The 140,889-nt window shown below is 49.1% G+C and overlaps 5 protein-coding genes and 2 long non-coding RNA genes across 10 annotated transcripts in view; 2 read left to right on the forward strand and 5 right to left on the reverse strand.

Annotated features, from left to right (window-relative positions):
* Positions 1 to 10,947: 10,947 nt before the first annotated feature.
* Positions 10,948 to 48,463, forward strand: EPHX1 (epoxide hydrolase 1). Of its 4 annotated transcripts, none has more exons than XM_027564605.1 (10): positions 11,070 to 11,173; positions 28,303 to 28,446; positions 30,286 to 30,473; positions 32,806 to 32,986; positions 39,143 to 39,370; positions 39,874 to 40,003; positions 40,527 to 40,732; positions 43,146 to 43,254; positions 47,231 to 47,347; positions 47,962 to 48,463. In XM_027564605.1, the coding sequence occupies exons 3-10, from the start codon at positions 30,291 to 30,293 to the stop codon at positions 48,161 to 48,163; spliced, it is 1,356 nt and encodes a 451-aa protein (XP_027420406.1). In that variant the 5' UTR covers positions 11,070 to 11,173; positions 28,303 to 28,446; positions 30,286 to 30,290; the 3' UTR covers positions 48,164 to 48,463. The 4 variants fall into 4 exon arrangements, with proteins under 4 accessions (XP_027420404.1, XP_027420406.1, XP_027420407.1 ...); XM_027564604.1 differs by lacking the exon at positions 11,070 to 11,173 and adding an exon at positions 27,364 to 27,511; XM_027564603.1 differs by lacking the exon at positions 28,303 to 28,446 and having other exon boundaries at positions 10,948 to 11,173.
* LOC113906453 lies at positions 44,388 to 47,235 on the reverse strand. The gene is made up of 2 exons (XR_003514890.1): positions 45,788 to 47,235; positions 44,388 to 45,719 (listed from the first exon to the last, which is right to left on the reverse strand). It is a non-coding gene; the product is annotated as an uncharacterized LOC113906453 (long non-coding RNA).
* A 524-nt stretch (positions 48,464 to 48,987) lies between the features above and the next one.
* On the reverse strand, positions 48,988 to 85,111 carry TMEM63A (transmembrane protein 63A). The gene is made up of 24 exons (XM_027564602.1): positions 84,992 to 85,111; positions 81,530 to 81,698; positions 79,504 to 79,703; positions 77,043 to 77,122; positions 74,891 to 74,954; positions 73,887 to 73,924; positions 68,849 to 68,991; positions 67,836 to 67,887; positions 67,322 to 67,430; positions 66,295 to 66,365; positions 63,656 to 63,736; positions 63,289 to 63,412; positions 63,062 to 63,195; positions 61,398 to 61,535; positions 59,853 to 60,006; positions 57,047 to 57,153; positions 56,819 to 56,905; positions 56,267 to 56,329; positions 55,150 to 55,312; positions 54,107 to 54,212; positions 52,612 to 52,779; positions 51,791 to 51,906; positions 51,373 to 51,435; positions 48,988 to 49,939 (listed from the first exon to the last, which is right to left on the reverse strand). Exons 3-24 carry the CDS (start codon positions 79,687 to 79,689, stop codon positions 49,775 to 49,777), a joined length of 2,412 nt encoding a protein of 803 aa, XP_027420403.1. The 5' UTR covers positions 79,690 to 79,703; positions 81,530 to 81,698; positions 84,992 to 85,111; the 3' UTR covers positions 48,988 to 49,774.
* A 2,653-nt stretch (positions 85,112 to 87,764) lies between these two features.
* On the reverse strand, positions 87,765 to 90,957 carry LOC113906454 (left-right determination factor 2-like). Its single transcript, XM_027564607.1, has 4 exons — positions 90,642 to 90,957; positions 89,145 to 89,391; positions 88,705 to 88,947; positions 87,765 to 88,405 (listed from the first exon to the last, which is right to left on the reverse strand). The coding sequence occupies exons 1-4, from the start codon at positions 90,889 to 90,891 to the stop codon at positions 88,042 to 88,044; spliced, it is 1,104 nt and encodes a 367-aa protein (XP_027420408.1). The 5' UTR covers positions 90,892 to 90,957; the 3' UTR covers positions 87,765 to 88,041.
* A 131-nt stretch (positions 90,958 to 91,088) lies between these two features.
* Positions 91,089 to 94,194, forward strand: LOC113907074. Its single transcript, XR_003515078.1, has 3 exons — positions 91,089 to 91,814; positions 92,734 to 92,873; positions 94,009 to 94,194. It is a non-coding gene; the product is annotated as an uncharacterized LOC113907074 (long non-coding RNA).
* A 28,853-nt stretch (positions 94,195 to 123,047) lies between these two features.
* On the reverse strand, positions 123,048 to 127,076 carry PYCR2 (pyrroline-5-carboxylate reductase 2). The gene is made up of 7 exons (XM_027564608.1): positions 126,837 to 127,076; positions 126,486 to 126,556; positions 125,244 to 125,423; positions 124,928 to 125,149; positions 124,649 to 124,741; positions 124,299 to 124,462; positions 123,048 to 123,734 (listed from the first exon to the last, which is right to left on the reverse strand). The coding sequence occupies exons 1-7, from the start codon at positions 126,901 to 126,903 to the stop codon at positions 123,569 to 123,571; spliced, it is 963 nt and encodes a 320-aa protein (XP_027420409.1). The 5' UTR covers positions 126,904 to 127,076; the 3' UTR covers positions 123,048 to 123,568.
* A 13,726-nt stretch (positions 127,077 to 140,802) lies between these two features.
* The window catches only part of LOC113906456 (left-right determination factor 2-like), a 4,568-nt gene continuing 4,481 nt past the window's right edge, over positions 140,803 to 140,889 (reverse strand). The window contains exon 4 of the mRNA XM_027564609.1: positions 140,803 to 140,889. This exon is cut by the window's right edge and continues 1,155 nt beyond it. The gene's annotated coding sequence lies outside the window, so the exon portion shown is untranslated.

Genomic DNA, 140,889 nt, shown 5'->3' on the forward strand with positions numbered 1-140,889 from the left:
AGTCTGACACAACTGAGCGATTTCACTTTCAAAATTGTTATGAGGATGAAATGAATTGGCAATGGTTAAGCACTTAGTGCCTGGCACATAGTAATTTCTATGTGTTCACTGAATTAAAAAAAAAAAACCCTCTATGTTTTCAGAATGTCCTTTGTTAAATAAGCCTCAAGCATTTTTCCCATCCTGTCACTCATATTTTATCTCTGTGTATGGATACTGTTTTGATCCCATGGAAACTAATTTGTTTCTTATTGCTGCCATAACAAATTTTCACAAATTTAGTGGCTTAAAAAAACCCACAAATTTATTCTCTAATAGGATTAGAAGTCCGAAATGACCCTTAAAGGGCTAAAATCAAGCAGGGTTGTTCTACCTAAGGGCTCCAGCAGAGACTCTGTTTCTTTGTCTTTCCCAGCCTCCAGAGGCTGTTCTCATTACTTGGCTCATGGCTCCACACTGCATCACCTTTCCTGCCTCTTCTCTGTCACCACATCACCTCCTTTGACCTTCTTGACTCCTTCTTTTAAAAAAAAAAAAGTCATTTATTTGACTGCCCGGGGTCTTAGTTGTGCCACATGAGATCTGTAGCTGTGGCATGTGGGATCTAATTCCCTGACCAGGGATTGAACCTGGGCCCCCTGCACTGGGAGCACAAGGTCTTAGTCACTGGACCACCAGGGAAGTCCCTTGACTTCCTCTTATAAGGACCCTGGCGATTACATTTCGTTCCCACCCAGATAACTCAGGATAATCTTCACATTCTAATCACATCTGCAAAGCCTCTTTTGCCATATAAGGTAACAGTCACAAGTTGTCTTTGGGATGTCTCAGGGATGTCTTTGGGGGAATTATTGTTCAGCCCACCACCGATACCTTTGGCCAAACAGAAGTTTCAGATTTTGATATTGTCACTTACTCTCTTAGTCCATTCCTTTGTGGTTTCTATTGGATACCAGTCTTCTTGGCAATCATGTATAAGCAACTTGGAAACACAGGAATTTCTAAGTCTGTGAGGGCGCTCTCGACCAAAGAGGGATGGAGCTAATGCTCCTAGTTTTTGTTCCCTGGGTGAACAGTTCTGAGACTCATTTTATAAACCTTCTCAAAAGGCCCCACAGGATCAAACACCAGTTACCCTGAGCAGTGGCCAAGTTGGAAACACATCCTTGTTTTGTCTTTTCCTCCTTTACAGTTTCACCTCCCAGCCCTTACCTCTTATCCCAGGGATGACTTTCCAAATAAGCTACCATAAGCAAGCCTTTGTCTCAGGCTCAGCTTTCAGGGGAAACGAGATTAAAAGAACAACAACAACAAAAAGACTTCTGGAAATTAAGAACAACTGAAGTGAAAAAAAAGCTTGAAAAGAAAAAGAAAAATTGCAGAAATATCCAGAAAATAGAGTCAAAAAGAAAAAAGAGGCAGAAAAACAGTTAAAGATTTGGACATAGGAATTTCAGAAAAAAGAACATGGAGTGGAAGAAATCATCCATAAGATTATTTAAGAAATTTTTGCAAAATTAAAGAACATGTATTTCCAGACTGAAAGGGCCTGCTTAGTGCCTTGCACAAGGGTGAAAGTAGATGAAATATCAAGGCCTATGATCTCAGAATTTCAGTATAATGGTGATACAGAGAAGCTCCTTTATGCTTCCAGAGGCAAAGGAGGGGTTCTTTAAAACAATCAGGCATCAGAGTGGCTTTGGACTTCTCAAGGGCAATACTAGAAGATCGTGGAGCAATGCCCTCAAATTTCTGAAAGAAGACTATTTCCATCCTGGAATATGTATTCATCCAAACAATTAAAGGGAAGCATTGAATGAAGACATTTCCCAGACACATTTAGATTAAATTTTACTGAGGGAACCCTCCAATCTCAGTACCTTGAAAAAAGTTTATTTTTTCCTCAGATTACAGATAGCTGTGCCTCCACAGTCCCTCCACGCTCCAAGGCCCTCATTCTAGGATCCAGGATGAAAGAGCGGAACCTAGAGAGAGACAGCTTATCAAGCTTCTGCTCAGATGTCACCTCATACTCTATTGGTCAGAGCAAATGACATGCCCAAGCCCGGTATCAGTGACATGGGGAATTATATCCATCTATAGGGAAGCACTGGAGGTCACCTAGTAAAGAGCAGGAATATAGGAATATATATTCAGCAAATTCCTGGAAACAATCATTTGTTTCCTTAGAAAGGCACTTCTTTAAGAAAATGAAAAAATCTAATATGAATACATTTACTAGGAAAGGATGTAGACAGCGTAAGGAGGTCTGTGGTATAGTAGTGGTTGGCACATAGAAAACCAAGCAAATCTTAAAACTAGTAAGTCTAGGGAAAACATGTTATACAGGAAAAGAAAATCATAGTGACCATAACTTGGCCCTGAATCGCCTTCATAATAATGAAAACACTTGAATATTTGTAACTCACACTTGCGGGGTGGGAAGTACAGAGCAGGAAGGACGTTCACCTAGTGAAGTCAGTTGAGCTAATTTCCTTATCTGTTGAAGTCTTCAACAGGTAGTGCCCAAGATGAGGTTAAAAAGAAAAACACAAATAAATAATATTTTAAAAATCAGTTAAAAGGGTGAAACCTGGTGTTTGCTCTTCAAGGAGAATGGGGATGGGGTGGGGAAAAGTGCTGAAATTGCTGTTGTCTTAAAACCGTGGAGAGACAACTGAGGGTTCAAAAGACTGATTAAAATACCAAGTTTAAACAACAGTCCCCCCATCCTGGACAAAACAAGAATGATGGAGGAGGAAATGGCAATCCACTCCAGTATTTTTGCCTGGAAAATCCCATGGACAGAGGAGTCTGGCATGCTACAGTCCACAGGGTCACAAAGGCCCCGTCTGGTCGCTAAGTCAGACATGACTTGGTGACAAAACAGCAACAATCATCTCAGCTCATCGGGCATTAGATCCCTGCTATAAAGGACTATTTTTGTGAAAAACTGTTTTTGCAAAAACTTGTTTTCACTGACTTCTTGCCTCTATCAAAATACTTAAGAGACCCTACTATATATAAAATAGACAGCTAATAAGGACCTACTGTATAGCACAGGGAATTCCAACTCAATACTCTGTAGCAACCTATATGGGACTAGAATCTGAAAAGAATGGATGTATGTATGTGCACAACTGATTCACTTTGCTGCACACCTGAAACTAACACATTGTAAATCAATTATACTCCAATAAAATTAATAATAATTTTAAAAAAGTGAAATGACTCATCCTCAAATAAGGCATGGTCACAATGCAGTGTCCAATGTAGGTCCATAGAGGGCTCAAGAGGGCCTTGACTGCATTTGAACTTTGTGCATAAGCTGTGTTTACAACTGGCTTCTTTACTAAATTTTTCTGTTGACTTTTGATCTTCCTGCAATAATACTCTTGATCATTGACCTTGAAGTCCTGGGAACGTAGTATAGTTGGTGATCTCAAAAAACCTGGGAGAAAGCAGTCAGTGTGAAATCATACAAAAGAAATTTCAGGATTGTTGCTGCTGCTGCTGCTAAATCGCTTCAGTCGTGTCCAACTCTGTGAGACCCCATAGAAGGCAGCCCACCAGGCTCTGCCATTGCTGGGATTCTCCAGGCAAGAACACTGGAGTGGGTTGCCATTTCCTTCTCCAATGCATGAAAGTGAAAAGTGGAAGTGAAGTTGCTCAGTCCTGTCAGACTCTTCTCGATCCCATCCATGGGATTTTCCAGGCAAGAGTAGTGGAGTGGGTTGCCGTTGCCTTCTCCGCAGGATTGTTGAGTAATAATGTATTCTTCTGCCTTTCTGTGGACATAGGAAAAGTGCTTAAAAAACTCAACATTTTGCGTCATTTCTCTTCATTTGCATCTTTTTATAAAACTATGAAATCTATTTAAAATCTAAAATTATTTTCTATTTGTGGTTGCTCCATGATAGGACACATTATTTTGTCATTCTTAATAATCTCCCAAAAGATAATCTTTGTAAATTATCTTATCCATTGTACAAGGCCAAGTTTCTAAAAACTGGGGGTTCTGTTTGTGTTTTTTTTTTTTATTGATTGCTTTGTTGTACTGGTGGAAATAACCAATAAACCAATCTGTAATAAGAATAGAAAAAAGTTTTATGCCAGAAACTGAAGATTACAGCTCAGGAGACACAGATTCAAGAAGCACTTGAATTGTGTTCCACCAGACTATAAAATGGAGGAGGTTCAAGGCTTCCAAATGGAGCTGAGTGGTCATTTTGGACATGGTTTCAGATATTTTCCTGGATTACTAAGAACTTATATCTTTTGTATCAGACTCAAGGACACAATCGTTTATTCCCAAGATGATGTAACTGACACTTGCAATGTTGTGGCCTTGTAGCTATGCAACTATCCCACATTGTCTGGCTCTGGGTGACTGACCACACCATTGTAGTAATCCAGTTCATTAAGATTTTTTTTGTACAGTTCTTTCATGTATTCTTTCCATCTCTTGATCTCTTCAGCATCTAAATCATGTATACTAAATCTTATATAATACTTATACTAAACCATGTATAAGCCAGAATAACTTCTCATACCTTACTATGTGAAAATCTCTTCCATCAATTGGTAGCACCATATGCTAATAGATGACTGTTAAATATAGTTGATTATAAAAATGATGAGAAAATATAGCTATGAAACAATTCTGTATAACTGATGTTCTTATAAAATGCTGTCTTTTTAGGGTATTTTGTTAAACAGCCACTGGCTATCACCATCCCCACTTCTTTAATGTTCCAGGGGATCTGTAATCCATTGATTTTGAAGTAGGTAACACTTCTGTGATGAGCAGCAGGTGATATGAGACTCTAACTTCTAGTAAACTACATACAGCGTCTAGTGCAATCAATAATCTTTCAATTAGCATCTGAAAAGGAATTTATTGATAAGCATCCAGAGAGTAGCAAGTGTAGGGCAAGAGCCCAGTGGTGAGTAAACATGAAGAAAAAGCTTGGGTGGAAGCAGCAGGAAATAGCAGTTTACCTGATAAAAGCCTAGAAATAAGAGCAGTGCAATACATGCTTTAGAAATCTAGGGAGAAAAGCAACGAATCTGGAGTGTCCAATGACCTAGAAATCTAGAAAATAAGATTTTGAAATGAATTTACATTTTTATTTGTATATGTTTTTTGATAAATCAAATAATCAAGGCTTACAGTAAAATGTAACAACCCCCTTCCCTCATTTTTCTCAATCTACTTTCAAGTCTTTTGGCATTTACCTCTAGATATCTAAATAATATGTTATAGTGCATACTTCTTGGTGTGTCAATTTTGGACATTATCTATTGATTTTTTCTTATAATAGATAAAGACAACGTATTATACACCTACCACTGCTGCTCCCACTTATCCTCTCAAGATAGGAACAATAGTTGGAGAAGGCAATGGCAACCCACTCCAGTACTCTTGCCTGGAAAATCCCATGGACGGAGGAGCCTGGCAGGCTGCAGTCCATGGGGTCACTAAGAGTCGGACATGACTGAGCAACTTCACTTTCACTTTTCACTTTCATGCATTGGAGAAGAAAATGGCAACCCACTCCAGTGTTCTCGCCTGGAGAATCCCGGGGATGGGGGAGCCTGGTGGGCTGCCGTCTATGGGGTCGCACAGAGTTGGACACAACTGAAGCAACCTAGCAGCAGCAGCAGGAGAGTTTAAGAGTACAAGCTGGTCATTAATTTCTGCCACGAACACTTTCAGGCAACATTCACTCAACTCACTTTTACCTAGCATTCATTCAGTGTGATAGGCTCTATGCTAAGGCACTAAGGATACAAGGACAGGTAAAGAATGAGATGTTGTTCTTGGCTTTGAGAAGCTCCTAGTCAAAAGAAAGTGACAAATGTGGAGACCAATAATCAAGACAGAAAGCGATAAGGGAACATAAGGGAGTGTGTGCAAATTGCTGAGGCAACACAGTGAAGGGAGGTGTCAATGTGGTCTGAGCACAAAAAACTCCACAGAAGATGCGAACTTTGAATGGGGCCTAAGAACAAAGGAGAATTTCCCAGAGGCAAAAAGGGAAGGTATTCCAGGCAGGGTAAAGGATAAGAGAAAGGTCTAGAAGTGTGGAAACACCATGGCATATCGGTGTTTCCAGCAGCAAAAGTGGCAGGGAGTAGTTACAAAAGTGGCAATGATTATCATACAGGACTCAAATGTTATAAAAAAGGATGTGAACTTCAAAAACAGTGGTATAAATCATGTGTTTAATACTGCATATTACAAACTGTGGACTTATGTCTGTGAGTTTCATAAAAATTTGAAATTTCTTTAATTTTAATGATAATAAAAATAAAATTTTCTAAAATTAAAAAAAGATAGGAACAATAATAATTTTGTGCTAAATCAATAGTACTTACATAATGATGAAGTAAATCTTGCTCATGACACAGCCAAGCAATATACCATGATTACCTTTCCTTTCTTGAACAACTTTCTGTTTTTTCTGTTGTTATTCATTTTCTTCCTTCACTTTATTTTTCCATCTTCCTTCTCTTAGTTTTTTTCCTCCTAAATATGCCATCAGATTTGACAAATATCTGTTCATGTTATTTTCCAAAAAGTTAATTCAGTTAATGCGTAATTTCACTTTCTGGAGACCTGCCTCCCAGCCATTTGTCTTCCTTTTTCCATCTGGACACTCTGCTTTCTAAGCCTGCTGCACAGCTGTCAGCCTAGGCTTCCTATTGCTGCTCCTCTGTTAGATTCCCTGTTTCCCAAATACCATGTCTTCTCCTTTCATATTTTACCCCCTTGTTTTGCTGGAGTACATCCTGTAGTAATATGTCTAGAAATGGGTACATGAGAAGTGAAAAGGTTTTTAGTCCTTACATGTGTGAGGATGTCCTTTACTAATTTGCCCTTACACTTTATTGTATAATTCTTTGTTGGAAATAGTTTCCTAACAACTTTTGAAGGCCTTGCTTCACTGTTTTATGGTCTCCAGTGTTACTGCTAAGCAGTCTGAAGATATTCTGATTATTAAGTCTTTGTGTTGACTATTTTTGGTTTTGGGCCTTTCCCCTGCTTGCTCCAGAAGCTTTTAGGTCTTTTTCTTTAGTATTTTAAAATATCACAATGACATGACCTGCATTGGTGTTCTTCTGTTTGTTTGTTTGTTTGTTTTTCCCATGGTATCTTTTTAATCTGAAGATTCCAATGCTGTGTTTGGGAGAAATACTTAGATTACTTCTTTAATAATGTCCTTCTCTCTATATTATCTTTTCTGTTCTATGAAGCTTATATGTCTGGTGCCTTCCTGGATTGACTTGATTTTCTTTCTTTCTTTTTCCTTCCACTGTCCATCTCTTTAATTTGTGTTCCATTTTTCTGGGAGAACTCCTCAATTCTATCTTTGGACATTTCTCTTAAATTTTTATTTTTAAAAAGTGCTTTCTAATTCTCTGAATTGCTTCTTTTTTAATCGTATCTTGTCCCTTCTTCATAGATACAAGCCCTTTCTTATGTCTTTGAGAATACTGTAGTTCCCTCTGTTGCCTGTGAGTACGTTCTCTCTCAACTGTGGCTCTGCCTTTTAAGTGGGAGGCTTTCCCCAGTATCTGGTGGTCTTTTACTATTTATAAGTGAGGCGTTAAAACACCAATTGGAAGTGCTGTGCACATGGTGGCCATACCCTAATTGACCTCTGTGGAGGGTGGTTAGATGGTGAGCCGGCTGTTTTGTTACGAGGCCCCCAGGTGTCACTATCTGCAGCTCCTCTGCAGGATGGCTCATTTAGTTAAGAGGCAGATCCTCTTCCTGCCTGGGGATTAGTACCTGGGAATGGTGCTCTTGTGAACTCAAGTGGGAAGGCGCTGAGAAGGGACTCCAGGCTAAAGTGAAGACTTTCACTTGGTTCCACTGTTTTCAGTCAGGTGCCTCATCCCTGCTGTACCTGGGCCCAGTAGTGCCCCTGAGGTGGAAGGAGTCTCAGTTCAGTTTCCAGAAAATAAATCCCTGGTCAGCCAGTGAGGGAGGGCTGGTCACTGGCTTGGAGTGAAAACGAGCAACAAAAGGTACTGCTGCTGCTAAGTCGCTTCAGTCATGTCCGACTCTGTGCAACCCCATAGACGGCAGCCCACGAGGCACCCCCATCCCTGGGATTCTCCAGGCAAGAACACTGGAATGGGTTGCCATTTCCTTCTCCAACAAAAGATACAAATTGGAAGGAAAACAAAACAAAACCTTAGGAGAACTAATTTAAACTTTGTATAAGGAGAACAAAAGGTACAAATCTTTTCAGGCCAAAATAATTGGAGCGCGGGGGTCCTCTGGGACTTCTTATTTGCCTGGGCTTCTAAGACCCGCTCGAGAAGGCGCCCAAGGTGGGGCACCTTCCGCTATTCGAGAGGGCGCCTGCGGCCTCCGTAGTCAGAGCAAGTTCGGTGTTAGGAACTTTATTGATTTCCCGCATAAACCAGTTATTAATGAGCCTCTAAAATCTCTGCTTTGCTATTCTAATCGCCAACGCCGTCCTCCTGAGGGAATCCCTGGATGCAACTGGGGCTGGACCCCGGTAACTCCCCATTATTGAGTCTTTTCCTTACATTCTTGGCAGACTTGGCTTGAACATGCAGGGATACTCAAGGTCTACCATTTCCCACATCCACCCAAACTCCTACCTTCAGAGACTCCCCATACCTCTAGCTCCTAAAGATTTTGCAGGGCTCTAAGGCAGGGACTAGCAAACCTTTTCTGTATAACGGCCAGATAATAAATATTTTAGGCTTTACAGGTAACTACTCACCTCTGCCGCTATAGTATGAAAGCAGCCACAGATGGTATGTAGACAAATGAGTGTGACTGTGCTCCAGGAAAACTTCATTTACAAAAATAAGTTGTGGGTCCAGTTTGGCCCGAGGGCTATAGTTTAATGATCTCTACAAGTCTAGGGCAAGAATCTGCCTGCTTCTGGTTGTAGAAAGGTTTTTAGCTTTATCTGTTCTGCTAAATTAGTCGACTGATTTTCATCTTAAAAAATTTATGACATCCCTCCTCTGCTGTTATCTTTTCTCCCAATCACCTTGTCCTTTTGGAGTTTATAGCTTTTCTGCACCTCGGTAGTGATTTTCATGGCGTTTTCAGTAGGGAGCTGAGATGAAGATGTATGTTTATTTGATCCACAATTTTTAAAACTTTTAATTTCAAAATAATTTAAAATTTATAGTAAAGTTGTTGCAAGAATAGTACAAGGAACTCCCATAAACTCTCTACCCAGAGTTACTAATTGCTAATATTTCACTGCATTTGCTTTGTAATTCTCTCTCTCCATTTATATATATTATATATACATGTATACATATACATATACAAATATGAGATGTATATATAGTGTACAAAATGGAATGAACATTTCAGACATGACTCCTCAAATCCTTCAGTGTATATTTTCTAAGATCAAAGATAGTCACTCAGAAAAAAATTCACTCTCAAAATATTTAGCATTAATATAGTGGTATCATTTATAGACTTTCTTCAAATATCCCCAATCATTTCAATAATATTCTTCATAGAAACGGTTTCTAGTCCAGGATCTAGTCTAAAAGCATCATATGTGTTTTCATGACTCTTCAGTCTCCTTTCACCATGAACGTTTTTACCTGCCTTTCCTTGCCTTTCATGACCCTGACATTTTTGAAAAGTATAGGCCAGTTATTTTGCAGAATATTACTTAATTGGGTTTTTTTCCTGAGGTTTCCTCATGATTAGATTCATATTATGCATTTTTGGCATAAAAGATGTTGTTTCCTTCCAGTGACTCAGGAATTGATCTACAGTTTTCATCCAAAACTGTCCCCCCACACACATTATTTTTAATTCTCCCCGATGTACCTGGAAACTCTCCAGACGTTTGTACAGAAGAACAGCCTTTGTTTTGACTTTTTAAAAGCACATAATTTATTCTAGAGATCACATTATACCCATTCTTTCAGTCCATAAACCTTTCCATAGCTTTGGACTGAAAGCTGAGATCTGAAATCTGACTGTCTAAATTTTGCCCTGCTGAGTTGGACTCAGTGCCTTATTTATTTACTGTATCTAGGTAGATTGTACTTTGAAATATCTAGCACTAGCTTAGATTTCATAGTCTCACGCTGGGTGAATGATCTAACCAAGGACGAGGGTATTAGGACACAGGAATGAGGAGTGGGGTTACAACCTCAGTGCAGTTTTTTTATACAAAAATGACAGTTTTACTGAGATATAATTCACATACTATAAAATCCATCCTTTTAAAGTGTACAATTCAGTAGTTTTAGTGTATTGACAGAGTTATGGTGATACAGTCATCACCAATATCTAATTTTAGGATGTTTTCATCATCACTGAGTTTGAAGGGTAACAAATTTGAGTCCCTTGGTAAAATGGCCAGAGGCAGAGCTTCTGTTTGAAAGATTTGGTGAGAGATGGAGGAATCTCACAGACTGCAAGTTTTGAAGGAATACAGAGATGTCAGAGACTGCAGGGATGAGATCAGGCTTCACTAGGAAGGTGTGGGATTAAAGAACAGTAGGATTTCATATTTGGATGCAGGAGAGCATCCTTTCCAGGAATACTACATAAGCAAAGGTTTGGAGAGGAAACTGAGTTGAGTGTTTTTATTAGCCAGGAACGAGCTACTCTCCAAGCGTCGAGCTCCACTTTGTAGATCGCAGTCCTCACCATGAAGACCTCTTTGTGCGGGTTCAAATTTCACTCAGACCAGTGTTTCTCAGACTGTGTGTTGAAAGACAGGTTTGTTTGCTTTAAAATTTCCCAATCTGTCCTGGACACAACACACGTGTAAAATACAATAACAATGAACTGGTAAAAATATGAAACAAGTTATATAAGGCTGAAGCTTGAGTTTGTTGATTGATTGATTCAGTTGAGTTCCTAAGAACTTCGGCACCATTTCTGACCGCGGGCCGCACTTTGAGAGCCCTCTTCCAAAGCAGAGGCGGGCTTAGGAAGGTGCAGAGTCAACCGGGTGGCCCAGGTAACAGGGGCGGAGCGGGACTGAACCCCGGTGGCCCGGCCCGCCCGCTGAGGGGCCGAGCCCGGGCGGGGTCAGCGCAGGGTAGTCAGGGGACACGCGAATCGGGAGCAGAGGAACCCGGAGAGCCGGAGCCAGAGGGACGGCCAAGCCCAGGAGCCAGGGAACCGACGACCGTAAGCGCTCCGGGGCGTCGTGCGCAGTTTCCCCGGGCCCGGGCGCTCCCAGGGTGCAGGGGCACAACGCGATCCCGAGGGCTGGGGGACGCTGGCGGCGGGCGCCGTACAGCCAGGGCTGCGGGGAGACTTTCACACAGGCCTCCGCCGCCCGCAGCTGGATCCCGACCGAGGCCTCGCCGCGTGCGGTCCGCAGGCGCTCGGGATTCCGGGAGGAGGCCCGCACGCGCTCTGCCAACCGACTCGGGAGTTGGGGACGGGGGAGCGCAGAGGCGGCCCCCTTGCCTGGCTGTCCCGGGGAGTACAGCTTCCAGGGGGCGTCTGGCTCATGCAGTGAAACTGCACTTTTTTGTCACCAGAGTCCTAAACAGACCTCAAGTCTTTTGGCTGAGATGTCCTCTCTCACCATCTCTAACCGCGGTCCCACTTTTTCTCTCCCACTCCTGGCTCTAATCTCTGGAGAGAGGCCAACCCCGCCCAGCTCAGCGCCCAGGAGAGGAAACTTGGGTCCGGGAAAAAGTTCACCATGCAGTAGGAGCCTAGGGATGTGACCAGTCTAGGGGCAGCAGAGACCCGATCCTCCTGCAAGCCTCCCTCTCCGGAGGGATGCTGGGGAACTTAGCCTATGGCCCCTCACCTGCCCGGCCCTTCTGAAGCTTTCGGGGTGCCGGCGCGGGCTCTGACGATGTTGTGACTCTGATTTTGATTTCTATTAAAGCGGCGCTCACACCCTGTTCACTCTCCTCTACTATATAAACTTCCGGCTCCACAAAGCCGGGGGATTTGGGCCCCTGACGCAGGGACGGGCAGACTGCCCTCTCTTAGCCCTGTCCCCGCCCCGCGAGCTCTGTACAGAGAATAGGGGTGAAAGGTAAGGGGGGACCTCTGCATTCGGCACCTCAGCACCCAGTACATCGGATGTATGAGCTGTTGCGGGAAATTGTTGAGAACATTGAGATTTATGCCTGTTTTGGTGCCACTCTGCAGACTCCTCTGAATTTAGTGTTAAAAGTGTTAAAAGTTAACACTTGAAAGAAGTGGCCGAAGTCTGGAAAGTAACACTGTCTTCTGGTGTGGTGGTTTCGTCCTTCTGGGAGTAGGGGTTTGAGGACCTTGTGGTGGTCTTTCACTAGCCCTAGTAGGTCTGATTTAGCAAGAAACTCTGGGCTTCCCCAGTGGGTCAGGGGTAAAGAATCTGCCTGCAGTGCAGGGGACACAGGAGATGTATGTTGTATCCCTGGGTCGGAATATCCCCTGGAGAAGGGCATGGCAACTCCCTCTACTATTCTTGCCTGGAGAATTCCATGGATAGAGGAGCCTGGTGGGCTATAGTCCATAGGATCTCAAAGAGTTGAAACGATGGAAGTGACTTAGCACAGCACGGAGAGGGTTCAGCAGTTTCTCTTTCCCAAATGTCCGCACCTAGAAGGGCTTTGTGTTGGCTTCTTCATGTTTCCCGAGCAAATCCAGAGGACTGACCATGTGTGCAGGCTCTGCCCTGGGCACAGGGGCTCAGTAGGGAACATGTCTTCATAGAGTCTATAGTTTTGTTGGGGGAAAGATGGACAATATAGAAAATAAATTTGTAAAATATAAAGTATGTTAGAAAGCCATGTGTGCCAGGGAGAAAAACAAAGCAGTGAAGAAAGAAGTGGGGGGTGGGGTGGGGGAAGGTGGAATGAGGGAGTGGCAGGCCGCTCTCTGGAGTGATGGCACACCAGGTCAAGCAAGTGCAAAGGCCCCATACCAGGCATGTGCCTGGCATGGGTGAACTTTATGTCTGTTTGCTGAGTGTGGGCCAAGCTGCCACCCGTGTCCTTTGGTGTGAGTAATCTACTGGATAAACTGAACTGGCCCAGCCTGAGAACAAGAGGCTCTCCCCCCTCCAGTTCCAAGAAAAAGAAAGTCTTCCATGGAAAATAACTGTTCAGCAAGGCAGCCAGGATGAACTTCAACACCATCTGCTCCAACCCACATGCTCTCTGTATGATCCCACCTGCCTCCCAGCTATGCCTTAAGCACCCTGGCTGGTACAGACTTACGGGAGTGGGAGGTCTGTGGGAAATGACGTATTAGGGGATCTTTGGGCTGAGGGACCCTTAGCAAAAGGGCATCGGATCATTGGAGGAAATGGAATGCCTCCCTTAGCCCCCTCCTGTGGTGTCATTGTTCGTGTCTGAGGTCTAAATCAGCACTAGCTGGAGGTCACAAGGAGCCCCCGTGTTATCACTGCATGGTGACCCACCCATGGACATAACCCAGTATGTCCAGACTTGGTCTTTGCTGACTTGAACCTTGACTTTGTTCCCAGCATCCTATCCTGGCCCAGACATGAGAAGGGAGGGGATGCCCAGGTTCTAGTTCTCTATCCTTGAGCTGAGATATTCAAAGATATGAGACACAACTGGGCTTAAAAAAACAAGGCAGGGCTCAGTATGTGCTGCTCACTGCTGCCGAAGAAAGAGCTCAGTGCAGACCCACTTGGGCTGGAGTGGGCAAAGAGCAAGCCTGTGGTGACTTGAGGGGCCTCTAGGATCCCATGCTCAAACCCCACCTCTGATCAAACCCTACATCCCATCATGAGTGATTTATTCCTTTGAGAGGTAATACAGTGATGTGGAAGAGAACTGGCTAGAAAGAAGATCCGGCTGGTGTCCCAACTCTGCCAGTTGGGTCCCCTCTGTGGACCTCATCCATGAAATGAGGTTGGACTTTATAATGTGCAAAGCTTCTTACAGCTCTATTATGTGATGATTTTGTGCATAAGAATCCAAAGGGATCTTCAGAAAAGGAAATAGGTTAGTGGGGAATGGTCAGCTTTGAGGGGCTGGGGTGCACCTGCAGCCCATGCCAGGCCCACTGAGGGCAATGTGAAATGGAGTGAAGGGCCATGCCTGGGGTGTGGGCCCAGGACAAAACCCCAGGCAGAGGTTGAGGGCCAAGGGTTAAGGCAGAAGGATCACTTCCCAGCCCAGCTGGCCCTGTGGATTACCTGTGGGCTGCCTATGGGGGGTCTTGGCCCGGACTCTAGGAGCAGAGGATCCAGGGGCTGTGTGGTCAGGTAGGGAGGTTGCAGCAGGGAGAAGGCACCCCGGAAGTTCACCCTAAAGGGAACTGAAACTTTGCCAAGGAGCCAGCCGCCTCCACCTCCCTCCCTGACGGGGGAGTGCTGGACACTGCCTTGTCAAGGGGACAGCTGTGCACTCCTGCCCTTCCTTGCACACTGTATTACTGAACAGGCGATTATACAAACCAAGTTCAAACTGAAACAGTCTCTTCTGCCATCAAGGGTAGATAGCTGGCCCTCCGTAACCCTGGGTTTTGAGGCCATGGATGTGGAATCTGCCAAGACAGTGGGCTGACTGTACACCACCATTTTATATAAGGGACCTGAGCATCCATGGATTTTGGTATTTGGAGGTCCTGGAACCCGTCCCCCATGGACACTGAAGAAAAACTCTGTTTACATTCCTGAGGGAGGCTTATCCTTTGTCACCAGAGAGCAGCTATTTTCACTCTCTAAAGTCTAGCCTGAGAGCGTATCTCCAGGCAGGCTTCAGGACCTGCAGGGGAGTCTTCCTGTCCACTGGACCCCATTGTCTGTGTCTTGACTTTGCCGTCAGATAGCGGACACTGTTGTCACAAGGAGCCAGTTGAGGGCACAGTCCAGCTACTACAAAGCCACGTCTGCTAAACTCTCCATCGCCCGACTGAAAGTGATTGCATTATGGGGGGAAAAAATACTCCTCTGTTTGGGGAGTTTAAGGACTTTCCGGAGGATTCCATAGCTAACCCACAAATGGAGACCATGGGGCTTGTCCCAAGTCAGGAGCAGGAGTTTTGGCTGCCTTTAACATTTGGGAAGATTCATAAACAGACTGCATTAAAATGCTGTTTTGGCACTTACAAGCTGGGTTAACTTGTGCAAACTATTTAACTTGTTGAAGCTTCATTTTTAAATCTCTTTAAAACAGAAAAACAAAACTATTAACATGCCTTACTTCTCGGGGTTATTGTAGAACATGAGATGTTGTGCTTAGAGTCTTCCCACCCCCATGGCCCAGTCCAGGGCTTCGTCCAGGGAGGTGGTGGCACCCAGACACATAGCGATATTCTGGAAGGGTTCTGAGCGCCCCTATCCCCTGTGGGCCCATCGGGCTGGCTCTAGCTGGGCTGTGGTCTGCAGTGTGAGCCTTGAGGGCAGTGGGAAGCTGATCAGGAGCAAACGGGAGGCCAGCTGCCTCGGGCTCAGAGACCCCTACTGTGCTCCTCACTGGCTGGGCCTGGGACTCCACCCTTCCCCGAGGACCACCACCTCGGGATGTCCACCAGCAGCTCAACCTGGGGCTTGGCTTTTCCTGCGGAATGAGTGACCTTTGCGATCCTGGGTGCAGCTTTCCGGTTGTATCACTCTTGTCGGGACTGGAGAGACTTGGACCTTTTGGAAAGTAAGAGAAGCACAGGTCCCAGTGCCACGCTCCATGATTAACACCATGCGTGCCAAGGGCTCAGGGAAGTCTGACTCTCTTACCAGCTTTTTGGGGGAAAATGGACCGCCTTTTCCGCTTTCCAGTTTTCTCCCTGTGAACCAAGTTGTCCCTGTGAGAAGGCAGGAGCAGGCAGCCTGGTTGCCAGCTGCAGGGAACAGCTGCCCTCACCCTGCCCCCTTCCCACAGGCAGGTCTCAGGGTCACGGTGATACTGTCAAGATGGAACATCTTAATTTCTTTGGTTGAACGCCATTTTTAGCTTTTGTATTTCTTTTTGCAACCTAGACACTTCCACAAGCAGACTGACCCCACCAAGACAGCAGCAACACAGAATATTCCTCTAAACTCCAACCTGAGTCCTTAGGGCTGCAGTACGTGAGCACAGGGACGCCTTTCCGTGCATTTTAGACAAGGGAGCCAGCTCAGGTGACCGTGCTGTGGCCCAGCCTGCGGTGCTATCCTGTTACACACTACTGAGGAAGCTCCCAGAGCCGGAGCACACTGCTGAGAAAAGCCACTCTGAGGATGGGAGGGAGGGGAGAGAGTGTGGTTAATGGTGGGAAGGAAATCCAACAGGTGTATTATATGGCCCACGCCTATTATCTCCTGAATAGGAGTCTTTCTCTCCTCAAACAGAAAATGCCACGTATTGAAATGCCAGGAAGGTAATGCTTTTGCCTCATAGGCAATGAACTGTGTTCCACTTGGGTTTTTCCTTTGGTGATTTAGAACCAATGGACAACTTTACAGGTCTTATTTTAATTGGCAAACTTGAGATGGAAAGGGTTCAAATAAAACTCCCCGAGCGTGAGCATGTGCACCCTGTAGGGTAGAGAGAGGGTCTACTCCCCACTTGTGTTGCTTAACTAAAAGTCTGGGCTGAAGGTTGAGCGAGTGAGTTTGTGGCCACGCCTGCTCCAGGGGTGTTTAAAATCTGTGGAGGTCGCTGTCTCCTCCCTGGAGGTGCTCTGAGCCAGCCAGCTCACGGCATGGCCCCCCTTCACCGTTCCAGACTCTTCCTGTCAGATGCTGAGGCTGCCCCTTCCTTATCCCAGGCTGAATCCTCCTGCCGATGCAGGAGACGCAGCTTCATCCCTGGTCCAGGAATATCCCCTGGAGAAGGAAATGGCAGCCCACTCTGGTATTCTTGCTGGGACAGTTCCAAGGACCGAAGAGCCGGGTGGTCTACAGTCCACGGGGTCGCAAAGAGTCGAACACAATTGAGCCATTAAACAACAACAACAACATATCCACCTTGGAGCCCACTGCTCTTCCCTCTTACAAAGAAACCTCCTTAACTTCCCACCTTTGTTCAGGTAGCACTTCCTCAGAGAAGGTTCCCTCAGCTTCAGGCTAGGTCTGTCTCCCCCACCTTCGTGTTCCCAGGATCTAAAAACAAAAAGTGAATGCCCTTTTTGTCTTCAGTCAAAAATTCCTTCTGTGGCCACTTTACCTTTGTTCGCTCAGTAGGAGATGTACTTTATTCTGCCCACCTTGCAGACAGGGAGACTGAGGCATGGAGGAATGAAGTCACTGGCCTAAGGTTACCTGGCCTATGGCTGGCAAGTGGTAGAGCCAGGATTCAAAGCAGGCCGTTAGTACCTGACCACCAGCCGAGCTGGCACCCTACTCCACGATTTTCATCAGATCAGTGGTCACTAATTGTATTCTTCCTGTTATCTATTCAGGTGTGTGTATGCGTATATAGCTGGGGGCAGAGGGCAGGGTGACTCTCAAGGGCAGACAGGGATGTCTTCCTTCCCTCAGGACCCAGAACAGGGGCTGCCCCATCAGAAGGCTGCCCCCCACACTGTTTACACTTTTTTATGTCCCTTTGTTTTTGCCTATAAACTACTTTTTCCTTTCTCCCGGATTCCGGCTCCAGGCTGCTCTCCCAGTTTTGGCTCCAGGTCTTTCAGGGAGATAAACACAGCCCTCACCCTACTGCAGAAGATTCTAATCAGCCCAACCCAGATGACCTTACCCTTGGACACCATCCACCTGGGGCCTTGCCGGCCACTGGGGTTTAGGGAGAGGGCTGTGAGTGGAGAGGCTGGTCACGTGCTGGGCTGTGCAGAGTCGGGGAGGCGCCTGCACCCAGGGTTTTCCTCCACCTACCCTGGGCCTGAGTGCTCTCTGCCACATCGAGTGTCATGGTTGGGGAGCCCCAGGAGCCCCAGATGTGGCCGTCTGTTGGCCTGCGTTTGAGGAAGAACGTTCAAGGTTTGTGTTGGCAGGCCAGCCTGAAGTGGAGGGGAGGCTATCTGTTTTCCCCGTTCTGCAGGCTGTGCCTACCCCCAGAGGAGCAGCAAGTCTGGTAGGGCGGGGAGGGGCCAAGCCTGCCGAAGCACACCGATCCCCAGCCCCACCTTTCTCTGGCCCGGAGTCTGGGGGCCCACAGCGTACCTCTCTGCCACGCCATTGTTGGCCAGTGGCTGGCTTCTCCCAGAAGGAGCGTGAGGTTCTCATGTCTGAATCCCTATCAGGAAGACTTCGGATGACAGGGTGGATGGAGGAATTCCCAGATGGAGGCCAGAGCTGGGCCTTCTCCACGGGCTCAGGGCTGTGGCCACCTTCTCGGCCTCTTCTGGCCGAAGGGCAGGTACATGGTGAGCGCTGATTTGGAGTTAGCTGGTAGCTTTCTATAGTTTAGGGAGCATTTTCCAACTGTGAGGTTCTCACCACCTGCCTGGGTTTGAGGAAGGAGAGTCTCCAGTTCAGGCTGTGCCCCTCCCCACTGTGTTCCCCACTGTGATCCTCAGGCTGATCCTCACCCTCTAGATCTCAATCTGGAGTCCAGCTTGTGCTGCATCCAGCCTGGCATTTCTCACCATGTATGCTGCATAGAAGTTAATAAGCAGGGTGACAACATACAGCCTTGACATACTCCTTTCCCAATTTGGAACCAGTCCGTTGTTCCATGTCCAGTTCTAACTGTTGCTTCTTGACCTGCATACAGGTTTCTCAGGAGGCAGATAAGGTGGTCTGGTAGGCCCATCTCTTTCAGAATTTTCCACAATTTGATATGATCCATACTGTCCAAAGCTTTAGCGTAGTCAATGAAGCAGAAGTAGATGTTTTTCTGGAATTCTCTTGCTTTTTCCATGATCCGCTGGATGTTGGCAATTTGATCTCTGGTTCCTCTGCCTTTTCTAAACCCAGCTTGTATGTCTGGAAGCTCTTGGTTAATGTACTGTTGAAGCCTGAAAGCGAAAAGTCGCTCATTCTTGTCAACTCTTTTGAGACCCCATGGACTATATAGTCCATGGGATTCTCCAGGCCAGAATACTGGATTAGGTAGCCTTTCCCTTCTCCAGGTGATCTTCCCAACCTAGGGATCAAACCCAGGTCTCCTGCATTGCAGACAAATTCTTTACCAGCTGAGCCACCAGGGAAGCCCAGTTGAAGCCTAGCTTGAAAGATTTTGAGCATGACCTTGCTAGCGTGTGAAACGAGTGCAATTGTGCAGTAGTTTGAACATTCTTCGGCATTGCCCTTCTTTGGGTTTGGAATGATAAGTGACCTTTTCCAGTTTTGTCCCCAAAGTAGCAGAAAGCTATTTAGGAGTTTTAACAGGGGCATGGTAGAGTCAGATTTGAGTTTCCGGAAGATCGCTCTGGCTGCAGAGCACTCTGGAGGAGGCAGAGCAGGGGTGAGTGGACCCAGCTGTAGTCCAGGGAGAGAGGGGCACCACCTGGGCACGCGGGCGGGCTGGCGGTGGTGAAGGTGGGTTTGTGATATAATTGGGAGGTGGAGCTTCCGGAACTCGCCTATAGATGGGATATGGATGAAATGGAGGATGGGGGGTTTCAAGGCCATCGCCTGGGTTTTTGGCAGTTAGAAGTGGATACTTCCAGCTACAGGGAGAGGGAACCACAGAAGAAGACAAAGTTTCAGGAGACAAGTGCAACCTCAGATGCATTGGAGGAGGTTTTGAGACATTGGAGAACTGTCAAGTTGGCAGATGGGTGCCTGAGTCTGTTGCCCAGGGTAGGTCTGGGTTAGAGATTCACGTGTGTGTCTTCTCTCCAGAGGAGGCAGTGGGAACTACATGCCCAGAAAGGACAGCCCCATTTGGACACCAGTTCTCCCACAGCCCAGTCAGATTTCTTTACCCCATTTCATGTTTGCCAGGCCCCCAGCTCTCAGATGCCTGTGGGTTTCCAGGTTTCCAGACTCACCTTTGTCTCAAGGGCTTCCTGGCCACTGGGAAGTCACACCAGCCAGTTTGTGCAGCTCTGGTGCTGTGAGGTGTCTGACTCACTCTTGGAGCAGAATCACAGGGAAGAGTCACTCTTGCGGTCTTCTATACTTTAGAAAATGTATGATTATTTTATTTGGGGGCAGATAGTTCATGTGTATGGTAAAAAAAGTTTTTCTAGACACACAGAAGTTTATTCAGTGCAAGTGTTTCCTCCTTGCCCGAGGCCACTGTCACCAGCGTCTGCGTGAATCTGGCAGTCTCCACATTTTACTGTGTGTGTCCTTTGGTCCACACCAATGTCACCCGGGTAATCGTACACACTTTTTTGTACCCTACTTTTTTCACATAGCCATCATGGAGATCTTTTCGTATTAGCATATAGATTTACCTTCTGCACATATTCGCTGTATGAATGTCACAGAGTATTTCACGGTCCCGGAAGATGAATATTTATATTGTTTCGGTCTTCTGCTTTTACAAAAAAAAAAAAAAAAAAAGCTGTAGTGAATATTTTTGTACATATGGCATTTTACTTAAACATAAACTCAGTATTTTGGAGGCAGAAATTCCTAGAACTAGAATTGCTGAGTCAAAGGTCATTTGTATCTTACATCCTGACAGGTATTACAAAATTGCTTCTCACCGAGGTTTTTATTTAAAGAAGGGTCTGAATAGTTGGAGTCAAGTGGGATAATATCCTTTCCTGTTCTCAAGAATGATGGCCCCATTCTTGACAACACCTCTTCGAGGAGCCACCTACTGTGTTATGTCTATCTTTTGAGAACATACCTTTCTGTGACTGGGGCAGCAGGGACATGTTTTTTATCATGTTCTATAGCATGGAAATTGTATATAGCACTGAAAATTTTGAAAACTGAGCATTTGTTCCTAAGAGTGTGTGCCCTGGAGGACTTGATATATTTTCTTTTCCCCCTGACTTTCTCAATAAGTTAGGATTACTTTAGGCTTTATATAATAGAAAACTCAAAATCACAACAGCTCGAACAATATAGAAGTTTATTTTTCTGTTATACAAAGGAAGTTTGGGAGCAAGGAGTCCAGTATTGGGCTGGTGGTTCCATGATGACTTCCGTCTTGCCCCATCATCTCTGATTTCCATCCTCAAGATCACTTCATGGTCCAAAATGGCTACCGGAGTCCAGCCATCGTGTCTGTGTCCCAGGGAGCGTGAAAAAGCAGGGGAAGGGCAGAATGTGCAGCTTTCCAGCTGAGTCAGAGCTCTCTACATAGTCTTCACACACATACAAGACCAGTGTACCCTCGCACAGGTTGTTCACTGGACAAGGAAACCATTCATATCATCGTCATCATGGATCTGTATTTTTATTTCCAAGTGCTTTCTAGCAGATGGCAGTGAGGTGTCCTGTAACAAAAGCAGTATATGGGGTTCATTTTCTGACAGTATTTTGAGGAATGGATGTCTTTCCCTAATTCACACGAAGGTTCTGTCTGGATCACAGATGGCTCTGCCTCAAACACACTTCCAGCTCTTTGTTAGCACCTAATCACCCTGTCATACTGAAAGCCAAGAAATGTAGTGTTTAGCCGGGCTTCTCTGACTAAAATAAAAATTTCAGTGCTGAGAAGGAAGAGGAAAACATAGCTGGCAGTCTGCCACAATATCTCAATCTGGGAGCATGTCTGCTGGAGCAGCCAAATCACTAAGGGCAACTGGGGTGGAATGCTGGGTTTGAATAATCTCCTGCCCTGGCCACCTTTTTCTCACACAACCATGAAAGACTCACCTCCCAAGTATATTTCCTTCCCTTGATCCCCTTGAGATCTAATTCACAGAAGGGTCCTCTGAATTGCAAACACGATTTCTAAGTTAAAACTCCTGAGTCAGCTTCATCATGATGAAGTAACAATTTATAAAAGAGATAAAATAGGGACTCCTTTCAGTTAATACAGGAAGAAGTTAAATGACTGCCCTCCAAAGCTTGTAATCAACTCTTACACTGAACATGGATGTAGATTATTGTGGATCTTTGCTTATACCATGCACTTTCTTACTTTCATGTCTTTGCACGTGCTCTCTCTCTGTTTTTACTTGTGGATTTTTAAATGCCCAATGAATTTATTTATTTATTTATCCTCACTGGATCTTAGTTGCAGTACGCAGGATCTTGAGTTGTGGTATGTGGGATTTAGTTCCCTGACCAGGGAATGAACCTGGGCCCCCTACATTAAAAATGCAGAGTCTTAGTCACTGGACCACCAGGGAAGTCCTTGTACCGCTCTCTTTTCTCCCTGGATGCATCTCTATTCCGCCATTATTTTGTGTCTGGTAAACTCCTATTCATCCCTAAAAACCCTACTCCATGAAGCCTTTGTGGCCGGCTTACCACTCTTAGCTTTGTACACTTCTCTTCCATCTGTGTAGACATTATTGTATCTATCATTCGAGGGATGTCATTTGCTCATTCGTTTGTCCTTCTAGGGCATGAACTTCAGCAGGCACAAGACTGTGTCTTGTTCCTTGTGCCTGCAAAGAAGCCAGCTCATCATCACAGGCAGTGTTTGCTAAACCGCCCTTTGATCCAAAAGCAAGTTTATACTTGCTTTTCCAAGGCACCAATCCAGCTCTCTTATTTTCTTCAAAAGAGCAAAATGACTTCTTGATACTTTATACATTCCAACTGCAAACAGAGTTTTCTTTTGAACTTTTAGCATCAATCTCATAGTGAACTTGTTTGTTTTAAAACTCGTGTTTCTGCCCCAAGCATAACAGAAATACTTTACATTCAGTAAAATTCTTAGCTCGAGTTTCCTTTTAACAATGCTAAAGAGAACTAAGCACTGCTTTTACTTAATCTCCTATATTTAAAATTGTCCTTTGCAAGTCAAACCCAGAAAAACAAAAGAAAAGTGAAATAATAAATTGCTCTGTTTGTATCTTTCAGGGGTAAAGATCACTATATTGTGCAGTTGACTGTTTCAGCTTGAACTAATTCCTGATTTTTTTCCCAAGTTTCATAAGCACATGCTGAAACCTTCGATATAGAATTTGGAGACTTAAGTTGCATACAATCCCATTTCTTATCAGAGTAGTCAATTGTTGTTCAGATTTCCTTCTAAGTTCAATATCTTAGAAATAAATGACCACCATCTTCCAGTTATTGTGTCTTTAAAAATATCTGGCTGCTTTGCAACAAAAACTACCTTTTCCTTCTGAGGCCAACTAATCATTTTTTAAGGAAGGGTACTGTGGCTCCAAGGGGAAAAAATGTTTTCATTCTGAAAGGCTCCTCACTTGCCCAATTCTTTCAGCAAAGTATTTTGCCAGTATTCTGGAAAAGTGCATTACAAACAAAACAAAACAACAACCTAGTTAGATTAAATATATATTTGGAAGCTTTGGAGTAAATGAATTAACCTCCAATTTCAGATGCTAGCATAATAAAGCAGAGACTCTCGTTTCATGGTGTATTACTTCTGAATTTTTCATAGTGTCTCCTAAATATTGATGTTTTTATGTGGATAGAATATTTTCTACACCAGCAGGAGCTGACCACATAGATGAGATAAATATAGCTTTCCTTGGAAACAGGAAGCCTTAGTAAACAGAATTCTGCACCCTAATGTAACTTCTCAGAACAGAAAAGAATGGGGCCTATCCCCCAGAGACATCTATTGCAAAACACTAGTAGCCAAGATGTATATAACCTTGTACTTTCCTTAACCTTCAAGTTTGTCTTCGGTGAGAGGAGGCCAGTAGATGAACACGCCATGCACTCTCCTGCTCCCAGTCTCCTCATGCAAGTCTTTGGCAGGGTCCTAGGCCTGTCATCTAATAGGGATAGGGACAGTGGTCCTCTGGGGTCTCTTGAGGCATGAAAATTCCACATAGTGATAAGAGCACATATTTGTGGAGTACCTGCTTTGAGCCTGTGAAGTTGGCACGATCCTCATTTTACAGACGAGACCACAGACGCTCCCTGGTGACTCAGTTGGTAAAGAATCTACCTGTAATGCAGGAGACCACCTGCAATATATATGAGACCTGGGTTCGATCCCTGGATTGGGAAGATTCCTTGGAGAAGGAAACAGCAACCCCACCAGTATTCTTGCCTGGGAAATCCTTTGGACAGAGGAGCCTGGTGGGCTATAGTCCATGAGGTCCCAAAGTTGGACACGACTTTGCAACTAAACCACCACCCCCACCACAGACACTCAGGGCGGTTTGGTAAGTTGGCCAAAGCCCTTCAGTTGGTAAATGGCAGAGCTGGACTTTGAACTACTTAAACAAGGAAGCACGCCAGAAGATCCCTTATTGTAAACTCCAAAATGTTCCAGTTCTTAAAGGTAGTCTGGGTTGCTGTTGGAGGCAAGGGGGTTCCCATGGAATGAAGGTTCTGCAAGAAAGCCAGGCTGGCTCCTCACATGGGAACACCATAGTGGGCCACTGGGCCTCCCTAAACTCGCAAGGTGTTTGCATTTTCCTTGATGTTATGGTAGGACTGGGCGACACTTTGTTCCCAGGGACCCAGTGACTAGGTCTGCCCTCTAATGTCCCACCTTCTTCCAGGAATCAAGCTACCAGTGGCTGATTTCTGAGTCAGTAAGTCTTACTGAGTAAAGAAAGCTCGGGTTGGGGTGCCACATTTGAGGGGTGGCATATAGGCTATGGGGAGGCCTGTGACCATGGCCACCCCAGACTCATTAGAGGGCATCCTGAGGGTGACTCCTCAGTGTACTGCTGAACTGCATCAATGAAGTTGCCCAAGTCTTGCTCTTCAAGCCTTTCTTTTCTAGACCTGTCTATACACTGCACTCACTGGAGAGTTTACCATATAATGCTTGAGTCCAAAGAAAAGCACCTTGCTAAAGTCTCTTATTATAGATCAGTTTTGCTTGTCTTTGTTCTCTATACAAACGGAGTCACATGGTGAGTTCTCTTTTGTGTCTGGCATCTTTGGCCCAGCGCTGCTTGTGGGACAGATCCATGTCACTGTGTGTAATTATAGATTATTTGTTCTCCTTATAGGGTGTTCCATTGTATCAATAGACCATTAACTGCAGTGGGAGGACATTTGGATTATTTCTAGTTTTGGCTTATACACGTCAGACCTGGATCATGTGGCCATGAACATTCTAGGTTGTGATTTTTGTCAAGCACGTGAACACATGTAGACACATTTTGGTTGGATCTATGCTTAGGAGTGAATTGCTGAGTCATAGAGTTGGTATCTGCCCAGTTTTAGTAGATTCTGCTAAACAGTCTTCCAGAGAGACTGTATGAGTCTCTTGTTACATGTTTTTACAGTGATGAACAATTCTTCTTATTTATTTTTTTATATTTATTTATCTGGCTGCATCAGGTCTTAGTTGCAGCACTCAGGATCTTTTGTTGCTGTGCACCAATTCTCTAGTTGTGTGGTGTGGCTCCAGAACACATGGGCTCAGTAACTATGGCTTAGTTGCTCCGAGGCATGTAGGATCTTAGTTCCACAACCAAGGATTGAACCTTTGTTTCCTGCATTGCAAGATGGATTCTTAACCACTGGACCACCAGGGAATTCCCTCCTGTTACATTTTAATTCATCCTAGTTTCTCTCCTAGGACTGTTACCTCAATTCCAATTTTGATGGGACCCTCCACCTACCCTTCCATCTTAAAGGACAATGTCTTATCTGTGTCCAGTCATCGGACTGAGGCCCACCAGCCAGAAGTGGGCCTGAAACCCCAAACCCCCCAGCTTCAAGTGTGTGCTTGCACTGACTTGGAGGGGACAGAAGAAAAAAAAGCTGGAGGCTGAGGGAAGATAGGAAAGATTCCTGCAAGGAAGGTGACTTGGTCGGTATGGCAGCATTGCCCCAGCTTCTTTCCAAGCTTTCTGAGGTCCCACTGCCCCCAAAGTTGCAGACTGTAAGAAGGAGAGGTTATGGAATTTCTCCCCACCAGGAAAAGAAAGTTGGTAAAACATGAGAGTTTGGCTGCTGAGACTTTCACTGGCCTGGCTGGGGGGTGGCAGGGTCCTCTGGAGCTGTTACATTTAGTTCAAATTTCTGCTGGGATCTTGGACTCTGTGGATGTGGAGTCATGGTTCCACCCTTCCCCATAACCAGGAGGGTACTTGGATCCAGCTTTCTGCATGGGACTAGTTTACCAGTCTGTGCACAGAGAGAGGCTCTGCGATGCTCACCTGTTACCTTCGAGATGATATTTTCTCTTTGCCTCTTGATTCTGTAGAAGGGTCACAGTCCTTCCTACCTTGGTCAGACCCAAGTGTTTATTCAGTAACTGTTGGGATTCCTGCATCTGCCAGAACTGGGCTCAGTCTTCACTGGGATACCTTGGGGAGCAAGACAGACGGCCAGCCTTCTTCGAGTATATAATCCAGTCTAGAGCAGGGGTTCTCAAAGTGTGGTCCATGAACCATGAGCAGCAGCACTGCTTGGGAATTAGTTAGAAATGTAGATTCTCTGGCCATACCCGAGATCCCTTGAATCCCTTGAACAAGCTCCTCAGATGATCCAACAAATACTGAAGTTGAATCACTGACCCGTAGTGTGGCTTCTCCACTCTACTGAAGGCAATTTCTCCCCCAGGGAACACTTGGCAGTATCTGGAGACATGTAATGTCATCCCACATTGGGGAGGAGGTGGTATTACTGGCTAGAGGCCAGGGATGCTGTTACAATGCACAGGCCTACTAAGAATTATCTGGTCCAAAATGTCGGTTGTGCCAAGGTTGAGAAACCTTGCCCTAGACCAGTTACAATAGATGGCAGGAGTACAGTGGTTCTTTTCTCCTTTTTTCCCCCCCCCAGATGTGTTGCTCCCTGGCCACGTGGCTTTGGGTGAGTTATGGCCACCCCTGGATTCAGTTTCCCCAGCTATGAAGTGAAGGGGTTGGACTCAGGTTGCTGAGTTCCTCTTCAGCTGGTCTGTTCAATGGCTCCAAACTAGCGACTGGCCGGCCCAGGAAGCTGGAGTGATGCAGCCCTTCTCTTCCCCTGGAGGTGGAGGTTGGGGGATGGGATGGGAAGCTGTGTCACCTGCCTGGAGCCATCCCCTCCCCCAACCTAGGCTGCCACAGCCAGAGTGCAGTTGGCCTTGGATTTCCTGGTGAACAGTGCTTCTCCCCCTTGTGAGCGATGTTTCTTCAACCAGCCCCACCCCAAAGAGCCCGCTCTGGGGAGAAGAGCCATCAGCTGGCTCCACGCCATAGCCTGCTTTGTACAAGGAGCTGGGCAGGCAGAGTGGCGCCGTCTCTCCTGAGCCTCAGACTTCCACTTTCCTCATACTCTAAATAAAGCAGCAGCCCTGACTGGGGAGATCCGGAGGTCTGAGGGCAGCTGCAGCACTCCGAGACCCTCCACGCCCCTGGAAGTGAGCGTCTGTCTAGGGTTTCACTCACTGGCCTGGGAGCGTGGGGGTGGAGTTAAACCTAAGGATGGAGGGGTTGAATTCTGATTGGTCGGACTCATAGGCCCCGCCTCTTCTCGGAGTTCGCGGACCAACCACCTCCTTCCTTATGGACCCGCAGCTCCAGTGCGCGGGGACGGGGAAGGTCTTGTTTATTATTATTTAATTTTGGGGGAAAAAAATATTCTGACCTGAGAGAGGCCTCCCTTGCAGTCGTGGCTCGCCTGTGCTCTGACTGGGACCCAAAGGGCAGGTATGAAGGCTTGAGGCTGGAAACAGATGCTGAGAGGAAATAAGATGGGGTGGGTAGGTCGGGGTGGCAGGAGAAACATACCCAGCGACAGACCGGGAATGAATGCTTTGGCTGCAGATTCTAATCCTCGAAAGAGCGATGTGATTTGGGGCAAGTGCCTGGTTCTTACCTTAAGTGATAAAGAAAGTTAAGTGAAATTTGGCTCCTTAGTGGGTGGATTTTCACGGGCCATGGTTTATCATATCCCTTGAAAACCTACCAGCAGACAGTCAATGCCTGTTACACTGGGCTAACCTAGAGCGCCTTGCTTCATGTGCATTTAATACCTGCTAATAAATAAAGGGTAGTTAATAGGTGGCAAATTAACATACTGCAGTTAAAACTTGCTTTGTAATCTGAGATCAATAGCACTAAAGCAATGTCCTTGAACCAAGAACTAATATTCTTATTATCTTAATTAAGGTGCAAGAGAAAGGGCTTTAAACTTTCTCCTTGAATCTGTCACTTTGCCCTGGGCTGTGCCAGCATGGCCCATCATGGTGCCCCTTGTCCAGGTCCCCAGAGTTTAGATGCAGTGCTTGAATACTGATCATTTCAACACTCTAGCTCATGGTTCTGTTTGTTGTCGAAGTCCAGGGGAATTAAGTATCTGCACACATATCAGGTCTGCTAGGTTGGCAGCACCCAGCAATTGTTAAAAGGCGGTAGAGGGTGAAGATGGCACCTGCAGTCTCCTAACATGGAGCTGGGTGCAGTATTTCACAATTCTGTTTCCCTGGCTGCTTCCCAAGGAGCTGCTCAAAGGGTGAGAACTCAGAATTCACATGGACAAGTGAAAGCCCTGGGATAATTCAACACAGAAAAGGGAAAGCAGGACATTTATAACCCAGCGGAAAGTGACAACCGTGCTCTTGACCTCTCTGTGCTGAAGTCAGGTAAGGAAGGTGATGTGTATCATTCACTTGGAAGATTAAAGTCATCTCCTCTTGTTCATCATGATTGCAGCTCCCTTGACAACATCCTGCAACATCTTATTTGCACCCACTGTATATGTTGATCGCACACATATTGGCAAAATGCCTTTCTGTGCCAGACATTATGCTGGGCACTGTGGTCAGGGCAGGGACTAGGATAGACACAGTTCTTGTCTTCCCAGCTCCAGATTCTTACGTTGTGACCCACCCAACAGGTGAACCACATCTGTCTCTTCCTGCTGCCAAGGGAAGCTCTGCTCTCTGCCTTCTGTCTTTTCCCACACGCTCCCCAGCACCTCACAGTCCCTGCCTTCGAATACCACAAAGACTAGCAGCTGGCTCTTCTCAAAGGGGAGGGGTTTCCCTGGCAGAGACAAAGCATCTCTTTGTGGGAAGTGGGAGAAGCCTGTGCGTATTTTCTTGGCAGAGCAAACCGCAGGGCCTTGGCAAGCCCCCAGCAGTGGATAGAGGGCACACTGGGGTGGGTTTGCTAGCGGGATCCTCCCCTTGCCCCAGGTTTCCAGGGGAGAGTTGGGCTGGGCCTGGGAGGTGGCTCTGCAAAGGTCTCTGGCCTGAGGATGGCGCCCATACTCACACATTTCTCTGACTGTGAACCTTCAGGGGAAGGGGGGTTACTTCCTTGGAAACATGCAAAACAAATAGCTAGATAATAATGCCGAGCCATTGTCGGCCTGGTACTGGTTTGCAGGAACTAAGCTCTTCTTTCTTCCCCTTTTGCGAAAAAAGTAGGGGAGTCAGACAAATGATTAAAACATCTGAGTTTATGTGAAATGTAATAAGCAAGTCTGTAGACAGAAGGTAGATTAGTGGCTGCTTAGGGCCAGGGTGGTGTGGGGGACAAGTGCCAGTAATAGTTAAAGGGTACAGGGTTCCTTTTTGTGATGAAAATGTTCTAGAATTGTGAATATGGTTGCACGTATCTGTGAATATACTGAAAACCACTAGATTACATGGTATGTGAATTAAATCTCAATAAAACTGTTGACAACCAGCTGAGATATATGGCCACATTTGGGCCACTGAACACTCCCCCCAACCCCAGATGCACGTAACCTCCCAGCTCTTCAGACCCGCCCCCGCCTTGCCCTGTATGTACACCCTGAGGAGAGGCCCCTCTCAGGGAGAGACAGCAAAGAGCAAGTGTGACTCCATCTCCTCTCCTGAGCCCACTGCTCAGAGACGTCCCTGCTCCTCCTGTGGGGGAGGGATGTCACAACAGTGGAGAGAAGCTTCTCAGAAGTGTCTGGAGGAAGAGACCCCCTCAGAGAACCATGAGGCCTCAGACATGCAGAGCCCACCACCCAAGGCTATGCAGAAGCCAACCCAGCTTCATCTTTTCTAAATCTGATTAATGAATTCCATAGCTTGGTAGGATTATGGTGATTTTTGTGGCTTTCTCTATTGTTTTCCAATTTTTCCATACTATGCTTATGTTGGCTTCCCTGGTGGCTCACCAGTAAAGAATCCGCCTGCCAGTGCAGGAGATGTAGGTTTGATCCCTGAGTCGGGACCCCTGGAGAAGGAAAAGGCAACCCTCTCCAGTATTCTTGTCTGGAAACTCCCATGGACAGAGGGGCCTGGCGGGCTGCAGTCCATGGGGTGGCAGGAATTGGACAGGACTCAGCAACTAAACAACAACAAATGTTGATGTTATTTTTCATGTCAAAAGTACACAAAATCGAGGATTGGGTGGGAAAGAAGTCAGGATTCTGGCGTTTCCAGCCAGAGGTCAAGGGCTATCTGGCGGACTCTGTTGTTGATGGGCTGTTACTTTTGCAGGAGTCATGTGGCTGGAAATACTCCTTGCCTCAGTGCTGGGCTTTGTCATCTACTGGTTCGTCTCCAAGGACAAGGAGGAGACTTTGCCCCTTGAAGATGGATGGTGGGGGCCTGGGGTGAGGCCCACAGCTGGGGAGGATAAGAGCATCCGCCCATTCAAGGTGGAAACATCAGATGAGGAGATCAATGTAAGGCACCTCTTTCCAGATGGCTGAGCAGAGGGGAGGGCGGGGAGGCCCCATCTGGGGTTGGGCCTCAGGCTGGGCCTGGCACCAAGGAGGGTCTTCCAAAGTGGTCCCTCTAGGGCTATTTTCTGCCTGCTTTTCTCCTACTGACTCACCTACTCTACCCACCCCATCCCTTCTGCTCCTTCCCCCTCCTCTGTCTCCATGTTCCTGGTTCCCAAGGCCCAGTAGTACCTGCGCGAGGAAAGAAGTGCCAGCTGAATCCAGCTACCTGCATTAAGGGTCACAGAGAGCAGCTGTTTCTGCCTCCTCTGTGCCCCACCTGAAACCCTGGGGATGAGCTTGAAGGCAGAAGTGAGGCCCTTCTTGGAGCCTGGGTGGAGATCATGAGTGAAAACAAGGCTGTGGTGACATAAAATGCTGCAGAGCAGAGAACCTGGCCTGGGGCCAGCTGTGGCCAGGCACATGCTGTGTATTTAGACCCTCGTGATCACGTGCAGTGACTGCGGTCATGTAGAAACTGAAGCTCAGAGAGGCAAAGCCGTTAATGCACAGTGACCGAGATAATAAGCTGGCGGATTTAGACTCAGATCTGTCTAATGCCAAAGCCTGGGCCCCGTCCTCCGCACACAGCTGGAATCACCAAGGATAGGTGTGACCCTGGAGTAGGCTAAGCTGAGAGCCAGGCTTGAGCAGGACTGGGAGGGTGGGTGGGACCTGGGACATCCCTACCCATCATTTCTTCCATTCTGTGGGTATGGGAGCACCTTCTGTGTGCAGACCTAGTGCCAAGTACTTGGAAGAAGAGAGAGAGCCTTCTCTCAAAGAGCTTCTCGTCTAGCAGTTGAGAAGAGGAGCAGATGATGAAGAATCCCCTGCAGTGCAGGAGACCCGGGTTTGATCCCTGGGAAGATCCCCTGGAGAAGGAATGGCAACCCACTCCAGTATTCTTGCCTGGAGAAGTCCTTGGACAGAGGAGCCTGGTGGGCTACAGTCCATGGGGTCGCAAAGAGTCGGACATGACTAAGTGACTAACACACACATACTCACATATAGTGTATCACTTAACACTGGTATCAGAGTCGGCAAATCTATTCTGCTACCTTCTTTTTTTTAATTTAATTTTGATTTTACGTTGGAGTATAGTTGATTTACAATGCTGTATTAGTTTCAGGTGTACAGCAAAGTGAATCAATTATAAATATTACATATATCCATTCTTTTTCAGATTGGAACCCACCTGCCATGTGGGAGACCTGGGTTTGATGCCTGGGTTGGGAAGATCCCCTGGAGAATGGAAAGGCTACCCACTCCAGTATTTTGGCCTAGAAAATTCCATTGACTATATAGTCCATGGGGTTGCAAAGAGTCAGACACGACTGAGCAATTTTCACTTTCCCACACAGGTTATTACAGAGTATTGAGAAGAGTTCCCTCTGCTGTAGTATAGGTTATCTATTTTATGTATAATAGTCTGCCACCTGCTTTTGTACAGCTCCCATGCTAAGAATAGTTTTTACACCTTTAAATTGTTGGAAAAAATCAAAAGAAGAATACTTTGTAACATGAAAATTAACCTGGCATTCAAATTTCAGTGCCCATAAGTAAAGTTTTATTGGAACACAGTCACTCCCATCTGTCCATGTACCATCTATGACTTTTTCCATCCTACAAGAACAGAGTAGGTTAGCTGTGGCTCAGAAAACCTAAGCTGCTTATGATCTGGCCCTTTTGAAAAAAGTTGGCCCCCAAAAATAAAAAAGTTGGCCACCCTCTGCTGTCTATGTGCTGTGTGCTTAGTCGCTCAGTTGTGTCCAACTCTTTGTGACCCCACGGACTGTAGCTGACCAGGCTCCTCTGTCCACAGGATTTTCTAGGCAATAATCCTGGAGTGGGTTGCTATTTCTTCCTCCAGGAGATCTCCCCAACCCAGGGATCTCCTGTGTCTCCTGCATTAGCAGGCAGATTCTTTACCACTGAGCTACCTGGGAAGCCCCCCTTGCTGTATATAAGCCTTGATAAATTAAAAACACATTTTGTTCATACATTTAAAAACAAAAATGAGAAGTAACCTGAAGTTGAAAGTGAAAAACGTATGTTTGGGGAACAGCCACCATTGGGAAGCCAGGAGCTTTCTTCTGGGATAAACCTGACGACCCAGAGCACATGTCTAGAGGCCAGGAGCCTCCTCATCCCATCTGGTGAAATTTTGCTTTGCCTTTACTGTAGCATGGGGTCTGGTGGCTGCAGGGTTTTCTCTGTCTTCTGGAAACAAACTTTCTCTTGTGCTCTGCCCCACTCACCTTCTCTCCTTGGGGTCTCACATTTTCTCCAGGACTTACATCAGAGGATTGACAGGGTCCGTTTAACTCCACCTTTGGAGGACAGTCGTTTCCACTATGGTTTCAACTCCAACTATTTGAAGAAAATCATCTCCTACTGGAGGAATGAATTTGACTGGAGGAAGCAGGTGGAGATTCTCAACAAATACCCTCACTTCAAGACTAAGATTGAAGGTATGTTTCCAAAACACCAGCTGGAGGGGGATGTGTATGACAGAAACAACCTTCATAGACACTTAAATAACACTGGGACTTAAATAAAGCCCGGAGACCCAGAATTCGATTATTGGTCAGTGAGATGTATTTGGAAGGTATAACCCCACTCAGATGCAAAAATAATGCAAAATCCCAACAAGTCCAATGGTCTTTTGAGCTAAATGGGAAAACATACAAATAAATTAAAAACCAAAGAATTGTACAATCCAGTTCAATGATGGAACAATCTTTGGGAGGATGGAGATGAGACCTAGATCTGGGCATGGCCTCAGTCAACTCAGCCCCTCCTTGAGGCTTTGGAGTCTATGATATTGTGACTGTTCAAGGGTGCTCAAGCTGTCAGTCAAGGTTCGAATAAAAACTGTCCTGTCTCTGAAGCTTTAGACCTCCTGTCCCAACAGTATCATAGGTTGTCACCCAACTTCACCTGGAAGGAAAGCTATCTTCAAAATGTTCTTGGAAAGGTGAAAGTGAAAATGAAGTCACTCAGTCGTGTCTGACTCTTTGTGACCCCATGGACTGGAGTGGGTTCCCATTTTCCTTCTCCAGGGGATCTTCCCGACCCAGGGATCGAACCCAGGTCTCCTGCATTGCAGGCAGATGCTTTAACCTCTGAGCCACCAGGGAAGCCCAACCTAAGTTAATTTGGGATAATAGTTTCCATAGTGGAAAAGTATTTTTTTAGCCCAACACAGATTTAGAATCAGATATAGAAATGTTTAAGAAAATCAAACTCATGCTGTTAATTTGTACAAATTTATCTATTTGTTTTTAATTATAGTAAATATTCCCCTGGAATGGAAAATGGCAACCCACTCTGGTATTCTTGCCTGGAAAATCCCATGGACAGAGGAACCTGGCGGGCTATTGCCCCTAGGGTCACAAAGAGCCAGACTTGACTGAGCACACCCACATTGTAAAATACATATACCATAAAGCTGACCATTGAAAGCATAGAGTATACCTTGTTACCTGTAATGTCACAATGGATTAAATACTTTTATATTGTTATCCAGCCAGCACCTCCATCTATCTTCAAAACTTTTTTTATTTTGCAAAAACGGAAACTGTGTCATTCAGCTCTAACTCCTGTTTCTCTCCGTCTCCCTGCTGCTGCTGCTGCTAAGTCGCTTCAGTCGTGTCCGACTCTTTGCAACCCCATAGACGGCAGCCCACCAGGCTCCCCCGTCCCTGGGATTCTCCAGGCAAGAACACTGGAGTGGGTTGCCATTTCCTTCTCCACCTAGCTTCTGGAAACTACCATTCTGCTTTCTGTCTCTGTAAACATAAATATGAATTCTGAATCTAAGGACCTTTTATGAGTAGAATCATACAATATGTGTCCTTTTGACTGGCTTACTGCACTTAGCATGCTGTCCTCAAGGTTCATCCATATTGTAGCATGGGTCAGAATTTCCTAAGGCTGAATAATGGTACATTTTGAATAATGGCACATGTTGTCATCCGTCAATGGACACTTCGGTTGCTTCTGCTTTTAGCTATTGTGAAAAATATTGCTGTGATTATGAACGTACAAATATCTGTTTATGTTCCTGTTTTCTGTTCTTTGGGTATATACTCAGAAGTGAAGTTGCTGAGTCAACTAGTAATTCTATGCTTAATTTTAGAGGGAACTATAACACTGTTTTCCATAGCAGTTGTACCATATACGTTTATCTTAAAATATTCAGAGAAGTTAAATTTACCTTCCCAAGGGTGAAAAGGGTCGAAATTGCCCAGGTTCCTAATTTTCCACCCAAGGAGTAAGTATAAATTGAAAATTATAACCGCTTACACACATACTGTATGTGTGTGTGTGTGTGTGAGTGTGTCTCTTTTCCTGACTCCCTGGCCTGAAATTCGCCCAAGAGGACCTCCCTTCTCACTCTCTCTGCTGCCATCCTCCTCCCTCACGTTTAGGCCTTTTCAGGGTCCTTTCTGCTTCCGCACTGACCCCTGTGCTCCCCTGCTCATGGCTCAATCTGTGACCTCTCCTCGACGTTTTCTCCTCATCCCCACTAGCCTCCTTATTCGGCCTTCTTGTCCCCGCCACTTCCCTGTTCTGTGATGAGCTTCTGGCTCCAGGCCATGTCCTGGACGTCCTGCTGCAGATCAGTCTCTGTTCTCAGAGAGTCTGAGACATGCAGGGGTTTCAGGGGCTTCCCAGGTGGCGCTAGTGGTAAAGAATCCACCTGCCAATGCAGGAGGCATAAGAGACTTGGGTTTGATCCCTGGGTCAGGAAGATCCCCTGGAGGAGGGCACGGCAACCCACTCCAGTATTCTTGCCTGGAGAATCTCATGGACAGAGAAGCCTGACAGGCTACAGCCTATAGAGTTGCAAAGTCAGACATGAACAAAGCGACACACACACACACACACACATACACACGCGTGCGCGCGCGCGGTGGCCTCTGGGGAGCCCAGCACCTCCCAGCGGGGGCAGGGAGTCGCCTGAGTCACAGGGAAGTGGAGGTTCAGGGCTGGAACCCAGCTCTCTGGTGTCCCAGCCTGTCCCCTCCTCCTTCACCTGTGGCCACTATTTCAGCACTGGCCCTCGGCTGTGACCAACCACTCCCCACTGCCCTCTCCCCTCACCAAGCCCGTGGATGCCCTCTGAGCCCAGTTTGTCTCCTCAATTCTGACCCATTAGCCTGGGCACAGAGATCCTATAGGCACCACAGATCCATAGGGCGACCAGGAGAGCATTTTCACCCTAAAGGGAAGGAGGACCCATAGGGCAAATTTTAACTTTTTTTTTTTTAGTTTTTAAATTTTCAGTATTTAAAATTCAAAATGTACAGAAGGAGACAGAGTCTCCCTCTCGTCCCTCCCCAGGGACAGCATCTGCTTCTGTTAAATAACATGCTTCCAGGGATCTCCTGCGTATACGCTGCTATATAGAATGGATGTATATGTGTGTTTTTTCTAATTTTAAACTCAGATGATAATGTGATAGAATTTGAATCAAAAATAATCTCACACCACGCTGTGTGTTCCAAAGGAGTTAACATTAACTACTAAATTCAACTTTAGGAGTAAATTGAGCAGCATAGAAGGACACCCAGGATATATTGTTAAGTGGAAAAAAAAATCAGGTTCCAAAATAGAATGTATGTAGGCTTCTATTTTTGTTAAAGGCAAGTTATGTTCTCTGTTTTTAAAAACATATGAAACTGTCACAGCTGAGGAGGAGCCTAAGGAGACTTGACAGCTAAATGTGACGTGGTGTCCTGGATAGGATCCTGGAAAAGGAAAAGGACACTGGGTAAAAACTAAGGCAATCTGAGTAATATTCCATTGTATGTGTGTATGTACCAGTATTAATTCAGTCTTTAAAAGGAAAAAAGTCTTATAAGATGTGATGACATGGACGAACCTCGAGGATATTACGAGAAGTGAAATAAGCCAATCACAGAAGGGGCAAAGGTTGCACGACTCCACTTATATGAGGTACCTAAAATTGTCACGCTCATAGAAGCAGAGAGTAGGATGGTGGCTGCCAAGGGCTGGGAGGTGGGGAACTATAGAGTTACTAATTACCGGGTATGAAGTTTCAGTTATCCAAGTCGAGTAAGTTCTAAGTATGGCGAAGAAAATGGCAACCCATGGACAGAGGAACCTGGCAGGCTACAGTCCGTGGGGTCTCAAAAGAGGTGGACACAACTCAGTGACTGGATACGCACACACAACACACACACACGTTCTGAGGAGCCACTGAGTGACACTGTACCTGTAGACAGCAGTACTGTGCACTGTGCAACACACTTAAAACTTTGTGGGGAAAAAGGCAAAAAAAAAACCTTTGTGAAGACAATAGGTCTCGTGTTAAATGTTCCTACCACCACTTAAAACTTAAAAAAAAAACCTAAGGAAAATCTGAATCCATAAAGTATGACTTTTAGTTATTAATGTATCAGTGCTGGTTCATGCATTATAATAAATGTACATCCTAACACGAGATGTTAATAGTAGGGAGACTGAGTATGGGTATCTGGGAACTTCCAGTACTAGCTCCAGTGTTTCTCTATACATCTAAAATTGTCCCCAAATAGAAGTAAGGCTTGTGATTTTTGTCTATTTCATTTCTTCTCAAGTTCAAGAAGTAAACTTGAGGTGCTCAACTTGAAATTACTGGAAAAGTGACTTCTTGATACAGATTTGCTCTGGAGGCAGCTTTGTCCATTTTTGTTTCAGAGTGAAGTCTGCTTATTGCATGTGCTTTTTGAATGCTTAAATCAAGAGGTATTTCTAAGTAGTTCTTTTAGGAAATGATTGCTTCAGCTTTGGGGGAAGATAGCATGAAAGAAACCTGTGGTTTCTCTCAATAGTCTGACAGTTTTGAAATGTATGTTTGCATTAAACAATGTAGGCTGATAGTATTGGATTAGGATGAGGCTAATTTCTGGTGAAATCTTTGCTTCTTCCTTTTTGTTTTCTACACTCCAGTCTTCACTGTGTGTTTTTCTGGCTGCTTCAGATTCTGTTTGAAATGAGGCAGGTCATAAAAATAAAATAAAATAAAATAAAATTGTCCCCAAATAAAAAAAATTATTTTAAAAAGTTGGACGGGTAACACAGTGTTCTCTTAAGATCATGAGATTATATGTGATTCCTCCCCCACCCCGCTTTTGATTTATCTTTGTTTTCTGTTTCCTACAGAAAGCATGTATTATTTGTATAGTGAATAAACCACAGACCTTCCTGTCATAGTGAATAAACCACAGACCTTGCTGTCAATGCCAGCCCTCGTGGTGGAGGTGTAACAGCCTCCCTGGCCGTATTTGCTATGAACGCCCACTTGCTTGGGAAGAGAGACTGTTCTCAAAGTGACTCCAGCAGGGAGGGGGGCCTGGAATCCATTCATCCATCTTTGGCTAGGGTGCTGTTTCAATGCCCAGCACTCTACCTTAAAATAATTTTCTCTACTTTAAAAAAAAGTTATGCATATGTCCATCGTAGAAAAATTTTAAAGTTCATACAACCACAAAAAAGACTATAATTTGCTTGAAATTCTATTGCTCAGAAAGGACTACTTTTTACATTTTTGTAGTTTATCTTTTCAGACTTTAAAATTCCTATACACACCATATAGATATATGCATACATGTAACTATTTACAGAAATGGGGTCATTCAATGGATCTGGCTTCATAGTTTGCTTTTACCACTTAGCAACATATACAGGTCTGATTTCCATATTCAGTGCACATGGACGCTGTCATTTTAGATGACTATCGGGCTTCCCTGGTGGCTCAGAGGGTAAAGCGTCTGCCTACAGTGTGGGAGACCTGGGTTCGATTCCTGGGTCGGGAAGATCCCCTGGAGAAGGAAATGGCAACCCACTCCAGTACTCTTGCCTGGAAAATCCCATGGTCTGAGAAGCCTGGGAGGCTACAGTCCATGGGGTCACAAAGAGTCGGACATGACTGAGCGACTTCACGTCATAATGTCATTGTATTACAGTGACTCTGCTGTATTACGGTGTACTGTGTGATCATAGCTCAGTCATGTCTGACTCTCTGCAACCCACCAGGCTCCTCTGTCCATGGGATTTTTCCAGGCAAGAGTACTGGAGTAGGGTGCCCTTTCCTCCTCCAGGGGATCTTCCCAACCTGTGTCTCTTGCATCTCCTGTGTTGGCAGGCAGATTCTTTACCACTAGCGTCACCTGGGAAGTCCCTTACTGTGTACTGTTAAACTATAATTTGTTTCATTCTCTACTGCTGGATATATAAGGCTACCTGCACCCCACACACAATTTGTAAATTATTAAACAATGAATACGTTGAGCATTGGCACGAGCCAGGGCCGGTTTTGGGCTCTGGGAATACAGCAGTTTGAGAGCAGCCTGGCCCGGCCTCACAGACAGCTCACGTTCTCACCTGCAGGGACGCAGCAGTCTGCTGCTTGCAGGTGGCTATGAAGGCCGAGTAAGTCGCCAGGGGGGTCTGGAGCTCAGTGTAAGCGCTCAACCAGCGCCGCTGCCCGGAGTGGCAGCACCATGGTCCTGCTTAGGCGGGCGCAAAGCCTGACTGGCTACCCCGAGAGCGGTGATGGCAGCCTCCCCCACCACAGGGCCCTCTCCCCTAGCCCTGACTGTGTTCTGTCCCCCCAGGGCTGGACATCCACTTCATCCACGTGAAGCCCCCCAACCTCCCCTCCGGCCAAACCCCAAAGCCCTTGCTGATGGTGCACGGCTGGCCTGGCTCCTTCTACGAGTTTTATAAGATCATCCCGTTCCTGACTGACCCCAAGAACCACGGCCTGAGTGATGAGCATGTTTTTGAAGTCATCTGTCCATCCATTCCTGGCTACAGCTTCTCGGAGGCATCCTCCAAGAAGGGTATGGGGCTGCTGCGGGCCAGGCATCTGCCCCAGGGTGGGGAGCCGGCTTCCTTCAGAGCCTGAGGGAGCTGGGGGAGGGGAGCGTCTGAGACCTGAGGAAAGAGAAGCAATGGGGATGATTTGATTGCCAAAGGGCCAGTGTGTCTTCTCAGGATTTGAGGGGCATGGTGGGCCAGGGACCAGGCAGAGTCATGACTGTCCAGAGTGGGCTCAGGGCCTAGATTCTCGTGTCCTTGGGAGCTGCCCCCTCTGGGCGGGTCCGTGTCTGGACTCCATGTTATTCCGGGCCAGCAAGGCTGACTAAGCGCTGCACGCAGTGTGGACCCACGGACCCTCAGCAGGGCTGGCTTCACCATCTCCTGCACCAAGGCTAGCACCAGGAGCACTTCCTCTGGGCACTGGGCACCCCACCCTTGGGCCCCAGGATTCCTTCTCACCCACTCTGAGCTGCGGAACCAAAGGCATGACCTCCCATGATTCTTCTCTCCCCTTAACAACCAGGCTTCAACTCAGTGGCCACTGCCAGGATCTTTTATAAGCTGATGCTGCGGCTGGGCTTCCAGAAATTCTATATTCAAGGCGGGGACTGGGGGGCCCTGATCTGCACCAACATGGCCCAGCTGGTGCCCAGGTGAGGGTGGCTGTCAGGCGTTGTGTGTATGTGTGCAGGTGTGTGTGCACAGCCCGTGCGAGGTGAATGCATAGGGAGGAAGGTTGGGCATAGTGTCTGAGGCTTGGCACAGCGGCCACGCGCGCAGGATGTTTGTGGGCCCAGGGGAGATAAGGGAGGGTCCCCATCACTCAGCTTTGCCTGGGGAAGTTCGACACGAATCTTCCCTCCCTTTGGTGTCACAGAGGACTGGTGACTCTGGGCCAGTTGCTCAGGCCTGGAGAGCCAGCTAGAGGAGGGGGATGGTCAGGGAGTAGACCTTTCTGATGGACCAAGTCCTGGGAGAGAGCTGACCAGAACTTTGTAGAACCTGTATTTTCTCCCCAGCCTGCTCCCTCACCTCTTGTGGTCACCCAAGGGGGCAGATGTTGATGGGGGCTGGCCCTGTGCTCCCCAGCTCTGTGGTCTCTTCCTCCTCCATCTCCCTCCCCACTTCCCCATCCTGGATGGCACCCAGGCTCACCTGACCCTTCTCTGCCCCCAGCCACATCAAGGGCCTGCACTTGAACATGGCTTTGATTTTAAGAAATTTCTACACCCTGACCCTTCCTCTGGGACGGTGTTTCGGGGGGCTTTTCGGTTATACCGAGAGAGACATGGAGCTGATATACCCCTTTAAGAAGATCTTCTTCAGCTTACTGAGGGAGAGCGGCTACTTGCACATCCAGAGCACCAAGCCGGACACCGTGGGTGAGTGCGCAGGCGCAAGGCACCTGGCTCAGCTGTGGGGGATGGGGGTGAGGTTACATCCAATCCATTCAGCAAGGCTCCCAACCAGCGGGGGAAGCCTCACCTATGCTGGGAACACTGCTCATGGGGTGAAAACCTCTTGTGAGGGACTCAGCTCTGTCCACTCTTACGCTGCCTGGCCAAATTCCCAAACAGCTCCACTGAGCAGAATCAGTGTTCCTAGTGACTTTGACCTCCAGTCCCTCCACCCATGAGTCCTACAGGGAGAAGCATAGAGATGGACCGAGGAGCGGGTAAGGCAAAGCCTAGTGTTTATCAGTTCTGGGACTGTGGAAAGAAGGGGGTTCCCCAGGGCTGGAGGAGCTCCCCAGTTCAGTGAGGGAAGACAGCATGGATGGAGCTACTGCCATCAGGGCCCTGTTAAGGGATAATATTTTTTTTAAGATATCAATCATATAGCTATACTAATTTTGAGGGGCATACTATGTATCTTTGTCAATAAAGTAATTTTCAAATTCTGAAAAAAAAAACATTTTTAAAGATAAAATCATAAAAATAAAAAATGAACACATGTCAAAATTTTATTTAACTCATTAACTAAAAGCAACTAGTAAAATGTAAAATAAAACAGTTCAAAGGCATTTAGGAACACTAAATTTGTTAATAAATACAAAACTTGTCAAAATCTACAGGGTAATAATCAAGTAAATCTCCACTGGACTTTTTTTTTTAATTATTCAGGTTTATTGAGATATAATTGACATACAGCACTGTATACATTTAGGGTGTACAGCATAATGATTTGACTTACATCTTCTGTAAAATGATTGCCACAATAAGTTAATATCCAACATCTCATATAGATTAAAAAACAAAAATTTTTTTAACCTTGTGAAGAGAATCTGTAGGATCTACTCTCTGGACAAAATTCATTTGCTTCTCTATGAACTAGACTCACTTGCATTACTATTAGTTTTCAACAATTTGCAGACCTGTAAAATATCTGTAAGACAAGGGAAGAAAGGCCCCCTTTACAATCATATGATATCAGAAGGGTCCACTGGAACCTCCTTGAACCCCACTCAGAGGACACCCAGGAGTTTTGCCCGTGGTCTTTTAGAGTTTCCATGACAGTCCATACTCACACCTTGGGCAGCTCACGGTAATAAGAACAGTGTTTTATAGAACCAGTTTTCTCCCTCTTATTATAAAAGTAACCCATGTTCAATGTCAAAAAATCAAAAGATGCAAAAAAGCACAAAACAGAAAAGACAATCACCTATAACCTCTTGTTCCCTACCTCTCCTCTCCCAGGCCTTCAGAAGAACTGGCTAACATTTTGATTGATGAATTTTCACAAATGGAATCTGTCCATACAACCAGCATTCATTTAAGTAACAGAGCGTGACCCACCAGCCCAAAAGCTCCCTGCACCCTCTTCTGGGTACTTCCCCCCACGCCCAGGGCAGCCACCCTCCTGACCTGACAGATAGATTGCTTTTGCTGGTTTTTATACTTTATATGCATTGGAATCCTCCAATAGGTGCTCTTTTGAGTCTGGCTTCTTTAGCTGAATATTTTGCTTGTGAGATCCATCCATGCCTTTTTAAAAAAGGATTTCTTTTTTAAAAAACAGTTTTATTTATTTTTGGCTGTGCTGGGTCCTCGTTGCTCTGCGGACTTGTCTCTAGTTGTGGCCAGCGGGGGCTACTCTCTAGTTGCGGCGTGCAGGCTCGTGCCGGTGGCTTCTCTTATTACAGCGCACCGGCTCTAGGACCTGCGGGCTTCAGGAGCTGTGGCCCGTGGGCTCCATAGTTGCAGCTTCCAGGCTCTAGAGCACAGGCTCAGTAGTTGTGGCGCGCAGGCCTAGCTGCTCCTTGGCATCTGGGATTTTCCTGGACCAAGGATGGAACCCGTGTCTCCTGCATTGGCAGGCGGATTCTTCACCATTCAGGGAAGCCCCCATCCATCCCATTTTTAATGCTTGCTTTATCGTTGGGCCTATGAGTGGATCGATATTTATTTAAAACTGATTCCCTATTTTGGGCTTTTAGGTGGTTTCTAATTTTTCTCTAATCACAGAATAGAAACAAAAAGAAAAAAACACTTTTTAAAAACAGCATTTATATATATTTCTTATTTGGATCCTACAAAACCTGGAGTTGTAGCCTCTTTGGTTTGAAGGAAGCTGCCCATATAGCATATGGATGTCAATGAAGTAGTGGGCGAGGTGTTATCCCTTTTTGTCAGATAAGGATTCCAAGGCCCAGTGTTAAGGAAGTGAGGTGCAGGAGCACCCCAGAGTCAGGGCAGAGCTGTGCTCTGACACAGGCTTCCTGTTCACACTGCTGTTCTGTGGGGCCAGCTCCCTGGTCTCAGGCCTGAGTTGCTCCCTTGCTTCTTCCCACACCAGGCTGTGCTCTGAATGACTCTCCCGTGGGCCTGGCTGCCTATATTCTAGAGAAGTTTTCTACCTGGACCAATTCGGAATTCCGAGACTTGGAGGATGGAGGCCTAGAGAGGTAAGACCCCATCCACCCCTGCCTGCTGTTGGCTCACCTTCCTCACCCACCTCCCTTCTCACCGATTTCATCTCTGGTTGCTCTGAGTGGGATGGTCAGCAAGTTCCATCTGTTGTCGGATGTCCCACAGATCCTCAGCCTGTGACCAACCCAGCCCCAATATTTGGATGAGGAAGCTGAGGCCCAGATAGGTCTAGCCACGCAGTGGAGATATAAAAAATAGGATGCAGGGCTCAAGACAGTTCCGTTTGCTAAACAGCCTCCTTCTGGGATCAAGGAGTCCAGAGGGGCAGCAAGAGCCTCTTTGTCACTAAGACATGAGAGCAGCCCACGGACTGTCCCTCCTGAATCCTGGAAGCGCCTGACATCATGGCTGTATGCCTGCCTCATTTTTGGAAGCTGGTCCTACAGGGTGGCTAGAGAGAGTGTGGGGAGGCCGTCCTGTCTCCTGGAACCTTAAAGGCTGCAGCCTGTACGGCGCATGATTCCCAGGTCCCTGGCCTGATTCGAGCTTCCTCAAGGTTGGCCCTGACCCACCTGCTCCAGGGCCCAGCCATTTTTTCACTCCTTCAGAGACATTCAGAGCACCAGTGTCTAATATGTGAGAAGGAGTGTATGGATCTGGCCCAGAAGTAGGGACTTGGTCTAAGCCATGCCCAGCACCTAAAACAGCACTGAGCACGTACCAAGTGAAGTGAAGTGAAAGTCACCCAGTCATGTCCAACTCTTTGAGACCCCATGGGCTGTAGCCTCCCAGGCTCCTCTGTCCATGGAATTTTCCAGGCAAGAATACTGGAGTGGGTTGCCATTTCTTTCTCCAGGGGCTCTTGCCGACCCAGGGATCGAACCCAGGTCTCCTGCATTGCAGGCAGGTTCTTTACCATTTCAGCCACCAGCTGGTAAAGGTGGGCATATAGTAGATGCTCCACAAATAGTTGTCTGATGAACTCTGAAGATACATGCAAAGGACTGTTGGGGTGCAGAGAAAGGGGGATTCGCTTTGTTTAAGAGACAGGGAGGGGAAATGACTGGGAGAATCTGTTTGACCTGGGCCTTAAAGGATGAATAGGAGTTTGCCAGGTGGAAAGGGTGGAAGAAGGGAGTATAGGCAAAGAGAAAAGCAGAAGCAGAGGTTGGATTGATTAAAATGCATGGTGTACTTGGAAGGGGTAATTTGTCCCCAGGCTGGAGCAAATACAATGGGGCCAGACCTACAGATGGGTCCTCGAAGAGCCTCTCTTGGGATCTGTTTCCCCAGTCCCACACTGGGCAGCACCCAAGGGTTTATTGGATGCCACTAAGAGCACCTTGGCAAGGGGTCTGGCCCTGCTCCTTGCGCACGAATACCTGGAACCAGGTATGAGGCCAACCAGACCACCCGGAGGCTGCCCCCTGTAGCTTCTGCCCACCTGCATGCCTGGAGAACCAAAGCTTTGAGTAGCAGACAGACGTGATCAGATCTGTGTTCTAGAAAGATCGCTAGCTGCAGGAGGGTAGAAATGGTTGCTGTGGTAGTTTTCAAGCTGTGCTTGGAGCTGCAGGGGAGGTGAAAGCGCCTGGCCAACTCGCTAAAAGACAGTTCCCAAATGTAAGTGCCTCTTGTAACTGTTCAGCTTTCACTGACTGGTTTTAATTTTGTTATCAAAACTGCGTTTTGAAAATGTTCATTTTATCTCTATCCCTGCTCCATGCTGCCGTGGCTAGAGATCTAGCATTTCAGAGATGAGGGACTGAGGGCTAAGGGAAATATGACCCCTGAATACGAAGGTGTCTTATGAAGATGTTCTTTATCTCTGAGAAGCCTCTTTTCTTACTGTATTTTCATATTTAACATTAATACCTTCTTCTGTCCCCCTCCTGTGCCCCTCAGATTCTCCTTTCTCTGCTCCTGTCTCAGGCTGTAGTAGTTGGGAGCAGGGCAGAGGTGAATTGAACATTCCTTAGAGTGCAGTTCTGAGAATAAAAATATGACTGACCAACTGTATCTAAATGGCTGAAGCAAACAAGTACATTTAGCCAACTGACCTTTGACCATTTTTGGCAAATTGGCTTCTGCCGAATCAACTCAGCTCATTGCCTGGAGCTGAGGATCCTTGCAGGCAGAGCAGCAAATGTTCTTTAGTCCAGACATTGAGGATGGGGTGGATATGCAGGAGCAAAGGCAGTGGGCTTGGAAGGGATGCCAAGAGGCTGAGCTGGTTTCTGTCATGGACAGGCTGAGTGGGAGATGCTGGCAGGATGCCCGGGCAGGGGTGTCCACTTGGTATCTGGGCTCACAGTTCTGAAGCTTTAGGTGAGGGGTCAAATTGGAGCAGTTCTTCCCACTGTGTTCTCAGTGAGTTAGTAGTTGGAGTCACGGGGCGGATCTCAAGACAGAGCACAGCAGAGCAGCGCCCAGGGGTACTGAGGGGAGCCTTAGTGGCTCCGGAAGAGAGAGTCTGGGAGGACAGACCTAGGGAGAAGACCTTCCCCACGAGGCCTGGGCAGTGGCTCCAGAAGAGAGAGTCTGGGAGGACAGACCTAGGGAGAAGACCCTCCCCACGAGGCCTGGGCAGCAAGGATAATTCGGTTGCAGAGTGAGGAGGCGTGGGAGAGAGAGCAGAGCAGGGCAGGGAGGGAGGGAAGGCCTGGGGACAATATGGGAGGTGACTGAAGAGGCAGATGGAGGGATTTAGGACTCAGGACAAGGGAGCAAGAGCTCCCCCTGAGCCCCGAATCAGGAATCAACCAGGGAACGGCCTGGGGCGGGGGGTGGGGAGGGGAGGGACGGCTGCTCCATGAACTTAGACTTCCTCACAGAGGAAGGTGGGTGGGCGGGAGGCTGTGGGTGGGCACACGGCTGTCGGGACCCTCTGAGGACGTGGCAAGTAAGGTTGGTGAGCACGGCTGTCAGGAGTGCTGGAGTCCCCTTGGGTCTGTGGGCTGTAGGGGGGCTCAAGGCGGCAGAGGGTCCCCAGGATGAAGGCCCTGAAGGGGTGAGTGCGTGTCAGGGAAGCTAGAGGGGCTGCGGGGTGGTGGGCGGTTATTCCAGGAGACAAGGACGGAGGCTGGCGAGTGGAAGCTGAGTTGGGGAGAGCAGTGAGGAAATGGAGGCCCAGGAGGCACCGCCCATGGGTGGCAGCCGCTGACGTGGGCAGAGGGGGAGGTCACGGAGAGTTCTGGGCTCTGGACTCAGGCTGGGCTGAGAGTGCCCTGCACCGACTGGACAGGGCAAGGGCCCAAGGAGCGGGTGGGCTGGAGAGGGTGTGGAGCTTTCCAGAGTCCACAGGCCACATGCTCCAACAACAGGTACCGAATGATTACTTCCTCCTGGAGTGTGGGGCCCTGCAGTCTGGGTGGGCTTCACCTGCTCAGCAGTTCCTGGGCTGGAGAAGCAAAGGGGTATCCTGTGCTGAGCATGTGGAGGAGGGTCTCTGCAGGGCCCACGGCTCCTTCCTGGGGTGACACAGGTTTGGCAGGAGGTAAGCTGGGGTCAGGTGAATACAAATGCCCCAGCAGCTGCTGACCCTGCCTGCTTCTCCTGGTGCCAGGGTCCCAAAGGCTGCCTGGAGACCAGGTTCTGCTCAGGACCGGTCAGGGGTGGGCCTGCACCGAGGGGTGGGCTGAGCAGAGGCTGCAGCACCCTCCCCACAGACCACCCAGCGGTGACCAGCCAAGCTCCTGGTTCAGTTGACCACACCTGCTTCTTCCCATCCGGCCTGAACCTTTGCAGGCAGGTCAGGGAGGGGGTTGGCTGACACCACCCAGGATGACAGCCTGCCTTGTACGTGCTCATCATTCTACATTACCTGTCTTCATGGTAACTGGTGACCTTGGACCAGGCCTGCCTGTAGCACAGGGAGAAATAAGATCACTGAGCGGGCAGTGAGGCCCAAGGAGGGTTGCCAGGTGGGCACAGCACCTGACACATAGCTTGAAAGTGGCACCTCTCAGGCACACCTGGCCCTGAGCATGGCCTTCCGGTCTGCTTTCCCAGGAAGTTCTCCCTGGACGACCTGCTGACGGGCATCATGCTCTACTGGACAACAGGCACCATCACCTCCTCCCAGCGCTTCTACAAGGAGAACCTGGGGCAAGTCAATAAGCATGAGATGTAAGTCCAGCTGAGCCCAGAAAAGGGCTTCTGGGGAGGATGCCTGTGAGACAGAGAGAGGGAGGTGGCCCGCTTGGACTCAAAGGACATTTGATATGGAAAAGTGCAGCCAAGCCTTGGGTGCACACCAGGTGTGTAGAATAGGACACAATTTAAAGGAGGTCAGGGGTGCTGGGCCTCTCTTTAGAATTAGCTCACAGAAGCTAATGAAGAGAGACAGCAGCTCCCTTTGCTGCCAGGCCTGGTCCCCAAACATCCCCAGGGGCTCCCCCAGGGCCAAGGCTAGCCTTAGGTGGCACAATGGTTCTGGAACTTCCCTGGACCCCTTGCCAGATCTCATAGGGAGACCCTCAGGCAGCAGCAAAGGGAAAAGGGAGCAAAGGTGGGAGTTGGAGACTGTTCCCACCTTGGCCACACTTTCCAGCTGGGGCAGCCCTTCCAGAAAAGAGGGCCCTTATGGGGTTGGAGCTGAGGTGGGTGCTTAAAACCTAGGTCTGTCCTTTTATGGATCCATGTGGCTGAGCGAATTTGACCTCCCCCCCAGCTCCCTGAACCCCGGTTGTGCGGGAGAGCCAGCCCGGCCTGCCCCTCAATGAAATATCCGTCTCTTCCAGGTTGAAGGTGTATGTGCCCACGGGCTTTGCTGCCTTCCCCTGTGAGCTGATGCACTTGCCAGAAAAGTGGGTGAAGACCAAGTACCCGAATCTCATCTCTTATTCCTACATGCCCCGTGGGGGCCACTTTGCTGCCTTTGAAGAGCCAGAGCTGCTTGCCCAGGACATCCGCAAGTTCGTGGGGCTGCAGGAGCGGCAGTGACCCCGGCAGGGCCTGTCACCTTCCCAGCAGCCCCTGCCCTAGCACAGCAGGCTCCCTCCTGACACCCGCCCTTTCACAGAGAAGTCCCTGGTCTCGCAGCCCAGCTCCCAGTAGCAGTGGGGCTGGCGGGGAGCCCACTCCCCATCTCTGGTCCTCTATGGGGAGAGATGCCCCTTTCCCCAGGAATGTGTTTGCTGCTGTCCCCTGCCCGTGCTGGGACCCCAGGCTCACCCTTCCACGCGAACGCCCCACGCACTTGCTAAGCAACATGGCTTTGATGATAAATGATTTTTCTTCTAAGAGTGGCTGGAACAAGTGACTTGCTGAGCCCCGATCCCACGTAAGGTGCCCCTTCCTGCTGAGCTGGCAAGCCTGCGGGCTGTGTTGGGACGGTGTCCCATTCCATTCTTGGGGGCACCAAGAGGCCACTCTGCCCATCTGGGTCCCCGCCAGGGGCAGCTCGGAGCAGAGGCAGCGAGGCCAAGTGACTACTGGGGACCCTCACTGCCTGCTTCAGCGATTGGAGGCAGCCTCCCAGCTCTGCCCACCCACACCCATCATGCAGGCTTGTGCCTCGGGCGCCCCCTGGAGGCAGTTGGGAGGCGGCTTCTCCAGCAAGTGCCCAAAGAAGCATTGCAGCCATGGGGTCTGGTTGGGAGAGAAAAGGCAAGAGGCTGAGCCCCTCCTTCTGTGGCTATAGTTCTCGCTTGGCTTCAAGGAGGCCCTGAGCACTCTTCCTTCTGGAGGGAACAGACAGATGGAATCGAGGGCTTCAGATGGAGCCCCATGCACTGGATGGGAAGAGGCAGGGAAGGCTGGATCTCTGCAGTCTGGCTGAGTGGGCACTTTATTAGTGGTCCTCATGGTCCCTGCCGTGCAGGTGACCCCGACCCAGCCACCATGTCACTGGCAACATGAAAGAAAAAAAAAAAAAACCCTGGTGGGGATATGGAGAAGCCTGCTGCAGCCTGGCGCTGGCCCACAACCCCTCCTGCTTCCTGCAACTGACTCCCAGGGTGGGGCAGGGGTGGGAAGGGTCCGGTACCCGTGAGGGGAAGGTGGGATGGACCTGGACCACCATCAGGAACCCATCTCAGGCCTGTGGCTGCTGCAGCCTCTTTGGTTATCGGTGGTATGTGTGTGTGCCTGGAGAGGGGTGGGCAATGTCTGGATGCTCAGAGGGAGAAGGTCTTCCACACGGTGCAGCCCCCTCTTCCTTGATTCTGTCACCATGCTCATGGGTTGGAGGGACAGTTTCAACACATGATCCTGCTAAAAATCACCAGGGCCATCATCCCAGCCACAGAGCTGGGCACTTGTGCAGGAGGAGGGGGACCTGGAAAGAAATAGAGCCTCAGGAGAGCAAGTGAGAGTCCAGGGCTGCACCTGTGCACAAAAGAACCCCACCTGATGGCGGTCCCGCCCTCCCTGCTCAGCCAAGGGCCAGAGCCCCTTTCTGCTTTCTTCTCTTTAGAGTGGCTGTGCTTAAAACAGGTGGAAAGAAGTCCTGAACTTGGTTGAGCTCGAGGACCAGCCGCCTCTCCACCTGTCTCTTCACCTCCTGACTCCCCAGGGCCCCGAGCCTGGACGAGCCCTGCAGTTCCCCAGCCCTCAGTCCCCCTGGTCAGCGGCTGCCACACGGTCCTCCGGGCTCTGTGCCAGACACTGCCCCGCAACAGTCCCGCTGATGTTGTTGATGGCGCCGTAGGTCTGCTGCTGCGGAGACAGGGCTGTTTTCTCTGAGGACGAGCTGTTCAGAATCCGGGGCACGTAGGGCTGCCAGCAAATGGGGGTGTTAGTGCTTGGGAGGGCTGGGCACGAGATTCCAGACCCCATTCTCCCCCTACTGTCCCAACTCCCTCCAGCAGGAAGACACAACAGAATTCTCATAAAGGACACATAAAGAAACAACATCAGCTTAGGACATGAGGACCTAAAAGATAGCAACTGGCACATTCTCCCAGTAGCCAGAGCAGATCAGAAAGCACAGCCACGTAGTTCTCATGGTGCTAGAGAAGAAAGCACACCTCTTTTTCAGAGGAGACAAAACATCCTCAACTCTAGAGGAACTTTTTATAGGAATCAGGTCTATCAACACAGGACAGGTTTAGAATGCTGTCAGTGGGACTTCTGAGGAGCTGAGCGAATCTGTGCAGGCTGTGCTTCCTCTCAATCCCAGACTCCGGCTGCCAACCCCAAACCAGGCTGAGAATGAGGCGTTTATATCCGCCACCTGCCGTCTCTGGCAGGCACACTCAGAGTTGTGCCTCTGGGCGATGAATCTTCCTGAAACCTCCAGGGCTGGTCCAAGGACAGACACTGATAAGAGTGCCTGACACGTGGGAGGGAGCCAGCGGAAAGCACACTGCTACTGACCCAGATCGGCACTGTCCCAGCCCTGTCGGTCAGTCCCAGCCCCATCTGCCAGGCCGGTGGTCACAGCTCTGGGAGCCTGGGGCTCCATTCTCCTTTCCCAAGCCCACCACAGGAGGAGGACCCTGGAAGCCAGAAGCAGGGAGAACCAGGAAGGAAAGGAGTCCTGGTATCTTTCTAACTCGGTGTCCTCCTCCAAAGCAGGTGCCATGCTCATCTACTGAATTCAGAGAGGAGTTAGTGTGACACCCTCTTAACGCCTCGTGAAGCACCTCACACAGGCAGGTGCTGATGAAATGCTCTGATAAACCTTCATCAAACCACAGGGCCTTGAGAAATGGCTTCAGTAAAGATCGAAACTCATCAAGCATTAAACATGCAGAGAAGGAAAGAGATGAGGGGTGGGAGGGAGGCTCAAGAGGGAGGGGGTATAAGTATACTTATAGCTGATGCACACTGTTGTCCAGCAGAAACTAACCCAACATTGTAAAGTAATGATCCTCCAACTGAAAAAACAACAGCAGCAGCAGCAACAAAAACTCACCAAGCATGAAATATGCAGAGAAGGAAAGTGAGCAGGGAACTGAAACCAAGGGGGATCGGTACGTATCGTGGTAAAACTAATTATCTTCTGGGTGATGGATGTGGCTTCACACATGCAAGAGAAAACATCTGGAGGGACCAGGGATTCCTTCTCAAATGACATTAATTCAGAAACCCTCCTGCCACATGATCAGGGGACTTCTGTCTTAAGAGAGAAGATCAAAGCGTGTTTGCAAGGCCCATCTGGCTGGGCCTGTGCAGGTGCTCCGCGCTCAGGTAAGAAACACACTTACTGTGAACGGTGGAGGTACGTGGGCCCCCGCCTCATTGCCTTTGTCACTCGCCGATTCTTCTGTCTGCAGATAACAGCAAAAACTTGCAATGATAAACATAACTGATCTTTCTGAACTAACACCCTCTAAACAAACAGACTATTAACACCCAGAATAATAGTACCAGCTGGCACAAAGCTACCAGCAGCAGCCCAAGAGAGGATGGGATGGTGGGGGGAAGGCAGCGTATGGAGCAGGGAAGGGGAGGGCGGGGAAGCTACACATCACAGCCAACTACCCACGCCTTCCCTGTGGATAAATAAAATCTGGAGAGGGCTGCTGATCTGTTGATATGGGAAGGTGTATCCTTCCCATAGGAGGGCTGGAGGATGAACCCAACCATCTTCTGCCAGACTCTGGCGGGGCAGGGGCCCTTTACCTTGTAGTTGAGAGGGCTGAGGTGCTTGAAGCATCCAAAGCAGGTATATGCCAAGCAGACCAGGATGGTGAGCAGCAGCACCAGGAAGGTGAACAGGGTGAGGGGAGCCTTCAGACCTGGGGACAGAGGATGCCAGCCTTGATGGAGGGAGGTCACACCTGCTGCACAAACTGTTGTGTGGCTTCTCCCTCAGGCCACAAATAAAAGAGAAGACATCATTCCCTCCCCCTTCCCACCATCTCCAGCAGCTGGGACGCTGTCTTCACCCCCAGGGGCACACAGAGTGACGCACTGAATAGCTGTCGTTATCCCGGGTCAATTTTGGACACTGGGGCACTGAGTCAATGGCAAGAGGCCAACCTCCTTGCTGGGTTGGTTCCCTCCAGTCTCCAGTGCCCTGGGCAGAGTCAGGCATCTCTTCTGCATTTTCCTTTTTCCCAAGAGTAGCAGTTTTCCCTGCTGCCTGCCCCTACCTCCTCCACACTGTGCCATGTGAGGACCTGGGCCCATCCACACCCTAAAAGAATCACGCGGACAAACTTCCCTCTCTCCTCTGGTCCAGTCCCTTCATCTTCCCTGAAGGCTATCTGGGGCAATGGACCTGGCCTTCCCCAGCTTACAGCTGACCTCAGGAGCTTGGAAACAGGTTGTCAGTGCTGCACCCAATCAGCCCTCACCCTGGGGTACCACCTTCTGATTGGACACCGAGTTGATGCTCTTAAAGCAGTGAGAGATTTGACTGGCTGGTGTTGATGTGGGAATGGGAGGTTGGGGGTGGCCTCCTGCCCCCCACCCCTGCCCTAGTTGGCAGGGCTGCTTACCCAGGCGCAGGAAGGAGAAGAAGTAGAGCCAGAAGAGGCACAGGATGGGAGCGGCCAGGGCCTGGTTCACAGCCGCGAAGTGGATCCTCTTCTCCAGCTTGGCCGGGAGGTAGGCGAAGTAGAGGTTGTGCCGGTCCACCATGTGCTTGAGCAGGATGTAGATGAGGCCTGCAGAGCCAGGGCTGTGAGCTGGACCTCAGCTGGGACCAGGGGCTGCTCTGCCCCCTGCCTCCTGGAGGCACGTTTTGTGCCAGAGCTGGAGCCAAGGCAGCTGCTGGGCTCCATGTGTACCTGCATCTCCTGGCTCTCGCTCTCCCCAACCCCCCTCTCCCCTTCTCTCCTCTCTTCCTCCCCTTTCCTAGCCTCTTTCTGACCCCAGGGAGTAGAGGTTTCTGTGTATCCTCTTGGATCACTGCAGTTCTAGGACCATTTTGGGGAAAGAGGAGATTTTACACCCAGATGCCTGGCCTCAACTTCCTCCCACACTGAGCACCCCCCAGCAGGCTGAGCCCCTCCCCTTGCCCCTTAGTGCTCCCACTCTCCTCTCCTTTCCCACCCAAGCTGACCCCCTGCACCGTCCCTGTCAACAGAGGCCCAAGGGTCTAAACCCAGGGATGGCACAGAAGGTACGCAGGTGCAGCCTTTTCTATTATGTCAGGTTCTTAAAAAAAAAAAAAAAAAATTTGTTGTTGCTTTGAAAGAGTAACACTACTGTAGATCTTTAAAACAGTACAAGAGATTATATAGAGAAAATGAAAACTTCCTCCTAAACCTCAGCCAACAGTCTCCCAGATGTTCTCTTTCCTTCCAGAGTCTTCCATTTGTTGCCAGCTCCTGAGGATGTATTTTATTTGCAAGACCTTGGCCTTTTAAGTCAAGGAGACCTTGGCCTTCAAAGTCCTAAGTTCAAATCCTGCCTCCACTCCTCACTAACACAGCATTAAGTGCTTCATCTGTGAAAAGGGGACAGAAACAAGACCTGCTTTGAAGGATTGTAAGAGAGTGAAGTGGAGAAGGAAATGGCAACCCACTCCAGTGTTCTTGCCTGGAGAATCCCAGGGATGGGGGAGCCTGGTGGGCTGTTGTCTCTGGGGTCGCACAGAGTCGGACACGACTGAAGCAACTTAGCAGCAGTAGCAGCAGCAAGAGAGTGAAGTGTGGTAATCCACATGGAGGGCGACAGTGGCGGCCACAGCGACAAACTCAAGGGCCTCCCCCAGTGCTGCTGGCTGAGAACCAGCTGAGAATGAAGCACTCGGCCAGCAGAGGCCATCAGACCGGAGGAGGACTCAGAGAGGTCTCAGTTTGGAAGGCCAGTTGTGGCAATCCACGAGAAGTGAAATTAAATTTGGTGTGGCTGTGGCTATGAGCCACAGCTTGTGGTTCTCGGGGTTACAAGAGGCCCTCTGTCTGGGGCGCTCCATGACGTCCTGGTGCTGGCTGTCCTGGGGAACCCTGCGGAACCAGCCACCCACCTACCCTGGGGCCCACTCACCAAACGGCACAATGATGGGGCAGGTGATGCTGTAGGCCATGATGACAGTGAAGACGCACAGCATCCACGCGTACATGGCTCCAAACTCGTACTCGAAGGCCTGGTTCTGGGAGCGCGAGATGGTGAGGAACTTAGGGCTTTGGTCCACTCCAGCCCACCTCCGTGCTCTCTGAGGTGGTCGAGGAGAACATCGGGGAGGACTTTGGAAATGGGAGACTCACAGTGACCCCCACCTCTCAAGCAAGGCCCTTTCTGCCCCTCCACAAGCCTCCTCCAGCTTCACTTAGCTCACATCCAGACCTCTCGAGGCATGATGACTCATGTTTTCATAGTGTTTTCCTTGTTCTAATCGTGTCTACCCAACGGGCCTGTGAGCCTCCAAAGGACAGAGGGGATACGTCTGACTGTAGAACGATCCTCCGCAGACTCGGGCGTCAGACCCAAGGTCAGCTCCGCCCCTTCGAGCCGTGGGTCTCAGCCAAGCATTTGACCTCCCTGTGGCTCAGTCTGTGCGTCTGCAAGGCGGGCTCCAGTAGGGCCCATCTCACAGGGGCTCTGAAGATTTCAGTGACAGGATGCAGGGCCTCTCTGCTCATGGTTCCCACAACGGCAAAGGAGAGTAAAAGAGAACCCCACACACCCAATTTAGAATCTTGAAACAAATGCCATCAGTCCCAAATGCCTTTGACCTCTCGGGTTATCTAACAACTTATGCAAATAGAGGGCTATGGGAAAGGAATGTATGGATCTTAGTTGTGTGAGTGTGTGTGTGTGTGTGTGTGTGTGTGTGTGTGTGTGTGTGTGTGTGAGATCAGGCCAGTTAAAATGCAAAAATCCCCACTCTCTCCTCTGCCCAAGACAGAGTGGATAGAGGACGATGTAGCCAGGCCACCTTCACACAGGTGCCTCACACCTCCGTTCCCCGCAGTGGGGCCCTGGGCCGAACTAGGAGGCCCTGAGCATGGTGCCTGGCACTCCGCTAGGTAAACGTGGTTGGTGGGGAGGCTCTAGGACGAAGGCAGCACCCACGTCCACCCTTGTACCTGCTTGACGTTCTTGCGGTCGGCCGCGGTCTTGGCCATGACCATGCGGAAGGTGTAGAGAATGAGGCCGGGCAGCCGCAGGAGCTCCATGCCGTTGCCGATGAAGGCCGAGGCGATGACGTAGTTCACAAAGAAGGCGCCCTGGTCGGGCAGGAAGACGCACCTGGGGAGCCGCCGGGTGTGTGAGCTGAGCACCCAGGGAGGGAGAGGAGCCCGCAGCTGGGCAGAGGAGGGACTGAGAACTAACCATGGATTTGGCCATCTGGCTATCACTGTCAACCTAGACCTGAGCTAGTTGGGTTCAGTGTGTCTGTGGCTGCCAGCTCCCAAGTCCTCAGGTTACCTAGCGAGAACTTAAGAAAATTCGCTCTCTCCTTTCAGATAGGCACGCGCAGGCCTCCCTGTGAACACTCCCTTAGAAAAGTTTATCTTGAACCTTAGGGTCTACATCAGGACCTACAGTGTAGTACCAGAGGGCTGGGCTGTATCCCAGCTCTGTCTCTTAACTGGCTGGGTAGCTTTGGGCAAGTTCTTCAACACCTCTGGGCCTCAGTCTCCTCATCCGTAAAATGGAAATAGTCATCATTTCTGCCTCATAGCTTGTTGTGAAGATTCGATGAGAAACAGAAGAAAGCATTTAGCAGAGCATCTTCTTAAATAACAGGTATTGTTATTAAAAGGGTGTGGTATAAGCTGAAAATACTAACAAGGACACACATTTAGAAATTAATTTAACTCCACTCTCATAGCAAAAATAACCCGGGGCCAGACAGTTATTCTGGTTGCAGTGTTAATCACTATTTCCCTTTCCCTTCCCTGGCACCCCTGAGACCTAGCAGTTCCCTCTCCCCAAGCGGTTCTGTTTTCAGTAAGTTTCAAAGGATGAAGGAGACTGTCACTAATTGAGTTTTAACCTAAAAGATTAACCACATTTCTGCACACGTGGCACAAAGTGGGTCAGTTCCCAGGGTGCAGCCCAGCCAGGAAGCTGGAGGGGTGAAGGGGAGGCTACAGGCGCTGAAGCACAGACTACCCTCCCCCTCTGTCGTCCGAGGCCCAGCCCCAGGGGACATTCATCCAGGATCAGGAGCCAGAACTCAATGTGGCCGATACTTACTCCAACCTGATAGAGGCCTCTGAGGATGTTTTATCAAAGAGCCACCGGAAGAAAAAATCCAAACTGAAAGAAAAATAAATCCTGTAAGAATTTATTTCCAATACTCCATGTGATCATACCTATATTTTCTTTCTTTTTTTTTGCTTTCTGCTTTTTTTGATTGTTGTTTGTTTTGTAAAAGGCCTAATCTCAAGATCTACATTGGTTTTCTACATTGCATGTACACTGGTTACTTATTTCAACATAACTTATCAGGGCCTGCTTTCACAAAAGCTTCCTTCCTCAGAATAACCAAAGCCACAATTAGACTCGCTCCCTAAGTGGAAGGTCCATGATAAGTTTCATTTTTAAGCATTTTTGTTTTCAAGGCAGAAAGAACCTATCTCTGAAAGTATCAGTGGGCCGGCACAACGGCACTCCAAGGGGGTATGACAGGTTTAAATGTTGTTAACAATTTGGATCCACTTCCAAACCATTTGCATTTTCTTGGAGACAGCGTTCTCTGGATGTGACCTTGGTTCTGAACTTAGAGCAGGAGGTGGTAATGTGTACCTGGTGAGGCCAAGGGAGGGCAGGATCAGCACCATGAAGATCAAGAATATGTAGACCTTGGTCATCATGATCCAGTTCTCTCCTGACCTGCAGGAAGTCAGACGTGAGCCCTCGCAGTCCCTCAGATGCCCCAGGTATTCCCAGGAAGGCCCCTGCTGTGTGCCCATCACGCTGGTAGGCTGCAGGGCCAGAGACCCCTCCCTCAGGGGTGAGTCTCAGAAAACTCACTTGGTCCAGTGAGATTCCAGCAGTGTAGAGTAGTAGACGATGGTGGGGAGCAGGGCAGAGAAGGACCACAGGAGGAGGGTTGGGAAGAACTGGCTGATGACGGGGTTCTAGAAAACAGTCCATAGCAGAGAGAGCTGTGAGCCTGGGCGATCTGGGTCGTGACCTGTTGGCACGGCGACTCAGTGGACTCGGGGGTTTTGGTCATAATTTGTCCCCTAGAACCAATGCTGTACCTGGTACAGAGTAGATATTCCATAATGCTGGCTGAATAGATGATAACAGCACCTGACATTTGCACAGCTCTTTTTTTTTCTTTTGGCCATGCCACACAGCATGTGGGATCTTGGTTCCCTGACCAGGGATTGAACCCACGCCCCTACAGTGAAAGCGCCAAGTCTTAACCACTGGATCTCCAGGCAAGTCCCTGTGCAGCGCTTTAGAGGGACGAAAGCAACTTCACATACAACTGAACTCCACTCATCTTCCTGGCCAGATAGAGAAGCTCTTCTGTTCCCTATAAAAAGCCAACAGCAGACACCAAAGGAAGATGTAGTACTGATGACCAGGGCCCCTCTCCAGCCTCCGGCGCACTCAGCTCCCACTGGCCCACTCACAGCTCCCCAGAACTGTGCCATGTTAGTTCCCAATCCGGGCTCTGCCTGTTGTACTTGTTATTGCGGTTTCATGATTTGATTAACTTATTACCTTCTCTGAAAAAATGAGCCTTGTAACAATAGAAGATTTCTTTGAAAACTAGGTTGGACACTTTGGAAAGACTTGATAAAGGTGAATTTCTGAAAAATGCTGTTGAATTTGACCGTAAATTAACTGGAAAAGAGCAAGGAAAATGAAATCTAGGATTCTGTACTTTTTGCAAGTATCTTTAAGATCTTGCTTTACTGTAAGAAACTAAAACTAGAATCACAAACAATGAAATAAGGGTATGTTCTCTGTAAAATGGACAAAAGGGAATTCTAATCAGCAGACCCTTCCTCAAAAGAATAGGCCTTGACGGTACACTGTTGTTGTTAAGTTATTAAGTCATGTGCAACTCTTTTGGGACCCCATGGACTATGGCCCATCAGGTTCCTCTGTCCATGGTATTTCCCAGGCAAGAATACTGGAGTGGGTTGCCATTTCCTTCTCCAGGGGATCTTCCCAACTGAGGGATCGAACCTGCATCTCCTGCATTAGTAGGCAGAGTCCTTACCACTGAGCCACCTGGGAAGCCCAACCATACAGTCAGTTCAGTCGCTAAGTCATTTCCAACTCTTTGTGACCCCATGGACTGCAGCACATCCGGCTTCCCTGTCTATCACCAACTCCCAGAGCTTGCTCAAACTCATGTCCATTGAGTCAGTGATGCTATCCAACCACCTCATTCTCTGTCGTCCCCTTCTCCTGCCCTCAATCTTTCCCAGCATCAGGGTCTTTTCTAACGAGTCAGTTCTTCAGCTTCAGCTTCAGCATCAGTCCTTCCAATGAAAATTCAGGACTGATTTCCTTTAGGATTGACTGGTCTGATCTCCTTGCTGTCCAAGGAATTCTCAAGAGTCTCCTCTAACACCACAGTTCAAAAAGCATCAATTCTTCAATGACATGCTGAAAATCTCAACAAAACTTATGCATTTTTAAAATTATCTATTGAGCCATTTATCACAACAGCCCCATGAGTATAACACGGCAGAGTGTTATAGAAGAAAAACCAGTCTTTAGAGGAAAAAGCAAGGCTCAGAATTCATCAGCTAGGGAATGGCAGAGTTAGGACCAGGCCCTCAGGCCCTCTGTCCACTGTGTGTTTTCCAGGGTATGATTAACCAAATGCCAAGTGGAACTGAAAAAAACAAGACTGAGGATGATATTTCAGCAAAGCCAATTATGGGAAACCAAGTAGATGCCATTTTAGGGAGTGTTTAGTTGTTATCAATTCATGTAAGATTTTTTAAAAAATCATTCATTAGCTATCTAGAGTAAATAACTTTACAACAAGATTACCAGAAACTGAAATTTAAAAAAAAAAACAACAATAATAATTGATTCATGATCCTGCTACCCCAGAGAGCAAAAGACGTTTTTTCATTCTTTGCTAGCCACTCCCCATAGCAGCACACTTCACTGGCACATTACTGTGACCACTGCTGAGAGATAATTTTATATGCTGATCTTATCATAAGCCCCGTATGTCTGCCACAAAGTCTATGTAATTTTTTAATGAAAGCTTAATGGTCTATCAGACTGAATACACCTCATTCAACTCAAATCTCCCCTACTGTTGAGCATTTAGATTGATTCCATTAGAGTTGTATCTATATCTTTATAGTAACACATACACACATACATGGACTTCCCTGGTGGCTCAGAGGGTAAAGCGTCTGCCTGCAATGCGGGAGACCCGGGTTTGATCCCTGGGTTGGGATGATCCCTGGAGAAGGAAATGGCAACCCACTCCAGTATTCTTGCCTGGAGAATCCCATGGATGGAGGAGCCTGGTAGGCTACAGTCCACAGGGTCGCAGAGAGTCAGACACAACTGAGCGGCTTCACTATACACATTCATATACATGCATGCACACACACACATATATATGCACGTAACATTACTATAAACACATTGTAATAAATGCTGCCATATATGTCCAGGGCTTAAAAACATAGACATGAGTCGAGTGGTTCAGTTTGAAACTAAACTCCTGGTTTAGTTTGACCCCCACCCTGCCACCCCAGCCCTTGGCCTCATCCCTCCACCTCCCACTCCACCCTCTTATCGCCAGCCCCGCCAGGAGGGGTCTTGCAGAATGGTCACTCACATTCAGTGCATGGATGGGTTTGGTGACATTGAACTTGTCCATGGTGGACAGGATGATGGAGGGTGTGGTCAGGAAAAATAGCACCACGAAGAGGATGAAGTTGATGCCCAGCCATTGGAACCACCAGCGGAAGCCCTGAATGGAGAGGTTCTTCCTGCAGAGAGGAGGACACGGGCCCTGGAGGCTTATCTCTCAGGCTCTGGTCACCTAAGACACCAACAGTGCACTTGGCTAAGGTGGGTCAGAAGGTCAGGTTCAGGCAAGGCAAGCGACTAGACCGAGGGCTCCAGCTGAGGGCTCATTCTGACCTCAGGAACACAGGTAAGTGTCCTGCACTGACCTTCAGCTCCAAGAAGGTCAACCTTGGGGTCCCTGTGAGCTCAGCGGGGAGACAAGTTATTTGCTGCTAACATGGCTCCTCAGCTAGAGTCTGGGGCCAGAACCTACCTGAAGAGACACCAGGAGCCTCCAAGCAGAGCAAACAAGGCTCCACATGGCCTTTCTCAGACACACTAGAGACACATGACCCCCGAGGGGCCCATGAGCTGGGGTGTGAGGAGGAGGGAGGCAGGGGACAAAGGCAAAAGGCCCAGCTGGGAACTCCCTGGCTTCTTGCCCCCACCAAGAGCAGAGTGATAACCAGTTCCAAGTTTAGAAAGGTCAGCAAACCAAAGAGCAGAGCCGCCAGGGGCTGACACACAGTCAGCAGAGGCGAGGGCCCAAAGCTTGCTCTGGACAAGGAACTGAGGCCAGGCTGGACGGCGAGCCGAGCCGAGGCCTCTGCCGGGCCATCCTTGCCCTGGGCATCATGCTTCAGGCTCCCGTGGACACAGCTCAGGTCACCAGCTTGTGCCCCAGGCCAGAGGCAGCTGGCACTAAATGCAAGCCTGCCCTGTCTGATACAGCAGCCTCAAGTCACAGGTGGCTGCTGAGTGCTGATATGTGGCTGGTCTGGACAGAGATGGGCCAGAAATGCCAAATACATGCTGGATTTCAAAGACCACAACATAGGAAAAGGAGACTGTAAAACTTTTCAATTTTTAAAAATTGATTACATGTTGACCTGATAACATTATATATATAGAGAGAGAATTCTTATGAGAGTTAATTTTAATATTTTTTTTAGACCTGTTCTTTATTTTTAATTTTTGGGTTTTTGTGGCCACACCACATGGCTTGCAGGATCTCAGTTCCCCGACAAGGGACTGAAGCCAGGCCACGGTAGTGAAAGCCTGGAATCCTAACCATTAGGCCAGCAGAGAACTCCTCGGTTTCTTTTACTTTTTTAAATGTGGCTAAAAGGAAACTTAAAATTACACACACAGCTCCTATTATAACCCTACTGGACACTGCTGATGCCAGGGAGAAACATTGGAGTGAAGCCCTGGATGTAGACAGGCCCCCCCATGATGCCCCTTACCCGCAGCCCAGAGGCGTGCAGGAGAGTGTGTGTCTCCCTGAGTCAAACCTGTGCTTCCAGGTGACTCGGGCCGCCCCACAGGACACCCCGGCCTCTTTCTCACCCCTTCCTGGCTGTGGGCTCACCAGCAGATGTCCTCGGGGTAAGCAGCGAAGGTGACCGACCACCTGGAGATGCGGAGCTCTCTGCCGTGGGACGAAGGCTGTGGCTCACCTTTGCACTGAAGGCCCTGACACTTGCAGGCGTTGAAGTCCTTCAGGACGCTGCCAGGAAATGCAGAAATGGCCAGGGTCTACACCCCTCAGGGTACCATATACACATGTGGCAAATAGGACCGTGTGAGAGTGGAAGCCCCGTGGCGCAGGACTTCTACTTTATCATTGCTGCTGCTGCTAAGTCACTTCAGTCGTGTCCGACTCTGTGTGACCCCATATTCAGCAGCCCACCAGGCTCTCCCGTCCCTGGGATTCTCCAGGCAAGAACACTGGAGTGGGTTGCCATTTCCTTCTCCAATGCATGAAAGTGAAAAGTGAAAGTGAAGTCGCTCAGTCGTGCCTGACTCTTAGCGACCCCATGGACTGCAGCCGACCAGGCTCCTCCGTCTATGGGATTTGCCAGGCAAGAGTACTGGAGTGGGGTGCTACTTTATCATTAGCTTATTATAATTAACGCTATGAAAGAGATGCCATTCTTAGCACACTATGAGCAGAACTTTGTTCAGTCCTGAGAACAAGCCTGCCAGTCAGGGATTACCGTTACTATTTTACAGATGAAGAAATGCAGGCTCTCAGAGTGAGGTTTGCATCCCAGCTGTCTGACGAAATCTCCTGTACTGTTCCCGTCACCCCAACACAGGGGGCTCCTCCTTGCATGCTGCCCCCCTGCTACACGCTGCCTGTTAAGCTGGGCTCTGGTTGCATCCCCCTGCCGGGGCCACGGCCTCACCTTTTCACTCCCCCACCTCCCCGCAGACTCCCTAGCAGCATTAGACTGCATTACTTACGACCCCAAGATACCCCTCCCTAGGACTCCCACATCCACCTTCACCACTCTTTCCCCCCTTAGTCTCCCACAAAGAACCCACCAGCCCCCCATTCCCATCTCAGAACACCCTTCCCCTTCTCACTGGCCTTCCCCCGACCCCGCCTCACTTCAGGATCTGCGGGGCACATCCAGGGGGTCTGTTCCCAGGGTTCATGAAGCCCAAGGCAGGGAAGGCAGGCAGTGGGGCATTTGCTGGGTCACCTCCCTTCCGCCTCCCCCTCCTGCCCTCATCCCCTGCTGCCCCCAGCACAAGGTGACATGGAGATCCCAGGCATGAGAGTGCTTTAGGAGCTAGAGCCAAGGTGAAAACCCACTCCCCTGGGCGAGGCTCCTGTCAGCAGTGAGCATTCCGCCTCCAGTGGTGCCTCTGTAGGGAGATGGGAAGGACACACACGGAAGGAGAATCTGATTCCAGAGTGGGTATATGAAGGAGGGTGTGTACACCCCACCTGGGAAAATGCTGGGCCACAGAGGCAAGAGGATCCCTGGGCAGCTGGTGAGAGCCCGGCAGTAGGGTAAGGCTATGACAACCAGCTGCAATCACCCAAGCCCAGTCGTCACACAGACACAGGCTGGGCTCATCAAGGGAGTGAGTGGAGTGGGTGGCTGCCCCCCACGCCAGCCACAGCCAGAGAAGGCGATGCAGATGCCACAAACAAACCCCAGAGATGGCGGTCCAGCAGGACCATCTCAACCCGAGAGGAACAGCAAGTTGTCTGGAAGCACAGAACACACCCACACTCACTAGGTGGCCATGGACTTCTCCTGGAAGGTGACAAAGGCCATTCCCAGGGGCTGGTCCTGGACCCTGCATTCCTCCTCTGTGATCCTCTCCATCAGCCCGTCCTTCATGCGCGTGTAGTAGGAGATGGCGTCCTCCTATCAGAGGACACAACCCCTTGTGATGACGCGGCCTTGTGCGGGTGTCAGGGGGCCCAGCACCCATGCCCCCGGTGGGGTGTGGGCCCTCACCCACTCACAACCCCGCACTTCACAGCAGCAGAACTGGCCACAAGGCTTGGGGTTGATGAAGGTGCGCTGGCCTGTCTTCACCTGCAGGTTTGTGTAGTAGGTCAGGCTCTTCTCAGTCTTTTTTCTGTAGTGGGAGGGACAAACGTCAGACTCGCAATCCTGTGGTGTGACTCACAGCCTGCACCCGTCATCACCCACTGGTCACCACCAGCTTTCTAAGCAAGAAAAGGGCAGAGCCACCCTCCTCCCATCCTCGCTGGGGAAGCCGAGGCCAGCAAGGAAGGAAGGTGGGCATCTCAGAGGGAAGGGGTCAGAAAGCTGCAGGCCAGCTTTGCCCATGCCCACCGCCCTGCCAGGCCTCCCTTACCTCTCCTTGCACAGGTAAATCAGCTTGGCCACATCGTAGCACAGCTGGACCTCCACCACTTTACACGTGGGATACGCGTCCCTGTGCCCCGGAAGCAAAAGAAGACCACTGGGAAAGAGAACCCCTGGCAGGGGAGACCCCAAAGACTCCAAGGCTGGCAGAGCAATTACATTTTCATTTCTGCACCAGTGGAGACCTCTTTCCTCTTTGTCTTTTACCAAAGGGGGAAATTTTGAAGTATAATACAAAGAGGTCCTTTTTAATAACAAGGAAGTAACTGCCTGACACTGACAAGTTTACATCTACTTGGCTTTAAATCAGCACTTCTTTTGGAGAAAAAAATAACACTATCCATTACCTCCTCTACCCACTCAAGGGAATAAATTTGTTGTTTGCTCCAGGTCATTATCTACCTTAGACCATCACTGAAATCCTATTCAGTTTGTGACCCTTTTGAAAAATCACAGGTCTAATGAAAGCAAAGGACCCTCAGCCCAGTAAACGCATTCACAGATCATAGTAAAATACTGCATGTATACTTATTCTTGGCTGGGCACTGTAAGAACATTAATTTATCTGATCCTTACCATGACCTGTGAGGTTTCTGTGCCCACTTTACAGATGAAGAAAACAAATGCTAGAGAGGTAAAATGACTTGTGATCAAGATCACACGGCGAGTGCATGTCTGAGCCAGGAAGGGAACCCAGGTGGCCAGGTCCAGGACCCACACCTGAACCCACCATATGATGCTCCCTCACCATACGCACATAATCATATGTACAACTCCTGGGCATTCCTGAACCAGGTAAATGCCTATCTACTTCATGCCAGGCACCAGGTACTGGGTGTGGAGCCTGGAAAAGTGTACATCTTAGTGAGAGACAGTCAGCCTGAAATTGTCACAATTTCAGGTCCCAATAGGAGGTTTGAAGAAGAGAACAACATCCTTGCTACAAGGCTGATTCACACATCAATCCCCATGGATTGCAGCAGTGTTCACTAGAAGGGCTTCCTAAAATAGGAGAAAGTGTGATTCAGTGTTCATAATGGGAATGCAAAGACTTTTTTTTCCCTAAGAAATACATTAAGTGGAGCTACTGTTTCCAAAGGGCTTCCCTGGTGGCTCAGTGGTAAAGAACCTGACTGCTGATGTAGGACACGTGAGTTAGATCCCTAGGTTGAGAAGATCTCCCCGAGGAGGAAATGGCAACTCACTCCAGTATTCTTGCCTGGGAAATCCCACGGACAGAGGAGCCTGGCAGGCTACAGTCCGTGGGTCACAAAGAGTCGGACACAGCTGGGCACATACACATGCACTGTTTCCAGATGTTGCCTAACAGGACACTTGGGAGAGCTGTTTCAAGGAATCAAGGAAAATGATTCCAGTATCCGGTGTTTACACACAGAAAAATATTTCTAAAATGCTTTGAGTTTCTGAAAGAGAGGTTAGTCAATAAATTTTAAACATTTCATTTTACAATTCTGTTTATACTAGTAATTTGAGGCCTGGCATGCTGTGGTTCATGGGGTCGCAAAGAGTCGGACACGACTGAGCGACTGAAGTTGAACTTGAATAATTTGTTTAGAAAGTGTTCTTCATAAATAAGGCAAAGCTAAGCCATGCTGTTGCTTAGTTGCTTCAGTTGTGTTCTGTGTGACACAATGGACTGTAGCCTGCCAGGCTCCTCTGTCCATGGAATTCTCCAGAATACTGGAGTGGCAAGAATACTGGAGTGGGTTGCCATGCCCTCCTCCTGGGGATCTTCCTAGCCAAGGGATCTTCCCAAACCAGGGATCAAACCTGGGTCTCCTGCATTGCAGGCAGATTCTTTACCACTGAGCCACCAGGGAAGCCCAAGCTAAGCCACGGCCAACCCTTAACCCAAACTACAAATTACTGACTGCTGATGAGGGAGGAACAGAGACTGAAACCTCAGCTCCCTGGCTGGGGTTCCAGCCCTCCAGCCCAGGATCCTGGGAGTCTCTGGCCTGCTCCCCCCGTACCACCCCCTTTCCTGATGTGCCATATGATGCTCTGCATTCATGGCACTGTACACACATAATTTCCTTCTCACAGGAAAGCCCTTTCTCCAGCCTCCCCCTGCAGGATCCCTGTGCAGGTGCTCAGAGGAGGCTGCTGGGAAAGGAGGTGCTGCTCTGAGGACAGAGCTCTGGACACAGAGTGCTCACTCAGGAAACACACACTGATCAGAAGAATGGACCATGAAATGCAGGCCCAGGTCCCTCCCCTCCGAGACCACTCTTTCTCAGGTATCTCTTCTTCTGCAAAGTTGACACGGAGAAGCCCAGGGTGAATCCCTTTTTTTTTTTTGGTGGGGAGAGAGGGTTTCCTATGAATCCTTTTCTTTCCCCACTAGCTCTCGAGATGTTTCTCTGTTCCCACATGCTGGCCTGTACTCTGGCTACTGCAGTCACGTGGCTTTTGGCAGAGGACGCAACACCCCAGCCCAGGCCCTTGCAGCCCCAGCAGAGCCTGCCCACAGTAGTATCCAAGGCTCTGTGGCTGGGCCAGGCCCTCTGGGGGTCTCTGTGGGTGCCCAAGCTCATCTAAGGTGCCCGTCCCACCAGGAAGGTGGCCGTACTCCCCTTCCCTCCCAGCAGAAATGGCCCTGCTCACCGGAAGTGGCTCTCCACCGTCTCCTTCTTGGCATGTCTGGGGAGTCCCGTGACAAACAGGGTCCTCCTCACCTGCCAGAGAAACACCCAAGCGAGAAAAGTCACCAGGGCAAGCCAGTCTGCAGAAGGACACCCTATTCAAGCTGTTCACCCTGTTTTCCTCCCCAAGGAAAACACTGGGGGCTCAGGGGCTTAGAGGCTCATCTTCCAAGCCTGACAGAGCCTTGAAGTCTGTTATTTACATAGCATCTTTTCTAGGCAATCAAAAATACACTTCCAGGGGATTCCCTGGCAGTACAGCGGTTAGGGCTCTGTGTTTCCACTGCAGGGGCATGAGTTCAACCCCTGGTTAAGGAACTAAGACCCCACATGTCACACAGTGGCACAGCCAAGAAAAAATACATTTCCAAAGCAATTTCTATGAGCCTCCTTTGCATGACAAGAGACTGAGAAAGAACCCAGAGAGGGGAGGTGACTCAAAAGAGGTCACACAGCATATCAGAGTCAGACCCAAGAACCAACTCATTGGAAAAGACCCTGATGCTTGGAAAGACTGAGGGTAGAAGAAGGGGCCAACAGAGGATGAGATGGTTGGATGGCAACATCAACTCAGTGGACATGAGCTTAAGCAAACTCCAGGAGATGGTGAAGGACAGGGAAGCCTGGTATGCTGTAGTCTGCAGTTCATGGGGTCACAAAGAGTCAAACATGACTGAGTGACTCAGTAACAAGAGAAACCTCCCCTACCCCCGTCAAGTTGTGGGCTGCAGAGAGAGAAGGAGCTGCTGTCAAGTCAAACTTCTTGGAAGTTACTTAGAATCAGTAACTACAAGCCCAAACCCCACAAATCTAAAGGCTAGTTGGCAAAACGGCGGGTAATAGCCAAATCCTAAAACAATCTAGCAAACAAAAAAAGTTCTAAATGCCAATTTTGAGCACACACATGGAAGTCTGAGGCCCCCTTGCACTCCTTTCTGGCTCCCACCTGAGACCTTCCCCAGCACATGCCCAGACCACCCTCTACTCACCAGGCTCTCCTCCTTGTACTTGATGGACTGGGTGTGGTGTCGCATGAAGACCACGGTGAGGATGAGGTAAAGGATAGCAAAGACGGTGTGCAGCCAGAGGAGGTTGTTGCTGTGGGGAGAAGGGAACAGCACCTGCCATCAAGGCTGAGCCCCCAGGCAGGGGCTGGAGGGCAGGGGCTGGGCTTGGTTACCTTCATGGCCCTGAGCTGAAGGCCAAAGGCTTCATCAAAACAGATTCCTCCAACAGAGGTGGCATGGCCAGTGCCCCTTTATAGAGGGCACCGTGCTGACAAATGCACCCCAGCCCCACGTGACACCCCCAGGTCTCCTAAGATCCACTGCAAAACAGCAGCAGCCCGGGGCGTGTCCACGCCCATAGCCCAGGGACAGGTGCTAGCGGCAAAGAAGCTTTGGGATGCTAACCCTCTCGCTTTGGCCTATCCTGGGCTCCAGAGTCCACCCTCTCCTCGGTCCCACCCATCAGCACCCTCATGCCTGGCCGCCTTATACTCACTCAGTCTGCAGGTTTGCGATTGTTGTCCTCCCAAAGCTGTAAGGGTCTTTGTCTGCAGAGAAGCACAGATACTCAGGGTCACACTAGAGACATGAGGGGGGTAAGGGGAGCAGCCTTGGTTTGTGGAGCTCTGAGGAGGGGAAGGATATGATATCCAAACCAGTCCGAGGATGGTGACGCTTGTCCAGTCTCCAGAGCTACACTACCCAAGGCCTTTGCTTTACTCCAATATGCTCCTGACAACTTCTTCTCAACCTACCTGAAGTCAAAATTTGACTTCATCTTGCTTTGAGATTCTTGTGGCATCCCTTTGGAAATCTAGAAACATCCTAAGCTGTTCCCAAAACCAAATCTGGGAATCACTGGGTATAAGAAGTGGATTAATGGGACTTCCCTGGTGGTTCAGTGGTTAGGAATCCACCTTCCAATGCATGGGGTACAGATTTGATCCCTTGTCCGGGAATTATTAATAAGATCCCTCATGCCTCACAACCAAAAAAAAACCCGAAACATAAAGCAGAAGAAATACTATAACAAATTCAATAAAGATTTTTTTTTTTTTAATGGTCCACATCAAAAACCCTTAAAAAAAAAAAAAAAGAAGTAGATTTACAATGGTGTTTTGGATGTTGGATTCCTACGGGTACTTGGAAATAGAATTTCACACTCGGATTTTTACTGAGCATCACAACCACCTTCCAGATCCACTAACTGTGGCCACCTGATTTGGGTGGCGACAGGAAGCTATAAAACACACTCTGAAAGCTCCGATCTTGCAAATCTTGAGGTCTTTCTCCTACTTAGATATTAGAGTCCCCAACTCTTGGTCCAGGTTTGGGGTGGATTCTCCACCAGATCTTTAATCAAATGGGCCAGTTCAGAAAGTCACCCTGAGACCTTCTCACATCTGAGTTCAGCAGGAATGCCAGGGCTCTGACCCAGCACCATGAGCCCTTTCCCCAGGGCTGATGCCTTGCCTGGGGCCCAACACAGGCAAGACGAGGAGTCCTTACCCAGCAAGTCCCCTGAGAGGTTGACGGGCAGGATGACGCACAGTGACAAGCAGCTGACCACCACCAGCAGGAAGATGATGTGTCTCTGGAAGGACAGGTAGTGAATGGCGTCCTCCCCACACCACTCCAGGATCTGGTCGTCGCTGGCCAAGACACACACAGAATCCTAATGAGCACTGGTACCGGGCCAGGCCCCTGAGGCCTCTCGCAGATTATCTCATTTAAAACTCATGACTGTTCAGGTCGGTCCCAATCTGACTACCATATTACATGTGAGGAAACAGGAACAGAAAAATCACATTAACGTCTACAGTCTGGGACGTCCCTGGTGGTCCAGTGGCTAAGACTCCATGCTCCCGATGTGCGGGGCCCGGGTTTGATCCCTGGTCGGGGAACTAGATCCTATGTGCCACAGCTAAGGCCTAGCACAGTCAAATAAACAATAAACATTTAAAAAAAAAAACCTTTTACAATCACCCAGCCTGTAACAGCAGAGCTACAACGTGAACTCCAGAGCCTGCCTCTCAGCCTCCACCCCATTCTCCTGGATGAAAGAACCTGCCACCACTCCACTTACTGTCTCTAGAAACATCTGTGCCTACATCTGTATGGGGGTGAGGCGTGTAAGTACAATTATCCCCTCTGCATCCATGAACAAGCAGAGCCACTGACAAGAGGGCTGCTGGGAATCTTCTGAGCAAAGCTGTGTGTGTCAGGCTCACAGCCCCCACCCTTCCTCCCGTCTCCCTCAGACAAACTAGGAGAGAGAGGTGAGGTGACTGCTTTAAACACTGCAAGGCTCTGTCCACCCGACCAGCCTTGCTTCCTCCCTGTGTCCCTGCTGTGGCCCCAGAGGTGGGTGGGGGGCAACTTGCTCCACCCCTTCCCACCCTCAGTGCTATATCTGGAGGCTCTGAGTCATCTGGGCACTCAGAAAACTAAAATTCTGGTTTCTGACAGCCAGACTTTCCTGCTACGGAGGGAGAAGGCATGGGGGGTATCTCTTGCTCCTGACATGAAGGTACCCTGAGGGTCTTGGTCTCAGAAGTCCAGGAAAGCACCGCACTGGGAAGAAAGAACTCCAGGAGGGACTAACCTGGTGCTCCAGAGGTTAACAATCTGCCTTCCGATGCAGGGGACTGTGAGTGAGATCCCTGGTAGGGGAATGAAGATCCCACAGGCTGTGGAACAACTAAGCCCACACGCTACAACTAGAGAAGCCCATACACTGAAACAAGAGAAGCCTGGGCGCCACGGGAAGATCCAGTGCAGCCAAAAGAAAAGAAAGAAAGAGCTCAAGTAAGAAAGGGCTACAGCAAATTGCTAACATCCGTTGGATCATAGAAAAAGCAAGAGAGTTCCAGAAAAACATCTATTCTGCTTTATTGACTACACCAAAGCCTTTGACTGAGTGGATCACAACAAACTGTGGAAAATTCTTCAAGAGTTGGGAATACCAGACCACCTTACCTGTCTCCTAAGAAACCTACATGCAAGTCAAGAAGCCATAGTTAGAACTGGACACGGAACAACAGACTGGTTCCAAATTGGGAAAGGAGTGCGTCAAGGCTGTATATTGTCACACTGCTTATTTAACTTATAGGCAAAGTATACCATGCAAAATGCCAGGCTGGATGAAGCACAAGCTAGAATCAAGATTGCTGGGAGAAATATCAATAACCTCAGATATGTAGATGACACCACCCTTATGCAGAAAGCAAAGAGGAACTAAAGAGCCTCTTGATGAAAGTGAAAGAGGAGAGTGAAAAAACTGGCTTAAAACGAAGATCATGGCATCTGGTCCCAACACTTCATAGCAAATAGATGGTGAAACAATGGAAACAGTGACAGACTTTATTTTCTTGGGCTACAAAATCACTGCAGATGGTAACTGCAGCCATGAAATTAAAAGACACTTATCCTTGGCAGAAAAGCTATAAATAACCTAGACAGCATATTCGGAGAAGGCAATGGCACCCCACTCCAGTACTCTTGCCTGGAAAGTCCCATGGACAGAGGAGCCTGATAGGCTGCAGTCCATGGGGTCACTAAGAGTCAGACACAACTGAGCGACTTCACTTTATCTTTTCACCTTCATGCATTGGAGAAGGAAATGGCAACCCACTCCAGTGTTCTTGCCTGGAGAATCCCAGGGATGGGGGAGCCTGGTGGGCTGCCGTCTATGGGGTCTCACAGAGTCGGACACAACTGAAGTGACTTAGCACCAGCAGCAGCAGCAGTAACAGACAGCATATTAAAAAGCAGAGACATTACTTTGCCAACAAAAGTCCATCTAGTCAAAGCTATGGTTTTTCCAGTAGTGATGCATGGATGTGAGAGTTGGACCATAAAGAAACCTGAGTGCCGAAGAATTGATGCTTTTGAACTGTGGTGTGGGAGAAGACTCTTGAGAGTCCCTTGGACTGCAAAGAGATCAAACCAGGCAATCTTAAAGGAAATCAGTCCTGAATATTCATTGGAAGGACTGATGCTAAAACTGAAGCTCCAATACTTTGACCACCTGATGCAAAGAACTGACTCATTAGAAAAGACCCTAATGCTGGGAAAGATTGAAGGTAGGAGGAGAAGGGGACAACAGAGGATGAGATGGCTGGATGGCATCATCAACTCGATGGACATTAATTTGAGCAAGCTCTGGAGATGGTGATGGACAGGGAAGCCTGACGTGCTGCAGTCCATGGGGTCACAAAGAGTTAGACATGACTGAGCAACTGAACTGAACTGAACAGCATAAAAAGGCAGGTCTGAAAGGTGTGGTGAATGGTATGGCGAGTGGGCTCTTCAGCTACAGAGACAGACCACAGTTGAATCCAGATAAGCTGCCTCCAGAGAGGGTCACGGGAACCACGGGAGGCTAGGACCTAAAGTGGAGAGGCTGCTACCTGCTGGCTATCTGGCCACTCAGCAGGCATACAAGGGGCAGTGAGGATCAAGGCCTGATGCCTACCTCGCACTGGGTGGGGATGCTTGCTAAGATCCTTCCTTTTTATTGCATAGGTGGAGGAAAAATGCTGCAACTGATTACACTGTGTTCACTTCTAAATAAACTACCAAAATGCATATACTTTGCCATAACATGTGCTTACTCAACAAATACTTGGCCACCTGATTGGAAGAACCGACTCACTGGAAAAGACCTGAGGCTGGGAAAGACTGGGGGCAGGAGGAGATGGGGGTGACAGAGGACGAGATGGGTGGATGGTATCATTGACTCAATGGACATGAGTTTGAGCAACCTCCAAAAGATAATAAAGGACAGGGAAGCCTGGTGTGCTGCAGTCCATGGGATCAGAGTCAGACACAACTTAGCAACTGAACAACAAATAGCATTAATATGACAAAGCAGAATACACAGCTGTACAGGTTACAGCCCCACTCAGTGAGAGGCGAGGTCTACGCTGGAAGGGGACATGGAAAGATGGAAACCATAGGTGTGGACCACAGGGAAAACTGTAAGCAGTGTTTCCTAGTCACCATGAAGATAATGAGTCAAAATTTCTGTTCTGCCCCACCCGATCCAGGCGGAGAGTTGGGGGCCACAGTCCAGGGTGGGGATCGCCTGAGCCCCAGCCAGCAGTGATATGGAGAGTGGCGGAGCAGGAGAAAACGCGCCAGGTAGGTACCTTTCAGAGGTAGGGCTAGGGGTGACTAAAACTTCTTCTTGCTGATTCTTTTCTGTCTGTGATAGACTTACTACACAGTGTGTGACAACTTCCAATGCAAAGAAGAAACACTGGCATGATTTCATAACGGGCAGGGATGGGAGAGGCTAGCAAATCCACCCTTCCTGACCTCAGTCCTCTCCTCCCCGCCAGAAACCTCTCCTCCTGCTTCCTCTGGCTTCAGAACAGATTTCTCTGCTTTATTCTGCACAGACTGCCTCCTGCCATTTCCCCTGAGAACAACCCTCAGCAACCTCGGCTCTTTATAACATGGTCTCACACATATGAATGCACCTGAATTAGGCAGAGCAGCTGTTGCGCTCAGTCTTTTTTTGGGTGTGCGAGGCCAGGGAGAGTACAAATGCTTTACAATGTTGTGTTTCTCAGCTTAGTTGAGAAAACTGAAGGCCAGACATAAGGGTGCCAGAGAGAAGGATTTACCCAATATCCTGGAACTACCACATTTCATCAGTTCTAAGAAAACCTTTTCATATTTCAACATCTCTGAAATGGGGTGGGATCATAGCTGATCACAGCATAATAGAAAGCATTTTCTCATTCTCGGTGCTGTATAAAATAGTGTGCATCTTACAACACTGACCTCTCAGATGGGATAGAACACACCACAGGCAGGAGAGCCGAGTCCCGTATCATGACTCTGCCAATCACATGCTATGCAACTAACTGGGCCCCAAGCACCTCTTTCTCTCCAAGGGGTCCAAGTTTTGAAAAACAGCAAACTTTTAACCAAATGAGCTGAATATATTAAACAATCATTATTTCTCCATTGTTCACCAATTCAAAGACATATGATGCTGCCTAGAAGAACTTCCATGCAAATATATCAGTGATAAATGGTAAGCAGACAGAATTACTGCCTAAAGCAAAAAATTAGCTTTAATTAGCTTGCATAGAGGCTGCCTGGGCCACTTTAATTCTCTGCCCCCACATACTGCTTTGGGCCTGAAAAGTATCTAAGAGACTCCGGCTCAGGCAATGGCACCCCACTCCAGTACTCTTGCCTGGAAAGTCCCATGGACGGAGGAGCCTGGTGGGCTACAGTCCATGAGGTCGCTAGGAGTCAGATACAACTTAGTGAGTTCACTTTTACTTTTCACTTTCATGCTTTGGAGAAGGAAATGGCAACCCACTCCAGTGTTCTTGCCTGGAGAATCCCAGGGACAGGGAAGCCTGGTGGGCTGCCGTCTCTGGGGTCGCACAGAGTCAGACACAACTGAAGCGACTTAGCAGCAGCAGCAGCAGGATCAGCACCTTGGGTCTCTCCTCCTGATTGGCCAAACACCCAAACAAACCCACCCAAACAAGACATCCCCAGCCACCCGTGCTGTACTCACTGCAGGCGGAAGATTGCAGTCAGCCAGGAGCACAATCCCTGGAAATGGAGAACAGGGGTTAGCTTCCAATAATCTCTGTTTTTCGGAGGCAGATATAATCATCAGCTTTGACACTAAACAACCATCTAACTTCCTGTTTTATATAAAAGTAAACAAACAAACAACAAATTGCTTCTGTCCCCAATTCAGCAAGCAACGCTCTTGTTCAAATACGACAGAGTCTGCGTGCTCCCAGTCCTTTGTAACGTGCGTCCTGGGCCTGAAAATCTTGGGAAAACCTCTCAAGTTTTGACAATTTGTGGAATTATACAGGCTTCTGGGTCAAATGGTGAAATTCAAATCGAGAGCTGATGAAAGTTCAGCGTCGCTCTGAAGAAGTTGATGAGGGCTTCTGTTCTTTTCAAAATGACTCAATGAGATGCAAGACAAAGCCAAGGAAACAAGCCTGCTTAACTGGACAGTTCCCTGGAGCGGGGTTTAGAGAGGGACAGGGTGTTGTGGGTTTTATTGTCCAACACGTCTCTTAAACTTAGCTCACCTTAAAGTTGGACTGTCACCCAGCTGGGAAAGACAATTATTTGCTCGTCATTCATTCGCCAGTTACTTAGGACCTACTGGGTGTCAGGAGATGGGGAACAGAGCTGGATAAGACTTGGTTCCTGCCTGCAGCTGACTCATAAACCAGCAGGCAAGTTAATAATTAACTGTCACACAAAGTCATAAATGTGATAACACAGACAAGTGCTGTAGCCTTGCGCCTGAGAATCAGTCAAGTGTCCTGATCCTGGGTCACTCAGCCGCCATCTGTGCCATAGTAATCCTCAAGTTCAGGTGCCTCTGTCAAAGCAGAGAAGCGCTGTCACCAGATTTGCCACTCAAGGTCAAGCGTGCGAAGTTAGCAGCTCACTGGGAGTACAACTGCCCTCTCCCTGCCAGTTCCTTCCTGCCCATCCATGCAAAGTCCTGCCTCCCAGCCACACCACACCAGCCCCTTAAATACCAACCATCTCGCTTTCAAAGTCCTGCTGCCCTGAAGAGGAAGACGACAGTCTCCGGAATCTGGACTCACTGGAAACACAAAAGGGGAAAATGACAGATTGTTATTTAAAAAATTTTTAAACTTGTGTCTGGTATCTTGTTCCCTCTTGGAGCTCAGGACCAAAGCTACTAGCCTTCATAAAAATATAGGCAAAGACACTGACCACTGCAAGGAATGATGAGACATGAAACTCTGCTACGTGGGATGAAGAACAGGGGGCCAGGGTGTCAATGGACCATCCTGTGTTTCACCCCCTTGAACCTCAGCCCTGTGACTGATATACGTAAAGTGACATCAAAACGTTGCCTGTTTACAATATATTTCCCAACATAGCAACTAAAACTTGGAATAAATACTATCTTATTAAATCTAAGACAGCTCTGATTGTAAATGGCACAATTATTTTTTGAACCACTACGAAGGGAAGGATGCTGTCAGTTAAATTATGATCACCATTGATAACAGGTTGCACCTAATCTCATAGATGAGAAAATGTCCAAAGCATGTATTTTGGACTTGACAAATTGGGGCATTTTACTTTGTGAATTTGGGCACATCCTTTCTTCTGAGTAACCCATAAAAGCTACCTCAAATACCGATTTGAGGTATTTGCAACATGCTAAGTTTTGTTTCTCTCTGTTTTCCTGCTCCCAGCTTTACTAACCCACTTCTAATGGCACAAGCCCTGGTAAAACTCAGTCAAAGCCCTTCTGGAGAACTGCCTTATACAACCTTCACGGTAACCCTCCAGGCAAGAAAGGGCCAGAGGAAACAATCCAACGAGCTCAAGTTCAGGGTCCCGACCAAGATGACACAGCCACGGAGGTGGGGGTGTCTCCTGATTTCCAAGTGCCCTATTCTGCTGTAGTACTCAGTAATACTGATGGCTCAGGTGGTCAAGAATCTGCCTGCAATGCAGAAGACCCAGGTTCAGTCCCTGGATCGGGAAGATCCCCTGGAGAAGGGAATGGCAACCCACTCCAGTATTCTTGCCTGGAGAATCCCATGGACAGAGAAGCCTGGTGGACTATATAGTCCGTGGGACTGCAGAGTCGGACACAACCAAGCAACCGAGCACACATGCATGCATGCACTCAGTCCTCCTAAGGGTGAATGTGCCAAAAATGTACCAGCTGTTTCAAAAGTTCCCCTAAATGGCCCAAGGCTCACCAGCTGAAGCAAGAGGCCCCAGAGCCTAACCCTCGGGCTTCTGCAAAACCAGAGTGGAGACTGTGGGGAAAGAAGGGACATCAATAGACAACCCCCATTGACCCTCCTGCACAGACCACATTTCAACACAGGAGCCACCTGTGGAGCAAGAGTGGGGGCCTGCCTGGGGAACCCCTGGGGAGGCCAAGGACAGGGAGCCCGGGCCTGTCCTTGTTTCCCCACTCACTTCCTATTTCGGCATCTGACACAAAATCCTGGGGTGAGGGGGAGCAGCTGGAGCTGGAAATTCTAGTTGTGCAGACCTAGAACTCTTTCTCCGCCCTGAGGTGACATGCGCAGAGAGCCAGCAGAGCCCAGGGTGGAGGTAGAAGGGCCTGAGTTCCGGCCAAGGCAGTCTGTGCTCTGACACAGACCCTCTGAAGCTGGTGGATTCGGGCCACGGGCGGACCCTGCCCTGGGGACGGGAGCAGCTCGCCTGCAGCCCTGCTGCCCTTCCCAACCCGGTTCTCCTCATGCCCAGCCCCAAACTAATTAATCTCAAAGAAGATACACTTGGAAATGTTCAAGGCAAGGAAGAAAGCAGCCATCCTTCTTTGATGATGAAAGCCTTAAGTATCTGAAGCAACTAGATTCCTTCTGTAGTCTGAAGCAGAAGGTTCATGGCCAAGGCCAGCCCTAAGCCCCAAGGGAGAGCTGGGCGTGTGGGCCCTGGTTTTCTCCCCACCACAAAGAAGGTACCGAGGCTAACCTCACGGGTCTGTGGTAAAGAGCAGAGACAACAGTTTCTGGTACAGGCCTGGCAGACATACTAATGACCGCCATCTAACACTGGCATCACATGTGGGCTATGCCTGGTGGGCTTCACAAGCCCCTCCCAGCCTCTCATGCTCTCTCTCCCCATCCCCCCACCTACACATACACACACTTGAAATAATGAATCTTTTTACCTGTTTCCTTCTGACACCAGGGCAATGCGGCCATAATCCCAGAATTTTCTTCTTATGATGGAAAATGCTGCTATTAAAAACTAAAAGTAGAAAAGAAACCAAGTAAAATCTTATTGAATGGCTTCTAATTAGAAGAGACAGCTGTCTTCGGGGCAAAGACCACCCGCCTAGACTCAAGAGGGCTAGAGGACCAGAGAAGGCGCTGAGCTGCCCGAGGCCACACAGCTCAAGAGCTCAACGTTGCGTTCACCCTCTTCACCAGCTCCCGTCCCCATCAATGCTGACGCTGAGCTTGCCCTGGCGGCCTCCCAGTCAAGCTCCCAGGGCCTATCCTTTGCTCTCAAGCCAGCACTAACAGCCACAGCCTTCCTCAGCCCTGGTCTGCCTGCAAGGGCCCCTGAGCAGGAAGGCCCTAACAGCACCCCTGGGGACCAGCTCCCGCCTTCACATCAGGTTGCATTTTTAATCACAGAACCACAATAGCAGAGCCCCTAACCCACAGGCTGAGCTGGAAGTGGTCAGATATTTACCTTGAGTTTGGTTCTCCAGGAGCCAAGCCCTGGGGACGCCTGGCACAGAGCATGTGGGGGCAACGCCCACCAAAGGCCCAGTGCTAGCTGGCTTGGCTTCCACAAGCCGGGGCCATCCGCAGCCCTGCATGCCCAATGGCAATGGAAGGGGCTGGACTCAAGTCTAACCCCGTTTATGCTCTAAAAACCATGGATTCTAGACTCTCTCCTCCCTTCCTTTGCAGGTCCTCTGCCCTACTCCTGCCTCTCTCCCCACCCTGGACAGGCTCCCTCCCTTCAAAATCCAGGGAGGTAGAAAGACACATTTTAATCAGCATATCCCTGAGTGCCCTGGTCAGGGACTCGGTTTTTAAATGTGGGTTTTGGGCTCCAGAGTGGCTAAGTTCCAGCTGAATTTTCTCAAGGTGAAGGTGGAAGTTGGTGATACAGTTTCAAGGGCAGGTGAGTCTTGTCATCAGAAAAATATGAAAGCCGCTCAATGAGCACCAGCCCTCTGCCCTGGCTGCTGCCTTGGCTCAAGTGGTGTGGGTGTTTCCCATGCCTTGATGTCTTTCAGGCTCCTCTGGCTCCAATCCCCAAATCTCCTGCAATAAAAATCTACCCTACTAGCACACTCCAATGGAGAGTGACTCTCTCTTCTCATCAAACCCTGTTCAAGACAGACCCACCCCAGCCTGTGTCTCCTGACTTCTCTCCTTGGCCCCGACTCTCCCCTCCCTGAAGACGCTGGATAACAGCTCCAGAACCACCCTCCTCCATTAACCCCACACTGAAATCCATCACCACACTCCTGCCTACTCCCCCCCGCCCAACCATGCCTGGTAGAGAGGACTGTTCTCAACCTATGAATGGGTTTTGGCCCCAAGAGGTAGGTTACTTGACACTTAAAGAGCCCTTTATGGTAAAGCAACATGAGTAGCACACAGGTTTCCATATTTGCCAATAGAAGATTAACAATGTAGCAAAACTCTAATGCAACAATTTAGACCTCAATCCTAAGGAGGAAAATGGAAAACTCCCTTCCTCTCTTCCTATGAACATTTTTCCTGCAAGTAAACTTGGGTTGGATAGCCGCCTCCTTTAGGGCATGGGGCCCCCAAGTGACTTAGCATGCACCTTAGGCTACCCTATCTCCCCTCTCCCAGGTGCCTCTGGTCCAAAGCAGTCCAAGGGGTCCACTCCCTCTGCCCCTTCTTACCTCGGTTACCCAGATGGTTTCCACTACATGTGAGGAGAAGGTGACAAAAGGGACCAACCATCCCTTGGACACTTTTGAAAAGAAGGTGCCCTAGCACCCCAGTAAATCACACCTAGCAAGTCTGAGCCAGTCTAGGGGGGAAGACAGCATATTTCAAATTGGGTGATGGTGGTGGGGGTCTTTGGGAACAAGCAGGTCTGAATGAACAAAAGTCCACTATGAGGAGCTAATAAGGCGTACTCCCCTTCCCCCAGTTCTCTCCTTTTCTCCACATCTGATTCTCTAAAGGCCCAAGGACCCCAGTGGGGAACAAGGGTGACATCTATAAATTGGGAATTGCAGCTGCTGTAATTCTCATCCACACTCTCCAGTCACATCTCTCATCCCAGCAGAGTGACCCTTCCTAAGGGCCTTAGACACATGACGGGCTGACAGCGTGGTAACAATGATAATAAACAAAAGAGCAGTAACGTACATTCTTTACATGCTTCACCTTATTTAACCTTCTCCAAGAATCTCCGAGATAAGAACTATTACCTCCCTTTCACAGAACAAAAACCTGAGGCCCCAATAAACTATGTAATATGCCCAGGGTTACAGAGCTGGGAAGCAGAAGAACTGGGACTTAAACCCAGGGATGTCTGGCTCCTCACCTGAGTTTCCCAGAAAGCCCTGTGGTGGGGGAGGGGGTTAGTGTTAAACAAATAACTGACATGATCCCCGGGGGTCTCACCAGGAAGCAGGTGACATCTATGAACAGGACAGTGGGGATGCCCCCGAAGGTGACCCCCTGGAGCACGGTGCTGTTTTTGGCCGAGTTGTAGCAGTAGGAGTCATTGGGCTGGTCCCCGATGCCCAGCCGCTCGGGGATGGCCACTGCTCTGGACTGCCACAGCTCCAGGAAAGGGGACTCGGTCATCACGCTGATCCTCCCTGGAGAAGGAGACCCAACAGAGAGTCAGGGCACCAACTCTCCCGTGGTTTCTGCAGCCAGCGCAGACAGAGCCAAGGGTGGGTGTCTCCACCAGGGGCTGCTGGGGCACAGGGATCCAGTAGAGGCAAACACCAGCCCTGAGTGCCCGGCAGAGTCTACAGAGAATAGCTCCATTGTGGATGCAGCCCAAGGGTCAGATGGATGGGGCAGATGGCTCATCCAGGACACAGCTGGCTGCCTCCCCAAGGGCAGGGATGAATAGGAGGAAAGGGAAGGACAGAAGCCTGCCTAAGGGGTGCCAAGTTCCTCCAGCCTCAGGGATGACTGTCAGGAAGTCATTCCTGCGGGGTAAGGGGTGGGAGTGGCCCTGGGAGGCCTGGAGTGCGGGCAGGGGACAGGATGGGGCAGAGGAATCAACAGAAGAGGAAGAGTGTCCAAATGCAACAACTGCTGATTGTCTGGCCCATAGACAAGAGCTCAAGAGATGTCAGGCTGGGAACTCAGAGATAGGCCCACACCATATACTTGGAAACTGAGGCTCAGGGCCTTAAGAGTTCCATTAAGATTAAAGAGCTGGTCAGGGCAGAGTCAAGTCTCAGACCCAGCCTTCTGGGTCTCAGATGCCAGTTCTCTTTCTGCTCTGCCACATTCCCTCTGCAGCTGACTACCCACACCTGTTCGGTGAGAGATTAAAAAGCAAAGAAGGAGACTTCCCTGGTGGCCCAGTAGATAAGAATCAGCCTTGCAATGGAGGGGATGTGAGCTCCATCCCTGGTCAGGAAACTAAGATCCCACATGCCCTGGGGCCCGTGCACCACACCCAGAGAATCCGTGTGCTGATGAAGATTCCACATGATGCAACTAAGACCCAATGCAGCCAAATAAATATATTTTAAAAAGAGAGAAAGATTAAAAAAAAAAAAAAAAAAAAGGCAGGGAAAGAGCAGCAGAGAGGAGGAGACAGAGAAGGCAAAGGGGGAGGACGTGGACTAGGGGGAGGAGGACGGGCCCCAAGCCTCCTCAGGGACCCCTGAGTCACCCACTGTGCATCCCTGGAGCACTCCCTGGGCTCTGCCCTCTCATTCCTACACTCCTGGCCTTTCTGGAAGGTCCAGCATTTCCAAAGCAAATATTGTTCCAGGCTGGTTGTTGACCTTTCCTTTCAGAGACGCCTGGTAACCGCAGGTGAAACTAATGGAAATCTCCAAACTCCGAAGGCCAGCCCCCTGCATCCTCCCCAGCGGGCATGCTTTCACACTGTCTGCAGCTGAAGAGCCTGGAAAAATGCTCAGCATCCCTTTCTCTCAAGGTCCCATCTCCTTAAATCTAGTTAGACTAGATTCCCAGGGGACTTTGGCTAAGTCTGTCTTCCTACCTGTTAGAGGGACAAAAATCTGGGAGACAAGAAACGGTATAGAGAACAGACAGATATTTGGACTATGCGGTAATACAGTCTGGGTGTGTGTTGGGGAGCCAGTGACTGCCAATTCTGGCTGCTGGGACGGCTCTTTTGGGACAATCTCATGCACATAGGACAGGAGGTGTAGGAGGCAAGGGGGAGGCAGTAGGTCCGGGGGCATGGGAGGACTCCCCGAGAGGCCAAGTCATTCTGTCAGCCCTATTAGAGACTCGGCAGTGGCTGGAGGGTGTGATGGCAGAGCCATGAAGTTGCTGGCTCTGCGCAGAGTCACAAAAGCTGCCTCTGGGAAACAGATGGTCTTAGTTTCTCTCCTTTAAACCCCACCCAGTGGCACCGCCCCAATGCAACACCCAGCCTGACGCTGGCTGGCGAAGGCCTGCCCCTCCTTCCCGTCCCCACACTTACCAGACACTGGGGAAGGAAATGTGGATGTGTCCCCTGGAGAGGGCCTCAGTTGGCGCTGGCAAAGGCAGCGGTGGCCCTGGCTGCCTCCCAAGCTGCCTCGGGTCCACTGCTCATTTCGTGCTGGGCTTTTCTGATGGAGGTCATAGGGCACCAGCCTTTGCAGACTTCCCTGAAGGAACACAGGAGACAACCAGAGTCACGTGGGAGCTGTTCTTTACCCATGCCGGGGTTCCGGTGTGAAACCCTCCAGCACACTTCCCCTGCACTCACACTTGCCCGGTGTCTCGGAACTCAAACACTCATCCAGAGCCTACAGTTCTTCCCAACGGGCTCCCTCCTGTCCTGGCTCTCTCTCCAGGCACCTAGTGCTATGAAGGGGCCACCCTCCTCTGTGCACCCTGTTCCTCTCCTCTCTCCTCCCCAGCATCACCTGAAACTCCAGCCTTTCCCCTCTTGTCCGAGGGCTCAAGGCCCTGGTGAGCCCAGGGCACTGGGACTCCTCCCACAGCAGCACTGGGAGCTGTAGGCTCTGGGAAGACGGAGTCCAGGACCTCACACAGGCCCAAGGGTAGCTGGGAAGGCTTCTCCAGGTCCCCCAAAGACTAGAATCAGAAAAAAAAAAAAAAAGCAACAGAACCAACAAGGAAGGCCTGAACAGTGAAGTGGGGGAAAAAAAATCCCCATAAAATGGTCACAGAGGGAGTATTGTCAAGAGCAAGAGGCGCTGCTGTGGTGGAGGGTAGGGGGGCGCCTCACCAATTCTGCTTTGTGTGGAGCTTTGAGAGAGCAGAGGCCTAATGGGAGGCAGGGACCTAGGCTCCTCCCCATCTTTTCCGCCCCTGTCACGCCTCTAAGTCAAACAGGCTCCCCCGGGTAGTTTAACAAGGTTTGATAAGAAGGACTCAGTGAGGTCAGCCAGCCAGCTGACCTTCAGAGGTGGCCTGTCCCCTCTGCGCCCTCCAGGTGCAGGCATAGCTTTGGGGGCCCACAGTGTCTCTCAGACCTTTCTGCTTAGTTGAGGTCTGTCTCCGCCTGTTACAAGTCTGCAAGACTGTGGAACCATCACAGTCCCTCCAAGGCCAGCCGCCTGCATCCTCCCCAGCGGGCATGCTGAGAGGGCAGCTGGCAACATATCGGCCACAGGGCAGCCCCCCCAGGCTCAGGAGGAGCTGGAGGGGCAGAGAAGGAGATTCAGCTGGTGGCAACTGGGAGAGAGCTGGCTTAGTGGCTGAAAGACTGACAGCACTGGGCAGGGGCCAAACCAGCAATTAGGCTCTGTGGCCATGGGTGCCCTGCCTGGTCATGCTCAGTCATCCCATATTTGTCAGATACATATTGTAAATGCCTGGTCTTATCCATCCCTTCTTTAGGGAGCTCTCTGCTCATCATCTCATTCAGGAAAGCCAAGATATACTGCTGAGGCCCTGGGGTCAGGTGAGCAGCAGGTGAGCAGCAGGTGACTCAGGACTCAACTCAAAGTTCAACCCACGTACACCCCAGAGTCTGGTTGTGGTGGGGGGACAGAGGGCTCAATGCAATGGCCATTCCCCAAACTGCCAAAGAAGTCAGCCACCCATGTTAACCCCTTGCCCATCCAAGCTGGCAGCTGCTGGCCCCTGTAGCACACCAGAAGATCTCTGTGCCTCCCTGCCATAAACAGGAGCAGAAAGTGTGAGCATCATCAGCTCTTTCAAACTCAGGGTATTTTTATCATCACCAAATCTTCTGATTTTGTTACTACGATGGCAGGACGACAAACAGTTCCAGGTCCTCTGCCATAAGAGAAGACTCTGATGTTCTAGATGGCAGGTTGCAAACTTCTCCTTAAAGCCCCACCAAACAGCGTCCAGGAACGTGGACAACCATTCACCTCCACAGACAGCAGCAGTGGAGCACTAGCGAAATGGCCCAGAGTCCCGCTGCAGTGGACTGAAGCCCTGAGCAGGCTCTGAAGTGAGGCTCCCAGCACCACGTGGCTTCACCACTCCGTGCCTTGGCTTCCTTCTCCGTAAAATGGAGACAATGAAGTTCTTCCTGCAGGGTGAGTGGGAGGCAATGCCCATAAAGCATTGAACCCTCATGGGCACCCCAAATCTGCTTTTATTTTAAGTCACCTCTCCAGACCATGGAAAACATGATAGCAAAACCCCATCTGACATTTTTCCTGTTAGAGCACAATGAACACCCAAGGGAGATCTTTGCCCATAAACTAAACAAACAAGAGGTGAAGTAAAGTGAAAGTTGCTTAGTTGAGTCTGACTCTTTGTGACCCCATGGACTATACACTGCCAGGCTCCTCTGTCCATGGGAGTCTCTAGACCAGAATACTGGAGTGGGTAGCCATTCCCTTCTCCAGGGGATCTTCCAACCCAGGGATCGAACCCAGGTCTCCCACATTACAGGTGGGTTCTTTACCATCTGAGCTACCAGGGAAGCCCAGACAAGAGGTGTGTGAAGGCAGAAAGAAGCCTCTCCTTCTGTATACTCCACCTCAAGATAGCAGCAGGCTCAGGACTCTCTGACAGGTGTCAGAGGAGGGAAGTAGAAAGGCAAGCATGGAGGAGAAGAGGGAAATACGGGTTGTTTCTCCAATAAGAGATGACCTAGAGTCTTTCCTCATCCCCAGCAAGACTCCACAACTCTGCTTGAGTCAGGGCCCAAGAAGTCCTCAGGATGCCCCCACACACAGCCTCTTTGTACACACTAGGCCTGGACTGGTGAGCACAATCCACTGGCTTAACCTCAAACCTTCCACACTCTTGGGGCTGGATACAGTCACACAACTTCAGCGCAGAAGGAAGCAAAGGGGGAAAGGGTGTCATTTTGTATACCCCTGTGGTCTCCTGTTTTTCAGAACACCGACTGAGCTGAAAGAGAGGCCACCCCAGAGTCTCAGGTAGCCAGGCTTATCAGGTATTGGAACCTCTACGTTTTTGGTTTCTTAGCAGAGCTCTCCTCTTCCCCTTATCCTCCAAAACCCCTAGCTTCCCTCCTCAGGACTCCAAAGAGTGGTTTCTACCTTCCCAGGGGCAGGGGACTCAGATGCTCAGCCCCTACCCAGGCCCGCCTCGCATATCTCGCTTAGAGAAAAAAGAGCCCCTGGCTGAGATCCCCGGGCTAGGCTGGGAGGTCGATTCCAGCTGACAAATACCCAGAGAGAGGGTGGGAAGAGAAAGGGATTAGCCTTAAAAGCGAAAAGTTGGAGCCTTGGATTGGGAAGTTGCGTAAAGCCATCAGGCGCGACGCTGGAAGCGGAGCGCGAGGTCTGCGCAGCCCGGGGACAGACACTCTCCTCCCAGCCACTCGGTCACCCCTGTTCCGGACTTGGGACTGCGGAGGCACGAGGGCCTCACCCCGGAACCAGACACTAGACGTGGCACCCTGGCGTAGACCCCGGGTTCTGCCCGTCTCGGGGAAAGGAAGAAGGCATCATTCCCCCTCTCAACGCCCCTTCCCCTTTACCTGCGGCGGCGGCGGCGGCGCAGCGACCCGGGCAGACCATAAATTGTCTGGCTCCACCTGGTTGGGCGGGGCTGCGTCCTGACCACTTAAAAGTTATAAAGTGAAACTCCCCGCTCTCCTGCACATGCGCAGAGCCGCGTCCACGGCTTGCCCAATTTGCAGCTACGCCCGAGTGGGTGTCAGCTCTGCAGCCGCCTCCCACCCCCGGCGCCGTGCGCCCCTCGGCGATCCTCCGTCCAGGCCAGACCGCGGGGCCACTCAGCTCCTCCCTGAAGTCTTCAGGTCCCGGCCCGGCCAGCTCGTGTCCTGGGACCGAGGAGAGTGCCTCCAGGGCTGACTCCTCTCCCCGGCCCCCCGGCGCGTCCCCTTTCCCCGACAGACACCTTGGGGAGCCCCGGGCCTAGTACAGGGTGGTCACATCCGTGGAACGCGGGGGCAGCGCATCGGCGAAAGTTCTTGATTTTTCTGTAGTGCACTGAATTTCCTAGACCAGCTCTTAGGCCCGCCTGTATCGGGGCTGGGTAGGGGGGAATAGGGAAATCGGGTGGGCTCAGCCCGCACCTCGGCTCCACGTAGTCCGTCGTCACCTGGTTCCCAGTGCGGAAGACTACGGCTCCGCTATCGTTCTGAATAGCCTGACAGTGAAAGCCCTGGGGCCGGAGGGGCCGCGGGGACCGGGGGGTTCCTACGTTTGGCCCCAAATAGAAGTCGCAGTGTTTTCGGCGGTGCCCTGGAGCCAAAGCCGGAACTGCCAATACCGGGCCGCCAGGGTCACCGTTCTAGCCCAGCTCGCTGAGCTCTGGGTCCCAGAGAGTTCCGTATGAGCAGCAGTCCCCGCAGCTGGACTGTAAGCTCCTCGAGGGCACCGGGGTGTGCTCTGGGCAACACACAGGTCGGTGTTCAATGAGGACCGCGCCCCCAGTGAAACCAAAGAGCACAGCCCCCCGGCTGCAGCAATCTGCCCTCCTCCGCAGGCCTCTGTTTCCGCAGGGGGTTGGACCAAAGCTTTCTCTCAGGTCCCTTCCAGCACTAAAAATCTGTGAATCCTGAACAGCTCCGCACTCTGTACCTGCACAGCTTTGCAGGGCTCTGACCTCTCTTCCATTTCTGGGCTTTCATCTTTTGTTGTCATGGTAAATGTATTCACCTTATCTCTCTCCCCAGCCAGCCTGGGGATCTCTGGAGGGAGCCTGGCGGGGGGTGTCTTCTGCTTCTCTAGCAGTGCTTTTCTGACCCATCTGCTGGCTTCCTCCTTCTCCCCAACCCCCAGTCACTAGTTATTTCCAGAGTTTGCCCTTGACCTCTGTGCTCAGCACAGCCCGTGTCCTGCCCGTAAGCGCCTGGCCATCTCTCCTCCTGCGGTTCCCTCCAGCGGCCAAGGAACCACAGCTGACCTCCAGCAGGTGCCTGTGTGTGGCCCCTGGCGCCTCAGACGGACTCTGTCCACTCTCTTCCCCGCATATCCTCCACCTTGTGTCCTTATTCTTCCCCTTCCTCAATGATTGCAGCCACCCCTGGCCTGCGCTGTGGGGTCCAGGGAAGTGTAAGGTTCTAACCCCAGTGATTACATTGATGGAGACACTGACAAAAAGAAAAGTTAGGATCCTTGATTTCAGAGAGGGAAGGGATTTCTAAACTGACTTTCAGTAGGTTGTTTCAACAGAGAAGGGGATGGCACCCCACTCCAGTACTCTTGCCTGGAAAATCCCATGGATGAGGAGCCTGGTAGGCTGCAGACCATGGGGTCCCTAGAGTTGGACATGACTGAGCGACTTCACTTTCACTTTTCGCTTTCATGCATTGGAGAAGGAAATGGCAGCCCACTCCAGTGTTCTTGCCTGGAGAATCCCAGGGATGGGGGAGCCTGGTGGGCTGCCGTTTATGGGGTCGCACAGAGTCGGACACGACTGAAGTGACTTAGCAGCAGCAGCAGCAGGTTATTTCAAAATCAAGAGAAGGTTAGACAGATCAACATGTGAGGTGAGATAACCATAGCCCCACTATGTGTCAGGCAGCATGTGGAGTGCTTATAAAAACACTACTTCCTTAAATTTCCAGTAGAAGTACAGAGAAGTCAAGGATTGTTCCTATCTGATAGAGAAGAAAATGGAAATATGGAGGATGTAGAATTTACAGTTAATTTTAGCTGTAAAGATAAGCAAGGAATCCAAGACAACCATGCCCCAGGCCTGAACCCTATATCAAACTCAGTTTAAAGCCAGTGTAATCTTGGCATTCTAAAATCTTACATCAACATTTTGTCATTTGCTCCCTTTATCTACCCTCAAATCTAAAGGAGTGATTCACATTCCTGTAGATGATGATTTTGATCACAGATTTTAAAAAATTTTGTATCAACTAGAATGGAAATAAAGCCCACTCCCTGTGCCAAGAAAAATAAAAATACCAACAGCAATGACAAAAAAATGTTCTGCCTCAATCTTAAGAGGACAGGCACATTAGAATCAATGCATTCCAATCCTAGCATCCTGTATCACTTAACTGAGACCTTGAACAAGTCTTTTAAAGTCTTTTCCTTAATTTTCTAATCTGGTTGACCTAATTCCTATAGAACTTTCTGTTCTCTCACAATTTGCAGGGTTCTGGATAAAACAGAATAAAATGTATTTTATTTGTTTCTTGCAGAATACCCTTATTATTTGAGTTAGAAATGCACATCCTCTACTTACTACAGATTTTTAAGCCCAGAGCAGCAAGTGTATCTCCCAGCCATACCACGGAGCTCAGCCCAGGTCCAATAAGAGGACAAGGAAACAATGACAAATTGGGGTTTCTCTTCTTAGGTTACAAAATCTACACAGGTAAGTGCTTAGGATACAGTGCAGTGAAAAAATGTCGAAGAGAGAAGATTGGGCAGGGGCTCCCAGTGTCCAGGGAGTCTTGTTCCTGAGAAACAAAAATCAGAAGGCGAGCTGACTGGTCAGAACTCAGTACGAAGCACAAAACACATGCCATCCCCATTGCTTCTGGCGCCCGGAACAGTTTCAACACACACACAAGCCAAGTCCTTCGATGACTATACCCCACACCTACGGCTCCAGCTTCCTTGGCACAAGCACCCCGTCCCAGGCACAGCTGCACGTCTGCACCCTCATGTTGGGCAGGCTGACCACCTGGGGCTGGAGTTGGCCTCCCTCCTGGATGCTGACAATCATGGGCAGCGAGGTCGCCTCCGAGGCGATGCACTGTCGAGGCCCCAGAAAAGGCCACTTGAAGGTCAGGGACTCTGGGGGCTGCTGGCAGGTGCCCACACACTCATAGGCCAGAAAGCCTGGGGGCTCCAGGACCCAGTTCTCAGCCCACTTCATCCCCTGCAGGTCAATGTACATCTCCTGGCGGCAGCAGCGGGTGCCCTCAGTCACCGGTGCTTTAGGATCACAGTTTCCCTGAGCTCTGTGGGGAGCAAAGAGAGGCAGAGTCAGAGGTCAGCTGAGAGGGCAGGGGTCATGGGGCCCAGGGTGAGACCTAGTGGGACACCTGGAAAGATTTATGATCCATCTCTCATTATGTTCAAAATGTTGGATATTTGTGATAAGGATGGATAACTAGAAATAACCCCCAAAATCATAATTAGAGCTGACATTACTCCCAAGAGTGGAAGGAGATATTTTATATATTCATTCATTCCCACAGCACCCTGTAAAGTTGCCCGTTTCAAAATAGGTTCACCCGCAGTGACCCACAGCACCTACCCATAGTCCCTGAGGTCCAGGGTGTGCAGCTCCAGCTGGGGCTCCCCCTGCCGGCCGCTCGACGGCCCCTGGGGGGCGAAGCGGACCAGCCTGTGGGCGCTGGAGGCCAGCGGGCCCAGGTGCTCCCGCTGCACCAGCACCTGCAGGAGCAGCGGCTGCCGGGGGCTGCGCAGCTGCTGCCAGAAGTTCACCGCCTCGGTAACGTCCAGGGCCTTCCAGCCGCTCTCGTGGATGGTCACCAGCCTGCGACACCGCACGGAGGGAGACACAGGCCCGCGCTCAGGCGTGGGGACTGGGACTGCCCGGGGTGGCCCCGGGGGCGGCACCTCTCCCACCCGCTCCCGGGTGTCCCCGCCGGGACCGAGCCGCCCCTCCTCCCGCCCCGGGCCCAGCCCTCCTTCCCTCCCCCCAGCCCCACACCGCAGCCGCGACCTCCGCACCTGGAGTCGATGAGGGCGGTGCGGTTGGAGCCGTCCTCGCGGACGTGCAGCCACTGGACGGTGACCCGGGCGCGGTCGCTGCGCGGGAAGAGGCGCTCGTGTCTGCGGAGCGCGGCCCTGGGGACCGGCTCCTGGAAGAGGCGCAGCACGGCCTGCACCAGCTCGCTGCGGGGCGGCAGCCGCTGCTCCATGTCGAACACCAGCAAATGCGAGGACGCCTCGGATGTCAGGAACCTGCCGACCACCTCTGGGGACGGGAGCGGAGTCAGCGGAGCCCCTCCGAGCACCAGGCGAGCTCTGAGGATGCAGGGCTCAGGGAGAGCGAACAGGGTTTCCCCAGGAATCCCCAGGGAGAGTTTGGAGGCTGGGAAACTGATGGGCCAGGCCAGAAACAGAGCACCTCCACTCCTAGAAAAACTGTTAGAGTCAAGCAGGCTCTCCAAAACCATCATCTGGGGTTGGGGCTTGTTTACTAGTGGTGACCCCCCTCACCACTAGTGAGGGGAGGGGCAGCTTTGGGATACTGGGCAAGGGCTGGGACTCTGAGTGAAGACTGCAGACCTGCAGGCTTCTTTAGGCAAAGGGGCAGGAGTGGGAATGGAGGGTGGAAGGCCAAGGACCAGCCAGTGAAAATCTACAGTCACCAGCTGAAATCGGCTTTTCCTAAGAGGCAGAGAAAGAGCTCTGAATTTACTTTCATTTCCCTGCCTGGTGAGGGGACTCTTGCTGGTGAAAAGGAACAGGGGCAATTTTTGTGGAATTACCGAGCCCTGAGGGAAATGGTGAGGTCAGGCACAACACCCTCTTCAGAGGCCCCAGCAATCCGTCCCCAGCACCTGAGGCTCCAGGTTGGCAGCGCGATCGCTTTATCAGCCAGCCCCATGGCTGCCAGCAGTCACCCCTGATGAGGTGTCCAGCAACGGTCTCCTCGTCTCCCCAGGCGCCTGGCCTGGTCTGTCTGTGGGTGTCCCCAGCCCTGGGGAGGTGAGAGGCTGCCATAGGACTCAGACCTGGTACCTTCCATCTCATAGAATACCCACAACTCTGGGAAGTAGTCAAAGCTAATTTAATCTCATTTCAAGAAACACAAGAGTTGTTGGGAGACTTGTCCAAAAACAAATACCAGAGGTGATAACTGAATGCAGAGGTCCTTTCTCTCTAAGGCAACACTCTGCGGAAGCCAGCCTCTTTGTCCCCTAGCACAAAGGCACCTTGACCATCTGTCTTCTCTAATCTCTCTTCTTTCCACTTTGCTTCCTGTCCCATGATTCCCTGTTCTTGCCTTGGCTTTGTCAGCCAGTCCAGCCGGCCCAGCTCCTCCTGGCCCTGAGAGGCAGGGTCCTCAGTGCAGACAGAGACCAGGAGCCCAGACCTGTCATCCTCACAGGCCATGGTACCCCCTCACCGCCCTGTGGACCCTGCACCCTGACAGCTACCACCACCACCATCACCACCACCACCACAAGGACCAGGCTGCAGCAGGAGGGCGGGCCTCACCTCGGAAGTTCTGGCTGAACCTCTTCCCCCGGGAGCGCGCCCCGTGGCCGCGCTGCAGCAGGGCCACATACTGGGCCCTCACATGGGCGGGGATGACCAGCCCCTCCACGGTGGCCTTGTCCACGATCGGGACCTCGCTGAGGTGCAGCTGCTGCAGCAGGCTGTCCAGGATCCGCTCCTCGGTCAGGGCCGCCCCAGGGCCGGCCAGGGGCAGCACCCAGAGGGCCCAGCAGAGCCACAGGGGCTGCATGGCACTGCTGGGGAGAAGGAAGGGCAGAGTGGACGTGTCCCCGGATGAGGCTCCAGGAGGGTCCCAGCAGCGGGGTGTGCTGAGAGCCAGGCTGGGCCAGCTTTATAGCAGCCCTGGGCTGGGCCAGGGTGGTGGGAGGGGGGAGAGGCTGGGAGGAAGGGAGGTCACACCCCTCAGACCTCCTGGGAGCTCAGCATCCAGACAGGTCCCTGAGCCCAAGGAGGGGGGCTGTCTAGACCGTGGACAGATGGTATTATTGTGGTCAGGTGCCTCTACCTTGGCTGGGATTGCTGGACCAGTTAAATTAAAAAGCTTGTTCCCTGATGAAGAGGCAAGGATCTCTAAGTGCTCTCTTCCCTGTCCTTCAGTCACAGAGCAAACTCCGGTCCCTGGTGTGGACTTAGAGTCCTGATTCTTGCTACAGCTCCTCTGTGTGCACACCAATACCTTGGATCTCTGGCTAAGGACCAATTCTGCCTACAAGGATGAGCATCTGAGCCTGGTGCTCAAAGGACTCCTAGGGACTGTTGAGCTTCTGGGCTGTCCACAATTGGAAAACCCAATGTTTTTCCCAGTGCTTAATGGGGAAGGGGCGACCTTCCTAGACAAGGGAGCCTGGGGTAATTTAGTACCAATGGGATTTTGCCCAATAAGGAACCTCATCCTCTCGTTTTCCCTGGCTGTTCACAGATTCAGAGATTGGAGTTGAAAAAAACATCCAGCCCGTTCCCTCCACCAATTTTTGAGCTAAGAAAACAAAGGCTCAGAGAGGCAACAATATCCCTGGCTCACAACAGTTAATGATGGATGCCTGCCTAAAGTCAAGTCTGATTCCTAGCCCACAGCTCTTTCCACAACCTCCAGCTGTTTCCAGCCAGAGTCCTTGTTCAATCCTCTGAAGCAGCCAAGTGGACTCAGCCCAGGTGACCGGGGGACTCGATGTGGGTAGGGGGCATGTCCTTCAATTTCCTGAGGCTTCACCAAATGAATGTGGATTTGCATGGTAGAGGAGTTTTAGTGGGGAATTAAAACAATTGGGCAATCAGCCAGGGGTAGGGCTGCCAGATAAAATACAGAACACAATTTGGGACATACTTTAGCACATCATTTGTTGTTTATCTGAAATTCAAATTTCACCTTTCACCAGGAGTCCCATATTTTTAATTGCTAAATCTGGCAACCCTAGCCAGAGGCCAAAGAGAAAAAGCCAGTGTGGATTGGGAAACTTCTGACAATGGGCTGATTAGCCGTCAGGCGGGGAGGGCAGCCCCCACCCTTTGTCATGCAGAAGAAGCCAGGCTTCCCCTACTTCCACTCTCACCTGTGTCTGGCCCAACACCCTGCCAGGTCATGTTGGCTGGAGATGCTTTAGTGGCCCCAGAGGTAGATCTTCTGTCTGGAAGGAGGAAAGAGGCCAAGGGAATAGAGAGTTTGGGCTTTCCTGGTGGCTCAGATGGTGGTAAAGAATCTGTTTGCAACGTGGAAGACCCAGGTTTGATCTCTGGGTCAGGAAGGGTCAGGAAGATTCCCTGGAGGAGGGCATACTCCATTATTCTTGCGTGGAGATTTCCATGCACAGAGGAACCTAGCGGGCTACAGTCCATGGAGCCGCAAGAGTTGGTCACAACTGAGCAACTAACACTTTCACTTTCACCCCGATGAAGGACCAGTTTGGACCTCGCCTAGAGCTGAGGGTAGCACGGAGGGCAATGGGCTGGCCGTCTTGAGGTGGGGGCCACAGACCCGGCCCCCAGAGAGTCTGGAAAGATGGATGCAGGGACTGAGGCAGGAGGGCAGGTAAGGAGGGCCAGGTGCCCACGACCACACTCCTATCTCTTACAGGCTGGTTTTGACCCCAGCCAGAGTCCAGACTGCCCGCTGAAGGCTGTGAGAAAATGTGAAGTCAGAGGTCATCCTGCAGACTCCGTGGATGGGGACAAACTGGACCAGAGCCTAGGCTTGGAACCAAACGGAACTGTAAGGTCAGTGAAGACTGGAGTCCAATCGTGGGTTCACTTCTGGATTAGAGCCTAGCATCTGAGGGGGAAGGGACTCCTATCTCCTTCCTGATGAGGGAGGCACTGCTGTGGTGCTCCAGAAACACCCCGAGCCCCAGCCCCAGATGCCCTGGGCTGCCCTAATCCTGCACCCATCAGCCTACCCACCCAAGACCTGGGGGCCCATGTGGCTCCTTGGGGTCTCCAGACATGACCCTGGGTGGGCAATGGGCCCTCCTTGTCCTCCAAAGCAACTTGGCCTCGGTGTCAGCTGGGCCAGCACTTCCTCCTGGGCTAAGGAGGGGTGGGGACAGGGAAGGACTAAGAACCCAGGTTTTGGTTCATCCAGACCTTCCAGGCGAGGGTGGGTCCAAGTTCAGTCCTTGCTGTGCCACTGATCAACTGTGTGGCCTTAGGTGGGTTTTCTACCCACTTCAAGATAAGTCTCCCTCTAAAACACGGGGATAATATACTTTTCTTATTCCAGCTGCACCACACAGCTTGTGGGATCTTAGTTCCCTGACCAGGGATTGAGCCCAGACCCTTGACAGAGAAAGTGCCAAGTCCTAACTACTGGACCTCTAGGGAATTCCCAATACTGAAATATGCTTTTTTTTTTTTTTGACAAAATACGTGTCAGTATTAATGGAGAGGTCATCAGAGTGCCTTGCACAGCACTGCCCTACACACACACACACACACGCACACACACACACAATAGGTGTTCAATAAATGGTAAGGATCTTTCAACTGATACTAACTTACAATGTTAAACTTTTTAAAATTTGAAGTTAATGTTTCTGCATTATTATATAGTTAATACACATAGTACAAAAGTCAAAAGATCAAAGGTGTTTGTGAAAAATGTCAGCCTCTGTGACTTTGCTGCTCGTCTCCCACTTCACCTCCCCAGAGACAGTCTGCTTACCAAGAAACTCAGATATTTTTCCCACCACATGAATCTTACTAATCTTTCATTGTGACCCATATCCCATTTTCAAATTATAATTTTATTAGAATCTTATAATTAAATACCACTCTATAATTAAAAATAATAATTTTTAATTATTTGTTTTTTGGTCCTGCTGGGTCTTCATTGCTGCACACGGGCTTCCTCTAGTTGCGGTGAGCTGGGGACTATTCTGCAGTCGCAGCACGCAGGCTTATCACTGTGGTGGCTTCTCTCATTGCGGACCACGGGCTCCAGGTGAGTGGGCTTCAGCAGTTGTGCCGCACGGGCTTTATTGATCCACCGCATGTGGAATCCTCCCGGACCAGGGATCAAACCCGCGTCCCCTGCCTTGGTAGGCAGATTCTTAACCACTAGACCACCAGGGAAGTCCTCTATTTTACAAGTGAAGTGAAAGTCGCTTAGTTGTGTCCGACTCTGCGACCCCTTGGACTATACAGTCCATGGAATTCTCTAGGCCAGAATACTGGAGTGGGTAGGCTTTCCCTTCTCCAGGGGATCTTCCCAACCCAGGGATCAAACCCAGGTCTCCCACAATGCAGGCAGATTCTTTACCAGCTGAGCCACAAAGTAAGCCTATTTTTTAAAGGGTACAGTAAAAAGTCTCTTCTATTCTGGGCACACACCGCTGCCCCCGTCATCTCCCTATCCACTCCCCCCCCCCATCCACCAGTGTTGTTAGCTCAGTTGATTCAAAGGGGCTTACTGTTCTGACACACTTGCTTCTGTGAAACCGGAAAGTATCTCAGTCCCTGTCAGTCAGGGGCGGTTGGGACAGTTTTGTGTGACCACCTTCTGAGGAAGGTTGTCTCAGGCTGCTGCTCTGGCTGCTATAACAAAATGTTGTGTGGGGGGAGGGGAAGGGGAAGGAGGGAGGGGATCGGCAAAAATGTGTTTCTTCACAGTCTGGAGGCTGGAAGTCCAAGATCAAGGTGCCAGCAAGTTTGGTTTCTTCCGAGGCCTTGCTCCTTGGCTTGCAGATGGCAGCCTTCTCTCTGTGTGCTCACATGGTCTTCCTCTGTGCCTACACATCCCTGGTGTCTCTCCGTGTGTCCAAGGACACCAGTCAGATTGAGTTAGAGCCCACCCTAGGGGCCTCATTTAGTGTAATCATCCCTTTAAAGGACGGGTTTACTGACAGCTTTGCACAGTCTCTCTATGCTTCTTCCACGCACGCATTGTTTTTTGTTTGGTTTGGTTTGGCTTTTTTTTTTTTTTTTTTTTTGACCATACTGCATGACCTAGAGAACTTCCCTGACCAGAGATCAGAGATCAAACATGTGCCTGCTGCAGTGGAAGCATGGAGTTTTAGCCACTGGCCCAAAAGGAAGTCCGAGTGTATCGTTTTACATAAAGTAATCATTCTCCTCTCTCCTTTACCCCTCTTTAAAAAATTATATACATGAATTATTCTTTTTAAAAAGTATTTATTTCACTGTGCTGGGTCTTAGTTGCTGCACTCAGAATTTTTTAGTTGCAGAGTCTTAGCCACTAGACTACCAGAGAGGTCTCTATACATGAGTTATTGAAGGTTAACTTTAGGAAACAGAATTTTCAGTGAGACCATGACCAAACCTGAGGGAGGAACTAATACAGCCTGTGATTGATACAATAACCATTGGGATGATGAGTCTTCTAATCTTTGGAGCCAAGAGAGAGTTGCTGCACAGGTAGGAAGGACAACTGTCTCCTGTTAGGGAGAAACATACAGTCATGTTCTTGTGGTCAGGCAGTTCCGATGTGTAGAAGGGAGGACACAGAAGCTGAGTTATAAGGAGTGGACTGTGTGAGTCATCGATCTATCGCCTCAGCGCTGGGTGCATCCTTCAATAGATGCTCTTTGATGAACAAAGGAATTTTGCTAAGAAGTTCTTTGAGGACTTCCCTGGTGGTCCAGTGGTTAAGATCCCACCCTTCTGATGCAGGTGGCGCAGGTTTGATCTCTGGTCAGGGAACCAAGATCCCACATGCCATTTGGAGCAGCCAAAATAAAAAAAGAAGTTCCTCGAAAGGGAGGGTGATATTAAGCTTACCTGAGAGAGGACATTGAGTTGCAGGGAGGGGTTTGTCCTTCAGGAAGAAGAGGCTTTCCTGCAATTGCTGGTGCAGGCCAAGGTCAGTGGTGTGGGAGTCCACCCTGGGGGAACTGTTTCTCAGCCACAGGTCCAGAACAAGGCCCATCTGTAGCCTCATAGCTTTGGCCTGGCAACCGCCTTTCCACAGCCCTTTCACCAGAAGCCAACGGTAGAGGCCTGGAGGAAGGGTGTCCAGGCGTAGGACCCAGGCCTTCCCTGAGTGACGTGCTGTACCCTGACCCACAGGGTGGTGGGTGGACACTCCCTCCCGCCGGGAGGCTTTCGGGGAGGGGACTGGCCCTAGGGGAGGGGGTGTATTCAGAGGGAAGGGAGAGCAGCACGGGGTGAATGGACAGCAGGGGCAGGAGGAAGGGCGACTTCCCAGCCCACAGAGCCTCGTTCGGCCCTTTTGTCTCCTGGATGAGAGCTTTACTTAGCTCACCAACAGGAAGAGGAAGTGGGGGCAGGTGGGGGGAGTTGTCAGACCACCTATGTCCCCATATTCAAAGCCCATGAGAGTCCCAGGGAGGCTACAATCCCCGAGCCATCCCACCAACACTGCCCTGCGAGCTCCAGATGTTGCAGGAAATGGGACCACTTCCAGGGCCTGAGTGTGGGTTCTTGTCTAACACTCAGAAAGGAATCGTCTGAGGAGCCACATGTGCTAACAAAGCAACAGAAGGGGCACCCGGGCGGAGAGCAGTTAGGGTAAGGGAACCCAGGAGAACAGCTCTGCCACAGTCTGTTCGAAGTCTCAAGTTCTGTGGTGATGGGATCAGTTTCCAGGTTGTCTTTGGCCAGTCTTTCTGACCCAGAGTCCTGCCTGGTGGTGCACGCTTTGCTCAGCCAAGATGGATGCCAGCGAGAGGATTCTGGAAGACTGTCAGACACGTGGTGTCTCCTTTTGACCTTTCCCGAACTCTTCTGGTTGGTGGTGGCATGTTAGTTCCATGTTCCTTACTGGGGCCTCCTGTCATAAAATAACTCACGCAGATGGTTACTGTGGTGCCTGGCCAGGGTGGGTGGCTTCCTCCCCTAACACAGGGAGCACTGTCTCCTGCCCGAGTGAGTGCGCCCGCCCCAGACTCCTCCACCACCCATGCTGCCAAGCCCATGGGCCTCTGGCAGAGGAGATGTGGCCTCCACAGGCTCCCCCAGGCCCTGGGTTGGGGTCTCCCAGGGTACAGGGAGCTGCCAGAGCCGTTGAGGTTCTTGCCATGAGCTGAGACCACCAGCTGCCTAGTGTCCCTTCTCTATGCCATCTGAGAGGGCAAGGGCATCTACACCAGACTAAGCAAATGGGGCTCAGAGGAGACGCAGTCGCATGGTGAGCCGGCCACCCGTTTTCCAGGGCCAGGTCTTGGCTGGGACAGGCTGGGCAGCTGGAGGGGACGGGGTGGCTGTGCCACCCAGATCAAATCCAGGCCCAGATCAAAGCGACAGCATCTCCCTCACTGCGTACGGCTGCTCCCACTGCAGGGAGCAGTCCTGCCATTTCCCTCCAGCATTAAAGATGTACCCAGGAGTTCATCTTTTCCTTCCTTTGTGGTGGGCCTTACTTGGGGGGGTCTCACTCTGTCCAGGACAAGAGTGCAGAAGACCTGGGAGGCTCTGGAATCGGTTACGTGTGCAGAGCAGCCATGTTTACCCGCACAGAGAAGCCTCTAGACAGAGATCCAAGCAGGCTTGGTTTTGTTTGGTTCTGTATATTTGTTTTGTTCCTCTTAACGGCTTAAGGCTCCATCTGTCAGTGAACATTTTTTGTTGGAGCAAACACCTGGAGAGTTTATGGTGAGGGCAACTTCCCCGCATCCCCGCCTGTGGTCGGCCACACCACACACTAGGCAGGCTTTGTCTGGGGGACAAAAGCGGGTCTGCTGATGGTGAGCTATCGCCTGTCTTTCTCTGTCAACAGCAGCAAACTCCCCTCTAACTCCTCCTCACCTCGCACCCCTGCCCAGCAGTAGAGCCCAAACATGCCTCTCCATTATAAAGACAAGACTTTTCTGGGGACTTCCCTGGTGGTGCAGTGGTAAGACCCCAGTGCAGGGGGTGTGGGTTTGATCCCTGGTTGGGGAACGAAGATCCCACATGTCATGTGGTATGGCCAAAAGGAAAAGAAAAATTAAGGGAAAAAAAAAAAAAGACAAGAGTTTCCTGGATTCCGAAAAGCACAGTTGTAATTGTAACACAAGTTGTTTTCTTCCTCACTCTCTCCCTTTCTTTTCTTTTTTCTTTTTCCCCCTGAAAGTGTTGTTATCAGTATTAGTCTCTTATTTGCCCCCCCCCCACAACCCAAATAAAAATGTCCAGAAAGAAAAACACCCACATAAACTATCCTCAAATCTTGCCCTGCAGAAGGAACTTCTAGAAGCGGTTTGTCTCCATATTTTCCTCTTCCTGCCTCCCTCTCTTCTATTAATTAAGAAGTGTTTACCTGGAGAAGGAAATGGCAACCCACTCTAGTATTCTTGCCTGGAAAAGTCAATGGACAGAGGAGCCTGGTGGACAGCAGTCTATGGGGTTACATGACTGAGCATGAGTGCATGAGGGTGGAGGGAGATGGGTTGGTAGCAATAAACTGATAGAACGAAAAAAAAGAAATGTTTACTGATGACTCTGCCCCTTCTCTGTATCCTGGGGACAGCTAAGGAGACAAAAGAGCAGTGGATTCAAGAGGAAGCTTGAGTTCAGTGCCAGAAAGTTGGGGGTGGGGGCAGCCCAAGGGTTCCCTAAATGCTGTGTTTTGGGTGGTTCCACACCCTCGCCCCACCAGGTCTGGGATCTCCCTTTGCTTCAGTCCCCTCACACCCTGGGAGGAAGACGTTGTTGACACTGAACACCAAAGGCTCAGAGCAGTTAAGACCCTGGTCCAAGGCCATAGATTGCTAATGAGAGCACTGAGGGGAGCCAGTCCTGGCCAGTGACCTTGGACAAGTTCATCACCTTGCCTGCACCTTGGTTTCTTTATCTGTGAGATAGGAACACTAATAATATGTATTGCACAAGCTCATGGTGAGCGTCCAGTGAAGTATGGCTCAGAGTAAACAGTCAAGACCAGCAATTATTGTCTGGTTACAGAGGTGTCCTTCCTGGCCCTCCTTGCAGAAGTCGGGCCCCTCTCTGCCTCACCCAGCTGACCACAGACAGCTGTCAGAGGGGGGCGCCGTGATTCTCCTGAGGTCTCACAGCCAGGGAGTGGCTCAGTGAACACTGAAGCCAGGACCACCCTCAGCTGGAAGGTGTGGATGAAACTGAACGTGGGTCCTTAGTTCCCCCCCAACCCCCACTTCAGCTCTGGGAGCCCCAGAGAAGGGCCAGCCCTGTGATGCCAAGGCCAAGCTGTTCTGGAGGACAGGGAGGGCCCACAGGCTGACATTTTTCACAAACGCCTTTGTATCTTTTGACTTTTGTATTAACTATAAAATAATGCAGAGACATTGTTAACTTAAAACATTTTCACAAACGCCTTTGTATCTTTTGACTTAGTGTATTAACTATAAAATAATGCAGAGACATTGTTAACTTAAAATTTTAAAAAGTTAAACATTGTAAGTATCAGTTGAGAGACCCCTACCATTTACTGAGCACCTAGTATGTGTGTGTGTGTGTGTGTGCGCGCACGCATAGAGGGGGCTGCTGTGCAAGGCACTCTGATGACCTCTCCATTAATACTGACATGTTTTTGTCCAAAAAAAAAAAGCATATTTCAGTATTGGGAATTCCCTGGAGGCCCAGTAGTTAGGACTTGGCACTCTCACTGCCGAGGGTCTGGGCTCAATCCCTGGTCAGGAAACCAAGATCCCACAGGCTGTGCAGAGCAGCTGGAATAAGAAAAGTACATTATCCCCATGTTGTAGAGGGAGACATATTGAAGTGGGTAGAAAACCCACCTAAGGCCACACAGTTGATGAGTGGCACAGCAAGGATTGAACCCAGGACCCACCCTCGCCTGGAAGGTCTGGATGAACCGAAACCTGGGTTTTTAGTCCTTTTCTGTCCCCACCCTCCTTAGCCCAGGGAACCCCTGGGAAGTGCTGGCCCAGCTGACACTGAGGCCAAGTTGTTTTGGAGGACAAGGAGGCCTCACTGCCCACCCAGGGGCATGTCTGGAGACCCCCAAGGAGCCACATGGGCCCCCAGGTCTGGAATCAGTAGGCTGATGGGTGCAGGATTGGGGCAGCCAGGGCACCTGGGCCTAGGGATGTCTCTGGGTCACACAGAGTGTGTCTGTACCAGGCTGGGAACCCCTCCTGGAGCCCCCCCCAGATGCTGGGCTCTAATCTAGGAGGGAACCCACTCCTTGGCTCCAGCCTTCACTAAGCTGAGTCCTCTTTGGTTCTGAGTCCAGGTCCAGCTCAGTCCCATTGACCAAGTCCCTGAGATGACCTCTGACCCTCATGTCTTCTTACCAGGCCTCAGCTAGCAGCTTGGATTCTGGTTGGGGGTCAGATCCTGGCCTCTAGAGACAGGAGGGTGAGCATGGCTCCCACCACCCATCTCCTCTTCAGTGTCCTCAACCTCAGGCCCTCAGTCAGGGGTACTGAGTGTTTCCCCATCCTCACCACTCGCTCTCACCTCCTGTCCTCCAGGACAGCAGATCCAACTTTACTACCTTTTGTTTTTTTTTTTTTTAAGAGATTGTTTTAGTGTGGACCATTTTTAAACTCTTTATTGGATTTGTTACAGTATTGCTTCCGTTTTATGTTTTGGTTTTTTGGCCGTGATGCATGCTCCCTGACTAAGGGTCGAACTCCCCCCACCCCGCCCCCGCCCCCACAACACACACACACACACACACACACACACACACACACACACACACACTGGAAGGGAGAGTCTTAACCACTGGACCACCAGGGAAGTCCCCTCCGGGCCTTTCAGGACAAATCCAATCGCAGAAGGCCAGACTCTCCCCAGATCCTCAGCCGGAAGCCAGGCTCCTTCCTCTGCATGACAAAGATTACCCCTGAGGGCTAACAGCCCATTGTAAGAAGCCTCCCAATCCACACTGGCTTTCTTCTGGCTGATTGCCCAATTATTTTATTTCCCCAGCAAAACTCTTGAACCCATGTGGAATCCACATTCAGGAAAGGGGCCTGTGTTTGCAGAGGGATAACAGGTCTGGGGGATTTGCCCAGCGTCTGCCCCTACTGATCCCCTTGCCAGGTCCGCACCCAATCAGTCCCCTGTGTTAATGGCGTATCATCATCTCTCTGACCCCAGGCCAGAAGGGCCCCGGGGGCTGACCTGCTGTTGCAAACAGCCTGAGGTCATGGAAAGAACCTGCTGCTCTTTCCTCCTAAGTGATGTGGTCCAGCTTCCTGGCTTCCCTGGCTATCCAATCACTGATGGCTCTAGGCTCACGCTTCGCTGAGTGCCAGAACCATATAGCCAGCTACCCTTCCACCCCTACCTATTCCCATCTCAGTAAATGGCTCCACCATACACCCAGCTAGACCTCCAGACCGAGGGGTCATTCTTTTTTTTTCTTTTTTAACAAATGACTTTTATTTACTTTAAAAAAGATTTATTTTTTACTGCACAGGGTCTTTGTTGGTGCTCAGGGGCTTTCTCCAGTTGCGGCAAGCAGGGGCCAGTCTTTATTGTGGTGCTCAGTCTTCTCACTGCGGTGACTTCTCTTGTTGACGACCACAGGCTCTAGGCATGCGGGCTTCAGTAGTTTCGGCTCGCAGGCTCTAGAGGGCTGGCTCAGTAGTTGTGGCCCACAGACCTAGTTGCTCGGCGGCATGTGGGATCTTCCTGTACCAGGAATTGAATCCACATCCCCTGCATTGGCAGGCAGATTCTTAGCCACTGGACCACCGGGGAAGACCCTAAGGGTCATTCTTGATTCCTATCCCACATCCTTCAGAGTCAGTTCCCAGGAAGCCCCATTGGTCTCACCTGCAAAGTCAATCTTGTTTGTGACCTTCCATCACTTACCTGGGCAACTGCCACTGCCCTCTCCCTGCTCCTGTTCCCCACCCCCATGCTGCTGCTGCTGCTGCTACTGCTAAGTCACTTCAGTCGTGTCCGACTCTGTACAACCCCAAAGATGGCCTCCCACTAGGCTCCCCCGTCCCTGGGATTCTCCAGGCAAGAACAATGGAGTGGGTTGCCATTTCCTTCTCCAAAGCATGAAAGTGAAAAGTAAAACTGAAGTCGCTCAGTCGTGTCCGACTCTTAGTGACCTCATGGACTGCAGCCCACCAGGCTCCTCCGTCAGTCAATAGTAATCCTAGGCAAGGTTTAATCACATGAACTCTATCCATTAAAACCCTACATGTGTGTGTGCTCAGTTGCTTCAGTCATGTCCAACTCTTTGGGACCCTATGGACTGCAACCCATCAGGCTCCTCTGTCCGTGGGATACAAAAATTAACTATTTTATTTTATTTTTGATTGTGCTGCATGGCTCACAGGATCTTAGTTCCCCACCCAGGGATTGAACCCATGCCCCCTGCACTGGAAGCGCAGAGTGTTAACCACCAGCCTGCCAGGGAATTCCCAAAATCCTCCAAAAATTAACTCAAAATGGATCATAGGCCTAAAAATAAACCCCCAAACGATAAAACTCCTAGAAGATAACATAAAAGAAAATCCCGATGAACTTGAATTTGGCAATGATGTTTTGGACACAGTACCAAAGGCCAGATCCATAAAAGAAAGAATTGATCAGCTGGACTTTATTAAAATTGAAAACTTTGGCTCTGCAAAGGACCCTGTCAAGAGAACACCACAAGCTGCACAGTTTGGGTGAAAACATGTGCAAAAGAAACATCTAATAAAAGACTGTTATGCAAACTATACAAAGATCCCTTGAAACTCAATAATAAGAAAATGAACAACTTAAATTTAAAAATAGGCAAATGATTCAAACAGACACCTCACCAAAGAAGATAAACAGACGGCAAATAAGTATGTGAGAAGGTGCTCAGCATAATTTGTCATCACGCACAGAGTCATCAGAGAAGTGCAAATTAAATAAAAATCAAGTACCACAACTCACCTATTAGAAGGGCTAAGATTTTGAACATCAAATACTAGGGAACATGTGGAGCAACAGGAATTCTTCAATGTTGGTGGGAATGCAAAATGGTACAGCCACTTTAGGAAATACTTTGGCGGTTTCTTTCAATAATAAACATACTTGTGCCATATGATCCAGCATTTGTGCTCCTTGGTATTTACCCAGAGAAGGTGAAAACTTGTGTCCACACAAAAGCTTGTACGTGGATGTTACAGCAGCTTTATTTATAATTGCCAAAACTTGGAAGCAACCAAGATGCCCATCAATAGGTACATGAATAAAATATGGTGCCTCCAGACAATGGAACATTATTCAGCGCTAGAAAGAAATGAGTTATGAAGTCACGAAAAGACACGAAGGAAACCTAAATGCATATTACCAAATGAAAGAAGCCACTCTGAAAAAGCTACATACTATATGATTTTACTATATGACATTCTGGGAAAGGCAAGACTATGGGGATAATATAAAGATCAGAGGTTGCCAGGGGTTGGTGGAGGGAGATGAGGGGAGAGCACAGAGGATTTCTAGGGCAGTGAAATTACTCGGTATGATACTGTAACGTCAGATATGTGTCATTCCACATTTGTCTAAACCCATTGAGTATAGACCAACAGCGGACCCTAATGTGAACTGTGGACTTCAGGTGTTTATGATGTGTAAGTGTAGGTTCATCAGTGTAACAAATGTACCCCCCCTGGTGTGGGATGTTGATAAAAAGGGAGGCTGTGCATGTGGGGGGTCAGGGAGGTATAAGGGAATTCTATGTTTTCCAATAAATTTTTGCTCTGAACCTAATACTAAATTCTATTTCAAAACAAACAAGCAAACCCGCTTTGAATAAAATTAAAATTTCTTGCCATGTCATTAGAATAGAGACTGACTGGAGCCAGCTTCACCTTCCCACCTCAGGTCCCACCACTGATCAGGTGCTCCCTAAGGTCCAGCCACGCGGGGCCGTCTTACTGTCCCCAAACATGCCGTGCTGGGTTCCACCTCAGGACCTTTGCACTAGCTGTTCCTTCTGCCTGCAAGGCTCTGCGTGCGGACCTCTGCAAGGTTAGCTATCATTCAGGACTTAGATCAGATGGCACCTCCTCAGAAGGCCCCTCTCTTAGATATTCATAGATATCTGTACAACCCTCCTTGTCTCTTCCAGCCATTATCTCTTATCGCCCTGGCTTATTTCCTTCTTGGCACTTAGTACTATCTACAGTTACTTTCTTCCTCCATTTGCTTAACTCTTTATTGACTGTTTCCGAGTTAGAATGTAGATTCTAGGAGCTCAGTGACTTTGTCTACCATTTACTGCTGCGTGCCTGTTCTGAGAACAATGTCCAGCCCTCCTACTGGGTGCTCCAATACTTATTGGATGAATGAGTTAATTTAATTTAATTTAATTTTGTTGTTGTTGTTGTTAATTTTAAAAAATAGGAGTTTTAGGGACTTCCCTGGTGCACTCATCTCACACGCTAGTAAAGTAATGCTCAAAATTCTCCAAGCCAGGCTTCAGCAATACGTGAACTGTGAACTTCCTGATGTTCAAGCTGGTTTTAGAAAAGGCAGAGGAACCAGAGATCAAATTGCCAACATCTGCTGGATCATGGAAAAAGCAAAAGAGTTCCAGAAAAACATCTATTTCTGCTTTATTGACTATGCCAAAGCCTTTGACTGTGTGGATCACAATAAACTGTGGAAAATTCTGAAAGAGATGGGAATACCAGACCACCTGACCTGCCTCTTGAGAAATCTGTATGCAGGTCAGGAAGCAACAGTTAGAACTGGACATGGAGCAATGGACTGGTTCCAAATAGGAAAAGGAGTACGTCGGGCTGTATATTATCACCCTGCTTATTTAACTTCTATGCAGAGTACATCATGAGAAATGCTGGACTGGAAGAAACACAAGCTGGAATCAAGATTGCCGGGAGAAATATCAATAACCTCAGATATGCAGATGACACCACCCTTATGGCAAAAAGTGAAGAGGAACTCAAAAGCCTCTTGATGAAAGTGAAAGTGGAGAGTGAAAAAGTTGGCTTAAAGCTCAGCATTCAGAAAACGAAGATCATGGCATCTGGTCCCACCACTTCATGGGAAATAGATGGGGAAACAGTGGAAACAGTGTCAGACTTTATTTTGGGGGGCTCCAAAATCACTGCAGATGGTGACTGCAGCCATGAAATTAAAAGACGCTTACTCCTTAGAAGGAAAGTTATGACCAACCTAGATAGCATATTCAAAAGCAGAGACATTACTTTGCCAACAAAGGTTCGTCTAGTCAAGGCTATGGTTTTTCCTGTGGTCATGTATGGATGTGAGAGTTGGACTGTGAAGGCTGAGCGCCGAAGAATTGATGCCTTTGAACTGTGGTGTTGGAGAAGACTCCTGAGATTCCCTTGGACTGCAAGGAGATCCAACCAGTCCATTCTGAAGGAGATCAGCCCTGGGATTTCTTTAGAAGGAATGATGCTAAAGCTGAAACTCCAGTACTTTGGCCACCTCATGCGAAGAGTTGACTCATTGGAGAAGACTCTGATGCTGGGAGGGATTGGGGGCAGGAGGAGAAGGGGACGGCAGAGGATGAGATGGCTGGATGGCATCACTGACTCGATGGACGTGAGTCTGGGTGAACTCCAGGAGTTGGTGATGGACAGGGAGGCCTGGCGTGCTGCGATTCATGGGGTCGAAAAGAGTCGGACATGACTGAGCGACTGAACTAAACTGAACTGAACTGGTGGTCGAGTAGTTAAGATTCTGTGCTTCTAACACAGGGGGCACAGGTTCGATCCCTGGTCAGGAAACTAAGATTCCACATGCCACACCATGAAGTCAAAAAAACATTGGGGAGCTTAGCCATGCAAGTTTCTCTGGACCTCAGTTTCTTTGTAAAATGAGGGAGATAAACCAGAATTTTCTTCCAGCTCCAAAACACCAGAAGAGAAAACAAGGGTGGACTGGGCTTCTCCCTGGACAAATGGCCACCAGTGTAAAATGCTGCCAGACTCCTGCCAATGCTGGTCTCCCCAGGACCAGGAAGGGCTGACCGTTTCCCAGCTATGGGCCTCTGCCCAGAGGCCCTCTGAGCGCCAGGCCCATGCCCACGGGCAGGACTGTTCCTCGGGCAGCAAGCCCAGGTGCTGACAGGGAAGTTTTCACACCTGTCTGCGCTCAGCTCCAGCGAGGAACGGGGCACCGGCTTCACACAGCAGACCCAGCTGGTTCTACGCTGCAGGGCTGACCCGGCCCTTGCAGGATGTGTCTGGTGAGGAGGTGGACCTGAGTGCTCCTCGAGAAAATAAGCTCTTAATCTAAGTGTTTGGTCTCCCTGGGCCAGAAGGGCTCTGGCCACCCCGGACCCCCCTGCCCCTCTCCAAGGCATCTCCTGATAGGCAGGTACCCAGTGCCTCTTATGGGGGCCTCGCTTGGTGAGGGAGACAGCATCAGGGGCTTGGCCTCCCTCAGCCCCAGGGCAGCAGGTGCTACAGTCTGGGAGCGCCTAGGGCCCAGGATGGTGGTGGGCTGGGGACAGGGCCTGGCGTGCAGCGCAGCCCAGGGACACCCTGGGGCAGGAGTCTGGAGACCTGGCTTTGACCCAACTCTGTCTCCAGCCCATAACAAGACGCCTCTGCACTCTGGGCCTGACAGACAGATCTGCTGGAATTTCAAAGCTAAGTATCTGTTGGGCTTCCCTGGTGGCTCAGTGGTAAAGAATCCGCCTCCCCTGAGGACAGACTTGGGGGCAGGTGGATTCTTCATTATGAGTTGGTGAAAGAGTCGGGTCAAAGCCAGGTCTCCACCCAACTGGGGAAGGAGAGAGCGAGACGAATTCAGAGAGTAGCAAGGAGACATGTACACTGTGCGTGCTAAGTCGCTTCCGTCGTGTCTGTGACCCGATGGACTGTGGCCCACCAGAATCCTCATGCGATTCTCCAGGCAAGAATACTGGAGTGGGTTGCTGTGTCCTTCTCCATGGGATCTTTCCAACCCAGGGATCAAACTCATGTCTCTGGCATCTCCTGATTGGCAGGCGAGTTTTTTTTTTTTTTTTCTTTTAACCACTAACACCACTTGGGAAGCCCAAAATATACATTACCATATGTAAAACAGATAGCCAGTGGGAATTTGATGTATGACTCACAGGGCTCAAGTCGGTGCTCCATGAGAACCTAGAGGGGTGGGCTGGGGTGTGTGTGTGTATGTGTGTTAGTTGTTCAGTCATGTCTGACTCTTTGGGACCCCATGGACTATAGCCTGCCAGGCCCCTCTGTTCATATGACTTACCTGGCAAGAATTCTGGAGTGGGTTGCCATTTCCTTCTCAGGGGATCTTCTCCGCCCAGGGATCAAATCTGTGTCTCCTGCAAGTCTCCTGCATTTCAGGTGGATTCTTTACCATCTGAACCACTGGGTGGGGTGGCCGGGGGGGATATATGTATATTTATGGCTGATTCATGTTGTTGTATGACAGAAACCAATACAAAATTGTAAAGCAATTATCCTCCAATTAAAAATAAATAAATTTTTTAAAGAAAATAGCTGTAACTCACAATGTTAACAGGTTAATTAAATGATTTAAAGGTTAATAAAGATGCTATTCATAGTTCCAAAAAAAAAAAAAAAAAGAATCCATCTGCTAATGCAGGCAACAAGGGCTCGATCCCTGCTCCAGGAAGGTCCCACATGCCGTGGAGCAACTCAGCCCAGGTGCCACAACCACTGAGCCTACGCTCTAGAGCCCAAGAGCCATGAGTACTGAAGCCTGAGTGCCCTGCAGCCTGTGCTGCACAAGAGAAGGCACTGCAGTGAGAAAGCTGTGCACTGCAACTGGAGAGTAGCCGTACTCTCCACAGCTGGCGACAAGCCTGCACAGCAACGAAGACCTAGCACGACCAAAGAGAAAGAAAGAAAATTTGCTTAAAAAATCAGTATCTGTTCCCAGCTTTTAAAGCAAGAAACCCACAGTTGGCACAGGGAAAGGAGGAGGGTCGAGCTCCAATGGGGAGCTTTGAGAGGAGGGTCCCTCCCACCCTGAGGCAAGGCCCCGTCCTTCTGCGCTGCCCGGGACCCAACGGCACGGACCATGCAGTGGGGCTGGGGGGCTCCATTCACTGAGGCAGGGGAGGAATAAGACCACGCAGGTGGGGAATGTAGGGGAAGAGAGTGGACTGAGTCCATTTGAGACGTCAGGGGGAAGCCCAGAGGCCACAACCAGTCACCTGCTGGAGGTCAGGTGTGGGTTCCTTGGCCATAGGCAGGAGCAGCAGGAGAAGAGAGTGGCCAGGGGCTTGCTTGGAAGGACTCAGGGCCAAGGGCAAGCTCTGGGAAATAACTAGTGGCTGAGGGTGTGGGAGAAGGAGGAAGCCAGCAAACGGGTCAGAAAAGCACTGGTAGAGAAGCAGGAGACACCCCCACCGCCACCCCTAACTCCAGAGAGCCACGGGCTTGTGGAGAGGGAGGTAAGGAGAAGGCATTCGTGCTGCTGTGCTCAGTCACTCAGTTGTGTCTGACTCTGGGACCCCATGGACTATAACTTGCCAGGCTCCTCTGTCCCTGGGATTTCCCAGGCAAGAATGCTGGAGTGACAATAAAAGATGAAGGCCCAGAAACGGAGGAGAGGTCAGAGCCCCGCAAAGCTGTGCAGGTACAGCACGAAGGGCTGTTCAGCTTTTACAGGTTTTAATGCAGGAAGGGACCTGAGAGGAAGCTTTGGTCCATCTCCTCACTTCATGGGCTCCCAGGTGACGCTAGAAAGAACCCACCTGCCAATGCAGGAGACATAAGAGACGTGGGTTCGATCCCTGGGTCAGCAAGATCCCCCGGAGGAGGCCATGGCAACCCACTCCAGTATTCTTGCCCAGAGAATCCCTTGGACAGAGAAAAGTGACTGGCTATAGTCCATAGGGTCGCACAGAGTTCGACACGACTGAAGCGACTTGGGACACACGCATGCACCTCACTTCACAGATGGGGAAACCAGGGCCTGAGAAGGCGGATGTCCCCAGCCTGGTCACAGGATCCCCGCTATCCCCAAGCTCCAGGCCCCAGTGAGCCCCTCCCTCACCTCATGTTCTGTGCAGTGGGCCCCAAAGGCTTTCCTTCAGGAGAACAAAAATCAAATTAAACAGAACACTATGTCTGGCTCAGCCTGGGAGGCTCTGTTGCCTCAGCTCTGTAATTAAGAATGAAATAGGGGGACTCTTTACCCCCCTCTCGGTGTCTATGCTGAGAGCTTTGTACTTTCCTCCTCTTTAATAAATCCTATTTGCTTGCTACCATGAAAAAAAAAAAAGAATGAAATAACATGTGACACGAGGCAGGAGCTGGTCCCCAGAGCGGCCAGGAGACCAGCCTCTCATTTCTCACGTGGAGCTTTGACTCCACCCAGGGCCTCCCGAGGGATGGAGGCCGTGCAGATGGTTGGAGGTTCACCTCAAATCAAGGCACCAGGTGGGAGCACCCCCAGTGCCTGTGTGTGAGTCAACGTTGACAAAGGTTGGCCTGGGAGCTGGGTTTTGCGGCTTGAATGCAAACCAAGGGAGCCTGCAAGGGGGAGTGGACTCGGCACAGGCCTGTGCTGTGTGATCTTGGGCAGCCCAGGACCCGCTCTGGACAATGAGCGGTTAGACCTGTATAATCTTCACGTCCCTCCAGAGACTGCTTCTCAACCATGGCTGTCTCCTTCAGATCGTAATCATCCCAGATGTGCCTCTATTTTATTTCCACTCCATTGTACTGTTTCCCCTAAGAAGATCCTGAGATGTGTTAGTTCAGTGTCAGCAGCAGTTAAGTAAAACAAAAGCACCATCGGGGTATGCATGTGTGTGTGAGTGTGTGCATGGGTGTGCAATCCCCTTCCTGACCACAGCCTGACCAAGGGCAGGACCTCAGACTCTGTAAATTCACTACTGCCATAGAGCAGCTTGTGGTTCCAGGAAAACGTGTTCTTTTTTTTTTTCCATGTTTTAGTGGGAAAACTGGTTGCTCCCGCCAGGTGGCCCTGAGGTCCCCAGAATGTGTTCAATAAGAGGTCCCTCGGGCTCCACATGGGAGCAGTTAGAGGTAGATTCCAGACATGGACAGGATGGGGAAAGAAAAGAAACCAAACTGGCCCCTTTGGAAGTGGCTCACACGCCATCTCTGGGCTGGGCTGGTGTTCCAGGTCCTGTGGTCAGTGGCTCAGTGGCTCGGTGATGCTCAGACCACCTCTGCCCCAGGCTTGGGCTCGGCCTGAGGTGGACTATGCGCTGATGGGGGTGGACACACCTGGCGAGAGCCTGCTTCCCTGTGCCCTGGCTCTGCAGCTGTCATGCCACCAGGGGGGTGGTCAGAGCAGCAGGAACCCCTTCCCACAGCTCTGGGGAGTGGCCTTCACCCCCTCTAATGAAGACACCACAGCCCCTGCTGGTGATGACCAGAAGTGCCTCCATGACTGCACTGACCTTTGTCTGAAGCAGGTCTGACTGATGCTTTAGCAGCTGGAGGTGGCCGCTCCAGCCACTTTCTCCTCTTGAGCACTCTCCCATTTCCCAGAGTTCTGCGTTCAGGCACATAGCCCCCATCACCCTGGTCCCCTCTCCCTGGATTACGTGGAGCCTCCCATCATTTGCCAGCCTCAGGGCTTCTGCTTAATCCTTGTCCTACAAGCTGCCACTGCACTGCCAGAACACCCTCTCCGGCCTCCCAGGCTCTCTGGTCCTTCTCCCCTCAGCCCTTGAATCTCCACGACCCCCACACTCTGCTTGTGGTGGGCTGAGCCCTCACTCCCAGCGCCTCAGAATGTGACTATGCTTGGAGACAGGTCCTTTGAACAGGGGATTATGCTGAAATGAAGCCATTAGCATGGCCCCAATCCAACCCGATGGGTGTCCTTATAAGAAGGGAAAGTATTGGGTTGGCCAAAAAGTTCCTTTGGTTTTAAAGTAAAAATAAAAGACACATTTTTCATTTTTCACCAAGAACTTTATTGAACAACTATTCACCATTATGTTCCACCTACCTTCTGCCATTTTTCAGGCAACTTCATAATTCCATCTTCTTAAAACATTTTATCTTTCTGAGCAAACAACTGTCCCAAGTGCCTTTTAAAGTATTCCAGGGAATTGACATTTTTTTCTATTAAGAGAATTTTGTAAAGATCAAAATAAATGGAAATCTGAAGGTGCAGTGTATGATGAGTACGGCAGATGAATCAGAACTTTCCAGATAAGCTGTAACAGATTTTGCCTGGTCATCAAAGAACGTGAGGTCTTGTGTTATCCTGATGGGAGATCATGCTTTTTCTGTTGACTAATTTCTTTCTGTTAAATGCTGCTTTCAGTTGGCCTAATTGGGAGCAGTACTTGTTGGAAGTAATCATTTGGTTTTCTAGAAGGAGCTCATAATAGAGGGCTCCCTTGGCAATCCCACCATATACACAACATCATCTTCTCTGGATGAAGACTGGTCTTTGGTATGGTTGGTGGTGATTCATTTTGCTTGCCCCATGATCTCTTACATTCCACATTGTTATACAGTATCCACTTTTTCATCACCCATCACAATTTGTTTTAAAAATGGAATATTTTCACTGCATTTAAGTAGAGATTCACACACAGAAATACGGTCAAGAAGGTTTATTTCGCTTATGTGGAACCCAGACATCAAAGTGATTAACATAACCAAGCTGGTGCAACTGATTTTCAGTGCTTGATTTGGATATTTTGAGTACATCAGCTATCTCCTGCATCACATAACATTGTTGTTCTTGATGTTTCAATTGCATCGCTATCAACTTTAACTGGTCTACCTGTGGCGCATCCTCCAGCAAGAAATCTCTAGTACGAAATTTCACAAACCCCTTTTGACATTCAGTCAGTCACAGGACCTTCTCCATACGCTGCACAAATCTTTTTTTGCATTTCAGTTGTATTTTTACCTTTCCTGAAATAAAAAAGCATAATATGCTGAAAATGTTGCTTTTTTCTTTCATCTTCAATATTAAAATGGCTACCCAAAAACTCTGGAGAAGGCAATGGCAATCCATTCCAGTACTCTTGCCTGGAAAATCCCATGGACGGAGGAGCCTGGTGGGCTGCAGACCATGGGGTCGCGAAGAGTCGGATATGACTGAGCGACTTCACTTTCCCTTTTCACTTTCATGCATTGGAGAAGGAAATGGCAACCCACTTCAGTGTTCTTGCCTGGAGAATCCCAGGGACGGGGGAGCCTGGTGGGCGGCCGTCCATGGGGTCGCACAGAGTCGGACACAACTGAAGCGACTTAGCAGCAGCAGAGCCTGGTGGGCGGCCGTCCATGGGGTCGCACAGAGTCGGACATGACTGAAGCGACTTGCTGCTGCTGCTGCTGCTAAGTCGCTTCAGTTGTGTCCGACTCTGTGCGACCCCATGGACGGCCGCCCACCAGGCTCCTCCGTCCATAGGATTAGCAGCAGTCAATTTTTTTGACTCATCAATTTTTTTTTTTTAATGCATGCTGGTAGGACAACTGTTACAATACAATGTTACAAAATTGTTTCAAAAGAAGTTAAAGACAACCAAGTGCTACTAGGGGCTTCCCAGCTGGCGCTAGTGGTAAAGAACCCGTTTGCCAATACAGTTTGCCAATAGACATAAGAGTCGCAGGTTCGATCCCTGGGTCAGGAAGATTCCCCCTGGAGAACGGCATGGCAACCCACCCAGTGTTCTTGCCCGCAGAATCCCATGGACAGAGAGCCTGGCGGGCTACAGTCCATGGTGTCGCAAAGAGTTGGACACGACTGAAGCGACTTGGCATGCACACAAGCGCTATTACAGCCATCTCACAAGAAAAGAATGAACAAATATTTTAGCCACCATAGGACACAGATGCAGAGAAGGCCCTGTGAGGACACAGCAAGAAGGCAAATGTCTACCTGCCTAGGAAGAAACAGACCTTGCTGACACCGCAAACTGGAGCTTCCAGCCTCCAAAATTATGAGACAATAAACACCTTTTGCTTAAGCCATCCAGTCTGCAGTGGTTAGAGTGGCCCTAGCAAGCTAATATTTTGCTTTTCTCACACAGATGCCCACAAAGCTCCAACTCTGTTTAGCTCTAATGTATGGCACTAGGTTGCAAATGCACATCTGGTTCTAGAAGCTTCTTCTGAGGTTGCTCTTCAGAGGTCTCCACCTCACCCTTGCCTCACCCCAAGTGGAACTCCTGACAGCAGAGAGGGGTGAACACAGGCTCTGGCCTCTACTGCAGCCCTAGGGCAAACAGGTGAGCCTCGATTTCCTCCTTGTAAAAGTGGGGATCAGAATGCCCACTCAACAGAGGTGCATGCAACGATCTGGGAAGAATTGTGTAAAGGCCTAGCCCTGGGTTTGACCCTTACTTGGGACTCAACAAATGGCAGCTGTTGTTTTTATTATTTCTCTTAAACCTGACCCAGTTTTTCCCAGGTCAGTTCCTAGAGCCACCAAGCCGGGAGTCTTGGAGGGGCCTCCACACCCTCTCCCGCCACGTGCCTCCCCCACTCCTGGAGCTGACCTGTGTTTGCTTCATTAGCTCAACAATCCTTATCCAGCACCTACTAAACAACAGCCATTATGCTCTCCTCATTGAACAGGCAGCCTGGAGGAAGCCTGTGGGCGGGAAGGAGCTTCAGCTTATCTGCACCTTCATTAAACAAATTGATTTTTAAACAATCAGCTACTGGAGAAGGGGGTGTGTTGAGGGAAGTGAGGGAGGGATCCTTAAGCCGGTGGATCACCCTCTTCAGCTGGTCTCTCGTCTTTTCCCCAGATAGCGGCAAGACTCAAGTTACAGTTCCCGGAGGCTTCCAGAATTTCCTTTCTTTAGCAAACATAGACCTGATCCCTTCCTGCTTAAAATCTCCCCGGCTGCTCCTGCTTTCAGTGGGCCCGCGTCTACACAGAGCAGTGCGTAGACGGTCTCCCGCCTATCGTCCAGTCCTGCACCCTTCACACTTGCCAAGTGAGAGTCGCTGGGCCTCTGTCCACCTCCAGACCTGGACACAGGCAGTGCTTGTCCCCCGGTGTCACTCCTTAGTCCACTTCTGCTTGTAGCCACCTCTGTCTGGAGAACTCCTGTTATCCTTCAAGAACCATCGCCAACATCCCTTCCTTCATCAGATTTCCAAACACCTCTCTGCTCCCAGGGTGCTTCACTGCCCCCATCAGAGCATTTATCACCTTGTAATCTGGAGTTTGCAGTGACTTATTTGTGTCTATTTCCCTGCTAGATCAGGAACCCCATCAGGGTGGGAAGAGACCAGGTCTGATAACAATTGCTGCTCCGGGGCTGGGCACACAGTGGTGCCCCTGGTGAGCAGACTGAATGAATGAATGGCAGAAAGAAGCAGGTGGTTCGAACTAAGCCAGGTGCCTCGTGCGCCTCCTCCCACTGAATCCTCACACAGCTGAGGAGGCACAGGGTAACAGGAGAGCCAGCCACCCTCTCTGCCCTGCGTGGCTTGGGATACTGACACCAAACCACAGAGCGTGCCGTACCTGAACAATTTGCGTTTTCTGGGCCCACAATGAGCTCTACATGAACATACATTGACTGGTCGTCACGCAGGTATTCTTCTCTGGTCTTCATCTTTTTTCTGGTCTATCTCCATGGATACCTAGGAATGTTGGCTGTGACCACAGTCAGCTCAATTCAACAACCGTTTCTCAAGTCCTGGGCAGTGGCTCCCACACTGCTGAGGCTTGGAATCGCTGACTCTGAGGTTTTAAGTTGGAGATGAGGATCTGCCACATTTACGGAAGTGGAAAAGACAAGGAGAAGCCATTTCCAGTGGCGGAGATAGGGTGAGCACAGTGAGGGGCATATGGGGAAGGATAGGTCTGGGGCCCAGATTTTCGAGAGTCAAGGGTAACAAGATTGGAAATGAAAATGCTAGTTTCCTCTACATTTCCCTTAGTTTACAAAAAGGCAGGTGACAGGCTGGTTTGAGAACCAGGTCTGGAGCCAGTGGTGCCCAGGGAACAGGGGCCATGCGCACACTTGGGCCTGAGCTCCACCAGGCCCTGGCTCTGGATCTGTCCTGCTTAATTTCCCTGAGTTTCAGATTCCTGCATGATTGTAGTAAAAATAACAGCAAACTCCAGTCATTAGCTCTCACCTCCTGCCAGACACCAAGCCCAGCCCTTTATCTCATCTAATCCTCATCTCAACCCTCCCAGGTGGGGACTGTTATCATCCTTATGCAGCAGATAGGAGCCTGGAAGGTAAGTAACTTGCCCAAGGCCACAGGACCACTGAATAATCTGACTCTCAAAGCCACTTTTTTCTCCCCAGTTTTATTGAGATATAATTGACATAGAGCACTGCGTAAGTTTAAGGTGAACAATATAATGATTTGACTTACATACATCATGAAATGGGCTTCCCAGGTGGCACAGTGGTAAAGAATCCACCTGCTGATGCAGGAGATGCAAGAAATGCTGATTCAATCCCTAGGCCAAGATGATCCCCTGAAGCAGGAAACAGCAACCTGCTTCAGTATTATCGCCTGAAAAAAATTCCGTGGACAGAGGAGCCTGGCAGTTTACAGCCCATGGGGTCCCAAAGAGTTGGACACGACTGAGCGACTGAGCGCAGCACACATCATGAAATAGGCTTAGTGAACACCCATCATCTCATAAGATATTACAGAAATAGGGAAACATTTTTCCCTTGTGATGATAACTCTTAGGACTCTCTTAACTTTCATTTATAATGGTACAGCAGTGTTAATTACCTTCATCATGTTGTACACTACATCCTGTTGTTCAGTCGCTAAGTCGTTTCCGACTCTTTGTGACCCCATGAACCGCAGCATGCTAAGCTTCCCTGTTCTTCACCATCTCCCAGAGTTTGCTCAAACTCATGTCCATTGAGTCAGTGATACTATCCAACCGTCTCATCCTCTGTCATCTCCTTCTTCTCTTGCCCTCAATTTTCTCCAGCATTATGGTATTTTCCAATGAGTTGGCTTTTTACATCAGGCGGCCAAGTACTTATTTATTCAAGGCTTCTTCTTGAGCAAGACTGTTGTGTATGGTGTGTATTGACTGAGATGACCTCTGAGAAGCCTGCATCCTGGGGCCCTTGAGAAAGTGCCTGGGACGCCCAGGGGAGGAACCCAGGTGTGGGCATCCAGGTTTCTCGCTTTTCCCACCAGGGAAGATGATGCTGAGGGGAAGAGGGCTAAGGCTGCCCAGCAGAAGATGCAGGTGCTTCCCTCCGTACCAATACTAAGCTGCTTTGTTACGTGAATACATGCAATCATATACTGCAGCCAGCACGCAACGCACCAAGCTGAATCCGTGCCTATGACCGGTTTTTCCCCAGGGCACAGGCGCTCCGTCTTTTACAGCAGGAATCACACAGCCTGGGTGCTCAGCGGCTGGCGTCTGGCGCCCTCTAGTGGCGCTGGGAGCCTTTCCTAGGCAGCTGAGCGGTCGGGATGGGTCTGGGCAGCCAGGACAAGCTTCCTCCTGGGCCTACCTTGTAAAGAGTATCTTTAGGAGCCACCTACCTACTGTTGCTGAGAACCCGTCTGTGAAATGAGTGGGGGAAAACTGGAAAGAGGACTTGGAATCCAATAGCTGCAATTCTGGCCTCGGATCCTCCCCGTTGCCTTAGCTCTTCCTGTTTGAGATGGGGGTGCCCATAACCTCCCCACCGCCTCTCAAGATCCTGTGAGAATCCTATTGGACATGATGGGTGACAGCACCTTGCCAGCTCAATAGCACCACTAACAAGCAAAGTAGTGTGTTCATAAGTGAAGTACGAACAGAGTGGGGTCCAGGATGCTAAGGACCCGTGAAGGGCTGGGAGCAGGGGAAGGAGATGGGGCAGAAGAGCCAGGGGGACGGGAGGCATCTGCAGGAGAGGAGGTGGTGTGAACAGGGGGGTATGGTGGGGCTTCCTGGGGACAGGCCCACGTGTGTTGGGCAAGGGGAGCCTTCTGGGGGAGAGGTGGGCAATGGCTTTGGAAAAGGAAGCCATAAATAATTAATTGCTCATCTCCTTTCTCTTAATTCAAAATGACAGATTAGTTTCCATACTAAAATGAAAAATTAAAATGTTTACTTCTCTGAGAGGGTCTCCCAATGGCTTGGTACCCTCAAAACAAGATCTTCATCCCCAGTGAAGGCTGTAATGAGGCCAGTCCTGACCCTGCTGTGTTCTGGGTTCCTTTCCCAGGCACCTGCCAGGGACCCCTACACTTTATCCCCTGCCTGCATCCCTACCCAGCCTAGTTTTCTGGTCATTCCTTGTTTTCCGGCAGGAAGACCCCTCATCTAGGTCAGTCAGTGAGGGCAGCCGTGCTCGGCTGAGGCAGGACAGTTCAGTGTTTCAGAAAAAGGATCTTGGTTTCTAGCATCCAGGCTTTTCCCTTCATTGGCTTTGTTCATACCAGCTCTAAACCTCAGTGTTACCATAAGTAAGATGGGGAAATAGTAACTACATCATAATTATTCATTTAAAGATTAAATGAGATCACTTGTATTGCACATATAATAGAGTGCCTGGTACTTAGGAAGAAAATATGTTAGTTTATTAAGGAAGTTTCTGTTTTAGGTTATAAATAAAATGCTGCTTGACAAGAAATGTTGACCAGGCTTCCCTTCTCAGGAAAGGGGAAACCTTGCCTTGTGGGGTTGCAGAAAGGGGCAAGGTGGGAGGGAGAGGAGGACGTTGGGGGTGAGAGGTGGGGGGCGGGACACAGACCTCCATGTCAGGGCAATGCTGTCATCTGCCAAGGTGCCACCGGGCTGTGCTGTGACTCAGGCTTCACTAAGGCTTTACCTGAAGCAGAGACCACCCTGGGAGAAGCGCAGACCATTAGTGTTATTTTTCCATTTTAATGGATAATAATCAATTGAAATCAAAGCAGATGAATGATTTGCATGAGGTCATCTGGCCAGTGAAGATTAGAACCCAGACCTTTGATTCAGGGTGACTGGAAACTGAGAGGTGCAGAGGTTTCTCAGCATCTCCAGGTCACCGCTACTGACATACCTCGATTGATAAGAGAAGTCTCTGATGTCTCATCAAAAGTATTACTGCTGCAGCCCACCGAGTGCATTTCTGGTTTTATTTTCAAGGAAGAGAGCATTTATCCATGTAGAAAGTGTGTTAGTCTCTCAGTCGTGCCCGACCAACTCTTTGCGACCCCGTGGACTGTAGCCTGCCAGGCTCCTCTGTCCATGGAGTTCTCCAGCAAGAATACTGGAGTGGGTTGCCATTCCCTTCTCCAGGCAATCTTCCTGACCCAGGGATCAAACAAATGTCACTTGCGTCTTCTGTATTGCAGGAGGACTCTTTACTGTCTAAGCCACCAGGGAAGTCCTATTGAAAACTGTTAGGAAATTGATTTCCATTCCTGTCCCTTTTTACTTAAACATTCCTGAGGTGTTTCCCTCTTACCTAAAGGACTCCAAAGCCATATGAAATGGCTGATACCTCTGAGGTGTCCTCATGCTGAAAAAGCTCTCAGGTAGCCCTGGGGGAGGGACAGGGTGCACTAACTGAGGTGGCCTCAAGACAGAGTGGCGAGGATAGAAATACACTGTGTCCCTCACATCCCAGCCAATCAGGCATGAGAGGAGCATCTCACACGTGCTCAGTAAACACTCACTGATTGAATAAGAGGAAGTGGTAGCCCAACAAACAGTGGATTACCAGATCCAGAGACAGGTTGTGAGCTGCATGGGGCTTTCACCTCAGTAAACCAGATGCCTCAGGAGGCACAGCAAGAAATAGCCCAAACTGACATTAAAAAAAAAAAAAAATATATATATATATATATATATATATATATTATTGAAGTATAGTTGACATACAGTGTTTTAGGTGCACAGCAAGGTGATTCAGTTATACATACACATGTATATTATTTTAAAAATTATTTTCCATTGTAAGTTATTAAAAGATATTGACTATGTTCCCTATGCTATACAGCCGAAACTGACATTTAAGCAGGAGAGATGTCGTTCATTCATTATGACTGCAGGCATTCATTCAGCTGCGTTTACTGAATGTCAAGCTCTAGGACCAGGAGGGATAGTCTACAGCCCAGCCCGTCCCCGACCGCTGGAAGCACCCAAACTGGTGGGGGAACCAGACAGGAAAACAGATGATTATTACTCGATGGACGTGGTGTCATTAGAGAGGAGTCAGTGGTTTCACAGGAGCCTAGAGCCAGGCTCCAGCCCATCCTGAGGGCTCGAGACCCAGAAGGTGGGCTGAGGTGGAAGAAAGAGACTGATGCCCAGAAGACCCATCTGTCTACCTTTGCCAAGGAGGACATGCTCATGCCCAGAGTGTTCCTGGATGCAGTTCAAGACGAGAGTGGGGCACTCCGATAGTGCCAGCCCTGACTGACCACCTCAAGGAGATGTGTCATGCTAGAGCACTGCACAGCCGGGGCAGCCTGGCAGCCCCTGAAGGTTTGCAGGATGTATTTGGTGACTAGGTGACACCTTCATACGATTCCTAAATCAGTACAGTACAGAAAGGATTATAATGAGATATCTTACTCCCGCACCTGCCCCCATCTGCTTCCTTCCCTCTGTCCCCCAGTACCTCGCTTCTTGGTGTCTGTGTAGCCTTTGAGGGTTTCCTCACCCAATTTTGTATCCCCACTTTCATTTTTTAAATTTATTTATCTATTTGGTTGTACCAGTCTTAGTTGCAGCATGCAAACTCTTAGTTATGGTACATGGGATCTAATTCCCTGAATGGGGATCAAATCCAGCCTCCTGCATTGGGAGCTCAGAGGCTTAGCCACTGGACCACCAGCAAAGTTCCCTCCCCATCTCTTACGTAAAGGTAGCACACCATCCACTCAGGGTTAGACCTTGAAAAGGTGCATTTTATTTTCAGAACACTCCTGATCTCACATTGACACGATATCCATTCTGCCTACGTTCTGGTTTATTGGTGAAAGCAAGCACAGGTTAAGGCTTTAAGAACTTAGATACAGAGGAAGGCCTGTCTACACCACAGGAACGCTGAGGGAAGAGGCCCAGGCAGGCTCTCCTGTGTGCCTGCCCAGAGAGTTGCTTAGTAATTGACGGTCACATGAGAACAAGGATGAAGGAGGGTATGTTTGTGTCCCACAAATGGCCTGCTGGTGGGGACTGGTGAAAACATTTTTCAGTCTTTCTTTCTTTTTTTTTTTCAGTTTTCAGTCTTTCAACCATGGAGATCCTGTCTGCTTATCGTAAGCAACAATCTAAAGCAAAATAAAGAAAGAAACTAAGCAAGAAAGTAACCTCAATCCCACTTCCCCAAAGTAACTATTGCTAACATCTGGGCCAGAGGTTCATGCCCCCATTTCACAGGAGAGCAAAACTGAGGCAATGGATGCAGGAGTGCTGGGGGTTGGTGTCCTGAGAGAAGCCAGTTATGAAATGGGGTTGCACCTGCTCTAGGCCCGGCTGCTCCCATAGTTGGGGGAACAGGGAGGGCTTGGTGCGGGGAGAGGGTTGGTTGGCCCCTTCCTCACTCTTTACCTGTCTCCGTGCTGCCTCTTCCTCTGCCTTCTCATGTTTTCCACTTCTCCTTCCTGTGTCCACACCTGTCCTCGGCCCTTGTGCAATTCAGAACAAGAACTGAGTCTCACTGACTAGGGCACACCCCGGCCTCGCAGGGCACTCGGCACAGAGGGCGTTCAGCACGCTTCTTGAAAGGCTGCGCTGACCTCCAACACCAGCTCTTGCTCCTGAAAGGTTTGCAGGGGGCATCTGGGTGTTCTCCTGGTGGCTCAGGCCACACGCTCCGGACCTTCTGGCCAGGGTGTCCACTGGGAGCTGCCGGCCCCTGGCTCTGCCTGCCTGCGTCTCTGGCCCCTGGACAGTCAGCCCTGTAAGAAGGCGGGCAACTGAGGTGGCAGGCCTGAGGCCCTGTGGAAAGGTGACCGGAACTGTTTCCCTAGAGAGGCCCTCTTTACTCATGCCCTGGAGGACTGGGGCCACAGACATCCTGAGTGAAACCTAGTCCTGACCGTACATACCTGGTCAAAGATCAGAAGCAAAGGGCAGGGGGTTCCTGAGCAGGTGAGGACTCACCTGAGCCAGGTGGACTCATACCAGGCATGACTGGGGCCTGGCGGTTAGGAGGTCCTCAGTAAATGTATGTTGGTGGATTTAGACCTGGGAGGGGGGTGACCCTTCAGGGGGTGGAGGAGATGAGGGGACAGTATCCTGTCACCTAAGACAGCTTGTCAGCAGGCTTGGTGCAGAAAGGACAGAATTTGGTATCAGACATGGATTTGAGTCCTGGTACCACTTCCTAGCTAATTAAACTAGGGAAACATATTTCCTTTTTTTAAAGCTTTATGAAGTATAACTTACATACCATAAAATTCATCACTTTAAGTGTACAATTTGACAACAATGTACAGGTCTTTGCAACCATCTCCATAATCTGATTTTGCCTGCATTCTTAGTTGGTTCAGTTGTGTCTGACCCTTTGCGATCCCATGGACTGTGGCCCTCCAGGCTCCTCTGTCCATGGGACTTCCCAGGCAAGAATACTGGAGTGGGTTGCCATGCTCTCCTCCAGGGGATCTTTCCCACCCAGGGATTGAACCTGTGTCTCCTGCATTGGCAGGTGGATTCTTTACCACTGAGCCACCTGGGAAGGCCTGTAGCATATGTATTTCTCATTTATTATTGAATAATACCCATTGTGTGTATTAGTTTATCCTTTCATCGGTTTTTCAACATTTGGGTTATTTTCAATTCTTGGCTGTTTTGAGTAATGCTGCCATAATATCCATGTGTAAGTTTTTGTGTGGATATATTTTCTTCTCTCAGATTGATACCTACAAGTGGAATTGCCTGGCCACTCTGTTTAACTTTTTGAGAATCTACCAAACTGTCTTCCAAAGTTGCTTCACCATTTTACATCCCCACCAGATACACAAGAGTTCTAACTTCTCCATATCCTTGACAACATTTGTCATTATCCTTTTTAATGAAGCGCCACACTAGTGGGTGTGAAGTGTTCTCTCACTGGGCTTTGATTGAAAATGGTAACCCACTCCAGTATGCTTGTCTATGGACAGAGGAGTATGGTGGGCTACAGTCCATGGGGTCAGAGTTGAACATGACTGAGCAATTAACACTTGACTTTCTTAACTAATGGGGTTGAGCATCTCTTCACGCACTTATTTGCCATCTGTAAATCTTCCTTGGTGAGATGTCTATTAACATCTTTAGGGGCCACTTATTTAACCTCTTACTCTTAAAAAAGTCTAGCACCTAAAGCCATGAAACTTTATGTAGAGGGTTTGCAAAGGGGCTGCTGTATGAGGCGCTTAAAGATGAGTTTTCAGTATTGTTGTACTTGTCACTTTGGCCCCATGGGCTCACGGGTTTGGAGTTGGAGCCCAGCTGCCCTCCCTCTTCACTGGAGGGTGAAGGACGAGCTCCACCAGCACCAGGGTCCACATGTTCTAGATGTTTCTACTGAGCCATTCCACACGGTCTCATTTCATACTCACCAGAACCTTTTGAAGGATGACCTCTGTATTTACAGGGATGAAATCCTGTGGTCAGAGATACTCAGTAACTTCTCCGTGGTCACCTAGTTAAAACTGGTGGAAATTAAGACGTGAACTCAGAGCTGCTGCTGAAGCCAAAGCCACAGGCAGGTGCTGCTGGGGAAGAGCACCAGGCCTACAGCCTGCACAGGGAAACCACAGGACTGACCAGCAACTCAACTGGGGTAAGTCGCTCATCTCCTCTAGCCTCAGTATCTTCTATAAAGTGAGGAAAAGAATAGTTCCTCCTTCGGAGGGCACTTGTCTGGATCTGATGCAGTGCTTGGCCCACTGCAAGGCAGGCAGCTTCCTCCTGTCTGGGATGCCGCCCACTCCCCGCCCCCCCAGAGTAGGGATGAGCATTGGCCTACCTGACCCTGGGGCTGGGCTGGAGCAGAGTGTCATTCAGCTGTCAGGGCCTGGCCCCTTATTTCTTCTCATCCCTACTTCCTGCCTATAGATAGTGCCCTCCTGCTGAAGCCAGGAACACCTGGCAAGGAACTCGAGTTCTCTAAGACGATGATTTGAGATTAAGCATAAGAAAAGCAAGGTAATAAAAAATAAAACTTTATTAAAGCAGCCAAACTTAGCAACATTGAATAACACATTTTCAATGGTATACCTGTGAAGCAAAAGTTAAATATAACACAGTCTAAGATGTGCATTTCTGATTGTGATAATTCTAAGTCACTCACTTCTTTTCCTTTTACCAATTCAAAAAGTCCTTGTCATGTTTCGTACACCTTGACTCAGCATCAAACTGACCCTGCTGTGGGCTCCAGTGGGAGGACCCCAGTTGAAGAGGTCATCCACTGAAGGTCACCAGGCCTGCCTACGCAGCTGGGCCTCTGAATGGAGTCCCAGCCGCCCTCTCCTGCAACTGTGTGAGGTCTGCAGGGCTGCATCTGGTTTCCAGCCACCCCTTCAGAGCATCTTCTAACACGAGACAGAAGGGGAAACCAGCGCTGCTGGGTCTAACAGACGGAAGGAGGTCTATCATGAGGACCTGAAGCTGATTGAGCCCCCGCAGCCGAGGGCTCTGGACACAGGGGAGAGCAGACCCAGGCTGCCTTAGTCCTTCTTGCCTCCTGGGACTGGGCTTCTCGTGAGGAGCTTCCCTGAGCTGGTTGGGGTCAGTGTGGTCACTGTGGGGGATTCCAGCTTCACTCTGTCCAGGAGGGTCTTCTTGAGGGCAGCTGGGGAGATCTTCTCTTGGTCAGCCATGGACTGCAGCTCTCTGCAGGCAAAACCCCAAGAGGTTGAAGGAGCTAGAGCTAGATACACAAGGTCTCCCCATCCACTTAACCCCAACCCTTGTTGACTTGATACCACCCGAACTTAGAACCCCAAACCAAACACTCCCCGAAACTTCTCAGAAGTGCTATTTAACTAAGTATGGCTTACTACACGGATGCAGAGCTTCAAGTGGTATCTGTGATCAGCTAGGGAGAGAGAGAGTGGGGGAAAAAAAAAAATCACAGAATTGGGGGTCAAAGACTTGAAGTCTAATCCTACCTCCATCACTTACTAGCTGTTTGACTTTGGGAAAGCTGTTATCTCTAAACCTCAACTTCCTCATCTGGAAATCAAAGTTAAACCTCAGTTATCAGAACTGTGTAAGAATTACATGAAGTAAGGCCTGCAAACCCTTAAGATAACAGAGTCTAATAAGTGGGTTATTAACAGAGCAGACTCCGGCACTGCTAATGGGACCACAGAAGGCAGATCGTGTAAGACACTGACAGCCCACATCGGGCTGGCTCCAAGTGGAGGGCCTGGGTGGAAAAGGAGAGCAACCCACCGTGTTCGGATACAGGAGGCCTCAACCGCATTGATGAGCAGGGAGCGGAAGCCCCCGCTCTCTAGGAAGTGCAGGGCGTGGATGGTGGCCCCCCCAGGGGAGCACACGTTGTCCTTGAGCTGGCCGGGATGCTGTTCTGAGTCCAGCAGCATCTTGGCAGCTCCCTAGGGCAGGAAGGGCCATTAGAGGAGAAAATTGCAGGTGCCCCTTGGGATGAGCTTCTCCAAACACACTCCTCCCCAATCCCTACTCCAGCTTCCCCACCAAGCCCTGCCCTGGCTCAGAGAGCCCTAAGAATCCCATCCCATCCCCACACCGGGGTCCAGAACACGCAGGGAGAAGATACTAACCAGCAAGGCCTGGGCCCCCAGTCGGACGGCCAGGCGCCGTGGCAGGCCCATCTTCACCCCACCGTCAGCCAACGCGTCCAGGGCCATGAACGCCTGTGAAGACACTCACTGAGCCCCGGGGCTGCAGGTACTCAGGGGCACACACTAGGGTCTTTTCCTGACAACTAGCTCCAAGGGTCAACCTCCTCCACCAGACAGCCTCGCCCAAGAGGTGGGCGACACCCCCAGCCCAGCTTGCATCCCAGGGTCCCCAGAGGGCTGAGTATATGAGGGCCTCACATAGGCAGGCCCGCTGCCGCTGAGCCCTGTGACGGCGTCGATCAGGTCCTCCTCCACCTCCGTGCAGAAGCCCACGCTGCTCATGAGCTGCTCCAGGAGCTGCCCGTCCTCCACCAAGGCGTGGGTGCCTGTGGCATACACTGTTGCGCCCTCCCGCACCAACACAGGTGTGTTGGTCATGCAGCGGATCACCTTGGGTGCCGGCTGGAACGCCATCAGCTTCTGGGGTGAAGGCAGAGGGCCGAGTGAACTGCCAGTCCCACCAGCACCCACTCCCTCCTCCCACCAACAGGGGCGCCGGGGCTGAGATGGACACCTTTTCCACAGAGCTGATGGTGACGCCAGCCGCACAGGACACCACGATGTGCCTGGCCTGGACGTCGGCACCGATCTCGTCCAGGATAAAGGGGATGATGTGTGGCTTCACGGCCAGGAACAGGACGTCACTGTGCCTGACCGTCTCCTTGTTGCTCCGGGTCAGGTTCACACCCATCTTCTGCAGGAGGAGACCACCAGGCTCACGCTCTGTGGCAGCCTCATGAGCCCTGGCCCTCTCAAGGAGCAGCTGAACCCCTCCAAGCTCACATGGCCAAGGGCAGCCTGGAATTCCCTGCCCTGTTCCCCTCAGAGTTTGCCCCTACCCCCATTGCCTCGAAGTTTTCCAGTGTTGCTACTGGGCAAGTGAGTGCTGGACATGGACAAGCTTCCCCATGGCAAACAGGAAATTGCTGTCCCCCATCCCCACCAGTTCTCTGGCACCCAAGGCACCCCTCTGCCAGGTGAGACGTCTCCATGGTTGAAAAATGGCACAGGTAAAGGGAAAGGTGAAATGCTGGTGCCCAATGGTCAGAAGCAGGGCTCTATCCCAAGCCTGGACACTTGTTCATCAGGGTGCCTGGTCTCTGTGTGGTCCAGGGGTGGAATGGAGGACACCCCTCTAAGACTTCACACGAAGAAACAAGGCCCTCCGGTGATGACAACCCCTGCCATCCCAGGCCCAGACACTGCCTGTTACCTGCCGCCTGCCTCGTTAGCCATCCTCTCCCACACTGCTCAGGTTCTGGGTGAAGACTTGGGATATTCTTTGTTTAGAAAGAGGAAAAACTAACTTGCCAGGTTCTTTCCCAACATGCTCATTTACGCCTCAGAATAGCTCAGCAAAGTGACTACTGTGGGCTTCATTTTATAAATGCGGAAACTGAGGCTCAGAGCACCTAAGTACCTTAACTGCTTAAGCTAAGTACCTCAGCTAAGTACCTTAACTGAGCTAGTGGATGAAGCAAAGTGAGTATTTTATTGGGTACCTACTATGTGCTAGGTGCTTTTCACACATCAAAATCTCAACTAACCTTGTGTCTGGATTGGAACCCAAGTCGACCAACCCCAGTCGTGCCTGGCTGCTCGCACAACCCTGAGCTCCCCCAGGAAAGATGCAGGATAGTGATGCTCCTGGTGGGAAGGTCAGCGCCGGCCACGGAACAGCACAGGGGTTCAGCTCATCAGGCCACCCTTCTCCTGGGTCTCCACCCCCTTCCCCAAACCCTCATGCCCCACCTACCCTGAGAGCGGACACCGTGGGCAGGTCCATTTCCGGGGAGCTGGCTATTATTTTGTGAGCCGACAGGATGCCTACAGAAGACAGGGCTTTTCAACTAGGGCTCATGGCCCACCCGGTTCCCATGTTCTCCCTGGGAGAGCAGAGTCAAAACCCACGCCACTCCGACCGTTATGGAGACGGTCGCTGGTGACCCCCTACCCCTTAATCCCTTATTAGGGATTTAGGAATCCTTAATTCCCTAGCAGACCCAAGTTCCCCTTTCTTCATTCCCTCACGTTCGTGCGGCGGAGGGCGGTCACAAGCTAAGCTGTGGACCTTCCGCGCACCCGCCTCCCGCCTTCAGGCGCTTACCTGCGGCCGTGAAGCCCCGCGCCAAGGCGCAGGCCAGCTGGCCGGCGCCGATGAAACCCACGCTCATGGTTATCCGGGCTCCGCGTCTGCCCGGCCGCCGCAGGAGTCCGCTCAGAGGGGCCCTGAGAGAAACGTGGAGAACCGAGAGCGTAGTCGGCCCGGCGACTAGGAGCCAGATCCCGCGAAACGCTCGCAGCTTCCGGCGTCTATTCCACAACCCCGCCTCTCTCACGCTCACCTACGACGCCGCAGGGTTCCAAACGGCCCCGCCCTGCCAGGGGGACCAATCCACGGCCGGGACGGGGACGTGTGCACGCCTTCTGACACGGGATTAGTGGGCGGAAGCTCCGTCCCAGCGCGCGAAGCCCGGATCTAAGCGTCGCGGACGCCCCCGCCCTGGGTGTCCCCGGAGCCCCGCCCCACCTCAGGGCGGAGATTGCCGTTGGCACCCGTGCACGGCCCTAGGCTGAGGCCGGCGGCGAGGTCTGGCTTATATTATTTCTGGCGCTGTCCGTCAGCCGCCTTTCGAAAGCTAGAGAAACTCTCCAGGTTGCTGATTTGAGGGGACGAATGTGACGCTCCCGGTGAGGCTTTAGACTGGAGCTTGGAGGCCCGTGGGCTACAAACCAGGCTTCTCGGTGCACCCGGGGATTATCTAGGTTGGAGCTGGGAGTTCCCCTGCTACCGCCCGCACCGTCTCGGCACGCGCGGGGAGGCGGTGGGGAAGCCCTGGTTATTGACTTGAACTTACGTGAGTCTGAGTGAACTCTGGGAGTTGGTGATGGATAGGGAGACCTGGCGTGCTGCGATTCATGGGGTCGCAAAGAGTCGGACACGACTGAGCGACTGATCTGATCTGACATGGTTTACGCGATTGGTCTTTCTTAACTAGGATTGCAAACAGAACCAGTCCCTCTGTTTAGGAAATGATGGGCTCCTTCAGTTCAGTCGCTCAGTCATGTCCGACTCTTTGCGACCCCATGAATTGCAGCACGCCAGGCCTCCCTGTCCATCACCAACTCCGGGAGTTCACTCAAGCTCACGTCCATCGAGTCGGTGATGCCATCCAGCCATCTCATCCTCTGTCGTCCCCTTCTCCTCCTGCCCCCGCCTCCCAGCATCAGGGTCTTTTCCAGTGAGTCAACTTTTCGCATGAGGTGGCCAAAGTACTGGAGCTTCAGCTTTAGCATCATTCCTTCTAATGAACACCCAGGACTGATCTCCTTTAGAATGGACTGGTTGGATCTCCTTACAGGCCAAGGGACTCTCAAGAGTCTTCTCCAACACCACAGTTCAAAAGCTCAGCTTTCTTCACAATCCAACTCTCACATCCATACATGACTACTGGAAAAACCATAGCCTTGACTAGACGAACCTTTGTTGGCAAAGTAATGTCTCTGCTTTTTAATATGCTGTCTAGGTTGGTCATAACTTTCCTTCTAAGGCTCCTTAGGACCTGACTAAGGTATCCCCCCGACCATGCTACTTGCTTTCAAAAGCTTCACAAATGTGATGTTTACTTTTTCATCACTAGTAAATTTAAGAGAAGTGATGATTTTGAACTGTGGTGTTGGAGAAGACTCTTGAGAGTCCCTTGGACGGCAAGGAAATCCAGCCAGTCCATCCTAAAGGAAATCGGTCCTGAATATTCATTGGAAGGACTGATGCTGAAGCTGAAATTCTAATACTTTGGCCACCTGATGCGTAGAACTGCCTCATTGGTAACTTTCTCTGATTAGCAAATAATACGTGCATATTGAGAAAAAGTTGGAAAATACAAAAAAATAAAAGTAAGAAGTCAAAATCACCCATAGTCATACTTCCTAAGGATCGTTTCTTGCAGGCATATTTGGTACATTTCCTTACACATTATTTTCTGTGCATACAGACCTTTTCCATCATTGGAAATAAATGATACACATATGGTTTTGAAATTTCTCTGCTAGATATACAATAAATATTTTCCAAAGTTACTAGAAAGTTATTTAAAATAAGATTTTGGTGACTACTTAGTAGTCCATTGTACAGATGCTCAGTCACTCGGATTTTATTTTCTTATGATGACCTTGCTGACTAAAGATCCATTTTGTTTGTGCAGTGGCCCCTGCTGTGGCTCTCATGACCATTATGTTTGATGCCTATGAATTTCCTTTGGAAGCAAGTGTTTATAACAACAAGTAACAAGTGAAAGTCACTCAGTTGTGTCCAACTCTTTGCGACTCCATGGACCATACAGTCCATGGAATTCTCCAGGCCAGAATACTGGAGTGGGTAGCTGTTCCCTTCTCCAGGGGATCGTCCCAACCCAGGGATCAAACCCAGGTCTCCCACGTTGCGGACAGATTCTTTTACCAGCTGAGCCACCAGGGAAGCCCTGGGCACAAGTGTTGAATAGATGAGATGGGATGGGATGGGATGGGACAGAACGGGACAGGACTTCCTCACCACCCAGCCACTTAGGACACACCCTCAGGAATGGTCAGAGGCTGATGCTTCTATTCAACCACAGACATACACTCTCCTTGTCTGGTACCTGTCTTCTTGGGTGCCTACTCTATCCCTTTACTCCATCTGAAGGGACAGAGAAGCCCAGAAAGAAAGTGGGGAGTTTGCTAAGATTCCAAGATTGCCCACCTTACCTCTCCTCTGATCCTCTCATCCACCAGTCAGATGGGTTCAGCTGTTCCTGCCCTTCCTCCCTTCTCACCCCCCACAGTCCCGCCCCCTTGTTCCCCTTTAGCTGTCCCAGGAAAGTGGGCCATGCTTCATTTCTTCAGTCTCAAGGCCTTCCTGGTCTGTCTCTGGATAGTAGGTTCATTTGTCCTCATGTTAGGGGAAACACACTGATTGAAACTGCCCACCCTGGCCAGGCACCATAGTAACTATTTGCATGAGTTGTTTTATGACAGGAAGTCCTGGTAAGGAACAGGGAACTAATAAGCCACCACCAACCGGAAGAGTTCAGGAAAGATCAAAAGGAGACACCACATGTCCAACCACCTCCCAGAATTCTTCTCTCTGGCATCCATCTTGGCTGAACAAGGTGTGCACCACCAAGAAGGACTCTGAGTCAGAATGATTGGCTAAAGACAACCTGGAAACTATCCCATCACCATAAAACCCAAGACTGTGAGCCATGTGGCAGAGCAGTTCTCCTGGGTTCCCTTACCCTACTGCTCTCCACCCAGGTGCCCTTTCCCAATAAAATCTCTTGCTTTGTCAGCACATGTGTCTCCTCGGACAATTCATTTCCAAGTGTTAGACAAGAGCCCAGTTTTGGGCCCTGGAAGGGGTCCCCCTTCCTGCAACAAATGGCAACTCTGGCGGGACTCTTCTCTGCGACTGATATCCTGACCATTCGGGGTACTCAGGAGCCAGCTTGCCTGCCAATGGCTGCAAATGGGACCCAGTGGCTGCAAATGGGACCCTTTTGTCCCTGGTCTCCTCCTGATGTGGACAACTGGCCAGAGTGCCCTGACCAGTAAGGAACAAGAGACTTTATTGACTTCTTTCCCCTGCCCTCTCTCTTTCCTTTCCTTACCCCTTCTTATCTTTCCACTTTTTTTCTAGTCCGCTGGTCCTGGATGCAGGAATCTGGTGGAAGGGCCTCAGCCTGAGCTGAGGATTGGCGACTGATCACCTCCACTTGGTAGAGAACTCGAATTCTGGTTCTGTTCTGGGCAGATTTCTGGTAGGGCCGAGTTCCAGTCCTCCCTTCTCTGGAGGCCCAGGGTAAAGTCCCATAACGCCTGGGTATCTGCAGGTGGCAGGAGACGTCTGTAAGGCCACCCCTTTTACCCTCCTCTCCCACCTCCTCCCTCTTCTTTCAACCTGGCTTCCTTTCCTCCCTTTGAAATGTTTGAAGACCTGAGATATGTTCCTTTACTCTGTTAGTACTTGGATCTAAAGTTCTGTGTCTTTATAGGAGGTTTTCTGAGAGACTGTATTCTTGTATTTAAGGGAGGGTCTGAAGAGGACTGCCAGGTCTATATGTGTGTTTTAACTCTGTGTTCTGTGTTGTGATTTTTGATGGCCATTTTGCTTTGTCTGGCCACCATTTGGTTTAGACCTGCCGCCATTTTGATTTTCTTTCCCTGTGCCTTGAGACCAGGGCTCTGGCTCTGTTCCTAGGAACACTTATCTAGACCATCTCTAATCCCTGAGACTGAGGAAAAATGGGAAACAGCCTTTAAAAGTTTTATTTATTCCAACTGTTTTTTATAAACTAGTAAATTTTATATTGTAATATCTAATTCATGACTAAGCTTAGAAAATGAAGCTAGATCTTGAGTTGTGTCTGTCTAAATATGTCTTGGTATGTCTTTGTCTCTGGATAATATTTTTGAGGTTAATTTGTAAATGAGCTCTATTTAATTGGCTTAAAGAAAAGTAAGTGCTTACAAATCAAATAATTAAATAATAAATTCCAAGTTCATGTGAACTGGGAAATATTCAGTATTAAATACCTGATATTAATGTTTGTTTGTTGACCTATCTAATTATAAACATGTCTTAGAGTAATTAACATTAAGTAGAATATTCTCATCTTACCTAGGCTTAATATAAGTTAAATATTATCATATCTGTTACAAGTTTGTCAACAAGGAAACTACCTTGAGTGAAGAAACTTCTAAAAAAAATGTAAATGAGATATGAGCTTTTGGATAAACTCTATTAAGAATAATTATTCTTTAGAAATATCTGTCTAAAATAGTCTCTCCAGATGGATGTAACTTGAATTTCTAAGGGTTGTGCTAAACAAAGTGTTGGAAGTCTGTTGCAGAGTTAGGGTATTTCCAAATAAAATAAGATTTTGAAACATTTACTACTAAACGCTAATTTCCTTTTACAGAGAAACAAAGAGATTTGGGACTATAAATGAATAATGTTTGGTGCCATCCTAAAATGTTCTAAGAAAGCAGGAGTTTTAGAAATTATCACTGGTATTTATGCTCACCAATCTATAAAATGCTAATATAAAAGTTAGTTCTTGGTTGCTAAAGAAAACTAGGAAATGTGTTTTCAGTAAAAAAAAAAAAAAAGTATGAAAAAATACTAAAAAGAGTTATGCATGATCAGGATTTTCTAGAATTGGATTACAATTAGTTAGATAAATGGATTTTGTTAGGAATGACACAGCCATAAGTGAAGGAGGAAACAGACAGAGCTGGACTCCATCTTAGGCCAGGCTGGGAACGTTAGGCTACACATATGGTCACCCTCCCAATGGACTCTGAACTTTGTGCCTGGTGTCTACAGAAGCGGCATACCAATGGGAAACCAGACCCCCCGGATAAAAGAGCCTCAGGACTTGTACTTGGACTCTCCTTTGCCTAAAAGAATATGCTAATTATCTCTGTAACAGAACAAAGTTGTAAATTTCATTATGTTTATCGGGATATGACCACAGTCCTATTGATAAATGCCCACTGTTTAGTCTTGTGTCACGTGAATCATGGGTTAACTTTGATCGTATCTCTCTTTTACCTTGTCCAGACTAGTTTCAAGGAATGTGGGGAGGTGGGTTTAAGCAAGTACACTTAGGGTATATAAAGTGAAAAAAAAAGTAAAGTGAAGTCGCTCAGTCGTGTCCGGACTCTTTGCGACCCCATGGACTGTAGCCTACCAGGCTCTTCCATCCATGGGGTTTTCCAGGCAAGAATACTGGAGTGGGTTGCCATTTCCTTCTCCATAGGGTATATAAGGTTTTCACAAAAACCTGGCTAAGAGGATACTCTGCCTTGGGCCCGCCGGTGTAATAAACTGAACTCCAGTATCTGCATTGTTCTTCTGAGTGAGTTTTGTTTCCCAGAACGCATGGCTACAACATAAGAAAACTGGTTAGAGCCAACTAGGTCCAAGATGGCAGAGCTGACTTTCACTAGACCTTGAGCCTTGGTATTTATGCCCATTGTGACATATCAACAAGCTAAATGATACACCCATCAACATTGACTAAATCTGACCAAATGTTCTAAACCCTTTTAATTGATCTTTTCGATAAAACTCCCTAAATCAAATTCTTTTGAAATTCTTTTGACCTCTAGCTAACTTTGGGGTGCTCCAGAAGGCCCCTGAAACATCCCAAAGAGAGATATTAAACTGCGTTTATTTGGTTGGTTAAATTACATGGAAAAGATTATCAAATGAGTAATAAATCCCCTTATGTTATAATGTATGACAAAATCACTAATACAGATATCCTAGAAATTATATGGAGTTCTTAACATTCTGATATGTCCTGGTATTATAATGGAAAACCTGATGACTTCACAAAAGTTAACAAAGGACTGAATGAACCAGCGAATATGTTTATAACTTTTATGGTTTCTATCTGAAAAATTACAGGTTTGAATCTTGTGTTTTCCAGGAGTAGGGAAAACCTTCCTCTCAAACTAATTATGGCAATAATTTGGTAAAATTATATGTTATAAACAAAACAATTATATTTTCTCTCTGACTCCTCCAGAGATTTGAAACTCTTAGGTGTCCACTAAGTTTATCAAATGAGTTAGGAAGGTTATCTCACTAACAGGTACAAAAACCTCAAGGAATTTTTGAGACATCAAAAAGGGAAGAATTCACCTAGATTTGTTAGGCAAAATCTGTGATAAGCCTTTGGTGTGAGTTTCCTAGCCCTGTTTTGTTTTAAAAGTTCAGTCTGAGACTATAAATGTTTAAGCAAAATAAAAAGTCTATGATCAATTATGGTTATATAAATCATCAGACCAAAATTAGTGAGAACAGACCTATTTTGCAAACAAGCTGGCCTTAATTTGGTTATATTTGATAAAAATGAGGGTAATTTTAGGGAGAAAAAATTTTTTTCAGTAAATGTTAAATCCCAGTTTGTTAATGGAGATCTGCATGTAGAAGACTCATTTCTTGGATAGTTCTTTGCTGTTATGTGATGTTAATGTAAAATTTAATTGAATTCTTAAAGAACACCCTAAGTTTGTTTCTGAAGCTTATCTCAGTAATCTATCTTTGGATGAAGATCAGATGCCTCATGACCTGCAACCAGGACTGGAAAAAGACATAATTTAAAGGACTGTCTCCAACCTGGATGGAAGGACTTTTTTAATCAGGTACTCTTAACTAGCTCAAGCACAATGAAACTGAAGGGAAATTAACTCTTAGGCTAATTCCCACTTCCAAAGGCCCCTACACTGGATTGGTCTATAGAGAAGATAGTTGACCTGATCTCACCTTAAAATGATGCTCAAACAGGAGAAGCTACACTACACCAGGATGAGAAGACGACGACATCAGAGGTAGACAGCTTGCCCAAGATGCTGGACCTGATTCGTATGATCATTTATAATGTTTTCTTGACTTCTTAGACCTTTGCATATAAATCAAATGCTTTTCTATCATTGGCCTGATCCTATGCTAATTTTAGAAATCAATCCACTTGTTGGGTTTGTGGCCAATTACCTGTGTCTAGTTCTGGGTTACCTTGGTAAATTTCTCTACTACAAGACTCTAACTGGTTGGCCTGAGAAAATTTACTTAAAAAAAAATTATAGTCATATCCAGGTCACTGTGATATTACTAGATGGGATCCCCTCACCAGGCCAATTAATAATGCCTGCTCTGACTCTGGCCTTAAATTTGAGCTTTCTTCTATTACTCAAGCTCAAGCAGAGCAACAAGCAAAGTTTCAGCAAAGGAGGAAAAAGTCTCCCACAATTATAGGATGGATTTATATACATAACACCAGGCTATGGTAATTTATGTTTAAGTCTCCTCTGTGTTGGAAACAATTAAATCATACTAAGGATAATCAGTCTAGTAACACTAGAAAACTGGGCTATGTGCCTTATAGATGGTACCAATATATAATTTTCCTGGAAGATAAAGATTCTACAGAGTAGACTAAGTCAGATGACCTGAGATATATTCAGATCAGATCAGATCAGATCAGTCGCTCAGTCGTGTCCGACTCTGCGACCCCATGAATCGCAGCACGCCAGGCCTCCCTGTCCATCACCAACTCCTGGAGTTCACTCAGACTCAAGTCCATAGAGTCAGTGATGCCATCCAGCCATCTCATCCTCTGTCGTCCCCTTCTCCTCTTGCCCCCCATCCCTCCCAGCATCAGGGTCTTTTCCAATGAGTCAACTCTTCACATGAGGTGTCCAAAGTACTGGAGTTTCAGCTTTAGCATCATTCCTTCCAAAGAAATCCCAGGACTGATCTCCTTCAGAATGGACTGGTTGGATCTCCTTGCAGTCCAAGGGACTCTCAAGAGTCGTCTCCAACACCACAGTTCAAAAGCATCAATTCTTCGGCGCTCAGCCTTCTTCACGGTCCAATTCTTACATCCATACATGACCACAGGAAAAACCATAGCCTTGACTAGACGAACCTTTGTTGGCAAAGTAATGTCTCTGCTTTTGAATATGCTCTCTAGGTTGGTCATAACTTTCCTTCCAAGGAGTAAGCATCTTTTAATTTCATGGCTGCAGTCACCATCTGTAGTGATTTTGGAGCCCAGAAAAATAAAGTCTGACTCTGTTTCCACTGTTTCCCCATCTATTTCCCATGAAGTGATGGGACCGGATGCCATGATCTTCGTTTTCTGAACGTTGAGCTTTAAGCCAACTTTTTCACTCTCCACTTTCACTTTCAGCAAGAGGCTTTTTAGTTCCTCTTCACTTTCTGCCATAAGGGTGGTGTCATCTGCATATCTGAGGTTATTGATATTTCTACCAGCAATCTTGATTCCAGCTTTTGTTTCTTCCAGTCCAGCGTTTCTCATGATGTACTCTGCATATAAGTTAAATAAACAGGGTAACAATATACAGCCTTGACGAACTCCTTTTCCTATCTGGAACCAGTCTGTTGTTCCATGTCCAGTTCTAACTGTTGCTTCCTGACCTGCGTACAGATTTCTCAAGAGGCAGGTCAGGTGGTCTGGTATTCCCATCTCTTTCAGAATTTTCCACAGTTTATTGTGATCCACACAGTCAAAGGCTTTGGCATAGTCAATAAAACAGAACTCTCTTGCTTTTTCCATGATCCAGCGGATGTTGGCAATTTGATCTCTGGTTCCTCTGCCTTTTCTAAAACCAGCTTGAACATCAGGAAGTTCACGGTTCACATATTGCTGAAGCCTGGCTTGGAGAATTTGGAGCATTACTTTACTAGTGTGTGAGATGAGTGCAATTGTGCGGAAGTTTGAGCATTCTTTGGCATTGCCTTTCTTTGGGATTGGAATGAAAACTGACCTTTTCCAGGCCTGTGGCCACTGCTGAGTTTTCCAAATTTGCTGGCATATTGAGTGCAGCACTTTCACAGCATCATCTTTCAGGATTTGGAATAGCTCAACTGGAATTCCATCCCCTCCACTAGCTTTGTTTGTAGTGATGCTTTCTAAGGCCCACTTGACTTCACATTCCAGGATGTCTGGCTCTAGGTCAGTGATCACACCATCGGGGCTATATTTAATGGAAGCTCTTAACTTAAATCTTACTTGTGACTTTGCTAATACTGCTGGGTATGTTATTTGTATTTCACCTGTTTTACACAATTGCTGTTTATTACACTCCCAAATGTGCGACTGAGGCCTCTGATAGAATAATATATATTTGCATATGAGGTCAATGATGGTAACAGTGTAACTCTAGATATGGGAAGAGGCGACGAGAGGGAATATTTTCCTGGACTTAGAGGCTAGTAAGACAGGTGGTCCAGAGAATTTTGGATACTGTTTTATGGCCTAGTCCAGTAACAGCACATTGAGTGGCCTATCAACAAAATCTTTGCCAAACCTGAGAATGGACATTCTCAGCACCATGGGATAAAATGGTCATGAAATGCCCCCTTAAAATCATGGTCAAGTTTATAAGCAAAAAGGGGCTCTGCCAACTGAAAACTGACACTTGCCATCTGTGTCTACAAAGATTAAATCATGGCCACTGCAACTGCTGACTTTCAAAGCCCCTGAAAGGAGTTCAGGATGAAAATCAGGAATGAGGCACTCTGCTTTTTATGAGTTCCAATTCTTGCGTCTTCTCATACCTAGAGAAACACTGACGTCATTAATGGTGACATCTGCTTTGGCTATTAAGGAAAATTTTTACAATTAAAAGTCAAAATAGAGTAGCTATGGTTCAGACATCCTGGGAAATAACCAGGTGACCCTATGGGTATAATTTCAGATTAGACATATTGCTAAACACTTGAATTTTCTGAGTCGTGTCAGGCTTAGATGCCACCATTCTCAAAACAATGTCTGCTGGAAGCTAGTAACTGCAACCTTACTTTTTATAAAACCAGGCAACTGGCTACCCGGCTACAAGTCTCCTCGAAGTGCCAGGTCCAGACTAGGTTTCCGGTCTATTCTTCTAAAAAGAAATGAGATTTATTTTGACTATTAAAATTCCAGTTATCCCTCCTCCAGCTACTTCTAACTGGATCTGTTACAACAAAATGGCAGACCAGGGGATTGAGATTTTAATCATACAAGGCTCAGATCTACGACTTGGAACTCAGGAATACTTCCAATTCAGTGTCTATTCTCCAAGCTGAGGCCGTCCTATGCCCCATTTTGACAGGAAGTTATCACAGTCATAGTTGCCCAGTTCCCTAAATTAAAACTGAGTAGAATTCTGTGGGGCTCTGGAGTACAGATCTGTTCTGTGTTCTCCATTTCTTGTCTGTAGAATGTAGGCTTCATTCAGCCTCCTTGACCTTCCCTGAGTTCCAAAGGGTGGATTCAAACAAGCTAATCAGGGAAGGGAGGGGATACAGAAACAGGAGAAACATTCAAAGGTTGGTACAGCCTTGAGACAGGGTCCTGGTTCCTACTCAAAGAAATATGCGTAACAATGTCTTTGAGTTCTTCTACAGAACTGGAGCACCCACCCAGGTGGAGGATGGTAACTTCAGACTGAAGACAAGATTCCTGGAGCACAGCTCTGTTGGTTCACCAGCAACCAATCAAAAAAAAAAAAGTCACAAACCCTGTAGCCCTCACCCCAAATGTTGCCTCCTGTTTCTGGGGACCAGAGATGACCATCCTGTTAGGTCTTCTGTTTGGCCCCTGTCTATTTGATCTCTGAGAGGAGCCAACACTTTCAAACTAAAGTGCTGTTATTACAAGGGTGAATGCTGGTTTCAGTCAAGGAAAAAAAAATACCTTGACTTAGATTAGGTAGAGAGAGACTTCTGCTCTGCTAGGCAGGCCTATGCCCATGCACAGCAGGAAGAACTTACAGAATTCCACCCCAATTCCCAAGAAGTATCTTGAGTATGAAGTCTCTCAGGGGGGAGTTGTTAGGGGAAGCACACTGATTGAAACCATCCACCTTGGCCAGGCACCATAGTAACTATTTGCATGAGTTGTTTTACGACAGGAAGTCTTGGAAGGAACAGGGAACTAATAAGCCACCACCAACCGCAAGAGTTCGGGAAAGGTCAAAAGGAGACACCACATGTCCAACCACCTCCCAGAATCCTTCTCTCTGGCATCCATCTTGGCTGAACAAGGTGTGCACCACCAAGAAGGACTCTGAGTCAGAATGATTGGCTAAAGACAACCCAGAAACTAATCTCATCACCGTAAAAACCGAGACCTCGAGCCACGTGGCAGAGCAGTTCTCCTGGGTTCCCTTACCCTACTGCTCTCCACCTGGTGCCCTTTCCCAATAAAATCTCTTGCTTTATCAGCACATGTGTCTCCTCGGACAATTCATTTCTGAGTTTTAGACAAGAGCCCAGTTTCAGGCCCTGGAAGGGGTCCCCCTTCCTGCAACACTAAGAATGGAGATGATCCAGAGAATGAATCCTTCAATTGCTCCCAGCAAGTCAAATGGCAGGTGCTCTTGATCCCTAATCCTCCCTGATTTAGGAACTTCCGGGGAGGCACCTTTTGCATACATTTTGCTTCTTCTTATACCAATAATCCATGGTTATTGTAGAAAAATTAGAAATTAGATCAAGTGGAAAAATGAACATTGCCTTTAATCCCATCACCTAAGGAGAACCAGTGTGGCTCTTTTGGAATGTGACTCTACACCTTTTTTTTCCTATGCATTAAGGCACATCTTAACCTTAATTTTTAAAACAGGTATGAACTCATGCTGTATGTAAACAGGTCAGGTTGTGTATGAACAGGAGATGCAAAAACCAAAATAATTCTGTTTTAGGATTGTGGGATTATTTGCGGTTTTCAATTCATTCAAAATTATTTTTTAATGTTGTTATTTCATCTTTTCAGTGGGAAAAAAGTTGTAATTACAGGTCACTTCTAATGGGATTTGGCTTAATGTCTGTATTAGTTTTTTTTTATTGCTGCCATAACAATTTATCACAATTAGTGGCCTAAAGCAAAACAAATTTGTTATCTCACATCCTGTGGGTCAGAGATCTGAGTGGACCAAGCTGGTTTCTGTGCTCCAGTCCCACAGGCCAAATCAAGGTGTCAACTGATCTGGGTTCCTATCTGGAAGCTCTGTGGGGAGAATCAACATCGAGTCTCGTTTAGGTTGTTGGAAGAATTTGGTTCCATGTAGCTATAGGACTAAAGTCCCTTTTCCTTGATGACTGTCAGCTGGGAGTCATTTTCACCTTCTGAAAGTTACTCGCATTCCCTGGCTCATGGAGCTTTTCATCTTGAAACCCACAATGGAAGATCAAGCCCTTCTGAAGCTTTGAATCTCTTGACCTCCCATTCTGCCTCCAGCTGGAGAGTTCTCTGCTTTTGTTCTGAATAATCCAAGATAATCTCCCTATTTTAAGATCTGTAGCCTTAATTACATTTGCCATGGCCCTGTGCCATGTAAAAGGACATAGTCACAGGTTCTAAGGATTGGGAGGCATGGACATATTTGGAGAGAATATTCTGTCTGTCTCCCTGTGCTGATGAGCACATCCTAACGTGTTGAAATGGAACCAATCTCCTCGATGTTTTTTAGCTCATGTGGAATGATGTGAGCAGGCCCATCCTTGCTACTGATTGCATGTGACTGTCTGAGAGTCCACAGTCCTTTTGGAGTCGCAGATACATCACTGGGTAACTGGGAGAATTCTTTGGATGGTTTTGATATGCTTCTTGTAGAGACAGCGAGTGTATGACCTGGTACTCACAACAGGCCAAGTGGCAGTTCTTCATTCTGTTGTCTTAGGAAGGTAATATAGCCACTTACAAGTCAGAGACAAATCTTCTCTCCCTACCTCCAACAATAGGCTTGCCATGTCCTCAAATCCTGGCTGTTTTTTTCCCTCTGCTATTCAGATGCTATTAATTAGCTTTGTACATCAACATAGAAAAGCCATGACTTCAGTAAGTCAGACCTAAGGAAACCCCACTGAGCAGAGAAAGTAAGCATGGTAGAATTGCCAGATGTGCATGTTAATTAATTCCTGTGTCATCAGCAGAGTATGCTTACTGGGGCATGTTGAATCTCTGCTCCATAGATTTGCATTGCCTCAGTCTTGATTTCTTCATCAGAAAAAATGGGAATAATAATACCTACCTCAAGAAATAGTTGCAAGAATTTAGTGACATAAAGTATAAGATGTTGCCTAGCATGGCTGCCAGGTTCAGATTGAACGCTCAGTAAATGCTCACTTGCCTGCCCTGTCCCCAGAACCATCCCCTAGAAGTTGGGGGTCCTTGGTCACCCCCCTTCTTCAGATCATTATGTTGCTCTCATTCCCCATTATTGTTCCCTCTCTCCTATGTAAAGAACACTAGGAAATAAATACAGGGACTTCCCCGGTGGTCCAGTGGTTAAAAAGCGGCCTTCCAATGCAGGGGATGCAGGTTTGATCCCTGGTTGGGGAACTAAGATCCCACATGCTTTGAGGCAAGTAGACCCTTGTACAGCAACTACTGAGCTGTGCACTCTGGAGCCCACGTGCCACAATGAAAGATCCTGCATGCTGCAACCAAGACCTGATGCAGTCAAAAAAATAAAAAAAAAATTTTAAAGAAATTAAATACACAGACACAAAGTGAAACATCACTTCTATTTTATTTCAGCAGATTATCTACATGCAATTATTTTCTTTTTGCTAAGTTTCAGAAAACCATGTAAATACA

Source organism: Bos indicus x Bos taurus, chromosome 16, assembly GCF_003369695.1.
Source record: "Bos indicus x Bos taurus breed Angus x Brahman F1 hybrid chromosome 16, Bos_hybrid_MaternalHap_v2.0, whole genome shotgun sequence".
NCBI lineage: Eukaryota > Metazoa > Chordata > Mammalia > Artiodactyla > Bovidae > Bos > Bos indicus x Bos taurus.

Bases quoted from the DNA above. Each gene is read 5' to 3' on its own strand.
- EPHX1 (XM_027564603.1), top strand. From the start codon at position 30,291: ATGTGGCTGGAAATACTCCTTGCCTCAGTGCTGGGCTTTGTCATCTAC. The intron at 30,474-32,805 runs GTAAGGCACCTC...CATTTTCTCCAG, and splicing joins CATCAGATGAGGAGATCAAT to GACTTACATCAGAGGATTGA. The intron at 32,987-39,142 runs GTATGTTTCCAA...CTGTCCCCCCAG, and splicing joins CTTCAAGACTAAGATTGAAG to GGCTGGACATCCACTTCATC.
- TMEM63A (XM_027564602.1), bottom strand. From the start codon at position 79,689: ATGACCGAGTCCCCTTTCCTGGAGCTGTGGCAGTCCAGAGCAGTGGCC. The intron at 77,123-79,503 runs GTGAGACCCCCG...TTCTACTTTTAG, and splicing joins TAGATGTCACCTGCTTCCTG to TTTTTAATAGCAGCATTTTC. The intron at 63,196-63,288 runs GTGAGGGCCCAC...GTCCTCTGATAG, and splicing joins AAGTGCGGGGTTGTGAGTGG to GAGGACGCCATCTCCTACTA.
- LOC113906454 (XM_027564607.1), bottom strand. From the start codon at position 90,891: ATGCAGCCCCTGTGGCTCTGCTGGGCCCTCTGGGTGCTGCCCCTGGCC. The intron at 89,392-90,641 runs GTGAGGCCCGCC...TCCCGTCCCCAG, and splicing joins GTTCAGCCAGAACTTCCGAG to AGGTGGTCGGCAGGTTCCTG. The intron at 88,948-89,144 runs GTGCGGAGGTCG...GCGGTGTCGCAG, and splicing joins ACCGCCCTCATCGACTCCAG to GCTGGTGACCATCCACGAGA.
- PYCR2 (XM_027564608.1), bottom strand. From the start codon at position 126,903: ATGAGCGTGGGTTTCATCGGCGCCGGCCAGCTGGCCTGCGCCTTGGCG. The intron at 125,424-126,485 runs GTAGGTGGGGCA...CTCCTCCTGCAG, and splicing joins CCACGGTGTCCGCTCTCAGG to AAGATGGGTGTGAACCTGAC. The intron at 125,150-125,243 runs GTGTCCATCTCA...CCTTCACCCCAG, and splicing joins CCATCAGCTCTGTGGAAAAG to AAGCTGATGGCGTTCCAGCC.